Source organism: Sinohyriopsis cumingii, chromosome 4 (assembly GCF_028554795.1).
Source record: "Sinohyriopsis cumingii isolate HCF-2022 chromosome 4, ASM2855479v2, whole genome shotgun sequence".
In the NCBI taxonomy this organism is placed as follows: domain Eukaryota; kingdom Metazoa; phylum Mollusca; class Bivalvia; order Unionida; family Unionidae; genus Sinohyriopsis; species Sinohyriopsis cumingii.
The window spans coordinates 20,473,407-20,617,585 of NC_142964.1; the positions used below are offsets into that span (position 1 = coordinate 20,473,407).

At 37.5% G+C, this 144,179-nt stretch overlaps 1 protein-coding gene across 1 annotated transcript; it reads left to right on the forward strand.

Annotated features, from left to right (window-relative positions):
• Positions 1-28,948: 28,948 nt before the first annotated feature.
• LOC149800780 (cAMP-dependent protein kinase type II regulatory subunit-like) lies at positions 28,949-112,614 on the forward strand. Its single transcript, XM_089954758.1, has 4 exons — positions 28,949-29,296; positions 32,120-32,192; positions 102,945-103,595; positions 109,498-112,614. The coding sequence occupies exons 3-4, from the start codon at positions 103,321-103,323 to the stop codon at positions 110,342-110,344; spliced, it is 1,122 nt and encodes a 373-aa protein (XP_089810884.1). The 5' UTR covers positions 28,949-29,296; positions 32,120-32,192; positions 102,945-103,320; the 3' UTR covers positions 110,345-112,614.
• Positions 112,615-144,179: the final 31,565 nt, after the last annotated feature.

A 144,179-nucleotide genomic window follows, 5' to 3' on the forward strand; every position in this document is an offset into this window, starting at 1 on the left:
GAAAACAAATTAATAATCTTTCCACCTACGTATTTTATTAGAATATAAAAGCTATATGAAATCCCAGTTGTCGATATTTTTCGCAAAGTAATTTGACAATTGTCACTACCCATTCCACAGTCCGACTGTATTGTAAATCCATTTTGCCTGCAATATTCCTGTGTCAAATTCATGAATGAAGGATCTGCCAATAGCTGAGCATACATCTGGAGATAAAATCAATATAAAGCACAAAAATCTGTTCATACAAAGATGAGATAAACAAGACCTTGTACTAAGTTAACAGTTTTATTTTATTTCCCTTTTTTGTTTGTTGGTGGTATCTCATATCTTTTTAATTTGTAACACTTAACATCAAGATAAGCAGCTTTTGCGTCACTACTAACTCTTTAATTGAAAATATCTAATCGGCTCTTAAAAGCATGTAAGTACACGTGAGATACCGATGACGTTCAGGTTTCAAAGTAATGTGTAGATTATTTTATTTGATTCCTGCAAATCTGCAAGCAAATCACGAAACGTTGTGACAGCAACAATATTTTCGCACTATTTCATAGCACTTGCATCCCCTCCCGTTCACGGATTGAAATAAACGTAAGTCTCTAAGTTGGTCATCATATTTGCACAGATGAGTTTATGTTTTCAAGCAACAAATGTAATGTACTTCACCGTCTTTAATAATCTCAATAATTCCATACATTTTAGAGTTTCTTTCTTTGAATACATGTATGAAAGAGTCCATGCTATTTATTTGTACAATCCGTTTCAGAAATATTAAAAATTGACATTGCAAATAATGGACACAGACGACACGCTTTTTACTGAAATGCACTGTTCTAGAAACCAGAAAAGGACAGGGGGTAGTCTGTCTGCTTGTTCACATCGAGAACTTCTCTTTGGTTTGAAACACTCATAAACTGACCAATGATATGGACCCACGGCGACAGTTAGATTAGTTATTATAAACTGATGCATGAAGAGTAGTGAATAGGGCCACCTTAGCCTCAATGGGAATTAGCATTACAGACCCCCCATGGGCCACTTTAGCCTCAAGGGAAATTTAACATGGAGAAAAATCGTGGGCCACTTTAGCCTCAAGGGAATTCAACATGGGAAAAAAGTCTTGGGCCACTCTAGCCTCAAGGGGAATTGAACATGGGAAAAAGTCTTGGGCCACTCTAGCCTCAAGGGGAATTGAACATGGGGGGAATAAAGTGTGGGTCTATCTAGGGACAAGGGGAATTTAACATGGGAGAAAAAAAAACTACTTTAGGGACAAGGGGGAATTTAACATGGGATTTTTTAAACAAAAAAAAATTTTAAAAAAGGGGTAGGCAATGGAAAGTCATTCTCTTTTCGAGAAATATGGGTGGCCCTGAAAAGGGCCTTTGGGTTTATGTTAATGTATCCATTAACATAAAGGGCATCTGCGGCATCTTCTTGTCCTCAAGCTGCGTCTTACTCGAGGGCCATAAATCAGTGTCCTCTTGAGGCAACCTTGTCTTTCTACGTACACTCCTCGTATCCACAGACTGGTGTCTGACTTGTCGACAACGGTCCACTTGGACCGGACATACATGAGCATGTCCGTCCTAAACATCATGGAAGACACAAGGGTGAATGATTCGACTGTGGTCCACATCTTGAAGCGACGAGAACACGTGAATCAATGCAGTGAACTGCGCTTATTTATAGGGACAGGAAGGATTGAAACGGATTGAGTTCATTCACCAATCCGAACACGCGTTACAAAATTCAGTCAGCCCGCATCCAATCCGAAGAGAGCAGTCTGTGACGTCACGTGGTCTATATAGATTCGCTAGCGCTTGTGTGCAGTCAATCTATGCGACAGTGATTCAACATGACGGAAACTCAGAAAACGATCCATTGGGGTGCACCAGCAGGGGAGACTGCCCAAGGGAACCCGGACTTACTTTCAGAAGAGGTACATTGGGATTTTGTGCATTTTCTTACCTCGCAAGAATTTGTTCCGCAACCTTCGTTACCTTCTTCATTACTGCAATTGGAGAATTTTAGACAGAGACAGAAAGAAGAATTGGAGAAATTTATACAACGACAAAAGGAAGCGGAACAAGCTTTTCTCCTACAGCAGCAGCAAGAAGAGGAGGTAAGAAAAAAACAACAGCAAGAAGAAGAAGTAGCAGCAAAGAAACAAGAGGGTGAAAATCAAACGGTCACGGTACTGTTGGACATTTTAGCGGAGTTAAGAAGTCTGAAACAAATGTATCAGACGTCTTTATTACGATCGAAGAGAATACGACCTTCCCGAGCTAAACACGTCAACCCTGTGACTAAGCCTGTCGTACCACCCTTAGTGATTTCAACCAAATCATCATCATCAACATTACGCAGTCCAGAAGTAGGCCTTGGCCGTGGCAAAGGCTTAAGGCAGTTAAAGTTGATTGCTTAAACTCACCCCTATACCAAAAAGAAAAAAAGACCCTTTTCAGGGCCACCCACATTTCTCGAAAATAGATAGCCTTTCAATTTGCCAATAACTCAAAAAAAAAAAAATTTTTTTACCCCTTATAGTACGTGTCTTTTTTATGAGTGCGTGAGTGTACGTTCTTATTTTAAAATCAAAACTCAAAGACACTTACCTTATATAATTAATTTATTCTTTTATCCATTGTTACAATCCAATTCACAATTCACAACACAACACTTTAATTAAAAGTTCATTGACTTCTTCTTTCTCCTTGTTTAGTCTCTCTGTTTTTTAAATTTCTTCACCTTCTTTTCCTCTTCTTCCTTCTCACTTTCTTCCCTTCTTCTTTTCTTCTCCTGTTTCTTTGCCTCTTGTAAATAGAATTGTCTTCTTTCTTCCTCTTCTTCCTCTGAAGAATCCCTCTCTTCCTCTGAAGAATCCCTCTCTTCTTCTGAAGAATCCCTCTTTTCTTCTGACTCCTCTTGTTTCTTTTTTGGGCAATCTGGAGACCAATGTCCTTTTTCTTGACAATAATAACAGGTATCTTTACTTTTGTCTTTTTTAGCCCTTTTTTTTCCTTTTTGACGGTCTGGACACTCTGAAGACCAATGCCCTTTCTTCTGACAGATATAGCAAGTATCTTGACTTTTATCTCGAAAGGAAGGAGAGTAGTCCGTAGGCTGGTCTGAAGAGAATTTTCTAATGACCCCTCGCAAAGCTCTGACGAAACGTTAGCTAGTCTCTTCCATCGTTGTGCTCGGCTTGAGAGTGAAATGAATAGTGAAAGGACAAGACACAGGCCCTTTTATATACGCTGGTCTGCCATGACTATAAATTAGTCTATGGTGTTTAAACTTGAGTCATTTGACGTTTTGCACTCAAGATGAAACGATCCTATTCATTCGAGAAGAAAGAAGAAGAAGAAAGTAAGACGCAGAATCGCCTCGTACCAGAGCTGAAGTCTTGGTACAAATTCATGCCAGTGATTTTGAAGAGGACATGAGTGAACCAGAATTTGAAACCTCTAAACCAAGTTCACCATCCTTAGTCAACCCTGAAAAATACTATTCCATTCGAGAGACCGAAAAGCGCTCCTCTAGAAAATTTAGAACCACGGCTTACAAATACACGGTGAAGTTTAAAGATTTCAAGGCTGAAGTACCGTTAGAGAAAGCAGAAGTGTTCATCACTGGGGTGTGGGATTCTTTGCTCACCGCACTCAAGCGACAATGTCAACCCAAAGAAGACGATCGCTTGAGACTTTCCATACAACACGACGGTTTGAAATCCCCTGTTTGGATCGAGTTTAGCACCCCTGCAGAATTGACCGCTTCCAAAGTCATGGACAAGATTCAACACGTACAACAATCTAATGACCTGTTTGACATCACCTATGGAAAAGCCACACTGGACATGACCCACGTCTCTCCTCCTCAAGGGACTGGACGCAAAAAGATGTTATTGGTGGACGACCTTCGCAGCACCAAAAAGAGTCTCGTCCAAATTAACAACCCTCAAGACCAGATGTGTTTAGCCCGTGCCATCGTGGTGGGACGAACCTATGCCAACAAGAACGATACGGTAGAATGGAAAAGAGCCTGGAAAACTATTCGACAATCGGACCGAGCCAAACAACGAAACGAAGCAGAACTCCTGTTACAACAAGCTGGCCTGTCCAAAGACACACCCTGTGGCATTCCTGAAATGCAAAAATTGCAAGATGTCCTAGCTCCACGCTACACCTTGAAAGTGCACCCTCAAGAAATGCGCGGGCCTCTGTTGTTTCGAGGCCAAGATTTTAAGGACGGAAAATACATTCATGTTTATTATCACGATGACCATTTCGATACCATTACCACTATCACTGGATTCCTGGGATACAGATATTACTGTGAGAAATGTGACCGTGGTTATAATAATCGAGAGCAACACAAACATTGTGGAATGAAATGCCCAGGATGTTTGGCCTCTCCACCCTGTCTGAGCGAAGGACCAGTGCCTTGTTCAACTTGTCTGCGCACGTTTGTCAGCCCTACCTGTTACCAACAACATTTGAAAACACAAGGTTCACAGAAGAAATGTGCTTGTCAACTCCTGAGATTGTGCCCTACGTGTGGACAAGGCATATGTACCAATACTGCCAAGGCACACGTATGTCGAGGAAAGAAAAAATGTCACATTTGTCACCACATCGTGGACTTGGAACACCAATGCTACGTGCAAAAATACCAACCTCCACCAGAGAAAGAGGACGGTCACAAGAAGAAAGGCAATTTCATCTTTTTCGATTTCGAATGCATGCAAGAGACCGGCATTCACATTCCTAATTTCTGCGTGGCTCATCGAGCGTGCGAGAAGTGCATTCAAGAACCTAGTTTCAGTCATTGCCCTCACTGCAGCAAGATTCCTGGAGAGCGTGAAAAAATCTTTCGGGGACAGAACACGTTAGCCGATTTTGCACAATGGGTCTTAGACCCCATCGACAAGACGTGGAGCCAAGAGGACATCGAACGTTACGGAGATTGTCATCGTCATGCCACGGTGATGGCTCACAATTTCTCCGGATACAATGGACAGTTTCTTTTGAGATACTATACGGAACAAGGCACCGAGCGTCCTACAGTAACTTTGAACGGATCCAAAATCATTTTCATGCAAGTGGGACAAGTACAATTTAAAGATTCGATGAGTTACTTGGCCATGCCTTTGAGTCGAATGCCTAAAACGTTTGGAATGACAGAAATGGCTAAAGGGTACTTTCCACACTTTTTCAATACGGAAGCCAATCAACACGCCGTTCTACCCCATTTACCTGAGGCTCACTATTACGACCCCAACAACATGCGTACCGAACAACGAGAAGCTTTCTACGCTTGGTACCAGGCTCGCGCCTCCGACCCTTTCGACTTTCAGGAAGAAATGCTAAAGTATTGTCGTTCCGACGTGGACATTTTACGGCCTTGTTGTGGAAAATTTCGAGAACTGTTCATGGAACACGGAGGGGTCGATCCTTTGAAAGAAGCTTGCACCATTGCCAAAGCGTGTTCCTTCGTGTATCGACAACGATTCATGCCTGAAAACACCGTGGCTGTCATCAGCCCTCAAACGACCAACTTTGTCAAACGTCAATACTCGGTCAAAGCCCTACGTTGGTTACATTACGTGTGCGACAAGGAAGACAAGTGGATTCAACATGCCCGCAACGGAGGGGGCGAAAAGACCATCGGAACGTATTCGGTCGATGGCTGGGACTTAGAAAACCCCAAGATCGTGTACGAGTTTAACGGTTGCTTATTTCACGGATGTCGCGTCTGCTACCCTGACCGTGGCACTAAAAATCAGTTTCTGCAACGAACCATGGAAGACTTGTACCAGGACACTTGTCAGCGACGCCTAAAGTTAGAACAAGAAGGATACCAAGTGGTGGAAATGTGGGAACACGAGTACGATCACCGTATGAAAACCGACCCCGAGTTTAAACGTAGCGTGGAAAGTTACCAGTTCATGGACCCGCTGAACCCGAGGGATAGTTTGTACGGAGGAAGGACCAATACCACCTGTTTGCTGTACCAAGCCGACGAAGAGAAAGGAGAAGAAATCAAATACTTGGACGTGTGTTCGCTGTATCCCTACGTGTGCAAATATTGTCGCTTTCCTGTAGGGCACCCGCAGTTGTTAACGGAACACATCGACCTGAAAAACATTCGACAATACGAAGGCTTGATCAAGTGCAAAGTTTTGCCTCCCACGAACCTATACCATCCCGTCTTACCTCACCATTGTCAAGGCAAACTGATGTTTCCATTGTGCCGTGCTTGTGCCGAAACGTGGAACCAAGACCAACTTTGTCAGCACAGCCAGGAAGAACGTACCTTGACGGGAACCTGGGTCAGCGTAGAATTGTTCAAAGCTCTGGACATGGGATACCAACTGTTAGAAGTGTACGAAATTTGCCACTTTCCCAAGACACAACAATACCACAAGGGTGATCCCAGTCAGAAAGGCATTTTCGCCGACTACGTGGATGCCTTTTTGAAACTGAAACAAGAAGCCAGCGGCTATCCTTCCTGGTGTCACACTCCCGAAGACCAAATACAATTCAAAGAGAAATACTATGAAGAAGAAGGCATCTCTTTAGACCACATCGAGAAAAACGAAGGCAGGCGATCGTTTGCCAAAGTGATGTTAAATTGCTTGTGGGGATAAAATGGCACAACGACCGTGTTTACCCAAGACGGAATATTTGACAGAACCTTCCCGCTACTTCCAGATGATTCACGACAAAACCAAATACATGAAACACGTGGACGTCGTTCGAGAGTATTTGATCTTGGTCAATTACGAAGAAGATCTGGACTTTGTACAAGACGACCCTTTTGGAAATGTCATCATTGCGGCTTACGTGACAGCCCATGCTCGCTTAAAATTGTACGAAGCTTTAGAACTGTTAGGGGAACGCGTCCTGTATTTTGACACGGACAGTTGCATTTACATCCATCACCCGAGTCAACAGCTACCTAACATCGAATTAGACCGTTTAGGAGCCTGGACAGACGAGCATCCCGACGACAAGATTCTAAGTTTCGTCAGTGGCGGTCCCAAAAATTACGGCTACGAATACCGGGACAAACAAGGAGAAGTGCACACGACGTGCAAAGTGAAAGGACTGACTCTGAATTATCGTACCAGTCGTGTGGTGAACTTTGGGGTATTGAAAGAACCCTTGCAATCGGGAGAGGATGCAAACTTTAAAGTGACCACTCACCAACCGAACAAGATTGTACGTTTACCCACTCATCACATCGTCAGTCGGCCCTTGGAAAAAGTCTATCAAATCGTTTACCAGAAGCGAGTTCGACTTCCCAATCATTTCACCTTACCGTATGGACACGTTGATATAAAACATTGGTTGTAAGAGGATAGTCACCCGCTAGAATGATGACTTCGCCACAGCAAGAATCGAGTGAGAAACCCGATGAGAACTCCAAGTTCAAACCCTACCATTTTCCAGTCTTCTTACCTGGCTATTGTGATTGTGCCCGTCGATTGGACACGTTTCAGAAATGGCCTACGGATAGGGAAGGATTACCTTCTTCGCATGTTTTAGCTAGAACAGGATTTGTCTACTTGGGACCTGAGTCAGGATTGGGATACGAGGTACAGTGTTTCGCTTGCGGACTGAAGTTACGAATCGATCTATGTATCTATAAAGATTCAGCTATTCTGGAACATACTCGATGGTCTCCGCACTGCCCTTACCTTTCTATGGCCTTTCCATCCATCACACTACGGTACAATTATGACGGTACCTTAGAGACGGTACCTTCCAAAACAGGACATAGAAAACGTAAAAAAGGAAAGATGTACAAGCTGGAGACTGCATTGCGACTAGTATAAAAAGGGGCTATGGTCAAGATCGATAGTTCATTGTGACTACCAAGACCGAGCGAACAAGATGAATACTTTCAGAGAAACACAAAACAAGTTGTTTAGAAAGGCACAATTCAAGTGTGAGGTTTCGGAAGTGGAATGAGATTGTGAGCCTTGGGATGGGTACGATGCTGTACGTTCTGACCTTAGCGATGCCGTAAAGCATCATGGGAACTTTAGTGTCACTACCCCTATCATGGAAAGTGATGCTGTGCGTGTCAAACCTGAGGGATGCGAAAGTGATGCCGCTCGTCCTCTTGGACATTTTACTGGGTTTCGTTTTAAAGGGGAATGTTCACTTCACGTCTACCCCCCTACGGATGTCATCCAGCCCTGAGCAAACTCCTGTTCATGTCACCCAACCCTCATTGAAACGAACCTGTGAAAGACGAATATTCGTTTCCTGTGCGTTTGTCGGAATACTACGACTTTGAAAATCGTCTTCAATCGTTCAAAGGAAAATGGCCTAAGTATCTGGGAGGACCGACCCCCGAAGAATTAGCCAGAGCTGGATTTTTCTACTTGGGCGAAGGAGGTAAAGTCAAGTGCTTCAGTTGCGGTGTGTCACTTCACCACTGGGAACCGCAAGATTCGGCCTACGTAGAACATGCTCGATGGTCACCGAATTGTCATTACTTACCCTTAGTGGGACCGAGACATTGAAGTAACTTACCATAATCTGTTCATGGATACTTTACAAGAGAACATTCGTGCTTTGCCTGTGGAGTTGAGAGAACGCATTTACCGAGAGCTGGTGAAAATACAAGTGAAACGTAAAGAACAATTGCATCCGTTACGTCACCGGTGTTTGAACCACTGGTACCTGAAGGCTATACAAGGATTGATTCAGTTGAAAGTGTTCCATTGGACAGACATTGATCAACGATCCCCTAGTTTTAAAAAGGATTGGTTTGTTATGGACGATTCTATCTACTATATCGTTGTAAACTTACTGCATCGAATTCCAGAGGAAGAGTTAACGAATTACCAACATCTTGAACAAAATGTCAACTTAGTGAAAGAGGAAACTTCTGAACGAATTGTAATGTGTACATTAGTGATTAAACGATTTAAATTCGACACTGAAGTAAAACCATGTTTGTGCAAAGAGTACATTTCTTGTGTCAGACCAAAGAGGATTTAGTATGACCTATTCATGGATACTTTGCTAGAGAACATTCGTGCTTTGCCTGTGGAGTTGAGAGAACGCATTTACCGAGAACTGATCAAAATACAAGTGAAACGCAAACGCAAAGTTATTGAACCGTTTTTAAATTATGCTCTGTTCCAAAGTATAAGAAGACTGATTATGAGTGGATATTACATCAGGCACAAAGGTAAACGAGGCTATTGGCCACCACCCAAGGATTCCAAAAACAGTGTATATACTTATGGATACTTTACAAGAGAACATTTTGGGCTTGCCTGAGGAGTTGAGAGAAAGGATTTACCGAGAACTGGTCAAAATACAAGTGAAACGTAAAGAACAATTGCATCCGTTACGTCACCAGATCTTTAACCACTGGTACCTGAATGGTATAAGAGGACTGATTTGTCACAAATTTTTTCAGTTGTCAGACCTTGTTGAACATTTTCAGTTTGTGAATGATGATGAACTAGACGTTCGTAATTTTGGTTACTTCGAGATTCACTTACTGCAACCTATTGAGGAGCACGAGTTAAAGGATTACCAACATTTGTTACATGGAATCTGCTTAGAGAAAGAGGAAACATCTAGACAAACTCTGACGTTTCAGTTACAGTATGTAACATTTAAATTCCCTACTGGAGAACGAACATGTCTAGTTAGAAATTACCTTTATTGCTTCCTAAACAAAGACACTATAAAATCAAGTTGCCATGCCACGGATTATGTCACATATTATTCAACATATTCCGTGGAAGGAACTCAATGACCATATTCAAACCGTGGATCATTACCATCGATTATTACAAGAACTGTATCCATTCAATTTGGGACGACAAGTGGTGTGTGTCTTAGTGACTTGTTTTCTGGAATTTCGTTTACCAGCCGATTCCTTGTGGACTCTTTACGATCAGTACTTACCACCTCAATGGCCTTAAATGGTCACGAAAGACTCCTTTTGCTCAAAGCCTTGTGGTTTCATCTGGATACTTCTCGACCTCTACCGGAAAAAAAGATTCGTCAACTTTTAGCTACCCAAGACGTGTATGACGATGTGTGTGTAGCTTGTGACTTACACCCCTATTGGACAGATGTCCGTGCCTGGAAAGAATGGGATTTTGAGGCTTGGACCCAAGAAGTGGCCCAGTATGCACGAGAGTTGTTCAAGGATAAAAGTTACTTTTCAACCTGTGTTAGTGACGGTGCCAGATGAACCCGTCACCCAGGACGGGACTGTCGTGGACAGGCCTGAAAGACCCTTTCGGGAGGACACTTGTGTGACCTTACCCCATACTATAGAATTGCTTAGAACATTACCCAAAACATGTTGTTGTACAGACACTTGTGTTTATTCCACGTTAATGGTTATCATGTGCCTTTTATCCTTGTACTTAAGCCTTTGGCTTTTATGTATTTTTGTCTTTCGTATTCATGTTTGAAAACATTCAATAAACGTGTTCTGAAAAAAAGTATATAAACTCTTGTCTTGTTTGTTTTCGTGTCACAAGTGATATTTCTCACACAATGGCTACCTCTGCTCCCTCTTCCTCTACTGTCAAAGTCATCGACGAACACTTAGATCGTGCCAGTTGGGAGGCTTTGTATCTTCGCCATCCCTTTAACATGCTCATTGCTGGACCTAGCGGTTCAGGCAAAACCGAATTCGTCAAACGTTTGATCGAACATAAACATCATTTGATCGATCGGCCACCTCAACGGATCGTGTGGTGTTACAAAGAGTGGCAATCGGCGTACAGCCTCTTGCGAGAAAGTCAAGGCGATTCCATCGTGTTTGTGGAAGGCATTCCTAAAGAAGACGACGGCATCGTCTCTGACACCCGTCAAACCCATCTGGTCATTTTCGACGACATGTTAGGAGAAGACGAAGAAGAAATTAAACTGTGGTTCACGCGCAAAGGGCATCACCGTAATGCCAGTGTCGTTTACATCACCCAAAATTTGTTTCAACAAAGTAAAGCCCATCGCACCATCAGTCTCAATGCGCATTACGTGGTCTTGTTTAAAAGCCCTCGAGATAAATCGCAAGTGCAAGTCTTAGCCAAACAGTTAGGAACGCCTTGGCTGACTCAGGCGTACGACGATGCCACTCAAACGCCACATGCCTATTTACTCGTCGATTTGAAACCTACGACTCCCGAGGATTTGCGATTTCGTACCCACTTGTTTCACCACTGGTGCCAAGACGGAGGGCCTGTCCTGTACACGTCTCCGTCCTCGACTTAATTTCACTCCACATAAAAAAATCTATAAAAACCTCAGACCCTTTTCGTCTGTCTCACACAGTGTGAACATGACGTCCCTTCAGTCGCATCTTCCCGTCAAATTGATTCGTGCCTTGTATGGCATCAGTCGAGAAAAAAATCCACACATACGAGCTCGTGTCTTAGAAGCTAGTCTCAAAGAAGTCTTGCGATGGTTCACGGTGATGGCACGTCAAATACTCCAATTAATCATTCAGATTCCTCATCAAACCAAACGCTTTTTCGATCGAAACAAAGTCGCTTTGGTCCAACTGGCCGATCCCCACATCGACACTCAAACCAAAAAACAAATCATTTTGAAACCTGGAGGGAGCGGTACTCTAGGAGGGGTCATCATTCGCTCACTCTTAAGATGGGATCCTAATGCCCCCAAAGTTATCCCCAAGACAAAAGTCCAACTAAGCACCAAGAAGAAAAAGAAAAAGACCAGGTCCCCAAGGAGAACTTCTCCAGTGGCGGGACCCTCCTCTTACCAGACACCACCCCGGAAAAAGAAAAGAAGTCCCCAGAAAAAGAAACAGAGAAAACGTCCCCAGAAAAAGAAAAGTCCACAGAAGAAAACTAGTCGCAAGAGAGGCACTTCGGCCAGGACGCAACTTTACACTCGCAAACCACGACCTGCCACGGCAGTGACTGCGTCTCCGACATCCTCACGTTCCTCCACTTCTCCGTTGATGACACCAAGAACTGAAGAGTACTTGGAGACGTTGATCACACCAAGAACTTCTCCGTTATTGACCCCAAAAAGAACTTCCCCAGTGGCAGGACCCTCCAATTTAGCGGCAGTGGCTGCTGCTCACAAAGTACCTTCTCCCAAAATCAAAGTCCAAAAAAGATCGGGCATGTTACAAAGTTTACTGGATTTGTCCAAGCAAGAACTGGGTCGATTTAGTCCGTTGCGTACCCCTGCACGACGTGTCATGCCTGTCCTCAAACTGATACGACGCAAAGACAATCAGTGGCGACGCGTTCCAGTATAAAAAAGGTGTGTGACCAAGTAGGGTATCAGTGTTTTTTTTGGTGCTCCTGAAGACTCAAAGATGTCACCCTCCAGAAAACCCCAAGGAAAGAAAAGGAAAGGACTATCACCACGTGTAGTCAAACATGGGGACATGTTATCTGTCCTGTCCAAAGCTTATCCACCTCTACGAAAAAAACTCATTCAATCGGCCTCCAAAGAGGTAATCGATACCGTGTGCGAATGTTGTTTGAACGTCTTGAAAGGCACGATCCCTTTGTCCAAACACCAGAAACAATGCTTAAGCAAACATCGTCACATTCTTCGCCAAATGGTTCAAAAGAAAATTCCCATTCGTCAAAAAAAGAAGATGTTGGTTCAACGTGGAGGTATTTTACCTCTCTTGTGAGGCCCCTTACTGCAAGGAGTCTTGGGAACCATGTTGGGAGGACTGGTGGGAGCAAGATAAAAAGGCCCTCGGAAGTCCCAAGATCTCAGAATCGACCCCTGACAACCCCATGGAAGGACGAAAACTGGCTTTAGTGCCTTACAAACGATGGATGGAATACCATCGGTGGCAAGAACAACGCACCCCGCATTTACCTCCCAATCCCCATTTGAACGAGATGTCCCAGATACAACACGAATTGCAGTCCTTGATGGATCGCCAAGATTTGTCCGAAACAGAAAAATCGCAAAAGTACGGTCAACTCTTGCAACGACTGCAACTCTTTCACCAGAAAGCTTTAGACGAAACAGCTCTACCCACTCTGAAAGATTTTAAGACCTTGATGAAAAGTCCAGCACCATCACCAGTACCAGTACCAGTACCATCACTACCAGTGACCAAGACAGAAAAAGGAGAAGAAGAAGAAGAAGGGTTTCAAACTCCACCAGAAAAAGTACGCAAGTTAACAACACCACCTACCTCCAGAATTGGATGGATTAAAAAGATGATGGCCACCCCTTCTTCATCACAAGAGAAAAAGAAAGTGAAGACAGAAGTGAAACAAGAACCGATATCCCCCGCTCAGACATCTTCCTCTTCAACACCTATTGCTGGTCGCTCACGCAAAGCATTGCAATCCAAGAAAATACCCTAAGAGAAAAAGAGTAGCATCCTCCAAGAGTGGGTGTCTTATTAACATACGAACACAAAAAAATGGAAAAAGTCTTAGCTAGCATTTACTACGATCCCTCCCATCCTGCAGGTTACGCAGGAGTTCAAAAATTGTATCGTGCTGCCAAAACTCGACTGAAAGGTCTCCGTTTACCTCAAGTGCAACGATGGTTACAAGAACAAGCTACCTACACTTTACACAAACCCATTCGACGCAAGTTTGCCAGAAGTCGCACCCGAGTGGAAGGCATCGATCATCAATGGCAAGCCGATTTAGCCGATGTCTCTCATTTAGCCAGCTACAATCGTGGCTACAAATATTTGTTTTGTGTCATCGACGTCTTTTCCAAATTTGTCTGGGTCGTGCCCTTGACTTCCAAATCGAGCAGCGAGTTAGTGCGAGCCCTGCAACGGGTGTTGAAACAAAGCGGTCGTCACCCTCTTCGATGGCAAACGGACAAAGGCACCGAATTTCTGAACCAAGCTTTCCAAAAAGAATTAAAGAAACGTGACATTCATTTTTTTACCACCGAGAATCCCGAAACCAAAGCCAGCATCGTGGAACGTTTTCAACGCACTTTGAAAGAACGCATGTGGAAATATTTTACGCATCACCACACTCTGAAGTACATCGACATCTTACCGCACCTGGTGCAAGCGTACAACCAATCTTGCCATCGAAGCATCGGACGTGCCCCGCAAGAAGTGACTCCCGAGAACGAAGTGTTGGTGTTTGAGCGCCTGTTTGGTACGTCCCAGACGAGGGCTGTCCCCAAGAAAAGTGGAGAGTTGGCCGTAGGAGATTGGGTGCGCATTGGCAAAACCAAACGCACTTTTGACAAAGGTTACTTACCTAACTGGACGACCGAATTGTTTCGCGTCACTGGACGAGTGCATGGCCGTCATCCTACCGTCTATAAATTGGAAGACATGAACGGAGAAGTGCTCAAAGGAACGTTTTATTTGCCCGAGTTACAACGTGAGACCAAAAAAGAAGACGACGTGTATGACATCGAAAGCATTCTCCAACGCAGAACCCGTAAAGTAGGCAAACGACGTGTCAAAGAAGTCAAAGTACGTTGGAAAGGATATCCACCCAGTTTTAATTCTTGGATCGACGCTTCGCAAGTCATCGACTATAAAAAGAAGTGACCATCATGCCCTTTCACACAGACGCAGCTACGTCGACCACTCCTTCACCCAGTTCTTCTGTGCAAGATTTACAAAAACAACCCTTGTGGGTGTGGTGCGGAGAACGTGTGCCTAAAACGCAAATCGTCTTTTTCTGCCAAATCTTCGTGGTGTATTGTGTCATCGGAGCAGCCATTGCCAATTTGAGTTTGCAACAAGGAGACAAACAATTGTGGACCATTTTATTGAGCAGTTGCATCGGTTACCTGCTTCCCAATCCCTCCCTGAAATTCTCTTCCAACGGGAACCACGGGAACCTAGTGTCCAGTGCTAGTGCCAGTCACCACTCCAATAACAACAACAACCCCATTTTGGGCGGAGACACGCCTCTGACGTCCAGTAACCACTCGGACAGCCACAGAACTCTGGAATTATGAGTCACCAAAACCAATTTTACTTAACCTTACCCAGTGACAGTTCCATGGAGGTGTTTCCCAACAACATGTTGTGCTGTTACACGGCCAAATTACCTCAGGCCATCCAGTTAGATCACGAAGCCCATTGGAAAGTGGCTTTGGTAGAAACGATTCACCCTACACAAATCCAAAACATCACCGAAAAGCAAAACACTTTTGAGGTCGAAATCCTGAACCAACAATTGCAAGAAACCATAAATGAAATCGGGTTTTCAGGGGACACAAGACCATCCAACAATTCACCCTTCAATATCTACACCTTGAAACTTCCGGCAGGGTTTTATTTTAGTGGCCAACATTTGGTGGACACCATTGCTTCCAGGTTCGAGTTAGCCTTTGGCAAAGCCCTGAACAGAATAAAAAAAAGTGTCACCCTGGAATACCATAAAGTGGCTCGTCGCTTACTGATGAAATTTCAGGACACCCAAACGTTGTCCATCAGTTTTAATCGTGACTTGTTTGATATTTTAGGTGGAGACACAAAAATGGCTCCAAATTTTACACCGAAGATCAACAGCAATACGGAATTTTACAAGTTTTTTCGATTCCCTGTAGAACTGAACCAAGGACTGAATTTGATGTTCGTGTACTCCGATGTGGTGGAGTACAACGTGGTGGGACACACCTCTGTGCCGTTACTGCGTGTCATTTCTTTCAAAGTGGATAGTACCACGACCAGTGACCAGGAAGGTGGAAACACTTACTACATCCGCCGCGAATTTGTACATCCTCACTATTTGCCTGTCAGCAAGTCCTATTTGGACACGGTCAACATTGCTATAAAAGGAGATTTGGGACAAAATATTCCATTCACCAAAGGAAAAGTCACGGTGAAACTCCATTTTCGAAAACGGTTCTCTCACGACTCGCAAGTCATGTATCCAGTGTATCAAGGGGTTGCTCGGCAGCGAGGACACGGTTTAGGAGATATGTTAAAATCGGCCTTTCGTTCGGTGGCTCCAGTCTTGAAACCGATGGTGACACGCGGATTGCACGCCTTGAAAGATGCGGCACTGACGCAAGGCAAAGAATTTCTCCAAAATGTCATCATCGACAAACAAAACCCTAAAGAAGCCTTCATGAGGGCAGGCAAAAATGTCTTGTGCAAACGGGCAAAGACATTTTAGGCCGACGAGACACACCTATAAATGCCCTGCACGCTACCGAGTCAGGCATTCAGCAAGGACAAGGCAGAAAGAGACGACGAAGAAAACATCCTTTCACCAGACTTCACACGTCTAAAGCGAGAAAGATCAAGAAAAGAAGAACCGTTCGAGACTTAGACGTTTTCGATTATTGAGAAAGAGACAAAAGAAATGATGCACCGAGAGCCTTGCGCCTGTTCCAAGACGGAACTGGATCTGTTTGCCATGCCCCCCACCATGATGATCATGCAAGAATCCCAATTGGTGGTATTTCACCCCGTCTCCTCTTTGACGGATTCCGCTCCCATCGAGTTTAAAATCAAAGGACAACCCGAAGATTACATCGATCTGAATAGCAGTTACTTGTACCTGAAAGTCAAAGTTCTAGATAAGGATGGAAATACTATAGACACTGAGCCAGTAGCTCCCGTCAACAATTTCATGCATTCCTTGTTTAGCGGAGTGGACTTGTACTTGAATAACAAACTAGTCAGTAGCAGCATGGATACTTACCGTTATCGAGCGTACCTGGAAAATCTCTTGACGTACGGAATAGACGCCAAGAACACTCATCTCAATGCCTGTGTGGTATGGGAAGCTGACGATGCAGACCAGTTTGAAACATTTGAAACTAATGCAAGCAAAACACCAAACAATGACGGATTTATAGAACGAAGAGACAGAATCAAAGATGGAAAGAGTTTAGAACTGATGGATCGTTTGCATTTGGACATGTGGTTGCAAGAGAAATATTTGCTGAACGGTGTGGATGTCCGCCTGAGACTGAATCGCAGCAGTACCGCTTTCCATTTATTGGCTGATACTGACGATAATTACAAAACCAAAATCCTTCAAGCCAGACTCTACGTACGCCGTGTGGAAGTGTTACCTAAAGTGGGAAACGACACCAGTCAGACGTTGAGCAGAACGACCGCCAAGTATCCGATCCGACGCGTGGAAGTGAAAACTTTCACTATTCCTAGGGGACAACGATCCATGATCGAAGATCATCTGTTCCAAGGACAGCTACCCAAACGTTTGATCCTTGGTATGGTCGAGAATGAAGCCTTCAACGGAGCTATCGCTAAAAATCCTTTCTACTTTCGACACTTTGGCGTGTCCAAGATCGAAGTCAGTCGCGATGGCAAGATCTTGTGTATCCGACCTTTTGAACCTGACTTTAGTGACGAGAAGATGAATTACTTGAGATCGTACTTTTCCCTGTACGAAGCCACTGGAAAGTTACGAACCAACACCAGTCACGGCATTACGTACGAGGATTATGCAAAAGGCTATGCTTTGTGGGCTTTCGATTTCACTCCAGACCAAGGCAGCGACGAGGGACATTTCCATCCTATAAAATCCGGCCAGATTCGTGTAGAAATTCAGTTTGCAAAACGAGACCCTGGTGTAACGGTGAACGTCATCCTGTATGCAGAATTCGATAATACGATAGAAATCAACAGTTTGAGAGAAGTCATTCTAGATTACTAGAAACCATGGAAGACTGTTATCCATCTTTACCTAGTGGAGAAGCTTTGAAGATGGAATGTGAGGAGACCGTGGAAGGAGAATCCCAAGACAAAGACGAAGAAGTTGTCATGATGAAGTCAAGATGGCCAGAACAAGAAGCCCATTTAGTCTCCTGTTTTGCCAAACACTTGGTCGAAAAAATGACGGAATTGATCAAGAAAAATTGCTATGGATGTCAAAACGATCATCCCAGTCAAATTCAACGCGATAAGTGCCTGATGTTGAGTCAAGAAGAAAAATTGGACGAGTATCTGGACGAAGCTTGGAGTCTCATCTCGGACGAAGACGTGTGGCACCAGTGGTATAAAGACTTGCGTGAACATTCTTGTCCACCATTAACCACTCAAGAGATCCATCGTATCGAAGCTCTCCTGAATCAGAGTGAGGAGACGAAACGAAGAAACGGTTATTTGTCAGACATTTTCAAGCAAAAAGTCGGGATCGAATTGATGACTTATTATTACCTGTGAAGAAGAAGAAGAAAACACAAAACAATGGATACCTGGGAACTTTATTACCTTTTGAACCACAGTTCGTACACAGCTTCTTGGAATCCTGTCGTCTGTGCTAAAGATGAACTCCCTCATCGCAAACCTCAAGACCATCTAGCTTATGTGATCAACACGGACGACAGTCATCTCCCAGGAACCCACTGGGTAGCCGTCTACTTTCCTCAAGAAGGATGTGTGGAATATTTTGATTCCTATGGATTGCCCCCTTTGGAAGACGATATCATTGACTTTATGAGAAGAAATGCTCAGACCACTCGATTCAATAATGTGAAATTACAAGGCACAGATTCCTTGGTGTGTGGACAATACTGTGTGTATTTTCTGCATCATCGCAGCCTGGGCTATTCCTTAGAACATTTAGTGACTCATTTTGATCCTCGTTCTTCTTCTAGACATGATGTGAAAGTAGATCGATGGTTTTGTGACCATTATGCTTATTTTTTGTCTCAAGCTAGGAAACGTAGTGTCCATCAATGGCCTAATGATTTCCAACAGTGGAAATCACAATTTCATTCACAACGTTGTCAGCCCTGTTTAAGGTAGACTGTAAATTGAAAAAAATGTTTGTCATTTGAAGAAAAAAATGTTTGATGTTATATTGTTGGATTATTGATAAAGAAATGTTAGAGTTGTTTGTTAGTGTTAAGTGATTTTTGAATAAAAAATGTTGTGTTTTAAAAAAAATGCCTTTGTCTTTTGTTTGCCTATAAGAATGTTGGATTCATGCTCTTTGACTTCTTACTATCCCTCTCATGACACTCATTGAACGTTGCGACTCGAAAACCGTGTGGGGAATGTTTTCCTTCACGTCCGCGCTTTGACTTTAAGAACCGGGTTGTTTCCAGTCTAACCATCCATTGTTAACTCATCCTCCTACGAAGATGTGCTCCAAACTAGCTAAGCTCAACGAAGCCTACGTGAATTTGCATAGGGTCAGACACAGTCTGATACCGAAGCCAGAAGAGATAGAGAATGTGAGAATGTTAAAAGTTACTGAAGACCTGATAGAAGAGCTCTTCAGAGAAGAAGTGAACAGGGAGAAAGAAGAATGGACAGAGAAGTACAGACTTCAGAGACAGCAGCAACAGCAACAACAACAACAACAACAACAACAGCAGCAGCAGCAACCTGAACCTGACAGAGGCTTTGTCGATTGCCGTATCGACACCAAAGAGTTCTTCTTCCCTTTCCGAAGAAGCAGACCTATCGCCAGAAAGTCTATCCTCAGAGGACATCGCATTCTTAGAAACTAAAAAAAGATTGCCATAGCAAACAAAAAAAACAGCCCTTTTCAGGGCTACCCCAATACTCTAGAAAAGAAATAACCATCAATTTGCCAATGTGTGTAGGTAGAGTAGTGTGAATATAAACACTAACTCTTTTTTTAATAGTGTGAGTGTATGTGTTTGTGTATAGGATTGTGTGTTTGTAAGTGCTCAAGTACGTTGGTGTGGATAGTAGATTAAGATGATGTTTGTTTGTTTTTTTGGTGTTTGAGGTGTGGGGAGAGTAGATTTGGGGGTTTGATTGGATTGCTTTGCGTATGTGGATAGTCTATTGATGTGATTAATGAAAATTTTTTATAATAGTAATGGGTAGTATAAAAAGTGAGTGAGTGTTTCTTTTAGGTCCGCGCGTTGTTTTGGTCATGATCTAGGTAAGATCAATTTTATGTTTTTTAGGGGGATGTTTTCCTTCACGTCCGCGCTTTCACTATAAATTGAAAGTCGTTCGGCAGTCCAGCTACCCTTGTTGATTGATCAACACCAGAATGAACACGAGACTGGCGAAACTGTTGGAACTTCATGTGCATCTGGAATATGCCAAGCGCATACTAAATGAACTGGCGGCGGAAGCCATTGTGGAAGAGGGAAGGATGAGAGAGGAGGAGGAAAGAAGAAACAAAGAAGAGGAGGAGAGAAGATACAAAGAAGAGGCGGAGAGAAGATACAAAGAAGAGGAGGAGGAGGAGGAGGAGAGAAGAAACAAAGAGGAGGAAAAGGAGAGAAGAAGAAATTTCAGAATCCCAGAAACCGAAAATTGGGATTCTGAAGCTATTTATCCTCCTTCTGCTCTCTCCCCAAAAAAAGTAAAAAGTAACTGGAGAACAAGATGTGTATGTGGCGCCAGGCCTGGAAGGTGCCACCATTAACCAGGTGTCCATGAAGTTAAAAACAAAACAGCCCTTTTCAGGGCTACCCAATACTCAAGAAAAGAAATAACTATCCATTTGCCAATGTGTGTAGGTAGAGTAGTGTGAATATAAACACTAACTCTTTTTTCATAGTGCGAGTGTATGTGTTTGTGTGTTTGTGTTTGTGTTTGTAACTGATCACGTAAGTTTGTGTGAATAGTAGATTATGGGTTTCTTTATTGTTTCTTAGCGTATGTGAAGAGTATAGTTTGGGTTTTATTATATGAAATGAGAAAGTAGGGGATGTTTTCCTTCACGTCCGCGCGTTGTTTGGTCATGATCTAGGTAAGATCAATTTTATGTTTTGGGGGATGTTTTCTTTCACGTCCGCGCTTTTCGTATAAGAACACACAGTATTCGTCGTTCAAACTATTCTACAAAGAAGATGGCTTCGAACCACCTTGACAAAATGCAAAAATTACAAGACGTTTTGGACAATTTAGGAATAATGGAGCAGATGTTAGTGAGACTCAATGAAGACCACTATTCCTATAGTCCCCATCGAGTAAAGATGGAGATTAATAACTTAAGAAAAGTAAAGGACATGATAAGTGGTGTCATGAAAGAGATAAAGGAGGAGAAGGAGGATGAAGAAGAAAGGATAAGGATACGAAAATGGAACGAAAAAATTGAAAAAGAAGAAGAAAATGAGAAGAGGAAGAAAGAAGAGGAGGAGAAAAAAAAGAAAAGAAGAGAAAGAGTGTAGGAGAGAAAATAAGAAGTTGGTGGAGAAAAAGAAGAAATTAGAAGCAGAAGAAGAAAAACCAAAGGCCCTTTTCAGGGCCACCCATATTTCTCGAAAAGAGAATGACTTTCCATTGCCTACCCCTTTTTTAAAATTTTTTTTTAAAAAAAATCCCATGTTAAATTCCCACTTGTCCCTAAAGTAGTTTTTTTTTCTTCTCCCATGTTAAATTCCCCTTGTCCCTAGATAGACCCACACTTTATTCCCCCCATGTTCAATTCCCCTTGAGGCTAGAGTGACCCAAGACTTTTTCCCATGTTCAATTCCCCTTGAGGCTAGAGTGGCCCAAGACTTTTTTCCCATGTTAAATTCCCTTGAGGCTAAAGTGGCCCACAATTTTTCTCCATGTTAAATTTCCCTTGAGGCTAAAGTGGCCCAAGGGGGGTCTGTAATGCTAATTCCCACTGAGGCTAAGGTGGCCCTATTCACTACTATGAAGTGACAAAATTTTGTGCATTTTATATCCTGGATGCTTTCGTTTTAAAACCGCAGTAAACACAAGTGTTTGCAAATTCTATAATTTCTAAACATTTTAGGACATCAAAAACGTGTAGAATCAGTGGTAAATAGTAACATAATATCCTACAAATACACATACAGCTGAATATTAAAGACAGGCGCGAAGTGGGCGGATTAGCTTGCAATATTATCTGTGTAGACCGTCTCAAGGATTGTACACTTTTTCGAAAACTGGAACTTACTGCCTGTCAGCGGAGTAAACACGCACGATATTATTCGTTCAACGACACTTATTATACCATAAAAGGTTTAAACTTTATTCATTTAACCGTCAGTTGCAAAATAACTTATAGAAGATAGTAATTCATTCACGAAGCCTAAGTTGTTTCTGTTGAATTATCTTTCAGAAATTACTGTCGTTCGAATTTCGAGTTCGAAAGTGATCATAAGCTACAGCGTTTTCTAACTCTTGCCACCAGCCCCCATATATCAAAAATTCATTTTTTTTCTTCCAAAATCTGTTTCCCATGGGGCAAAGAGTTTTATTGGTATACTAGAACATGCACACCTACCAATATGCAATTATCAACAATCTCGATATATTTCACTTATTTGCTTCAATAAGCTCTCAAAAATTCTTGGTGAAAGAAACAAAATGCTTTTTATGGATTGCAATTTTAAAATTGTACTTCATCCATTAACGTTCAGCTTATAGCTTTTTCCTTAATTCGCTTCAATAATAGACGAGTCCCGCTGAATTATTTAACAAATTCTAAGCCTAGAGTCACATAATTACAATATGTGATCTGTTGGATTATAAAATTCGCGTAAAGTCCACGAAGGCGTTGAGAGATGTTTCATTGCTGAACACGTTATCGTTAAGTGTTCATTCTAGGCTTATCATATGTTACTTAGTATATCACTGTTGTCTAATTGTGTGCATTTAATCGAATTTTGAAACGTATTTTCGATATACAAAGGCACTTATGTAGCGTTTTCATAACTTTAACGTTTGCCATGTTTTCCTATTCTCCTCAAAGGCTGTTTAAAAATTACTTTCCAACGCGTCATCTCTTCGCTTTACAACGAAGCAATCTGATACATATTATTATTATTATTATTATTATTATTATTATTATTAATCATTGAAACAACATGATACGTTAAATTCGAAACAAATCTAAGATATGGATTGTGCATTTTGAATCACTCAACGAATTCACAAAAGGCTCTAAAACATGACATTTCAGATTACATTATTTCATTCAAAATATATTGAACACTTTAAAATCATTTCAAAGGAATCGTGATATTTATGCATTTAATAATGGCATCATAAGAAGGTATACGAGATAATCCATGATCTCCATGACAGGGGCTTGATAATTCCTACAACTATTATTCTTAATGTCATCAGCCGTATACCTTTGGATAAGTAATCTATATTTATATTTCTCAATGTGTTTATTTTTCCTTGATGTTATAAGAGAGACTTCAAACTTAAATGTATATCCCCAAATTGAGAACATTTACGTCAAGGTGATAATGATAATGCATATAAGTGGGTGAAAGTAGCTGTATTTTATTTCCAGTGACGTAATTTACCAAAGTTAAAAATTAAACACCTAGGTGATCAAGACTACAACAGAAAACGTCCTCCTGTTGCAATCAGTCAAGTTTTAACATCATTTAAGGTTACAACTTCTACTTTGCGGTTTGGTCTCTTTTTAGGTGAATGATGCTATTGTGTAATTTGTTGTATCAACTAGCCCAACTTTAACGATGTAATTAATCAACAAGACCTCTATGTACATAAGTGCTTCATATCGATGGTAATCTTCCAGCTGTGGACCTCTTTGTTTGACTCTATGTGGTGTGTTTGTGTAATTTTCAAAGCGTGTCTTTGTTATATATTTTATTCTCCTGTTTTCTACATATCATCTCCCAAAATAGAAGATAACGATTAATGATAATTATAATGATAATAAACCTGTAGAAAATCAGTCGAACAATAAGAACAATCGTGAACCAATCTAAATTCTAAATGAATCTTTTCACGTTTTTCTTCGATAAACTTTCCAGCTGTAAATCTGAGAGAAAATTGTATGTGACGAAGGTTTTTTTCTTGCTTTCTTTATGACAGTGAATAGCACTAACTCCTTAAAAAAAGCACAGTTTAATAGAACCTAAGCTAGCAGTTGCTAATTAGTCTCTAGCCCACTACGGTACCTGAATAGTTTGAAATATATTTGTACAGGGGCATTGTCGTCGGATAGTTCCCGTGCTCCAAATTTCTGGTAACCCACGGTTAATCAGTGAAGTACCAGTAGCTGGTATTCTGCTATCTGAAGTTACCCAGTGGAACATTGATTAATAACATCAAACACTGTCTCTCGTCTCTCCTCACCAGTCAAATGTTAGATATGTGACAATGAGAGACAAAGACAGCGACAGAAAAAGACAGAGACAGAATATATATTTGCAAAATTAATGCACGAAATACATTGATTGCTTTACTGTACCATTCTGTAAAGAACGAGTTGAAAAGGTAACTAATTGCGCAAAGGCAAAATTAAAATCTAAACTTGGGCAAACTCCACAAAACTACTTAATCATTGCTCCAACAATTGATTCCTGACATTCTACTATGATGTCTTTGTCCATATAGTACTATTCAGCTAGATATTGTCAGTACAAAGTTCGAAAAATTCATTCTGACACAATTTGAATATGAATATGTTGTAGAAAATCAAGTAATGTAATATTTTCAGGTAAATTTACGTTGTATTCTAAGCACGGTTAGCACTACGTCAGATTACGTCAGCTGATTAAATACTGGTTCCTTATATTGGTATTAGCGTATGAAGCATTAAATGTCAGTATCATCATAATTTCTAAGACTACAGTTAAACGTTCAAAACCCGGACGACAATTATCTGGATTATTCCTTGTGCAGAGTTCTATTATACCGTTCCCACAGAATGTTTTCCATATTACAATGCAAGTTTATCTATAAATGAAAAACTAACTTGCTTTTAACACGAGATCATCGTAGAAAAGAACGACAGAACTAGGAAACAAACATGAATGAATATAATATCAGATAATTATATTTGCAATGATATTATGAATAACTATATTATCTTTTTTAAAGAAAACATACATGCAGTTAAACATGAGAGAGGGCGTGAGAGATATACCAAGAGAAAGAAATTATTCTTGAATCCGATTGTCATTAAGAGAAAGCCACCATGGGGTTGTCGCTACGAGAAAGCCACCATGGCAATATTTAATGTATCATGCAGAAAATACCAAGCTAATCACACATATATTAAGAAGTCATAACGGTCACATCAAATGAATTCTGTAATCCAGTGGTACGTAAATAACTGTAAATCAACTATCAATGATGATTTAAGGTTTATTTGCCCTTCGTGATTATTATTCCCACTATTTGGCCATGTGACTTCACATGAGCACAGCAGAAACTGTCATTGTTATGTTACATGCAAGGGGTGTCACTACCAAGCGAATCAAAGACCTGTATGTACAAGTCTGACTGAAGTCCAATGTTTCCTACATCCTCAACGAACAGGAAAACTCTAGACAACTGTTTTTATCATGTGAAGCGTTCTTAAACGCGGTAATCCTAAAATATTTTTCTCCAATCACAATATGACCACACATCACGAAACTCTAATCTCACACGTGCATGATTTTTCTTGTTTGACATTTATGTGCCTTATGAATAATCCTCTCCGAGGCAACTATTAGAATTCAACACCATGAAGTAGAAAACCCTATCCAAACACCCTATACAAAGAATTATTTCTAACAAATTAATAAACACATGTATTTAACAATATCCAGAGAATTCGTTCTGTTAAGAAACTAGAGAGGGTCAATTTTACGAAACTAACCCATGGTGTCATAATGTCTCGTGGATATTGTACAATAAAACATCTCTACCTAGAAAGCGGATAATTACTCCACTTGAGAAAACTTGTTCCATCACCGACTTCCGGTAATCAACTAATAATCAGTAAAATCTAAGAGAGCTACAAACAGAGACATAAATACAAACAGCACATACCCTATATTTATTAAAGTAAAAAAAGCTAACTGCTACAGATGTCGAGATTTCTTTCTTGTAATTGGAAATTAGTAGGTATAAGCAGTTGATGAACCGCCACTAGAACAAGCATAATATTATTCTTGTACGTTTTCTAAACTTCACTTGACATTGACAAAGTCCAGAAGATTGACCTTTAGGTTTAAAGTTGCCCCCTAAACATGTAGGTGTAAAATTCGGGTTTCTCATCCGTAACATCTGTGACCAATGTGCAGTGGCGGAGCAAAATATTCTACCCCACTCCAAACACAAAATTTAATTTTGGGACTCCCTCTCAATTAAAAAAAAAAAAAAAAAAAAAAAAAAAAAACGTTGATGTGAAACTTGGGTCCCCACTCGTTCTGGGCCTTCCCATCCCCGACCCCGCATTTGCGGGATTTGCTTGTTTGGTTGCTACGCCACTGCTATTATCGTTTTGAGCAATCACCATGGTTAGAAGACACATGTGCGTGTGCTCTCATTCGCACTTACAGGGATGTTTCAAAAGTTGTTTTGAAATCTTTTCGACTTTTGTCACTTTCTGGTGAAGTTTTAGAAACTTAAAAAAGTTAAATTTGATATTCAAACGGCAGTTGATTGAATAGTTTTACCTATTTGTAATTACAAACATTTAATCTAAATGCTTCTGTCAGTTTCTATATTTAATTACAATGTATTGTTTTACTCTGGTCTTTGGAAGTCATATGGCCATCATGCACGGAGTAAAGATTACGAAGGACACATAAAACTTAGCCGTTAACAGCAATCACCCACATGTGTGAGTAGAGTTTAAGTCAGGCGAGTTTCCATGCCGTCAAAGTTCTTTAATACCCGTGTCCCCAAGACATCACACAAGACGGCCTACCAATGCACCTATACTGCTATTCCATAGTTAGTAATGGGATTGAATTGCAAACTTAAAATCTTTCACTAATCTTATTAAACTTTAAGTATCTTAATAATATTTTGTTTCTACTTTGTCTGCTCTGAAACATGTCAAATACTGACAATATGTTAATATTAACTTAGCTACTTATATATATATATATATATATATATATATATATATATATATATATATATATATATATATATATATATATATATATAATTTAGATGTATGGAATATGCAGTAAGAAAATGAATTCTTGTTCTTATACATACAGTCAAACGTACGACTATCGGACACATTTAATTAAGGAACTTCAAGTTACGATTACGGTGATCGATTATCTGGACGATAACTATGTCTCTCGGTGGGTCCGAATAATCAACTTTTTGTGGTGTATAAATTCACTTTCCACGTCTTAATTGTCAGTATATTTAATTCTTTTAGATGCTACATTGTCCGACGTGACATTTCCCATATTTTAATTTCGTTTATCAGCCATCATCGCACCGTCAAATCATGTTCTTCATTCCCCATGGTACAAAACGTTTTAGCTGCCTGACTGAATTTCAGCCTGAAATAAAATTATTTTATCAACAAATTCTATGTCCTCCTTTCCCTTCCCTTAATGATGTCTCGGAAGAATTAGTCCGAATTCTGAGGGAAAGGACCACTTTTTGTGCATTGTTCTTTCGTGATGCTTCCTCGTTAATTCTCTGCCCTGAAAAGAAGATTCCCATGTGAGTAATTTAAAAAGGGATACCCTAGAGTTATACCATTGCAGTATGTGGTGTGTTTGGTTACAAGCGTAGGAAATCCCATCGGGCTTGGATTGATGATTCATTGCTTGGCTGTTACTGTTGTTTGAAACCTCTAGGCTTTTATATCCATTTGATCACGACCTAACTATGTTTCATCGTTTTAATGTGCATTTTCAACTACATTTTCATGAACAAGTACATGTGGTTATTATTTTTCAATAGGACATGGGTTACTTGTCCTTTCTCCTTTAATGGTCTGCATATTTTACTTGTCAACATGGTAAACATTGAAGAAACACCCGTACCCACACTGCACTTCCTTTGAGAAATGGGTCGGGGGATCTGACACATACATACAGGAAACATATGTAAAAATATATATATATATATATATTTGCATGCAAAAAAATAACAGTCCATATATCTTTTATCCGTCTCTACTCTCTTATAAGTAGAGTCAAACTGCAAACTACAGATCCATATCTGCCGTGACATAATGCGCCGGCAGATCTGTGTCTGTGCGGTTTGATAGGTATAATCAGTAGAACGAATAAAATAGACCCTGACCTACTGGTGCATCATGCTTGGGTTGATCAGGATCTGTGCTGTTTGCAGTCTAACTCGTTTTACAAGCGACTACGGACTGCTCTTTGTTTTCATTTCAGTACATAGTAGAATAACCTTCTGCAAGAGGAGTGTAACTGAGAAGCTTTCACATCAAATTGGGATGAACTGCATTATATGTTTATGTATATCATGATGCAGATATTTAGAAGAAATGCAACTGTATTTTATTTGAAACGTAATAGTGTCCCAACAAAAACAATTCAGCACATATTTTAATCAATGCTGATAGGGAAAACGTCATCGTTTTGCAAAGAGTCAAATTGTGGTACCCACAATACAGTTAATGATTATCCATTTCATTGCATAACCATGCCATTCATATAAGTGTACACATCCTGATCGTTATGGCTGTGTTTCATAAAATCCCAGCAGTGGCTTCCTTCAAGTTTATCTGTTTGTGACGTGTACTTGTGTAATTTTTTAACTCTGGCTTTATTATACCTGTTATTCTTGTATTTTATTCATACCATATCATAGCGCAGGAGATAACAGTCGATGATAATGGTCAAGAGACAGTTGGAAATCAATTGGAAAAAAAAAACAAACATGCACTCGTGTCTGGAAAAATACGTTTTTAACATGTTTTTCTACGATAACCTTTCCACTTGTAGTCCGATAGAAAAAAACAACAATGTTTTCTATTATATTTTTTATGTTTTTCCATCGCATATCTAGATGAAATCATTACTTTGAACGCCACCCATATCGATATAAGGTGTTTGCACTGAAGCATCGGAAAATCGCGAAATTTAGTTTTATCATGGCTTAAGATTCACCGACTTTTGTCAAATCTCGAGGTGTTATTTATTGAATATGCATTATCTTTGGATATTGAACTTTTTTCATTTCCGAATGCTGGTTTCTCTTTCTAATACTCCAAACTAAACAACTCGGCTGATAAGGAAAGCAGCGTTGTGGTCGGTATTGATTCAATTACAATGTGTACAGGCCATCGGTCGCCATATAAAGCGAATCTCGCCAGGAAGTAGCTAGTAGGAAGTAGGATCTCGCAGCAGGTTACGTTACACAGTGTGATATCAGTGACAATGCAAATGACAAGTGCAATGAATTTCGTTGATCTGCATAACTGCATATCTTTGTGACTGAAGGATATTCCATTGCGTTCAGTATTATAAGGATGGTAAGGTATTGATGCCACGGGGTTTGTTTTTACAAAATTGGTGAATAATCGTTTCCTGGTGAAATATCTGGTCTGCACAGACGGATTGAACCTGAATGTAATGATTGCAAATTGCAAATATTTGCAGGGAATTGCAGAGTCGTTCAGTATTTATAGAACCCAACGGTGTGCTTAAATCTCAAAGAGGTAAGGTTTGCTTATACTATGTTAAAGACCTGTTTTCAAAATTCAGTTAGGTTTCATTTTCTTTCTTTATATTTTTATGTGGTTTCCTACCTACTTATTTCTTATTTACTCCTTACATGCACAGTCAATTTAGTGGTAAGTGTTCCTTTTCCTGTCATTATGATAAACACTTCATCTATGAGTTTGATGTTTTGCATTATGCGACGGCAGATGCGGCTCTGTTCAGTTTGCGGTTGGACTGAACTTATAAACGAGCATATACAGTACACACACGGTTCGTTATAGTTAAACGAGTGTTTATTTTTTTTTTTTGCTGTTTTTTTTAACCAAAATTTGAAAACACTTTTTTATGAGCAAAAGATACATCAGTCTTTGCTAGGTTACTTTCTTCTTTATTTCTTTCTTTCTTCTTTAATGACTTTAAAAGTTTACTTTCGAACTTGGTATTATTGTAGATTTATCGTGCCCTCTCTGCACTTGACCCAGTAAGACGGGTATATAGAGCAGGGGTGCATAACCTTTTCCGGCCAAGGGCTAGATTGCAATTCTAAGACCATTCGAGGGCCGCAAACACGACGTTACATGTTCTGTTCAACAGCAACTTGGTAAACAAAATTAACGTTAACAAATGTTGTAATAAACTACTGCTTGACATGAAGGTTTTATATAATTTTATTTTTATGGCCCAATGTATTTCTAATTTCTTTAATATAATTACTGTTCAAATGCCAGATTACTGTGTTGTTTTAATTTGCCCCGAGGGCCAGACAGAACATGTTTGCGGGCCGTATCCGGACCGCGAGCCGCAGGTTGTGCATCCCTGATACAAAGCTTCGTATAATGTCTTATATTCATTGATTAAAAATGATTCTTCATTGCAGGTGTACTTGAAATAACTAATTCAGACTAGCTTCTAAAGCAACTTTGCATAGGACGACTAGTTTGCTATTACTACTACATATGTGATGATTAATCTGTTTCATATGTAAAGGTGCTATTTACGTAGTTTTTTATGTGAACTCGTGAAACGCTTGACATTTTATGTCAAGCAAGCGCTGTCATATCTTATTCTGTCGAGATGGATTTTTTTTTAGAAAAGTTGGGGCTAGTCATCCTGAACAATGTGTGAATATATATATATATATATATATATATATATATATATATATATATATATATATATATATATATATATATATATGACTTCGCAGAAAATCGTGCAGATACGAACAAGGACGAGTTTCAATACGAATGTACGGGTTGTCTCTTTCCTCCCCCATGAATCAAGATTAGTCAGAATTAATTATCAAACAATTTAATCTTGTTCACCATGACGTCTTCGATTTTAGCCGGAGTCAAGTCTATACACTTATAAGATTCGAACAATGACGACTGCATCGGTTATATCAGTTCACAGCAGATTACGTAGGTTTTATAGTGTTTCATGTTTCCAGTCGACTAGTGCCCGATCGATCACATCATGATTTTAGAAAAAATCGCATTGATATTCAGATCTATGTATATAATATCATTAACATACCTTGACACAGCGAAATGCAAATGCTATATGAGAATGTTTTGTTTTATATGTGTGTGTGTGTGTGTGTGTGTGTGTGTGCATTTGTTCAGGTCATCCTTAAATTTTAGTTGGGCTGTATCCTACTGAGATAAATTGATTCGAATTTTTTTATAGCAAACATCTAACAAAGAATTTTTAAATAATGTTCTATTTTAGGTTTCAGATCAGAAATATATTAAATACATGCCCATTACATCAAGAAGATGAACTTAACAATGACATTGCATAGCAGATGTGGCTTTGTCCATGTACTGAATCAAGCTGAGGAATCTAAGCTGGAAGAATTGGTTCATGGCATTATTTTTTAATCCAAATTTTCCTCTGCCAAATGAGCAATAATAATTACACAATCTTAATTAGATGTGAATATTGATAACTTTAACGAAATCAAAACTATTTGAGGGAAATATCAAGACGTTATTTACGATTCCAACCTAAACCATCACTTCAATGTTTAACGTATCCAGCCTTTACTACGAACGTTTTGAATTCCAAACGATGTACAAACAATGATACTTAGTTCAATGGGCCTGTTATTCATCCTTTTTCCATACCAAAGTTACATACGACTTTCTTTCATCTATTTTCCAAACTAAAGTTCAATATGCCTGTTATTTCATCCCTTTTGCAACCCAAAGTTTAATACGCCTGTTATTTCATCCCTTTTCCATATCAAAGTTCAATACGCCTGCTATTACATCCCATTTCCAAACCAAAGTTACATACGCCTGTTATTTCATCCCTTTTCCATATCAAAGTTCAATATGCCTGCTATTACATCCCATTTCCAAACCAAAGTTTAATACGCCTGTTATTTCATCCCTTTTCCATATCAAAGTTCAATATGCCTGCTATTACATCCCATTTCCAAACCAAAGTTCAATATGCCTGTTATTTCATCCCTTTTCCATATCAAAGTTCAATACGCCTGCTATTTCATCCCATTTCCAAACCAAAGTTTAATGAGCCTACTATTTCATGCCTTTTCCAAACAAAACAGCCTTAGAGGAATTGTGTTTATCTTCATGTATACAAAATGAATATTAAGGATGCTTGGCTAAGTGAATTTTTGGCATTTATGTAAGATTTTGTTTAAAGTCGAACCTGGCGGTCGAGTACCGTTAGTGTTTCATAGAAACATAACTCTCCAGCTGGAATTCAATGATTATTTACAATATACGTATGGCAAACGTGTATTCTGGCCTGTGCACCGTAGTTTATATATCTGTGTTTCTCGCTTTCAGGCTTGAAACCAGAAACCAGGCATCATTTCAAGCTATTTCAAAAAGGTCTGCTGCGGAGTACAGGACTTACGAGGTAAGTAATCAACGTTTGCTCCAGTCATGATTTTGTGACCTTATTGTTTTACTACGGTATAATTATGGATATATAAATATGGATACGTACAATATACTCACATACATACATACATGCATGCATGCATCCATCCATCCATCCATCCATCCATCCATCCATCCATACATACATACATACATGAACATGTGCAAAATTACTTCCCCGTCATACATGGTAGAAATGAATCATGACTAACCTGCACGTTTAATATAAGTTGTTTACCTGGATATAAGTTTCTTTTATCTGCTATCGAAGAACCCTGCTATAGCTGTTATCTTATAAGAACGTTCTGCACATTTTGACTGATTCACTTTTTCTGGTAGCATATTTGATTTTTGTTTTCGTTCACTGATAGAAGGAACACACAAGGTTTTCTATACGTAATCATTGTCAATGCGCTAAAGAAGTGCTTAAGCCAAACGCTATAGGTTTTCAAAGTGTTTCATGAGTGTTTCCTAAAATGTGTGCAAGCATCCACCATGCTGTGTTTCCTCATATGCGTGCAAGCATCCACCCAGCTGTGTGGCCTCGTTATTCCTACAGCAGTACTGACTAATTCCATGAACCATACACTAAATATGAACACCAAGTAACACAAAAGAACCTGTAATCAGGCAACGAGTTGCACTCCAATTGGACTGACGTAGCAAAGTCGCACGCAGATATCAGCTCAAGGCAGTCTGATCGTGTAAGGATTTGCCGCCGTTCTGATTCACTGGAGACATGGGTTTGACAAGTTACTATTCAAAATCATGACGAAATAAAAATGATTGGTGTAATGGTTTGTTGAGAGAGAGAGAGAGAGAGAGAGAGAGAGAGAGAGAGAGAGAGAGAGAGAAAGAGAGAGATTGTTAATTTGTGATACTTACTTCAAAATGTTATATCTAATCTTAAGTAATTAGGGTAAGTTTTGAAATATAAATGCACAGCTACGTTGATATAATCCTATGTTTTGACAGTAACTTAACATACAGTTATGCTTATAACTTATAAACTTGACTCTATTGGAAAGATTTATTGGATGTTCTTGCATAATGTTCAGTCATAATCTAACATCTAGTTATTTATAACAGAACTATTGTTTTGAAATATCAGCTAGTTGTCATGGTTACTGACATTCTGTATTGCATATAAAACTTCCTTCATAGCAATTAAATTCAATCTGAGATGCCCATTTGTAGCCAGATTGTGTATACGGTTTATTTCTCTCAGGTGTTTAATATCAGTCTAGTAAATACATAACGACCTACTTCGTTCAACTAAGTTACTAACTTCAATATATCCCCTAAATGAGTTTGCATTTAAATTGCAGCTCATATCGTAGGCACGTGTAATTTTTCCTTTTGTGACAACAGATTTATGGCTCCAATAAGAAGCAATAATATTAATTTGGCTAGATTTCTCTTCTTGCGCAGATGGCAGATGGCAGATTTCTTATTTTCCTATACACATGCGTCACAATAATGATAAAATAAAAAAATTATGGATAGCTTATTATAACTTTTAAAGCTCATTACTGCCTGACATGTTTCTTTTTGTTTTGTTTTATTTTTATTTTAAAGATTAGTGACAGTTATTGTCGTAACAAAGCAGAAGGCATAACAAAACAGGTTTTTCGATTTAAGGGCTAAAAAGTAATTACAAAATATGACTTCATCTGGTTTTCATTCCTTGATTGTAACTCAGTTTAAGTCATTGTTTGCTTTAGGTGTCTTTATGGAAATACCTATGCAGCATCATGTCTAAAATCTCTTTGTTTTGAACTGACTTTTGTACTTTTCTTTCATTAAGGGTAATGGTACACACACCCACAAACATACACAAATACAAAACTCGCATATATATATATATATATATATATATATATATATATATATATATATATATATATATATATATATATATATATATATATATATTCTTCTATAGAAGAATGCTTGATAATAGTAGGCAGAATTAATACTTTAATACAAATAATACTATCACACAGGTTAGATAAATTTTAATTCGTACTATACTCTCTCTCTCTCTCTCTCTCTCTCTCTCTCTCTCTCTCTCTCTATATATATATATATATATATATATATATATATATATATATATATATATATATATATATATATATGTATGTATATATATGTGTATATATATATATATATATATATATATATATATATATATATATATATATATATATATATATATATACACATATATATACATACATACATATATATATATATATATATATATATATATATATATATATATATATATATATATATATATATATATATATATATATATATATATATATATATATATATATATAACGGTTAATAGGGTTAATAGATTTAGCCTCATCGTACGTGTGAGGAAGCTGTTAGGTGGAATGGCGCTGTTAGATTGAATTCAGTTGGTTATTTCGTCGATCGCAGGGTTCGTTTTTAACGGTACGTTCGGTGCATCAATCCCAATACCGAAGAAATTAAAGCTATAATCGCGGGTTTGAGCATTTGAGTGGAAGTCCGACTTTATCATTGCCTTGGGTACCTGGGGTAGTTTATAAGTCCAGTCAAACAGCAAACAACAACGATCATGATCTGCCGTTGCATAATGCACATGCTGATCGGAGTTTATGTTATTTATTCTACTGATTACTCTTACAAATTCCACAGAACCAGATTTGACGCCGCGAATGCGATGGCAAAGCTGGTTCTGCGCTGTTTGCTGTTGGACTCGTCTTGTAAGCGAGTACAACGGCAAATAACTGAACTTAGTTTTGCTTTACAGTACCTAGCATCTTATGGTGGGGGGGGGGATGAATCTATCACGGACCGGCTTCTCATTAAAAGAGGGTTATGTGCCCTCGGTTGCTTCAAAACAAACTACGTATTGAGACACGGCAAATCTTGCACTTGTTCTTTCTCCATAAAGACGGATCATAAACATTTATATTGTAGGCTCCAAGTGATTCTTATATATTCTTGCACGCACGATGCATGCTGGAATATGTTATTCACACTATCTAATTGCGAATTCCTTTCCGCACCATTCTTCAAAGACATCAGTCGAGATAGTATTGCTGATAATTGCTGTATGAAGTTAGATGCACGTTAAAATGAATCAACTGCCATTTGTCTTGACTATTTCTATATTATTTTAAGTTCCTTTCCGCTGCCGTTCCCTTTGTCAACAGTTTAATAAATTTACTCTTCATTGAGTGTCATACAATCCATAATACATTCTATATACATCCCTGAAACTACGTAAACGACATTCTCCTTTGTTTATCGATATTTCATCTAAAATTAGATTCAAGAAGCGAGTGATATGCTGAATTAGTTTGTTCTTCCGTCGTTCCCGTCCTGCGAATTAACGATTTCCAAGCTTTTTTTTATTGTTTTGTTTTTGTGTGTAGGGGTGCAGTGCGCTTATTGATACTAAACCCGTAGTTTACCCCGTCCCTGACAGATCATTAATTGCATTAACATATAAAAGGCTATTTCAATCTGAGTACATTGTTGAACGTACCTCGAGTCAAGTGCAGTTCATAATCCTCAAACAAAATACAGTTTATCTCCAGCTAAGATCCTTCATTTGCGTTTGTTGTTTGTGCTTTATTTATTTTTTTGTACTACATCTGCTTTTTGGATGGCTGGGTTTGTAGCAGGTACTGCGCACGTGCGTGATTCACTGTGTCCGTTCCCTCTTGGGAAATGTTCGTATTAGAAAACACCAATTTATATGAAAAATATACAGTGCTGAAATATGTTTTTATCAATGTGTGAATCACGTGACAAGATGCCAAAGTGGATCTCAGTTCATTCACCTGTATCATACCTCTTAACAACATGCGAACGCAGTTAGCCCAAAAATCTTGATTAATAGTAAACTTTCCAACAAAGGTTTATAAATTTTTAGCATTTTCGGATACTCCCCGGTCTATTTGATAGCCGATATGCATTGTTTGTATCGAGTTTGACTATTTTCAAACTGATTGCTTTCCGTCCGGTCTGTTTGAATTACAAGGAATAGTTTTATAAAGTTGCTTAACTTTTGTACTATTTTCAGTAGAGGCGGGCCTTTTGAATGACGTATCGGCATCAGTGCCGTCTTAAGGCATGGGCACACTGGGCAGTTGCCCAGGGCCTCACGTTTCTAGGGGCATCATGCTGCCCATATTGTTAATGAATATTGAAAGATCTTTTGGCAATTTAATTTGCTTTAAATGTGCAGTGGAAGCACGTTTCCAAATTTTAGAAAATAGTGACATCTAGCGGAATTCCTGTGGGTGGGTAGGGCCGGTAGGTGGCTCCAGTGCATTGCTTTGCCCAGAGCCTACAATGTTGTTAAGACGGACCTGATCGTCATCATATAGACTTCTTTCTTCCAAATTGTGTGAAATTATTTTGAATGGTGCCAGAGACGTAATGATTTAAATTCACCAGACTTTAATGTACAAGACAGTAATATTGGATGACGAATTTGCATCATTCGTGTAAATTTGAAAGGTCTTTATTCGAAAATGTTACATTATACTTAGCGCCTTTTAGATGAAGTACTCGCAGTTTGTTGTTGTTGTTTTGGGGTTTAGGGAGGGGTTTTGAGAGGAGGTATAAATGGGAGGGGTTTTGGGGGGTATAAATGATATTATAAAGGCAATCGGTATCGTTCGTACAAGCTTGGGGGACTTTGTATCGGAATTTACTCGCCTAAAATTTAGTTAAATCGATTTAGAGGTTTCCTAAAAGGTATTGAAAATAGCCAATGTTGACGGATGACGCAAGAACGCACGAATAGCTAAGCACGACAGAGGCAAGGTCATATCGCAAAACTCAATTAGAGACGCTGTGATCTACGTTTCGGGCTAGAATATCGGAAAGTTATCTTAATAACAATATAATTTCACCTATTTTCAATGACGTAACTATCATTCATGCAGCTTGGAAATAACGCATTTAGTTGAAGAAAACTGAATTTTCGTTGCCAAGATTCAATCAGTAATTACACATTCTTATTCAAACTTCAGAAATGGAAAAAATGTTGCGGACTTAGGTTGTGTGTTGATTTTATTTGTTCTCTAAGTTGTACATTGCCACTTAATGCATCATATTTTTATTCATTTGTCATCTGCCGCATCTTTCCGCGACATCTTGGTCAGCTCATTATCTGTTGTCTCAGCTGAAGTGTTTATCATGCAATCTTGAAAACTGCTCAAAGAATATTACGTCTTCCCAATGAAACAGCGATCAATACTCATTTTATGGAAACGTGTCATCTAATAAGCTTCCAAACAAATCCTTTATCAATGTTTACACATCCCATTCACAGTATTTACTTCCAGTCGAGATTGCTATTAGATGGATCCTTTTCCCTCTAAGCATTTGCCTTTTCTGCCTTTTGTTTGATATTGATTCAGGCCGTCTTGTGGATGTTTCCAGTCAACAAAACGTATTCGCTTTGTTAAAATAACACGAGGCTTTGATTTATTGCTTCTGGCCCCTTCGATTATTATTACAGAATTACCGACTATTTCTTATTGCTAGCATAAGATGAGCATATCAGGTCTCAGTCCATAGAACTCCCAACATTCATGTATCGTGTGTACTCGCTTTTAAATTAGAGTCAAACTGCAAGCAACAAATATCCTGATTATCCGTCGCATCATGCGCCTGAAGATCAGGATCTATGTTTTTCGCTCGACTGGTTGCTACTAACAAACTGCAGAGACCCAGCTCTGCCGACGTATTATGCTATAGGTATATGCAGCTTGTAGTTTGACTCGTCTTATAAGCAAGTAAAGACGGTATGGAGCGATCTGTTACGTTTCACTTTGTGGATATAGGTAGGGTATATTTTTTAAAAGAAGAGAATGTGAATTGTTTAATCTAGCCACTAAAATTATACAACTGATTGGGCCCTGTGAAATCTTAACTAATGAAGGGATCCTTACATTGAACACAATAAATAATTATTACTTATGGGCTGGGACATGATACGACTGCTTACATTTAACTGATATGGCTACCTTTGTTTCCTCCTTTCGAGTTTCAATGGAAATGGATACATTTATCAACGAATACAAAAACTTGACATCCATGGGAACGTATGATAGTCAGAAATATTAGATAGACTATACAAAGGAGAAGGGTCTTATAAAAACACTGAAGACTTTGCAGTTTTGTTATAGATTCTTCAAGATATAATATTTCTCGAAAATTCTTCTTCTTATGTCCGATAGACAAAGGCAAGGATATATTTCATTGTTATTAATCTAATATCAAACTATTCACAATGTATGATAATTTATGTTTATCATATATATATATATATATATATATATATATATATATATATATATATATATATATATATATATATATATATATATATATATATATATATATATTTGTATATATCTGTATATATATGTATATGTGTATGTATGTATATCTGTATATGTATATATATGTATATGTGTATGTATGTATATATGTATATGTGTGTATATATATATATATATATATATATATATATATATATATATATATATACGTATGTATGTATGTATGTATGTATATATATATATATATATATATATATATATATATATATATATACGTATGTATGTATGTATGTATATATATATATATATATATATATATATATATATATATATATATATATATATATATATATATATATATATATATATATATATATATATATATATATATAATCACAGTGTGAAAGCTGTATGAAAGATTAACAAGCTTAAGGCCCTAGATAGTATCGTTGTCGTTACTATTACCAGTTATTATTTAATATCAAGATTTAAAATAGTTTTAAATTTCCACGTCATCCACACAAAATCCAGATTGCCATTAAAGATAGTTTATATATGAACTATAAAAATATGTTCTCTGATATATTTTAATGTTTCTCGTGCAAAAATATATGAACATTGTTGGATAGTTTATGCATATGTATACTGAATACGTTATTATGGTAAAGCCAAAATAAACATTTGCAAATTCTTAAATCAAGCTGTAATTGTATTCGCAAGAAGTAATATACATGATAACAGTGGCATCACTAGGGTTGGTGTCACCAAGTGCGGTAACTCAAGGTGTCACCCCCCATGGACCTCCTTCCTGCACAAAAATTCAAAAATTCTATAGACAGTCATTTTGGTGTCACGCCATCTGATGGTGTCACCCGGTGCGGTCGGCACCCCCGCATCCCCCTCCTAGTAACTCCACTGCATGGCATGCCTAATGAGAACTGCCTAATGAGAACTGCCATAAGCAGCTCGTCAATATAATATTTAAAATTCAAAATAAATATAGGCCATGTATATGTGTGGGTGTATCATAATTTAGGGTTCTAACTATGACACGGACTGAGAGTCTTGTATTTATATAGTCATCTCTCATATGCTTTTTGCTTTTTCACCTTGACAGGAAGGGTGTGGGTGAGAGGAAATACACTCAACAGTTTCGTTGCGTTTTAGCCCTTATATATGCATGTACCAGAAATGCATGTATCTGCATGTACCAGAAATGCATGTATATGCATGTACCAGAAAACTAATTAATCATCAGTACGGCAAAAAAGAGCAAGATCTTTATATGACATTTCTGATGCTTTGGTATGGGACCGTGGATGTAGACTAGATCAGACGCATTCTCTGCATGTCGTTATGGGGAAGTGGGGGATAAACAAATGGGCGTTGAGATATGAGACGTTTAGAGATATTCAGTCCTTGTTATACTCATGGTGTTGCATTATAAATTACATACAACGGACGAGTAAACAAATTTAAAGTTCTAAACTTATAGTTAGTTCAACGTGTAAACTCAGTAGAAAATAACAAAGGTATGATTGTAGTGTTTACGAAGAAACACATTATAATAAACCTATGGTGTGTGCCATTTGTATTTTCGTATCTGTTTATTGCTTTGACGGATTGTAGTGATCAGTTTTTTGAGTATGGGAAGTCCACGTTGATGAGATATGTTGATAATGAGGAGTCCCTGTTGAGTAGATATGTTGATAATGAGGAGTCCATGTTGAGGAGATCTGTTGATTATGGGGTGTCCATGATGAGGAGATATGTTGATAATGGGGAGTCCATGTTGAGCAGATATGTTGATAATGAGGAGTCCATGTTGAGCAGACATGTTGATAATGGGGAGTCCATGTTGAGTAGATATGTTGATAATGGGGAGTCAATGTTGAGGAGATATGTTGATTATGGGAGTCCATGTTGAGGAGATATCTTGATTATGGGGAGTCCATGTTGAGGAGATATTTTGATAAGTGGGGAGTACATGTTGAGGAGATATGTTGATAATGACGAGTCCATGTTGAGGAGATATGTTGATAATGGGGAGTCCACGCTGAGGTGATATGTTGATTATGGGGAGTCCATGTTGAGGAGATATGGTGATTATGGGAGTCCTTGTTGAGGAGATATGTTGATAATGAGGAGTCCATGTTGAGGAGATATGTTGATAACGGGGAGTCCATGTTGACTAGATATGTTGATTATCGGGTGTCCATGTTAAGGAGATATGTTGATAATGGGGAGTCCATGTTGAGTAGATATGATGAAAATGAGGAGTCCATGTTGAGGAGATATGTTGATAATGGGGAGTCCATGCTGAGTAGATACGTTGATTATAAGGTGTCCATGTTGAGGAGATATGTTGATAATGGGGAGTCCATGTTGAGCAGACATGTTGATAATGGAGAGTCCATGTTGAGGAGATATGTTGATTATGGGAGTCCATGTTCAGGAGATATGTTGATAATAGGGAGTCCATGTTGAGGAGATATTTTGATAATGGGGAGTCCATGTTGAGGAAATATGTTGATTATGGGGAGTCCATGTTGAGGAGATATGTTGATCATGGGAGTCCTTGTTGAGGAGATATGCTGATAATGGGGAGTCCATGTTGAGTAGATATGTTGATTATAGGGTGTCCATGTTGAGGACATATGTTGATAATGGGGAGTCCATGTTGAGTAGATATGTTGATTATAGGGTGTCCATGTTGAGGAGATATGTTGATAATGGGGAGTCCATGTTGAGTAGACATGTTGATAATGGGGAGTCCATGTTGAGGAGATATGTTGATTATGGGAGTCCATGTTGAGGAGATATGTTGATAATGGGGAGTCCATGTTGAGTAGATATGTTGATAATGGGGAGTCCATGTTGAGGAGATATGCTGATAATGAGGAGTCCATGTTGAGGAGATATGTTGATAATGGGGAGTCCATGTTGAGTAGATATGTTGATTATAGGGTGTCCTTGTTGAGGAGATATGTTGCTCATGGGAGTCCTTGTTGAGGAGATATGTTGATTATGGGAGTCCATGTTGAGTAGATATGTTGATTATAGGGTGTCCTTGTTGAGGAGATATGTTGCTCATGGGAGTCCTTGTTGAGGAGATATGTTGATTATGGGAGTCCATGTTGAGGAGATATGTTGATAATGGGAGTCCATGTTGAGTAGATATGTTGATAATGGGGAGTCCATGTTGAGGAGATAGTTGGGGAGTACATGGTGAGGAGATATGTTGATAATGGGGAGTCCATGTTGAGGAGATATGTTGATTATGGGAGTCCATGTTGAGGAGATATGTTGATAATGGGGAGTCCATGTTGAGTAGATATGTTGATAATGGGGAGTCCATGTTGAGGAGATATGTTGATAATGAGGAGTCCATGTTGAGGAGATATGTTGATAATGGGGAGTCCATGTTGAGTAGATATGTTGATTATAGGGTGTCCTTGTTGAGGAGATATGTTGCTCATGGGAGTCCTTGTTGAGGAGATATGTTGATTATGGGAGTCCATGTTGAGTAGATATGTTGATAATGGGGAGTCCATGTTGAGGAGATAGTTGGGGAGTACATGGTGAGGAGATATGTTGATAATGGGGAGTCCATGTTGAGGAGATATGTTGATAATGGGGAGACCACGTTGAGGAGATATGTTGATTATGGGGAGTCCATGTTGAGGAGATATGTTGATAATGAGGAGTCCATGTTGAGGACATATGTTGATAATGGGGAGTCCATGTTGAGTAGATATGTTGATAATCGGATCTCCATGTTGAGGACATACGTTGATAATGGGGAGTCCATGTTGAGTAGATATTTTGATAATGAGGAGTCCATGCTGAGGAGATATGTTGATAATGGGGAGTCCATGTTGAGTAGATATGTTGATTATGGGGTGTCCACGTTGAGGAGATATGTTGATTATGGGGTCTCCATGCTGAGGACATATGTTGATAATGGGGAGTCCATGTTGAGTAGATATGTTGATAATGAGGAGTCCATGTTGAGGAGATACGTTGATAATGGGGAGTCCATGTTGAGTAGATGTGTTGATTATGGGGTGTCCATGTTGAGGAGATATGTTGATAATGGGGAGTCCATGTTGAGGAGATATGTTGATTATGGGAGTCTATGTTGAGGAGATATGTTGATAATGGGGAGTCCATGTTGAGTAGATATGCTGATTATGGGGAGTCCATGTTGAGGAGATATGTTGATTATGGGAGTCCTTGTTGCGGAGATATGTTGATAATGAGGAGTCCATGTTGAGGACATATGTTGATAATGGGGAGTCCATGTTGAGGAGATATGTTGATAATGAGGAGTCCATGTTGAGGAGATATGTTGATAATGGGGAGTCCATGTTGAGTAGATATGTTTATTATGGGGTGTCCATGTTGAGGAGATATGTTGATAATGGGGAGTCCATGTTGAGGAGATATGTTGATTATGGGAGTCTATGTTGAGGAGATATGTTGATAATGGGGAGTCCATGTTGAGTAGATATGCTGATTATGGGGAGTCCATGTTGAGGAGATATGTTGATTATGGGAGTCCTTGTTGCGGAGATATGTTGATAATGAGGAGTCCATGTTGAGGACATATGTTGATAATGGGGAGTCCATGTTGAGTATATATGTTGATTATCGGGTCTCCATTTTGAGGAGATATGTTGATAATGGGGAGTCCATTTTGAGGATATATGTTGATAATGAGGAGTCCATGTTGAGGAGATATGTTGATAATGGTGAGTCCATGTTGAGTAGATATGTTTATTATGGGGTGTCCATGTTGAGGAGATATGTTCATAATGTGGAGTCCATGTTGAGGAGATATATTAATTATGGGAGTCCATGTTGAGGAGATATGTTGATAATGGGAAGTCCATGTTGAGTAGATATGCTGATTATGGGGAGACCATGTTGAGGAGATATTTTGATAAGTGGGGAGTACATGTTGAGGAGATATGTTGATAATGAGGAGTCCATGTTGAGTAGATATGTTGATAATGGGGAGTCCACGTTGAGGAGATATGTTGATTATGGGGAGTCCATGTTGAGCAGATATGTTGATTATGGGGTGCCCATGTTGAGGAGATATGTTGTTAATGGGGTGTCCATGTTGAGGAGATATGTTGATAATGGGGAGTCCATGTTGAGCAAATATGTTGATAATGAGGCGTCCATGTTGAGGAGATATGTTGATAATGGGGAGTCCATGTTGAGGAGATATGTTGATAATGGCGAGTCCATGTTGAGGAGATATGTTGATTAAGGGAGTCCATGTTGAGGAGATATGTTGATTATGGGGAGTCGATGTTGAGGAGATATTTTGATAATGGGGAGTACATGTTGAGGAGATATGTTGATAATGAGGAGTCCATGTTGAGGAGATATGTTGATAATGGGGAGTCCACGTTGAGGAGATATGTTGATTATGGGGAGTCCATGTTGAGGAGATATGGTGATTATGGGAGTCCTTGTTGAGGAGATATGTTGATAATGAGGAGTCCATGTTGAGGAGATATGTTGATAATGGGGAGTCCATGTTGAGTAGATATGTTGATTATAGGGTGTCCATGTTGAGGAGATATGTTGATAATCGGGAGTCCACGTTGAGGAGATATGTTGATTATGGGGAGTCCATGTTGAGGAGATATGTTGATAATGATGAGTCCATGTTGAGTAGATATGTTGAAAATGAGGAGTCCATGTTGAGGACATATGTTGATAATGGGGAGTCCATGTTGAGTATATATGTTGATAATGTGGAGTCCATGTTGAGGAGATATGTTGATTATGGGAGTCCATGTTGAGGAGATATGTTGATAATGGGGAGTCCATGTTGAGTAGATATGTTGATAATGGGGAGTCCATGTTGAGGAGATATGTTGATAATGGTGAGTACATGTTGAGGAGATATGTTGATAATGAGGAGTCCATGTTGAGGAGATATGTTGATAATGGAGAGTCCACGTTGCGGAGATATGTTGATTATGGGGAGTCCATGTTGAAGAGATATGTTGATTATGGGAGTCCTTGTTGAGGAGATATGTTGATAATGAGGAGTCCATGTTGAGGAGATATGTTGATAATGGGGAGACCATGTTGAGTAGATATGTTGATTATCGGGTGTCCATGTTGAGGACATATGTTGATAATGGGGAGTCCATGTTGAGTAGATATGTTGATAATGAGGAGTCCATGTGGAGGAGATATGTTGATAATGAGGCGTCCACGTTGAGTAGATATGTTGATTATGGGGTGTCCATGTTAGGAGATATGTTGATAATGGGGAGTCCATGTTGAGGAGATATGTTGATTATGGGAGTCCATGTTTAAGAGATATGTTGTTAATGGGGAGTCCATTGTGAGGAGATATTTTGATAAGTGGGGAGTACATGTTGAGGAGATATGTTGATAATGAGGAGTATATGTTGAGGAGATATGTTGATAATGAGGAGTCCATGTTGAGAAGATATGTTGATAATGGGGAGTCCATGTTGAGTAGATATGTTGATTATCGGGTGTCCATGTTGAGGACATATGTTGATAATGGGGAGTCCATGTTGAGTAGATATGTTGATAATGAGGAGTCCATGTTGAGGAGATATGTTGATAATGAGGAGTCCACGTTGAGTAGATATGTTGATTATGGGGTGTCCATGTTAGGAGATATGTTGATAATGGGGAGTCCATGTTGAGGAGATATGTTGATTATGGGAGTCCATGTTGAAGAGATATGAAGAGATATGTTGATAATGGGGAGTCCATTGTGAGGAGATATTTTGATAAGTGGGGAGTACATGTTGAGGAGATATGTTGATAATGAGGAGTCCATGTTGAGGAGATATGTTGATAATGGGGAGTCCACGTTGAGGAGATGTGTTGATTATGGGGAGTCCATGCTGAAGAGATATGGTGATTATGGGAGTCCTTGTTGAGGAGATATGTTGATAATGAGGAGTCCATGTTGAGGAGATATGTTGATAATGGGGAGTCCATGTTGAGTAGATATGTTGATTATCGGGTGTCCATGTTGAGGAGATATGTTGATAATGGGGAGTCCATGTTGAGTAGATATGTTGATAATGGGGAGTCCATTTTTAGGAGATATGTTGATTATGGGAGTCCATGTTGAGGAGATATGTTGATAATGGGGAGTCCATGTTGAGTAGATATTCTGATTATGGGGAGATCATGTTGAGGAGATATTTTGATAAGTGGGGAGTACATGTTGAGGAGATATGTTGATAATGAGGAGTCCATGTTGAGGTGATATGTTGGTAATGGGGAGTCCACGTTGAGGAGATATGTTGGTTATGGGGAGTCCATGTTGAGGAGATATGTTGATAATGAGGAGTCCATGTTGAGGAGATATGTTGATAATGGGGAGTCCTTGTTGAGGTGATATGTTGATTATGGGAGTCCTTGTTGAGGAGATATGTTGATTATGGGAGTCCATGTTGAGGAGATATGTTGATAATGGGGAGTCCATGTTGAGTAGATATTCTGATTATGGGGAGATCATGTTGAGGAGATATTTTGATAAGTGGGGAGTACATGTTGAGGAGATATGTTGATAATGAGGAGTCCATGTTGAGGTGATATGTTGGTAATTGGGAGTCCACGTTGAGGAGATATGTTGGTTATGGGGAGTCCATGTTGAGGAGATATGTTGATAATGAGGAGTCCATGTTGAGGAGATATGTTGATAATGGGGAGTCCTTGTTGAGGTGATATGTTGATTATGGGAGTCCTTGTTGAGGAGATATGTTGATTATGGGAGTCCTTGTTGAGGTGATATGTATCAGTCTGAGCAATTTGCAAATTTCTTGGAGATGACGTAATAATGTAGAGTATTCACGAGACTTTATCATAGCATGAATTTGTTTCGTTATATAGACCCTCTCAAACTGCTCAACACTGGGAAGGAGTGATTCTTTATTTTGAGATCCCTTTTATAGTGGTTGTGAAAGCAGTGTGGTGGAATTGTAAATATACAGAAGTGTGAAATATGGTTTAAGCGTATGGTTTAATTATCCCTGAAATGGAATCGGAAAGACTAATGTACGCTTATGAAAGTCTTACTGATGAATCATGCAAATGTGAAACAAGGAGAAGCCGTGCAAAATGACGCTGTATTTTAGTTATCTGAGGTCTTTGGTTGATTGGAAGATAAAAGGTATTTGTTGTCTCTGTACGTTCAGGAAACCTTCCAATTGACAACGACTGTTGTCTTGAGGTCCATGGAAATTAAGGGAAAACAATGGACTTTAAAACTGACTCACACAGGTGTTTGACTCACTCGGTAGAGAGATCCCATACGTGTAACAATAACAAATTGTTTACACTTTAACTTGCTTAGATCACAAATTAAAAAAAAAATATATCGTGCATATTTGTGGGGTTTATGTGCTTATATATTAACGTTCGCACGACTTTATTTGCAGGGATAATTTTAGGGCGTTTACGCGTATTAGTAAAAGGCCCCAACTGTACAAATTTACCGTTTGTTCGATATTTGTAACTTTAAACACAAAGTACTAATTTTATATCACCATATAAATGCAGGTATACTTCATAATGTTTCATCGTTGAAGGTCTGAATACTATTGTTTAACTTTCGCAGCATAAATAGAAAATTAATACATCACATAGCTCATAAGGCAGTTAAAAGAATACATTCTTTCAAAACCTCACACCCACTACGTTTGGACCTGTTTTACATAGAATCGTTTGTTCCAAGAATACCTATATAAATATAATGTCAACGTTTCTTGAGGGGTGACCCATGGCATTGAAAGGCATTTAAAGTGGAATGTACTCTGATATCAAATCGCACGAAATCTGTACTATACCTGGAACTAACGTCGTTGGGAATGTACCTTGATCTCTAATCAGAAGACCACTTGCATTACAAGTTGGATTAAACTCTTGGGGAATTTTCTTTGATATCTAATAATAAGATCAGCTGTACTATACCTGAAACTAAAAACCATGGGGATACCTTGATATCTAATTAAAAGAACAATTGTGCTATACCTGGAATTACAATTTATGGATATACCTTGATATCTAATCATAATATCTACTGTACTATACCTGGAATTACAATTTATGGATATACCTTGATATCTAATCATAATATCTACTGTACTATACCTGGAATTACAATTTATGGATATACCTTGATATCTAATCATAATATCTACTGTACTATACCTGGAATTACAATTTATGGATATACCTTGATATCTAATCATAATATCTACTGTACTATACCTGGAATTACAATTTATGGATATACCTTGATATCTAATCATAAAACCACCTCAACTACACGCAGTATAGAAATCTGTGGGAACGTACTTTGCTATCTAATCAAAAGATCATCTTATTATACCTGAAATTAAAATCTTTTTAATGTACTTTCATGTGTAAACAAAAGAACAACTATACTTCACTGAAATTAAAATTGTTGGGAATGTACTTTATATGTAATCACAAGACCACCTGCACTATAGCTGATCTTAAGATCTATAAACAGCAGGCAATTACAGAAAAGAAAACGGATAACATACAAGTCTAAATTCAAAGTCAAATTTTACTAACTTCGGACATGGGATATGTGAAAATTCAACTTTTAGATTTGTCTGCGTATATACGCATAAACATACATACATACATGCATGCATGTATGCATGCATGCATGCATACACACACACATACATACATACATACATACATACATACATACATACATACATACATACATACATACATACATACATACATACATGCAAGCATGCATGCATGAATACAAACGTAGTATTTTACTGTTGTTTTTATTTCTTTCTGCAGTTATATAATTCATTAATTTTATAATGACTGGGTGAAAAGTTTGTTTAATCGTATCCAATACCTTTCGGATAATACATGCTATGCAAAGCTGGCTCGAAGAACACACGTTGGAGTCACGTCATAGAAAAGAAGGCATTCATTTACAAGAGGTTTCCTCTCTCAAAACATACATATATACATAAAATATTTGAAATTGTTGTTAGAACTACATAGTTTGCATGTTTTCCATTTCTTTCAACGCTTATTTTTCAAGGAGGTATATCTGGTATATTTTTCGAAATTATACAGCTGTCTTATAACGCTCCGATTGAAGCGCATTGAACATCTAATAATTACACCTGGGGCACCCCATTTTGAACCGTGTATATACGTTTAGGATGCCGAGTGTATCGCTCGTCTGATAATATCCCCTCTAAAATGGCCGGAACCTTTTGTTGTAAATGACATTATAATTAGGCTCTATAATGTTGCTATAAATTACATCACTGAAACAATACCACTTTCTGTATTAAAACAAAATCTACACCATCCTTCTCCTTTCTCTGAGATAGTTGATACTATTTTAATGCAATCTAGTTTTGCGGGTATTACTTTTGAAAAGTTTAATGGCTTTTATAATCACATGATTGATTAGCCCAGAATTTGGGCACTTTGTTGAACAGGGAACTAAATTATAAATCCATCCATGTGAACTAGACACATACAGTTGACTAGGATGGTATTCAGGTACATTTCCCTATCCCACACCACCCCACCCCACCAAACTCCCAACATTGATATACAATGCAAAATGTATGGCAAAATTCATTAACAAGTCTCCATTCCATATATTTTTGTCTTGGTTATTTAATTTGTTTTATTTTTTACTTTTGGATCTTCTTTTCATTTAGAGTGGGTGTTTTTGTCAAAATGTGTTCAGTCTGTTGGTTGAGGGACCGTACAGTTCTGTTGTACTTCATTTGGTTTCTTACGATTCTCGTCTTATACTAAGCGAGAAAGAAGCGAAAACAACAATTTTGTAAAATTAAACAAACGATTTGTTTCCAGAGAATACAAAGTGAAAATTTAAGAGACACAGTATTGCGAACTAAATTCAAAATAACCATAAATGTTCGATTACAAGTCCAAAAGCATTGAATTATCCGAATGATCTTTTAATAATCTTGATTGTGTCAATGGACCAATTATTTTCAATGAGCTGATTTATCGATAGTCTTGAATGTGATGATATACAAATAATCTTGATGTATTACATTCATATAATCCAGAATATTTTTGAATGAATTCATAATAATCCCAATGTAGAGTCTTAGTCCAAAATGTGAAAGAGAGCTTAATAACTTCAATAAATAATATGAATAAATGATTCCTCTCAAATTATATATGAAGATAACTAAAATCTCTAAGCATAGATTCCTAAAGACTGATATGAACCATGAATAAAGACTTTTTTTTTATAAACACCTGTATGGACCAGTTTCACTGGAACTAAGACACAACATAATTTCCTGTGGAAAATCCATGTCTTGTACTCAATATAAGTAATCATTTTTTAAAAATGACAAAAGCCAGGTAATCCAAAACTCTACCCTCAATCATGAACAAAGGTCACACACACAATATACGTAAAGGCTAATTAAATAAAGCCTTCTTTTACACATAAGTTACACGAACACACGATACAATAATAATTAAAGTTACATAAGAAGACGTCCAATTAATGATAAAGAATGCACACAAAAAAGTAATATAATACTTCTATGCACATTAAAGCCCATCTGCAATCACATCATCTTTTCCTTTAATGTTCCTAAATCCATCTCAAGAATCTCAATTTGTTAATGAAACTAAAGGGTTGTGACCTTTGACTACAATACTAGGAGAAGGGTCTGAACTAAGATACACTTCAAAGCATTGTAGGGCCAATATCAAGTCAAACTTCCACTTCGACTGTGGAATAATTTATCTGGTGTTTGTAATTGTTTACAAAAACAGCACACTCAGCAATTTATCGTTTTGAATCAATACTCCACAAACCCGAACATCACTTGCATCAGCAGACATTTGAAATAATTGACTGAAATTTTGAGCTGAAGGAACTGGTACACTCTTAAACATGGCCTTTAAAGTGTCAAAAGCCTCCTGACACGTGTCACACCAATAAATCTTGCATTTCTTATTCAACAAACTTATCAGGTGTTCAGTATGTATGGAGCAAATTTGAGTTCAACGTTCTGATACTATGCAGCCATACCCCGAAAATCGCATCCGTTGCTTTTTATAACAGGTCTTGGAATTCAGAGTTAGCCTTGATCTTAACTTCCACAGGTTTAATTTGACCTTGTCCAACAGTATGTCCTAGAAATGTGACACAAGCACGGCCAAGCTCACCTTTACCGAAACTAAATGTCAGATGTGCATCATTTAGTCAATCAATAATTTCCGAAAGTTTTCAAGTGATTTTCCAGATATCGTTATAGATGATGATGTAATCGATGTCGCAAGTATCTATCCTATATGTTAGCATGTTTCGTAAATGCTGGAATGTTGACGGCGAATATTTTTATTATTATACCAAACGGCATCCTTTATATTGATAATGTCCATCAGGAGTTGCAAATGCCGAAGTTTCATTTGCCCTTTCCTTAAGTGGAATTTGCCAGAATCGTTTCAAAAGATCAAACTTGGTGACATATTTTGCATTTCCAAATTTGTTAAGGCAGTTATGAATCCGTTTGATGACACTGTCAACGTTTCTGTAGCCAGTATACGTGCGGAAAGTATTATCTGGTTTTGCACAAGAATACATAGTGAACTCCAGTTACTTTTACTTGGTTCAATGAAATAATTCTCCAGGAAATATTTAATTCTTTTTTCTTCAAACTCTCTTGCTTGAGAGGATTCATCATGTAGGGATATTGTTTCACAAATGTAGACTCTATAATTTCAATGTCATGACAAATTTTATTGGTTTGTGTTGAAATATGAGGAAATAAATGCTTATATTCAAGTAATAGTTGATTAATTTACATTTACCTATAGTTGTAGATGTGAAAGTTTCTGGTCCAGATTGTTTAAAATTTCTATATTCCATATATTGGTTATAGGAAAGTCACTTCAGTTAGATTTCATTCCACCGTTTACATATTCAAGGTGTTAGACAGCTACACCGAAATGATTTAATGATTAACCCAATGACTCTTGAACTGATTCCCAAACATTAAAAACCAGTAAATGAATACCCTGATCCCAATCATTTAAGAAATATGACCGTATCATTTTTTTCAATGTTAGATGAATTCTTTCCAATGCACCTTGACTTTCTGGGTGATTTGTAAAGGATTTAAACCGTTGATGTCAAAGAACTCCTTTGAATAATTGACAATAGTCCCAGAATAATATTATAGTCTAGTGAGCACTGCTATTTCCACTGAATAATCCAAACTTACGTTTCCTCCCCACTAATATATCAATGCGTCTACATTATAATATATATATTCAAACGAGATGCAACTTTTACACTTTCTTTTTTTGTTGTTCACCTTAATGTTTGCACTGCATTTTCCAGCGCTCACATACCCTCTAATACTTTATCTTCACGTGACGTGTTTTTACAACGGTTGTTTCTTGTTTTAAACATTCTTCAGTATTTACAACCCAGCAATTTATTTTGATTTACAGTTTTCGTTCAGAAATGTGATAAAAATATTAATTTTTTACATATCGGTGCTGGATATGACAATTACGCCATTCGGCTCATTATTCTGTCCCATTCGGCCAATGCGGCCAATTATTTTGTCCCATTTGGCCCATTATTCATCCCATTCAGCCCATTATTCTGTCCCATTCGGCACATTATTCTGTCCAATTCGGTTCATTCGGCCCATTATTCTGTCCCATTTGACCCATAATTTTGTCCCATTCCACACATTCGGCCCATTATTCTTCCCAATTCGATCCACTCGGCCCATTATTCTGTCCTATTCAGCCCATTATTCTGTCTCGTTTGGCCAATGTGGTCCATTGTTCTGTTGTAACCTTATTGCAAAACCTCGCTTTTGGCGCAGAATTATGACCTCCAGGTGGAATATTCCTACAAGTCATGGATGTTTGATGATTATATTTCCTTTCGTTTTCTGACCGAATCAGTGTTGCTAATTTGATTTACACTCAAAATTAAAATTGCCTGAAGAGTTGGAACCATGATACACGTGATAGATGGGCAGTCAGTCTCCAATTCGTTAATGTATCATCGGTAATCAACCGATTAGTATAGGTAGACGACATGAGCGAATTTATCGTCGTGTATACTGTCTGCTCCTTAGACATCTCTTGAATCACCCTTACACTTGAAAATAACGATCAATCAGTTCCATGTTATTTAAAACTTCGAATGTTCATTTGACCTCAGTGAGTCAGTATTGAGTCAAAGGCTGCAATTTTCATTACATTCACTGCATATGCTGCATGCAGAATTAATATGAATCTTCTATAACAGCAAATATAATAGATCAAATATGAATAGCATTTGCTGGATATAAATAACGAAAAAGTATGGAATATTATATGTTGCGCTATGAAGAAAAAAAAAAAAAATATATATATATATATATATATATATATATATATATATATATATATATATATATATATATATATATATATATATATATATATATATATATATATATATATATAATTATACGTTGAGAAACAACATTATCATACAGGCCAGACAATTGTTAATTCTTTCCATATATATATATATAATTATACGTTGAGAAACAACATTATAACATTATCATACAGGCCAGATAATTGTTAATTCTTTCCCTGGCGAGATTCGAACCTGTGTAAAGAGTCTACGACAACAATTGCCTTGACTGCACACACCAAATTCCCCATAACCCTCAACATTGTGCACATACTTAAAAAGGGACAGAACGTAGTCACCGGAATAAGCATTCATGCATAGCATACGCAATGGCATGACGACCTATTTCGTATGTTATGCCTCCGCCAACCACCTCTGGAACACGTATTATGTTGATTCGCTATAAATATTTGCAAACAATTGGCCCGTTAATATTGTTATGTTGGCTCGCCAAGTTAAATCTGTTTATTGGTTATAATTTTAAGCGAGTCAAGTTTGTTATGTTGTTGTATTGACCTGTGCGTTGACGAAAGGAAATAATTGCCTATTCTCACTGGAGATCTGCCGTTGTGAGATCTTCAGATTTGGAAGTGCATAGCTTTACACGTATTCAAGCTCTTTAGTTTTTGGAGGTAATTATATCTAGCACGCAGTCCGTAATTCCATTAATACTTAAATAAAAGTGATCGGTTTTGAAAAACACCAGAACTCAATGACGTTTGCAACTGGCAACTATGCCTGTATTTTTCGAGCTGGGTTGCAACGGTCAGCCGCTACGTCAAAGCGCTTGATTATGTATCATCGGAAGAGTACACAGAGAACGCTTGATTATGTATCATCGGAAGAGTACACAGAGAGCGGATACGAAACTGCGCGCTTAGAGGAAACATACGCGTTGATAATTCAGTTATTGGAGAAATATAACCATTTGCCATGTTTGCAATCAGTCATAGGATTTGAGAGTCAAACTCTCTTTAAGACAAGTTATACTCAGCATGTGCGATACGCGCATTTTATAAATTGGTGTGTCTCATGTTTGAAAAAGACAGCAGCTGTTACGCTCAAACCGAAGCAACAGTACTACACAATGTCCTCCAGAAGCTACCTGTCTTTAACATAGTGGTTTTTCACCAAACCATAAACATATAAAATAACTAAAGACGACGTGGTAATGTTATTACCCGATTGCACTTGATCGTCCCCAATGAATGAACTAGATTTTGGAAGTGTTTGGTGCAACGAAATGAGACAGTTTTATACCTTGGAGCCAGATTATAGCTGACGGGCGTTATCAAAGAGCTGATTGATAATATCATCCACGTTTGTTTCAGACAAAATAACATTGATACATACACCGGAGTAAACAAATGCACTCAACCATATTCTGTTGTTTTTTGTTCTTTTTACTTCGATCACAAATAGAGTGGTTACAGTCTTGTATTTGAGGGGTTTGAATTATTAATGGTGCAATTATAACGTCGCTAGCAGGTTTTACCAACACCACTTTTTAATTCAAACGAAATAATACTTGCGACAGTGAAACCACCACTAGCATTCTCATGTGTTCATGCACAAGACTGGCATCCCCATTCTAACAATCTTTGAAAATGGTTATTGAAAAACAGCTGAAAATGTAACGTTACGTGACAATATGTCGCAGAGGGAGTGATGATGTCCAAATGGCGTGAAAATTTCAAATAATATATTGCAGATTTTGCTGTCGAAAAATGTGACCTTTGATGAGAAAGCGCGTTACATCCGCAGGAATGTTAGACTATTGTTCTAAACAATGTCATTAGAAAATGTGCCAACCTACCAAAAGGTCATTGACAGTGTTGTTTTGTTTTCATAAAGCATTATACTGGAAACATCATTCTGAGGTAAGTACTCAAAGGTCTTAGGGCGTTAACTTACATTTATGTTGCCATATAATTTTCATAATTTCTTTCACACTTCATAAATGTCTCTCTTCTCTCTCTCTCCCCCCCCCCCCGCCTTCATAAAATACACATTTTCAGTAATCTGTTTTGTGTAGATACTGAGGATGTGAGGATGGACAGGTATGCGCCACGGACACCAGGACCCGGCCGGATTTTGAAGTATCCAAAAATATTCGGCTCGGCTGGGTTTTAAGATTAAACTTTGACCTATTTGTGCCGCTCTCGTAATAAAAATAAAAAGCAAAACAGGAGGAAGCAAATGGTTTTATGGTTGAAAACAAAATAGCCGTGAGAGAGGGGGTGGTGAAGCAAGTCAAAATGGGAGTGGTGAATCCCGACTAAGCAGGGTATCCGGACGAGATTCATGGCAAAGTTTCCCAAAATGTCCATCCTCGTATTAGATAGCCAAGCTGATAGTATAGGGCTCTGTATGTGTATTTTGCATTTACTAGAATGATTCAGTTTACATTATGCTTATTGTTTCTCATTACATTTACCAAAAACTCTTCAGCGCTATTACTATTCCAGTCTTTTCTGTCCAACGCAACTTCTTGCATCATCGCTGTATATATAATTATCAGCATCCATGCCTTTCTCCCGCAACTGCACTGCCTTATAGAAGCTGTTTTTTTTTTATCGTCAATCTATAAAATGTTTTTGGATATCCTGCTATGTGGACATTCATTAATATCTCATCTCATTCGATCGCAGGCGTCAAGCAGGGTACACTGTAACCATTTATTTCTGCCTGAGGCAGCGTGGTTTCTTTATCCCAAGTCCTTGCTTATTTGTACTGAATTTATGCCTTCTTTTTTAATATGTTTGGTGCATCTGCTGCATTGGTTAATATCAATGGCAGTAGGTTTCGCATTTGTCGTTTAATTTTTATATTTTACACTCCTCCACCCCCAGTACCACCGCCTACTACCCATCCCCAACCCCAGAGATTATATGAAACCGGTTTATTTCTTATTTGAGATTATTTTGCCGCTGTATACAGGTCAGTGACTACATCTGCAAGGAAGTGAACGACTTAACTTTATGTCACGAAACAATGGCCAAGTAATAGAAAACCTGTATTAGTTTTTCGGACAATGACATTTGCTTATAAATAGTATACTCTAGACAATATAGAAATTGCCTTTTGCCTATCATGTGATTATTGTATTGTCATTAAGACCGACTATCACGTAATTATAGTTCGGCCATTAAAACTAACTATCGTGTGATTATGGTACAGCCATTTAAAATGACTACCATGTAATTATGGTACGACCATTAAACTATCACGTAATTATAGTACGGCCATTAAAACTGACTATCATGTAATTATGGTACGGCCATTAAAACTGACTATCATGTAATTATGGTACTGTCGTTAGAACTGACTATTATGTGATTATGGTACGCCAGTAAAACTGATTATCATGTAATTATTGTACAGTCATTAAAATTGACTGTCATGTGACTATGGTATGGCCATTAAAACTGACTCTCATGAAAATATGGTACGAACAATAAAACTGACTGTCATGTAATTATTGTATGGCCAGTTTATTACAACTATCATGGCAATTTGGTATTGCTAGTAAAAGCTAAGACAATACAATTATCGTCATAATTAATGACGAATCCTTTAGTACTTAGTGTATGCAAAGTAGAATAACTCGCACGATGGGTAATCAACCTGTCTTTATGATAGACATTATTCCATCAAAACAAAATTAGCTTTGCCCATTGTCCAACGTCTATACAGGCTCGATAGTACACTCCCGTTAATGTGAAATGATGCATTATGGGCCGGTGACCTTGAATTACTAAATTGATCTCTCGTCTTGCCTTATCATACATACATACATACATACATACATACATACATACATACATACATACATACATACATACATACATACATACATACATGCATGCATACATACATACATACATACATACATACATACATACATACAGAGAGACAGACAGACAGACAGATACAAGACATACAGACATACAACTGAGTAAATGTAGTTTGCACATAGGTTTACTAGACAGATTTATTTTTAAGATGAAATTATCGGGATGCCTTAACTGGGCAAAATTAAGAAACATTTTCCGCATGAATATATTCACCTCCGTTACTTTCAGCATATTTTTCCTCACACTTAGCATAAACAAATTGCTGTAGGTTCGTTTCTAAAAAATGTGTTCTGTTTTTTAAACTTGCATGCTAAAGGTCTCAAGTGTGTCTTCTTACCAGGAAAGTTGATCGCTAAATATGACTGAGATTCATGCTACGTAATTTTTGTTATCCATGTTGTATATACTGATGTATAAAGTTTTGTTCAGGCACGAAAAAACTATATATATATATATATATATATATATATATATATATATATATATATATATATATATATATATATATATATATATATATATATATATATATATAGTTAGCTAGACGATCAATACAATTTTATGAAGTGGAATCTTATTAAGTGGAGTCGGTAATATAGTCTATCTTCTGCCATGCAAGATCAGTGCCACTCAAGATATCGGCAAGCCTTTTCGCAAAAAAAGAAAGTGAAGCACGTTAACCACAGCAACTCGACTGGATATTGAGTCCCCATGAGATGCTACCGATTCAAGCGAACCTGGGTTGGACCAACATAGAACGCATGAGTAATGGAACTACACCAGAAACTACAACTGAAATCTCACCGGGAATTTTGCCCAAAGTAAAGAAATCCAAACTTCCCGTTCCAGTCGTATTAAAATTACAGACAGACATCATTTTTTCACCCATACACAATTTTTACGAACATATTTATCCAAGGCATGACATTCATTGCTTGGATTAATTTATTGTCTATATTTTTTAATGATTATTATTATTATTATTATTATTATTATTATTATTATTATTATTATTATCATCATCATTATTATTATTATTATTATTATTATTATTATTATTATTATTATTATGACATATTTGTATTCGAAACTTCATGCATAATTATATCGGGATATAGTTTCTTTGGTGAATCTTATAGACGGCGTTGAGTTTTCCTTCCTGTGTTCACATAATGGAATTAGGTTAAAACATGTTTTGTCTCTATGCGCTAGACACAGTAACCCGCTTTGTTTATAATTGTTACACAACGTTTCGTCTTTATATCTCATTTTGTAATTCATCTAGTGATTGTAACATTTAGAAGTCGACAATATTTCTATGATTTTTATTTAGTGGCGTTTTTTATGGTATCTGTAACGTTTTCATAATCGTAGCAAATAGCTTGTTTAGCTCGAAATGTTGGTAAACCGTTTAGAATTGAAGCCGTGATGAATATTTGTGATGAGCTTTCGAGATCCATATATAGAGAATATGGTACATACGTCCGAGATCAGACCACAAATAGCCTAACTTTCAGCTTTCGCAAATCAAGACCCCTACCCCTCAAAGACTAAGATCATGTTCCGAAAACCACTTTGGACGGATACTCCTTCATGTTATACAGACCATTTTATCTCTGTTGTTATACAATTAACAAAAAAAAAATCGTTTCTGTGAATTGCCAGGGATTAGGGGACCCTGACAAGATAATTTATGCCTTGCGCTATTTAAAACAAAATCATTATTTAGTTTATCTTTTTAAAGATGGCCACTTTATCCAGGAATAAGACAGGTACATAACATGCGGATATAGTTTGTATTTTCAATTTCATTTCATCAAACTTGCGAAATAATAATTTTCAATTAACCATACATAGAACCAGGACAGGTAATATTGATTATCAAGCAGGTCCAGATATATCAACACAGAATTATAAATTATCATGATTAGTATATATGATCGTAAACCTAACAATCCACATTGTTGCTCAAAATATTAAGGACGATGTAACAGCCTTCAGCAGTCATTGTGTGATTATTTGAGGTGATTTTAGTTTATTCCTGGATATGGAACTTGATATTTATAATTATAATATTCTAAATAATCTCATGGCAAGAGAGTTGGTTATCTGTGCAGAACAGCATGTGGTTCAAATTGGTCTAAAGAGAAATATTAGCACAAAAAGTGCACTTTGAGAATACGTAAGACAATTCAATACATGTGTGTGTGTGTGTGTGTGTGTGTGTGTGTGTGTTAAAAAAACGTGACGAATGCTACTTTTATATATGTACGATAAATTTAAATCGATATAAGCAACTGTAGGTCCGATTCCAGCAATGCTTTGAAACAGTAGGTGTGGTAAACCATATTAACAAGTTTCGATGTGCGTGAACTCATGTTTAATCGGGCATCCGTACGAAATTGGATTATAATTTTAACTGTAATATTTTTCACAGTTGCAATTAAGAGGTTACGATGTCTGAATTTCTAATTATGACTATAATATACTCATCCAGGAAGTCCTGTTGTTTCTGCTTTTTTGTTCTTTAATACCAAGCTTCCCTGAAGAAACTTAGCCAGGCGACACAAATCTTTCTTAGTTATTGCACCCCAACACAAAACATAGTAAGCAATGCTTTCAAGACAAATCTCATTTGCATAAATTAAACTCATAATGTATATTCATCAGTTTTTCTGTTTGTCAATCAATCTTTTTAACCGCCACCGGTCCATAAATAAATATATACATCCAGACAGACAGACAAACCAACAAACATTCATGCCTATTATGACTACGACCATGCTTTCAATCATGCTTTTGGTTGCAATATAAAGGATAAAGAACCAGTCAAGAGAGGGCGGTCATCTTCAAAAACGCTACAGTAAATTGCTATGATCATTAAAACAAATTACCGTAGATAAATCGGGTTTAAAAATGACGCATAGGCAACTCAGGTCTAATTTAAATAAACTTTCATATGAACCCTACGCATAGCTACCATGCACTTTTTTCGACTTTCCGTTTATGAAAAACGGATCATTTCATTTCTTTACATACATACATGCGATTTCCGCCAAGAACTGCAATCCTTTCATGCATTCTGCTCACTTTGGAATGCCTTACACTAATTATAGGTTATCTATTTTTTTTAAAATATGAACATCGCCCCGTTCATTTAAATTTCAGTCTGTAATATTTGACGAATTCCTTCATAGCAAACCCATGATGCACGTAGTTTGAATATATACACAACTGTACGTAGACTGTAGCATGCATCTGGCACGATTCAGTTGGAACCGTATGTTTGAAGCGATCGTAGTAGCCCTGTTTAACGAAATCTCTCGCGGGGCTCACTTGGTAACTTCGTCCAAGGAGAGCAAGTAAGGAAACTGATTTTTCTTGTAACGCCAAAGGCTTTCCATAAATCTGTCAAAGCGATATGACTGTCTGATTAGGTGATGTGACGTAATACGTCGTCATGGTGATGATTTCATGTACAGCTTCATTGGCTGATTGAGATCCTCATCCTACAGTGGCGTCTGTTTGAAAGGTGATGCTTAATTATCCTTTTAAGCTGACAGTTGATTCACATCTTCAGGGATTACTAAAATACATGTCTAGATACGTTCTGAGATAGTGAAAAATATCGTTGTAGTTTATATCTACAAATTTTAACCAATTTGCCTACAAACGATAGAGGCGACCAGTGAAACCTATAACCAGACCTCCACATGGCGGGGATCACATTGAGGTACATGATAGTCCAAATGATCAATAATAAAATTTTAGGGGCTTGCAGAGAAAAGAAAGTAAAAATTGCGAACAGTTTTCAAGAGGACTTCAAAAATGTTCCTATAGATAGCATTAAAATGTTCAGTTGTTATTATGTGAATGAACTGGATGTCATCGTTGTAAACTCTTAGGAAAGCTTATTATTATCAATGTATCAACAATACACTAATGAATATTTAATAATGTGCACACACTTGTTGTTTCGATGTTCATTAATGCATCCATCTACCTACCTACCTACCTACCTACCTGCCTGCCTGCCTGCCTACCTACCTACCTACCTACCTACCTACCTATCTATCTATCTATCTATCTGTCTGTCTGTCTGTCTATATATATATATATATATATATATATATATATATATATATATATATATATATATACAGCCACCCACCCATCCATCCATCCATCCATCCATCCCCCATTACATACTTATCTATCTTCTAACTAAATTAGGCAATCACCTCATTAATATTTGATGTTTCCACACGATACTGAAACCGTCTATCTAAGTTTTAGTGTACTTTCTTGCAAAATCCTTTTTCTTCCATACGTAATTTACGTATCTCACTCGATTAGTTTATCTAAGAATTAATTCTTTTTAAGCAAGAGGAAACAGGGCAAATATATAGTGTCCACACTGAGAAAGAATAAAGAAAAACTTGGGTTTAATATGAAATTTAGTTATCCTGTGACGTACTTGACTCAAGCATCACAACTGTGTTTTCACTACAATGTGTATCTTGAAAGTTTTCTATATCGCAGGCATACATGAATCTACAAAACAAAACAAACAAACAAGCATTAAAAATCACTTAAAATGGATAGATTGCTATGTATTTCTTCCGCTACTCCTAGCTCAATTTCTATCCCAAATAAGTGACATTACATGGAAACGTAATGGAATAAGTACCCTGACACTGACTGTTATTACATGGAAACTTATAGGAGTATTTATCTTTATACTAATTGTCATTACATGGAAACTATGAGAGTAATTACCCTGATACTAATTGGCATTTCATGGAAACTACGGGAATAGTCACCCTGTCACTAATTGCCATTACATGTAAACTATGGGAGTAATTACCCTGATGCTAATTGTCATTACATGGAAACTATTGGAGTAATTACCCTGATACTAATTGTCATTACATGGAAAGGTATATGAATAAGTACCCTGATGCTAAACATAATTACATGGAATTTTATAGGAGTAAGTACAACGACACTAACTGTCATTACATCGAATCGTATGCGAGTAAGTACACTGATACTAACTGTAATACATGGAAACGTATGGAAGTAAATACCTTAGTACTACTAATTTGTATTACATGGAAACGTATTGGAGTAGGCACCCTGATGCTAATCATCATTACATGGAAACGAATGGAACACTAACTGTCGTCACATATATGGGAGTAAATACACTGACAGTAATCGTCATGATAAAATTACCTAAATAGTATTTAAAAATTGCTCGAATTTGCACAGGTTGAAAATCAGATATTGCTTTCATTAAGTAGGCAAAGAATTGATGCCTTTGAGTGCTTGCTTTTAGTCACCAGGACATATGTATTGAGATCACACAGAGATTGTCATGTCAATGACGTCATAATGCAATTAACACGCCATTCAGAGTTCCTCAGCAAGCCTTCATTTTATAAAATGGGACAACCGGATATTAAAATTCAATCCATCTTCCGGCTGTGCGTTAAAAATGGTTTTCATGGAATCGGATATACTCCAGGTAAAAGCGGTGCTTTATACATGCGTCAAAAATAACTCTATTTATAGTAAATTCAATCAGTAATCCTCGGAGTCAACTGTTCAGCAAGAGCAATCGCAGAAAGAAGTATTTGACGATTAATTCGAATCGCGAATGCAGACAATTTGGAAAATTCGTTTTTGAGGCCTTCAATATCGGTGTAAATTTACTTTATTACTTAAACTGTTGCTTATCGTGTCTACAAACCCTCTTCCTTCCCAATTCCAATACTACATGAATTTTCTATACATGCTTATTATGACACGTTTATTCTGAATTAATTTTCAAACAATTTTACAAAATAATGTGATGTAACACCTATGTATATCTTCAACGCTAAACAGGATGATGCTGAGATATGCTTAATCTGAAATCAATGTTTGTTAGACACTTGTATCCACTTATCAGTTTTGATTCTAGTCATTCAACAGATAATATCAGTAATGCAAGCTGAAAGTGTATACTTCATTGTCACCGAGCAAAGAAGGTGACAGAAGCGCAGATACGAAGTGTAAAGACGGAAATGTAGTAATGGAATAGTATAGAGGGTTTAGTCAGAAACTATTCCAAGTGTTATTTTTGTTTTAAAACAGTAAGGATATCCAATTCAAGATCATTTTTTTAATTCTACCTAATGATTATTTATATAAACAAAATACATTTCAAGAAACAAAGTTACTGAATGTATGCCGTATTCCAAACTAAATACACAAGGCAGATTCATCATTACACAACAACAACATTATTACTACGCATATAACTCCGCCCAGGTAAATTTGAACTTAGTCGCGCGCTCGACATAACTTTCGAAAGAAAATGGCGCGTCTAGTTACAATTTAAATTTGGAGTCATACTGTGAATGAATGCACATTGAAACAACTTTTTCGTTTGATCTGGAATGAATAGATTTTGATATTTTTTTTTTCGATTCTACGAAATTTCGTGATTATGGACTGGATTTATATGTGACAATTCCACAAGAAATACATAGGGTTGAAGAAGCGAGGGAGAAGCGTGTTGACAACTACAGATGTGTTTCTGTTTCTGTCAATAAATGTTTGAAATCATAATGTGGGAAAATATGAAGTTTTTCAATTGCAATTATCAAAAAAGACGCTATGGAATTTAATGCATATTTCATTTTGAGTGCAGTAAGAAGGACGTAATTGAACTTGTATTCGAAATTACAGTACAATTTCGAAATGTGTAACCAAGATTGAGAACCTATGACATTGCTCATGAGGGGCCCCGAGTGGCCGAGTGGTCTAAAGCGCTCACCGTTCCGGATCACTGCCATCTCACCTCTGTCTGCGTATGTTCGAGTCCAAGGCTCGGCTAGCGTGGGTACGTGGGAAAGCCTGCCAGTAGCTTCTCGAGGGTCGGTGGTTCTTTCCTGGGTTTTCCAGGGTTCTTCCTCCACCAGTTATACTGGCCGCCATATATGGCCTATCTTGTGCTGAAAAATGGCGTTAAACCCTAGAACAGCAACAACAACAACAACAACAACATTGCTCATGTAATTCGGATTTACAGATCTAATAAAGTACATTTTGAGGAATTTCAGGATGTAAAACTGTAAGTAAATAGTTTTGCTATTCTTATCAGCAGCTAAAGAAGACAGTATATGCCTTGTCGCTTGTATATTATTTGTTAGGACCCCTTCTTGCGTCTATTGTATAGCTAGCAAAAATCCGAAACATTGTATCAAAAACGTTAACGCGAAATGGGCCAGAGCAGCTGGTATGTGGCAGTCCACGAAACATCTGCATTACTTCAGTCAGAAACAAATTTAAACAACCACAACGTAAAGCACCTACCACGCGATTGTACATGCCTTGTTTACAAATCAAAACTGCTGGCGTCTGCGTCCATTATTTGTTTACGATAGAAAGTAGTTCCTTTATGCACGTGAATGCAATACGTGTATCTGCACGTGAGTTCAGTTTCGCGTAATATTGCACGATCCTGACAATGTAAAATTAATGGAGAAAAAATGAGCATATTATATATATCGGCCTTTTGTGCTCGTAGTACTATTCTGCGCAACGAAACGTCGTTGATTTCAATAAATTTAGGCTCTCGTGTTACCTTTCGTGGAAATTTGTACCAGGAACGATAGCTCTGTCTTCAGTTTAGATAAGTAACTATCATAGCTCATAAACATATATTTCATGCTTCTATTCTGAGTGCATCTGAAAATATGCCTTCCAGAACTCAACATCAATATCTACCCTGTGACCTTCTTAAACGTGTCAACTAGAATCATTAATATCTGCTCGCATTCATCAAAGCCAGGTTCTATTTGACAATTTGGGCCTTAATATGGCCTCTCATGGTAAAATTATCGGTGTATTCATAGATAATAATCTTACTTGGTCTATTCACATTAAACATGTTTAAAAGGGTTAATTCTTTTCTTTTTCCACTGAAGAAAATCAGAACATGCATTCGTCTTCAGTAAAGGGCCATCTTTTATAAACGTTGTAATCAACCATATTTGGACTATTGCAATGTAAATTGGGGTAATACGTCTACTTCAATCGAAACAACACTATTAAGACTCCGACAGAGGGCTTGCCATTTAATTATAGATCAAGGTATAGACCATTTCCAGGATGCAATGAATAACAAAAAGATTTTAACAATACGTAAATGAATATTTCTTAGAAAGACCGAATCGATGTATAAAGTATCCAGAAAAAGCCATTCCTGTCTATCTAAACAATATCTTTCACTAAAGAGATGCTGATGGTACTCCAAATTTAAGGTTCATAAGAAGTTAAAATTACATTTACCAAGGCCAAAGAAGGAATGATTTAAAAAACGTTTTCAGTATACTGGTCCTCTGGTATGGAACAACATTTCCAGTGACATAAGGCAGGCTCCTCACATTTCTTCTTTTCTTGATCAACGTCTCAAATGGATGAACTCTTTAGACAGTTGAACAGTTCTAGTAAAATAAATACGGCCTGCTTTTCTGAAATTGTGCATCTTTTTCACAGTTGAATTTTTCAATGCAGAATGATATTGTATACATGTTTATGTGTTCACAGATGCCTGTGCATATGTTCCAGGCTGGATACTTTGATTTTTAAAATCACTTAATTATTAAACGTCAAGCCAGACTCTTCACATCATGTTGTATATAAAGTATATATTGTACATAACAGATAGAAAGCCTCAAGGTAGATTAGTTCTGTAACTAACTGAGTTATCTTCTCAAATAAAGTCTTTATCATTATTATTATTATTGTTGTTGTTGTTGTTGTTGTCGTTGTTGTTGTTGTTGTTGTTGTTCTTATTATTATTATTTGTTCTTATTATTATTATTATTATTATTGTTGTTGTTGTTGTTATTGTTGTTGTTGTTGTTGTTGTTGTTGAATATAAACCGTATAAGGAATGACAATATAGAGTTTGGAAGGATTCCTGACATGACAGTGCATAGGCCCAGAAAGCATTGTCCTATAAAGGATTTACCTGACTCAGGAAATATGGAGTCAGGATAAGACCGGGTTAATACTCGATCAGCTTACCCAAAATAGTCATACCTGGAGCCGATAGGCCTTTTTTTTCCAGTAACTTCTAATCAAAGTTCCAAAACAAGAGTGATTGTGGCAGGCAACTCTCTTGGTTATACCATTCCACCATACGTTATTAGGAAAGGTCAAGACCTCGCTCCAGATCTAACAACGGAATACTTATCACAAACTAAGTCTGCAACAACAGGTTGCTTAACACCTGAAACATTTTTGGAGTTTGTTGAAAATGATATTCGAATGTTAGTTTGGCCATCTCATAGCATTCTTCAGTTGAACCCACTTGATGTTATGATTTGTAAACTCTTTATGACTGTTGTGTCTACACAGCATCACAAATGATCACATTCAGAAGTCGGGCATTACACCACTAAGCATGACCTGCCAAAATTATTAAGAAGTGCATACTTGTCAGCAGTCATTGTTCCCAGTCTAATGAGCGTCTTTCTTAAGATGGGGATAGTTCATTTTAATCCCCATATAGTATCACAAAAGTCCATGGAGACAACATAACAAGCAACACCAAAATGTACAAAAGAGCCTAACCATGCGAGAAGTACAAATCGGCTTCCCACCGTCATTGAGGACAAAGTGAACTCTTTGCTAAATGTCTCACGAAAGTTTTTGCGGGTCTTTTTGGTGGTTTACGGCACCTTAGCACAAGTTGGTCACATAGTGCTGATGCAGCTAAAGTAACGTGCTTTGTTCCGGGACACATCATGGTAGCTGACCAAGGCTGGTCCAATGGTAGGATTCGAGCATGCATTATTTCGGTCCTGTCACGGGCACGCTAACCACTGCGCCACCGCGGCTGAAGAAAAATTTTTGCAGATCAATGATCCCCAAGCTACAAATGAAGAAAGTTAGCAAATAAAGGGAACAAACAGAAAGCAATTTGAGCAGTCTAAGAAGAAATAAGGAACTACCAGGAAGAAAACGAATAAAATCAGATGTGAATAAACTCATTGGTGGAAGTAGAGAAAGCAAAAACGTGCAGCTCTAGGACCGAGTACAAACAGAAAGTAATTAATGATATTTTCTGACAGTTCCACAGATGATCACAATGCAGATGACGATGAGATCTGTAAAGTAATGTATACAGTTTGCCTTCCCCACAAGGGTTTGAAAGATTTTGAGGGTACCGAGCTGGGAAAAGTGGTATCACAAGATAATCGGTTTATACTCTAAAGCTAATGATGACAGGAAGAAGTAGAACAATATCATTAGCGTCTAATGTCATGACATTATATTGGTAGATACGTCATGATATATGACCCCAACTGAGATAATGACAGTAGTAAATACACAATCCAGTTATTAATTGGATGTTGATTTCCGCATAACGTTTGCTTAATGAGATATGTGGCTTGTTGATGCATCATTGTACGATAACAGTTCATAGATGAGATGTTTTAACTTAACGTTACATACCACATTGTAACTAAATCAAATGAAAGAAAGTTGCTTCATCCTGTGACCAGGAGTACTGTACATGCAAATATGAGTACTGTACATGCAAACGTGAATAGAGTGATGTGTGTATGAATGCCTGCATTACTTAAACTAACCACATCATAATATTTGATAAACACAAAAGAGAGAAATAAATTATCGGAACACGAACAAGTATATATACATATATACATATGCATATATCAAATAACATATAAAAGGTAAAATTATGGACTTAATTAATCTATGTATGTATGTATGTATGTATGTATGTATGTATGTATGTATGCATGCATGCATGTAGGTAGGTAGGTAGGTATTTAGGTAGGTAGGTAGGTAGGTATGACTGACTAACTGACTGACTTTATTTCCTCTGACTGACTTTACTTCCTCTTCAACAGAGATTACATCAGATTAATCAAGATCAGGATAATTCAAGATCATAAAATAGAACAGAAAAGTGACAAAAATACAATAGTAATACTGTGTCAGCTACCGTATTGACAAAACGAAATATCTCAATACCTGCAATTATGCAAATCTGCAATCATTTGACTGAGCATGGCACTGATCTTTTAACAGTTGCTTGATGATGATAATATTTCGAAAAGTTAATACGTCTATTTTGTTATGTGCTTAATATTAAGTTCGAGATAGCAACGAAAAGGAAATGGAATGAATTCCTATGGTCTTGACTGAGTCCTCAATAAACCCAAAATAGTTTTTAAGTTTAAGAAGTTAATTACCACTTTGCAATTCCAATGAGTAATTTAAATATATAATTCTTCCAGAATTATATCTGAATGCTATTTAGAAACTTTGATCATAAATTCTCAAAAGCTGATATGAAAAATGAGTGAATAGTTGCTTATCAATGTGACTGGACCTAAGACAAAATAAATCTTCTAACAAACGAAAATTTCTGATGTAAACTTTGACCAAAGAGTAATCAAATTCTCTTCGAGAACTTTATTTTTTTAAATAAGCCTAATTTGACGATTTTGTTAAACCTTCAGACATAAACAAACACAAAGCAAAACACAGAAATATACAAGATCTTCCGCTTTAGATGTTTACAAACACAAAGCAGTTAGAAAGAAGGAATCTAAGAGATAACGTAAATAAGTCGGTCTGACGAGAAGTATTTGTACCATATATAGGATTGTAGACAACAACTGACTAATTAAAATTTTATCCGGGATATAGTATTTTCTTGAAATGTCGATTACATTAAATGAGTACAAGTTTTGTTCTAAAGTAATATTACAAAGTTGTGTAATAACTATTTCAAAAATAAAACGAAATAAAGTGTATACATTCTTTACACTGGATGTTTTAACGGATGAATGTAAGTTACGATTATTGTTTTAATTATGCAAATTAGTGACATGAAAATGTGTTTTTGCTGTCATGCAAAGTTATTCTGATCTATTCACCAGGAACTGCCCGTTTGTATTGTTCCTGATTTAAGACAATGGATTCGAATTTTCGAAGTCGGCGAATGCAATATGTTTTCTCCTAGCTCCTATTTTCTGTGTTTTATTTTGAGTTATGGGCGAATTCACTAAGGATAACATCATGGAAAGTGTGGATGGGGTTCCGGTACCGGGCTTCGTTTGACTTTTTCTCTGGTTTACCAATCTGATGCGTCTAGAATTATCATAATATTTAATTTCTTAGTTTCTTCAGCATAGAAGAAACAGCATAACAGTGCATTGCATGTAATGAGACAGATGACATTCGATGTGTAGCATGTTATAGTCTGGCTCTGAATGATTAACTTTCGCTCGTATCTGTGCTTGAAAATATATTTGCTTCACGTGATGACATCTGTTGCATCTTTTGTCGCAACACAGCTTTCATTCCCCAACATTGTCTAATTTATGATTGGTTTTAATTTTGTTTGTTCTCATTTGTATGGAATTTCATTTTACACTGTTCACAACTGCTCCAGTGGCCTATTTGTTAGAGCCTCCGCCTAGGATACGCGAGGTCGCCGGTTCAAACCCGAGCCCTACTAAAAAACGTATAAAAATGGTGCTAACACCTGCATCGCTTGGCGCTCAGCATTAAGAGGATAGTGTTAGGCCCGGTCGGCCTAGTGTCAGGATAATGTGACTGAGTGGGACAATGAAGCTACATGTCTGCAATATGATGCCACAGTGTTAGACATCACTATAAACCAGGGGTCTCAAACTCAAACCACCCTGAGGGCCACATGAGGGCATTTTCGATTGCCCAAGAGCCGCACCAACTTTGTTATCTCTTATGACACCTTGTGACCCCAGTCATTTTGTGGGCCACTGGGTACAACTTTGCGGGCCGCATGCAGCCCGAGGGCCTCGTGTTTGAGACTCCTGCTATAAACTGTCACAATACAGACATCGTAGTGATATGACTGAAATTTTTTTAAGGCTACGTTAAAAATAAAATTCACGCATACACACTCAACTAAACTGGTTCACACCACTCACTGGTTGGCCAACGTTTCTTTAATGATACGAAAATCTTAAGGAGGTAATATATATTTTAAAAAATGGCATTAGTTGTACGTTTTCTCTTCTCTCGAACATAAAGAGGTCAATTTTCTTTATTTGGCTTGTATTGTTTTCTTTCTTGGATGTTTGTTGTTGCCCTGCTTTGTCATATGCTGAATTAGCTCTATATACCAACCATCTAACCGGTATCATCATATTCTCCTGATTGTAAGCGATGTACTAATAGAGATGTTTTTCGGTGCAGTGGCTTGGATAGCAACTGAAAGGAAGAAGGTACAGATGTTTGTCTATTGGTCTGGAAGAAATGTCGATATTGAGTGTGTTTGCGACAATTTTTGTTTCTATTTTCGTCTAAAATAATAGGATCGTTGATCAGAATTTCGGCAGTGAATCTGATCAAATGATGGAAATTATTGGCTTGCATTATAAAATTGTATGACATTTTCCCCTAGTGTTACCTGAAATTGGCTTACTAATAGACATGTAAACATACTTGCATATCATGGAGCCATGTTAACCCACATGGCTCTTCCGTTTACTTGAAAGTATTTCTTGCTATTGCTTTACTGAGTTAAAGAACAAGCCCCTGAAGTTTGACCATCAATTATGTTGGCTATCATCATGCGAAATATTAGTATAGATGAATGTTACGGCATTGTGTTGGGTGAAGATGATTCACTATCTTTACTTTTCACGAGATTGTTTATTGTGTCCTAAGGGTAGGAAGGTGGTGGTGTATGGATCTGGAGCCTCATAGTTTAAATATTCAAAAATGATTTCGGTCGGGTGAACATTACTATAAATGATACATCTATGTAAATAAATAAATAAATAAATCGTAGTATCATGAACCATAACTGTATTCAATTTTCAAAATCATCGTTTGATTTATTTTTTAAAGAAGAGTAAAAGCTATTTGCTAATGCGTGATGTTTCTTCTGTTTCCACACCTTAATTTGGAATAATTTATTTCTTTATTTCTTTAAGCTTATATTTGTTGTCCGTATAAATATTTGTTGTTAAAGCTATAACATTATCGATGAACGTGCACTGTTTTACACTTAAAACCTAATGTACAGATGATGTATGTAGCAGGAAACACCATTGTAGCACATTATGTGCGAATTGTTAATAGCAGTCTGTAAACGATATTTCAACCATGTATTTTATAGAGTCAATCTTTACTCACTTCCAACATATTTCCTGCAAATTTAAAATATTCGTTTTGTTGATAGCTATAATGTAGTTTTAACAGTGGATGTCCTTAATGGAAAATAAAGGTCAACGAATGATCGGGTTGATTTAAAAATGTTAGCACAAAGAAACGCAGCTTAATTGTAGTGGTTGATAGTTACTGATGCGTTATTGTTAGGGTTGGTGGTTTATAATCGGTTATCGTAAGGGTTGATAGTTATTAATGCATTATGTATATCAGACTTGTACATAATGTATTGGCCACTCGCGCCTTGCTCCTGAGTGAGGAAACAACACGGAAGTTGGAAGTCTACGGGTTATAAGTCCCACCCGAATGGCGGATGGAAGGGGCTCCACTGTTCAGCTTTGACGGTGGGAGGGATCATCACGTCCCACTGACCGACTACCGTGTGTGTGTGTGTGTGTGTGTGTGTGTGTATGTGTGTGTGTGTGTGTGTGTGTGTGTATAATTATATATGGGATTTGGTTAACAATTTTTAATTCCTGTTTATGACCAGCGTCTGTAATCTTTTATAGTTTTGTTCAGATATAATTTGAGATGAATTATTTTTTTTAAATTATCCAATGGAATTACAAAGTGCTCATTGATATTTTAGACGAAAGTACTACTTTATGTTATTGAGAACTCATTCAAAGACATTCTGGATAGCATAATTCCGATACATTATGGCAATAAAGACTATTGGAATTCATTCGGAAAATAATATACTCTTAGTCTTGTGATAATACATTTAGGTTTTTTGGATTTAATTCACAATAATGTAATTGTCTCTTATATTTTCACTTTGTAACTTAGATAAATAAATTATTTGTTAAATGTACAACACTTACTAGTTTCGTTTCTATCTGTTGCAAAGTTAAAGACTTAGAGTCTTAGCAATATTTGCATTTTACTTTGCACAGTTGCTGTTCTGATACAGACTTTCCTAGCTATTTTATCTACAGTTATTGTAATAAGAGTATTGATTAGAAAAATGTCTATGACGCAAATAAGCAATATTTTGCATCTCATTTACACTTTACTTATTTCAAGAGAATCTGTCAAAGGCTGAAATTCCGCACCGTCGTTTCCTGCTGAGTAATGATTAAGACCATTAGGCATATTACTATGACGTAAGAAGCAATATCGAACATATCCTTTACACTTTCCATATTTCAAGATAAACTATGTCTAAAGATTAAAAAATATGTTGTGAACACATGGGAACATTGCCGTCTATTTGCTTTATTTATGAAACATAATTTGATCAATCGCCACACATGGTAATCGACAGATAATTCTTGAATGCATGCTACGAGCTATAGTTTGAACCGTTGTATTGCAAAATACATTGCATCTCAATTCCCATTGAAAAGATCAAAAACTTTCTATTAATCATTAGCGCGCATAGAAATATCTTCTTATTTGTATGATATATTTTATTAGATATTCTTTCCAGCATCGCGTTCGCTCAGTAGGTAGCGCGTCGGATTCGTAATCCAAGGGTCACGGGTTTGATGCCAGCATAGGCCAGCCTGATTCGACTACGTATTTGTGTCCCTGGGTAAGGTGTTTAGTTCCCATTTTGTATGCTTGATATATCCAACTACTGTGACATTATTGTTGACTAAGTTCAAGCAGATCCATAGTTATTTTGAAATGAACGCAAATTTTCTTTACTACGATGTGTCATAAGTTATATATTGCCACCAGGGTCCAATACTACCATCATGGGACTCTTGACTCCTCGCATGAATGTTATTGGCCTTAAGACAATATTCCCATTTAGATAGATTTAAATTACGTGAGGCATTTGGTTTTTCAAAATCAATTCAAACATTTATAAAAGTGTACTGTCGGTAAACAGATTCGGTAACTTACACTGTCATTAAATCACGGCATATTGGTTGCAGTTCCTAATGCACCAAGATTACAGACCATTTTTCGTGAACATTTAAGTATTTTAACGCTGTACTCGCTTACACCAGATATAGATGGATAGGGTCATACATTTTATGTAGCCCCTTTTTTACCCACAAATTGACCACGGCTTCCGAATTCATCGGAAACATAGTCTGATTAGTCAGTCTCCATTATTAAAACCAGTACAAGAAAGCTGTGATTGTCTACAGTTTGCAGTTGAATTAAGCTTGGATGCGGAAATACTCTGGGGCCGGATCACATAGTTTCATATGTATAGTATTTTTATTATATGGAAATGGTATTTTTGCCACTAATTTGCAAATGTTATCAGAAATAAGTAATTGTAACATCATTAGCTCATGTAAAAGGTTGTTGTAACCATCAGAAATTCGTCATTTTATTTTCATATCCTTGTTAAGTACGTCATTTTGATATCATTAACCCCTTGGTGAATACGAAAGCTTGTAGTAGCATTAGTCCCTTGGTAAATAAATGTTTGTAATAGCATAAGCCCCATGGTAAAGACGTCTTTGTAATAGCATTAGCCCCTCGGTAAATACATTATTGTAATAGCGTAAACCCCATGGTAAATACATCTTTGTAGTAGCATTAGCCCCTTGGTAAATACATTTTTGTAATAGCATAAGCCCCATGGTAAATACGTCTTTGTGTTAACATTAGCCCCTTCGTAAATACATTATTGTGATAGCATTAGCCCCTTGGTAATCACGACATTGTAGTAGCATTAGCCACTCGGTAAATACATTATTGTAATAGCATAAGCCACATGGTAAATACGTCTTTGTAATAGCATTAGCCCCTCGGTAAATACATTATCGTAATAGCATAAGCGCCATGGTAAAGACGTCTTTGTAGTAGCAGTAGCTCATTGGTAAATACATTAATGTAACAGCATAAGACCCAAGGTAAATACGTCTTTATAGCAGCATTAGCCCCTTGGTAAATACATTATTGTAACAGCATAAGACCCATGGTAAAAACGTCTTTGTAGTAACATTAGCCCCTTTGGTAAATACATTATTGTGATAGCATTAGCCCCTTGGTAATCGTTACATTGTAGTAGCATTAGTCCCTTGGTAATTACATTAATGTAATAGCATAAGCCCCACGGTAAATACATCTTTGTAGTAGCATTAGCCCCTTGGTAAATACATTATTGTGATAGCATTACCCCCTTGGTAATCACGACATTGTAGTAGCATTAGTCACATGGTAAATACATTATTGTAATAGCATAAGCGCCGTGGTAAATACGTCTTTGTAGTAGCATTAGCCCTTTGGTTGTTGTTCTAGGGTTTAACGCCATTTTTCAGCACAAGATAGGCTATACATGGCGGCCAGTATAACTGGTGGAGGAAGAACCCTGGAAAACCCAGGGAAGAACCACTGACCCACGAGAAGCTACTGGCAGGCTTTCCCACGTACCTACGCTAGCCGAGCCTTGGACTCGAACCCACGCAGGCAGAGGTGAGATGGCAGTGATCCGGAACGGTGAGCGCTGTAGACCACTCGGCCACTCGGGGCCCCAGCCCTTTGGTAAATAGATTATTGTAATAGCATAAGACACAAGGTAAATACGTCTTTATAGTAGCATTAGCCCCTTGGTAAATACATTATTGTGATAGCATTAGCCCATTGGTAATTACGACATTGTAGTAGCATTAGTCCCTGGTAAATACATTATTGTAATAGCATAAGCCCCATGGTAAATACGTCTTTGTAATAGCATTAGCCCCTCGGTAAATACATTATTGTAATATCATAAGCCCCATTTTAAATACGTCTTTCTAATAGCATTAGCCCCTCGGTAAATACATTATTGTAATAGCATTAGCCCCTTGGTAAATACGTCATTGTAAACATATATCATTAGTCTACGTCATTTTAATATTTATCACGAGTCCCTTGTTAAATATGTTGTTGTAATATAATTAGCCCCTTGTTAAATGCGTCGTTTAAATATCAATATACTTTTGATAACAATTTTATTGAAATATCGTCAGCTGCTAGTTAAATGTGTTAATTTAAAATCACGAGTCCCTTGTTAAATATTTCGTCGTTGTATCATTTGTTATATCATATCCCATTGTTAAATACATCCTTTTAATAACTTTAGCACCTTGATAAAAGATAATATAATCATGCCAGGAGAAAATGTTCTTCTACACTTCTATAGGAATGGGAATGCATACGAACATACCTGCTATTTATTTATTTATTTCTGCATTTGTATTTGTATTTTTATTTTTGTTTCAGATTAAATAATTTTTTTTAGCCCAGACACTAATTCTTTACAGCATGTAAGTTGCGTTTTAATGCGTCTTGTTTCGTAGGGAAGATATGATACCGATTAATTGCATCCAATTTTCTAACACAATCCTAGCTCTGTTAATTTTCATTTTATTCAGGTATTTTATTATTGCCACCTGTGCAGCCCATACTGCACATAGATACACCTACTTAGTGTTATATTTGGACGAAGATTCCACAGATAATTCCATCTGGTTCGAGATCAATTGTTTTATGTTAATAATTGTTATAGCTTTCTGATTGAAGATAATAGTAAAATTCAAGAGAAGACAAAAACGTTATCTAAACCCGAAACTTGTAAAAATAGGGGGTTTTTTTTAAACCTCTTAGACTCTGATTTTTTACACATATATATGAACTTACATTTCTTATAAAACTAATTTTCCGAACATGCACTTATGATCCAAAGTCTATAATATTAAGGAAGGTCCGATTATGGTTTTTGATTTCCCAGAAAACTTTGAATGAGTTAATAATCACAGGCTTTAACTGACAAATTTGAGACCTTTGAATTTATATCCTGGAAGATTTTACCCAATTCGTGTATAAAGTGAGGAAACGATAGTTAACAAATTTAGATCTGATAAATATCTGTCTCTGTTAGCGGAACTGACATGCACAATTATCAATACTGCTTGAATGGGAAAATGTTCGGCAACACAACCGATGTCAAACAATCTACCTTCAGTGTATCACAGAACAATTTAACGGCGGCTAAGATAAGCTGAAATTTGACGTCAGCACTGAAAGTGAATGTGAAAGTAACTGAATCAGATCAAAGTTAAACTCTAGATCGATATTTGTTATATCTGATATCATAATTTTAATTAAATAAATGAATATATAAATGTGACTTCAGTAGTACACTGATGTTGTGTGCATCTAAGCCATCAAGTATTGAGACACAGTAAAATAATAAAGCAGTTATGTGACTTATTTTCCACAAACACAGGTTATGCTTCCTCAGCCATTCGTGTATGCAATACGCGAAGAGACATTACACGCCAAAGATACCGGACGAAAATTTTTGGCAGATTTAACATACGTACTTTCAATAACTGTACGCGTCTGTGTCGCAAATTAGCCAGTGACCAGGCATAATTAGATTATCTGATTCAGGACTACGTACTCAGCAATGTGTTCGCTTCTAAGCTAACCCTTGACATGCCAAGGACCAATAATGTCCTCGGATACATCATCAATTTCCTTGATGGCGAACAACCACATTACATACAACATATGTGGTCTTCCATTCTCGCGTACATGAACATCAATTTGTTTTCAATAATCGACAGATTCCCCTATCACAGTTGCCAGGGCTTCTGGTTTGACTATATCGCATTAAAACACATCTGAATCATCGACGATCGTATTGAATAGTCTGATATAGAATATCACGCTGTTTTATGGGTTGGACACACATGACACTTTTAGTCGTTACTGACCAAGCCGTCACATGTGCGCGGCCCCCCTCCCACCCTACGTGCAAGACACGCGGACGTGGGTTGTGAAAAAATTGGCATAGTACCTACGGAGCGACCAAAAAACGTCAGCGACACGGATTTTACCTCACCGTCGATTACATCATTGAGCTGCCGCGCTAGCAAATCAATCATTGCCATAAGTACAAGGTCCATATTTTATGGGATTATCACGCTGGTGATTCTAGACAGTTCACCGTGGATAGCATTTGACAATTAACTAAGTCATAAATACTGTAATGTCACGTTGACGTGTTTTGAGTGTAACCGTGATCAAGGCGGAAGCACCCTGTGTCCTATTGGTTAATTAGTCCTTGTGAATACCAACTTAGTGGCAATTGCGACTCCCCGTACAACACCTGCAATTCCTGACGGAGAAAACGACCCTGGAGTGCTAGCACATCCGGTCCCGTTGCAAGATAATATGTCGCTGCTACGTTGCTGAGACGGGTAACATGTAAAATCCAGACTCCAAATCGAATCGGCAGCTCTGTTAGTTAAATCATATAATCCTCCAAACTCGTACATGTATCGTATTATGACGTCGTTCCACAGTATAGGTTCATGTAGACCGATCACCCGCCAGACTGATAACGCGCTCCACTGTTGTTACTGATGTTTCTTTGAATTGTCTTCGCGGGTCTCATTACTATCACGCGCCTAACTTCGTTGTTTAACGTTGTTATGACACGAGTATGTCTTGATATCCATTAGCGAGATCTCTTCCGAACGCTAGCACTCTACTCCAACGTTTCCTGGGCGTAATTATGATCACATAATCGTTACGCTATTGCACGGCTAAATCGCTCAACGATTGTTTGATCGCGATGAAAACTGATTCGTCCGCGATGAACCTTTACGGTTAGGTTCCATCATCGCGAACACAGCTCCTAATCAACCTGCAGCAGCAGTGAACATGTTACTGGTCCCGTTACGTAGATGCACTCGAATGCGTCTGTAACCACAGCGACCGTAGAGACAAAATACTAGTCTGATAAAATTCGTTGGGTATTCTAACGATGAACCATCCTCTTTAAATGTTTTTGGTATCGACGCGTAAATCTGCTAATTTACTTGCTGAAATAACCATGCGCGAGCGACCTTTCTATCGACGCGTTCTCCTCTCCTTGTGCCTTTCCAATAACCACTGTAACTTTGATTGATCGATTCCACTCCAATATCGTAATACACACCAATAATTTGCCTGTCTTCGCTGTGGTTATCTACCATCGGGCGAGTCATTTGCGTATTCTGTGAACCTTGGTGAATCTTACCTTGTGGGTGAATTGAATAGTGTCGGTACCGGTCTTGTTAAGGGTATTTCACCGGCAAGTTGTTTTGTTTGCCGTCTAGTCGAATATCAAACCGTGTGCCAGGTGGGGTAAATGCTTTTCAATGGGATACGTGGACAACGGTGCTACTGGCAACTGTTCTGGCGACTTCCCTATGATCGTCACTGTAGTGCGTTAGCGAGCCTGTCTCGTTAGACTCAAGGTTGCAATAAATATTTTGTTTGCCTCACATACGGCAATATGGCCCCACCCCGTGACGGAGCATCTATTATTACGTGTCGTCGTTGTGGTTTCACCGCTAGTTTCTGTTAAACATCATCCAGTACTTCCGAATTATTTGTATTCGATCTTCTTTGGAGCATCATGATCGAGACAGACACAGTTGGTGCTCAACTTAATTATGTGATAACTCAAGTTGGACAAACCGTACTTAACTGCGTTATCCGAGGATGATCATGCTATTATATTAACAAAGACATCAGTGTAGAATGCGATGACATGGCCATGAAGACTAAAACGCAATCCGTTGAATCAATCACTGACACCAATAATCTCTATGACGCACCGTACGTCGTTGATCTCGACGTTGACATCAACAAACTCGTGGTTTACGAAGATGTAATGATGGGCAAACAAACAAACAAACAAGACACGCATTTTCTCACGTGGAAAACACAGAAAATGGATGTGGTACACATCACCCAACGAAACAGGCAAATTCCGAAGCCTCCCGCGACAATAACAACATGATTATAATTTTCAACAGCATGGAAGCGCATGAGTTAAGAAAGATCCATGCAACAATGTGCTTCGGCGACAATGAGCACAACAAATTTACTAAATTCTTCGCAAACGAGCTGGCAACTGAACACGGATTTGTCTTGATCTATTACGCTGACCCATACACGAGATACCTGATCAGTCTCGACCAGATTCTTAACGTTCTTAACGTTGTTTCGTATCCATGCGTGTGGTAAACAACAAACTTGCCATCCACGCCAGTCAGCCAAACTGAACGATTAGTGTGTAAACAATTGGAGGACGTACTAAAATATCCTCCCATCCGCGATACCGTCTTACAACAACTACAATCACGTCGTAACAACGTGAAGATCTCACCTCGTGATTCGAACAGACATTCACTGCTGTCACGGGCGCGACCAAGCAAACACTAGAGAAACTTATCTCTGACATTGGAGCAATCGCGAAGATCGCAGAAAAACCCACAGAGGGAATAAGAGAAGGCGCTGAAACATTAGGGCTCGCCAGGAGCGCCATAAAGCGAGTGGGTAACACCTTGTGTAAATTCGCAAGAATTCCATTGCCACATAATATGGTTTCTTACCGAAAAGACCGCCAGTAATTTGAAGACTGGATCAATAGTGTGTTTTGGGAGCTCAGTATTATTTCTGCAATAAGAGACCACCACTGCTGAGAATTGTTTGACGCATTTAAAAGTCACTTTGGACAACGGTGAAAAAAGCTGTACCCAGAAACAATACATACAAGAGGCCTAGCAACAGACGCAACAAGTGCAGCTATCAAGGAAAGAGCAGAACAAGTAAAGATGTACGTCCCACATAACGGGAGCGGCTTACCTGCAAAAAACTACAAACGATTCGCCAATGGCAACCCAGACGAGAGGTCACTAGCAACCCCTGGACCGATGCACAAATGTGCTAATCAGTTACTGTTAGATGTCGATCGGCTGCAAATTCTTCTTGCTTCGCTCGGAACCGGTAACAATTCGAACGAAGTTATCAACAAGGCCACGCAGATCTGTCATCGTTTGTACACCGATGGGTCCTGTATCCACATGTATATCATATATTCTTGCATTAACTGATCAACGACATTTATGGTAGTGAGCAAAGGGAAAACGAATACTTACATGAATTAACGCGGCAATGGAACATCTGGAAGCAAACAAGACCCCGGGCACGACCACGTATTTCCGAACACGATAACGGCATCGCCAGGACGATCAATCGAAATCGCGATTACGGTTCACGAACCAACACATAGCAGCGCCAACTAAATATTCAATGAGGAAAAACAGGTTGACATTAGCACAACGTGAGTCAGGATTGTGCCGATATGGCCCGTCATTATCAAGCACGACTAAAACAAAACCAATATAATTTATACGTGGCTAATGCACAATAATTCTCCCGGCGGCGACGGAAATCATTTTGCACTCTGTATGGCCATTATGTCATTGATGATCCAAGTCAGTCTAATATGCAACGCAATGGCGGGCAGTTTCCGACCATAGCGGAGATGTCAAGCTGCGCATTAATATAGAGGTTTTCTCCAGACATGTCCCAGTTGATGCCGACTAACCCGGTTTATCTATATTGCAACAATAACACGTTGACGCGTTTCAGGTTGTCCCTGAGAAATCAACACGGCCATCCGCTTGATTAGCTTCGCGAGAATTTGATAGTGAAGCAGTACATTCGTAACCTGGAGACTTCGACGCATAATGGGTAGGCTACTCTTATTAATTTCCAGTTGTAACAATGAACAAAAACAATGACGATCGTGCGTCAATACCTGTCGGTGTTGATAAAAAAAAAAAATTATTGCCATTTCACGTGAACATACCCCCAAACTAATATTCAGTGGAAGAGATCATAATGCTGAAGATTTCTCAGAGACATTTATTGACGCAGTATTCATTTTATTACTTTTCACTGGAATATCTGGATTTTTTCAGACAAAGCTTTGTCGATATGGATTTCTGAGCCCATGTTAGTGCAGTGCCGTGGGATAATATCAGATAGAGATGTATCGCCCTGATATAGTCAAATCGAACATTTCTCCTCGAGAAGGATGTCGGTGAACAAATGAAAGTCGTGTTAATTGCAGCGGTGAGAACTACAACCTGATTAAATCCACAGGGTACCGAACGGCATCCTAGAAGGCTCAGAGATCTGCCCAGACCTATCCACCTCTCAAAGAATTAAGCTGCCTGGTAGATAATTAATACTGATGTGCAAGGTCGATTTTACTTTCATTTTTGAACAACCAACCCAAACTCAACCTTCTCATCCATTAATAAGAAACATTTTACCACGACAGTGATTCGAAACCTGAATTACTGGGATTAATAACGCAGCGCTCTAACCAACTAAGCTACTTAACACTCATAATATCCCCACCCTGTGTCCCAAATTAAAACGAAATCTATATTGTCGAAAATGTCATGATCAACATTAATAATATACTTTAGTTTGTATGTTTGCAGTATTAAGATTTTAATTAAAAGGAGCCATAGAACTGCTTTGTTATTTCCCTTGTCTCAATACATTTAGATATGGAAGATTTGAAAGGTACTCTAAGGTGTGCGCCTTGAAAAAATAGTCAAACAAATGAGTCATTGGCTGAATGAGTTAGTGCCTTGTTAAGGTCGTTACTATGGGTCTCTTAGAGGGGATGTAATGACTGGTCGTCTCTTAGAGGGAATGTAATGACTGGTCGTCTCTTAGAAGGGATGTAATAACTGGTCGTCTCTTAGAAGGGATGTAATGACTGGTCGTCTCTTAGAAGGGATGTAATGACTGGTCGTCTCTTAGAGGGGATGTAATGACTGGTCGTCTCTTAGAGGGGATGTAATGACTGGTCGTCTCTTAGAGGGAATGTAATGTCTGGTCGTCTCTTAGAGGGGATGTAATGACTGGTCCTCTCTTAGAGGGAATGTAATGACTGGTCGTCTCTTAGAGGGGATGTAATGACTGGTCGTCTCTTAGAGGGAATGTAATGACTGGTCGTCTCTTAGAGGGAATGTAATGACTGGTCGTCTCTTAGAGGGAATGTAATGACTGGTCGTCTCTTAGAAGGGAATGTAATGACTGGTCGTCTCTTAGAGGGGATGTCATGACTGGTTGTCTCTTAGAGGGGATGTAATGACTGGTCGTCTGGATCTGGATAGTTTTGTGTACGTGCATGATTTGATCAGTTACCTGGTTCTATTTTAACCTCTGTTGTTAATTTATGGCAGCGATTTCCATTATTTTTATCCTCGGTTTCGTGAACGTTTTATCGCCCGATGTTTGTGATCCCGTTTGTGATCCCGTAAGTTGTCCTCTTTTGCGCTGGAAAGTTAACGAATACATTTTTGATACTTATCATTTATGTCAACTTTTCGTTAGCACATAACTCACGCGAGATTCCTTTTGGGGTCTCGATCAAGAGGTGTTTGAATTTCTCATTTCGATATTTTCTTTCAGATTCGTTCACGTTCACCATATCACGGTGTGTGATATCAAGTTATATTTAATTGTTGTTCCTGTAATTTATTGTTACCATCTCACACACATAAAGAAACCCCCGGCTCACACGAATGTAACAATATTGTTAGCCAGGCACTCAGCGACTACATATAATACGCATCCGGCTAGTGTGTGGGGCGGGGGCACCATGGTTGCAATTAATAATATATTACCTGTGCGTGCTTGTTTATTTTTTCAGCCAGGATACGTCCGCGTGCGCGTGGAAATATTCCTTCAAATTTCATTTTGAAACCCGACAATATGCCCTTGTTCGAAAATTGTTAGAGGACCGCGCCAAAAACTATACTTAAATACGCTGAGAGGCTGTACTGCTGCTACACGAAAAACATTATAACACGCATATAGCCTACTCAGTGTCAATACAATCATCTAAGCGGTGTGGGGTAGGAAGCAATGGCAAGCTGAATTCTTATAATCCTGGTGTTGGACAATGTTTTTAAAAAATGTGACATCAAATAGAACAGGGAGTGAAAATTAACTGTTGCTGCGTATCAACCCCTACACATGTCTAGCTAACAGAGTTTTTTTAACTTCTCCAAGGGGATGTGGAAAGAGAATCGAGGACAAGATTTGTCACTGACCGGAAGATAAAGAAATTAATGTACAATGACAACGGCTGTATCTCAGTTCTTCGCTGAAGTACACGGCAATGGCATTCTTCAAGAAACTATCGAAGAGAAGAAATTTCAAGCTTATATCTCAAAACTTCCGTTCTCTTTGCAATTTTTCAAATAAATATATTTGCCCTAAATAGGATTAAGTAATAATGTAAAATTTCACTACACATATATAGCAATCACATATCTAGCGGACAAAGTTTTAGTATGATCATATAACTAGTGTATGAAGATAAGCGATAACGAAATAATTCTACGCCCGTCCCCTTGACATATGTGTGTGTGATTTGGATTTTTAACGTTGCCTTAACAATTTTAGTCACATTTCTACGATGTCTGTAGTGTGGCAGTTTCCAGTGACGTCTAGCACTGGGGCATCATGCCGCAGACATGTAGCATGATGTCCCACCCAGTCATATTATCCTGACACCAAGCCGACCAGCCTTAACACTAACCTCTTAATGATGAGCGCCAAGCGAGGCAGCTATAAAACCATTTTTGTAAGTCTTTGGTATGACTCGGCCGGGGATCGAATCCACGACCTCCCGGCATCCGAGGCGGACGCTCTAACCACTATGCCACAGGAGCGGTTCCCTTGACATATAAGGAAGAAATAACTTCAAACAAACTATTTTGCCTATCTATGCCAATAACATACCTAGCAGAGAGTGGTCCAACTAAAGTCCCATGAGCAATTTATGGCCATTGGGTCATTTTTGTGGCCCGCACTCATACAAAAAGTCAGTTCTTTAAATAGAGAATAATTACTATAATATATGTCAGGCGTGGCCCACGAACTTTGTGTTTTTTTGGCCATGAGACCTAAGATGGTGAAGATGTTGGATCACCCTGGTTTAGCCCATAAAGAGTCATTCGAACTCTTCAAGCACTGTGGAAGGAAAGGCATTGAAAAGCTTTGCCATGGACGGACAGTTTGATGGACAAACATACATGCAAACATACAGGCTTAGAGACTGATGCACAGGTGCAAAGATAATGTCCCTGCTCTTCGCAGAAGTTCGGGGAAAATTGTAAACGCGTCAATTTTCTACCATAAAGGCTACAAATGTGCTGCAAATCAAATATACATTTAACAGAACTGCTAAATCAAGATATATCTTTCTACGTGTTATATCAGTGTTAAACATTTTCAGTTGTCTCATGTGTGCTGAATACGTTCAAATTTAACCAAATAGGATGTTGGTTCGGAAAAAGATCTCTAATGGATTTTTCATAAACGTTTCAGAGATGTTTAATATTTTGTTCATATAAATAGTCTTCTTTTACTTTAAACATTTTATACTTTTTACGTCATAACAGTGAATCTCAGTGCGAAAATCTCTACACGATATTTACCGTTAATACTTTCATTCCCAGCTGGAAACGTTTTAAACCATTTCACAGAAATAACATTACTATTGCATAATGCACGCCACAGAAGAATCAGCGCAATACGTACTAGAAAGCTGGTGAAGTCCCATTTACATATGCTACCGGGAAAGTTTGTTTGCAATGTATATTTGGCACAAATAATATATATTGTTTTCTGTTCCTGGCACTTTAATTACTTCCCTCATTACCCATTACCTTTAAGTAGCAATTATATTGCCATGTCTATTCTCACATGACAGCTTCTCTTGCATTATATACGTACTGGAATATACAATATATTCCATTCCTGCAGTTTGCAAAATGATCTTACCTTTCAAAATCAATTGCTGTTTCGTCACACAAGGCAACGACAGTTTTCAACATTGAATCTTGTTCCTACGTTATCCACAAACGATGTGCAGCTTCTTTACATCTTTTCTTTTTCTCTTTACACTAATAAGGCTGTTTGATCATTAAGTTTAGCATTGCCCGTATAATCGCATTGATATCAATGTTGAGGACAGAGGTATACTCTTTTATTTCAGTTAAACAAATTCATGTCTGATTTTGATTGAAACATCTTTTATTGCTCCTCATGTGCCATCTGTCAGTACTGATTAGATGGAAACGTACCATCAAATTAGTTTCTAAACAGGCACTTTCTGAATGTTTACTTATCTTATTCGCTGTATTAACAGGAGCGCCGATTTCCTTTTGATCCATATACACAGGAGACGTTTTGATTGCATAATTTGAAACAAACTCTATTGAAGAAGTTTCCTGTCTTCAAACAGTTGAACTGCATCAAATAATGGAATTTCAACTTATTTGCTTAGACTCTATCAGTTCTATTTACGAAAGTTGCCAGTTCTTGCGATTTCATTGGTTGCATTGATTACAGAACTTATTTAACGGGATAGAACTCCACAGGAAAACTGAGCCATCTTAAACTGGATGGAGATGGCTATATCAGTACATATCTATTGATGAATCCGATTTGATCCTATCATAAATGAGAACATAGTATACGACACCAAATTTACATCATCTTTACTAATTTAAACAGAAGCTTGAATTCCGTTGGTTCTGCTCATTTGCAGCTACCTCTGCTATTTATGACCTAAAAAATTATGACTCGGATGTATGTCGTTAAAATCATACATTTCGTTCGCCGAAAATGTCTCCACAGAAATAAAAACCCACCTTGTTTGGATCACCTCGGCTATTTCAACGATTGAATTGACTGTGGTAATGATAGAGAAGTCACGAATTTAAGTATGTTTTTAAACTATGTGTTTGATCATTCCTCTCAGTCAGTCCTTCTTTCGTCAACAGCCGAAGTAATCAAAATGGCAGTTATCGACATTCATTCGAGATACGATCATTATTATGGACCTCGAAGTTGCGAATGAAGTTCAAATGCAAAACCGGGTATTCGGAATACCAAGTAGACAACCACTACGGGCTATATTTCACCAGGTACGACACTTTTGGAACACTTCTAAGTTAGTAATTACTGTGCATAAAAATGCAAGTTGATTCATTGATAAATTCAAACTCCAGAACTGTCATGTACTAAGTAACATTATCCCTTGGATAAACCAATTGAAATAATTATTATTTTAAAGAAATCTGTGCAGTTATCAATGGATAAATAAGTATTTACATTCATAAATAACGAGAGATGCACTTAAGAAATAGGGTAGACATTTGATAACAATTTGGGGAAATGAATAAGGCACTGTGTAAGTTTGTATAAATTTTAATTTGAAGATTTCTTTCCTAGGCCAGTAAGGACGTATAATACGTATTTCTTAGCTTAAGTAATATTAGGAAGTGAAAGTTGTATATGGACTGTTAGTTCACTTGAAGACTCACGTACGTAGGTCATCTTAATTATTTTGTGCTACACAAGTGTTAGTTTGTAAGGGGATGTTGTAATCTTACATATATGGTCGAGTTTACTTTAAAACAGTCTTACTTGTCAGAGCACGAGACCGTCTCTCATTTCTTTTCCATGTTATTCCTTTTTGTTGTATAATAAAATAATAAGAAGAAAAGAAAACATGATGATGTATGACGGTCCATCTAATCTAAACATAACTGGGTGAAGATCCCATATAGCGACAGAAAAAAGCGGTCGAAAAATATATTTGACGTTCTTATGATGTAGTTATCTCGCAATTCTGCTGTCGCTCAAGCCTTTTAACTCCCACATAAATTGCATAGCAATGCTTGTAATTCAAAAGTTTGGTATAACAACAACAACAAAAAACAGTTAACACATGTAACAAATGCAATCCAATATTTTACAGCTCTACATCACACTTTTAGAATAAATACATTTTAAAACATCAGTCTTTGTAGAGATAAACTAAATATGGTCTCTCTGGTAAAACATAAGTTATCGGCTATTTATTGTCTTAAGAGATCTAAATAACTTCATTATTTACTCATCAAACAATTCTTTATTGACCTTAACTGTATAACGTAACTTCCCCGGGGAACCATAAGCATTCATCAAATATAATCTTCCTATTCAATGAATTACATTCTGAAATAAATTAAAGAGAAAAAAGATTACTTGTAATTAACAACGTTAAAAAATGTTACACATAAGTTCTTGGAATAAAACTATTTAGAGCCATTTTATCGCATTTTTGCGGAATATGTTTAGTCTTGCAAGACAGCATCTTCGAGCGTATACTGAGATAATTCTTTCTTTGGAAATATAACAATAGAAATTAGGGACCTAAATGATAATGAACATATATGTTTGTATAATAATAATAATAATAATAATAATAATAATAATAATAATACAGCAGCAGCATTTGATGAAATTCATATTCCAGTCATATCCGTCATATTTCTTATAGTGATGGGGGGGGGGGGGTAAATTTACATACTGACAATGGTGTGCTTTAGTTTTGGGGGTAACATATTTATTTCTAAAACATAGTTTTTAAATAAATTTATGTTACTAATGAACTAAAGAAAAGTTACCAGAACTGATTCTAAACTTTAGAGAGACAAAATTGTTATAACATTTTTCGATTATATAGAATTATATCTTACCAGTGAATATATTGTTTCGTTAGCAAATCTATCAAAATTCATCACACATTTGCTGACTGGAACAAAATAAATTCTAAGATCATGTAATTAAATTGCTCAGTACAGTGAACCCATGACAATAAAAATGTTTTAAAGCGGTTCACTTACATTTGTTATTATTTATTTATTTATGCATAGGGTATACTTTGTGTAATATGTGGGTCTTTTTGTTTTGTTTTTAGTATAAGATATAAGTTTTATTCTTTATGCTCTTTAAGGCCGTATTGGTACGACGTAGATGATAAACTTTATGCTATTAATGGCCTTACTGAGCAAATGTGGATGATAACCTTTATATTCTTTAAGGTCTTACCGAGCAGATGTGGATGATAATCGTTATTCTCTTAAAGGTCTTTTTAAGCCGATGTGGATGATAATCTTTATTCTCTTAAAGGTCTTATTAAGCCGATGTGGATGATAATCGTTATTCTCTTAAAGGTCTTATTAAGCCGATGTGGATGATAATCGTTATTCTCTTAAAGGTCTTATTAAGCCGATGTGGATGATAATCGTTATTCTCTTAAAGGTCTTATTAAGCCGATGTGGATGATAATCTTTATTCTCTTAAAGGTCTTATTAAGCCGATGTGGATGATAATCTTTATTCTCTTAAAGGTCTTATTAAGCCGATGTGGATGATAATCGTTATTCTCTTAAAGGTCTTATTAAGCCGATGTAGATGATAATCTTTATTCTCTTAAAGGTCTTATTAAGCCGATGTGGATGATAATCTTTATTCTCTTAAAGGTCTTATTAAGCCGATGTGGATGATAATCGTTATTCTCTTAAAGGTCTTATTAAGCCGATGTAGATGATAATCTTTATTCTCTTAAAGGTCTTATTAAGCCGATGTGGATGATAATCTTTATTCTCTTAAAGGTCTTATTAAGCAGATGTGGATGATAATCGTTCTTCTCTTAAAGGTCTTATTAAGCCGATGTGGATGATAATCTTTATTCTTTTAAAGGTCTTATTAAGCCGATGTGGATGATAATCTTTATTCTCTTAAAGGTCTTATTAAGCCGTAGTTGGTAGTAACCAGGAGGATTTCAAATAATGTTTACACGACTTACAAAATAGAATAGTAAGATAAATTTTAAAATACGTTTATTATTGGAGGTGGAAATATTCGCTCGCCATGGTGTCATAGCTACACTTTGGCGGATCGATCAGATACGTCAGTGCTTTGCACTAGCGACATCAATTGGATTTCACGAGTTGCCTCCCTTAGATGCAATGCAAGCTAACCAATAGAATATCGTGTACCAGCAGCTAGCTAGCAACGTGTCATTGCAAATCCTACAGGTCGCCATCTTGTTGACAGTGACAACGATCAGTGTAAATGCGATTTTATTTGGATGCAGTTGCTTGCATCCAATTAAATTCACAGACTCGAATTACTCAAATATTCAATCAATCAGCCAAAGTGTAGACTGGTGGTAGCTAGCGAAGATGGGAGGGGAGGAAGGGAAAGGGAGAGTAGCAGATTTTACATCAATACATCCATCCGTCCATATATACATGCATGCATACATACATACATACATACATATATATATATATATATATATATATATATATACATATATATATATATATATATATATATATATATATATATATATATATATATATATATATATATATATATATATATATATATATATATATATATATATATAATCCACTCCTCATTACTCTGATGCATTAATATGGCTCTATTAAGAACGACAAACACAAGAACATATAATTATAAAGCTAATTATAACGTTTAAGATAATTCATCTAAGCGGTACCGTTTTCTTGTCGACCTTTCACCTAGTAATTAGTAGATAATGATGACGCATCAATCATTGTGAACAAACTATGCCTGGTTTTTGACTAATTTGAAATATTTTATGTACGCTGATATTGTTATATTGCTTTGTATTAACAGCTGTCCTTGCGATCAATCTTTGTGGTGATTTTAAATCTATACAAAACAAAATCCACGTATGCATCTAGGCTTCCATAAGACTTTCTTAAGTCTTGTTCATAATTACAAATCTTGAAAATGTAAATTGATGTATGTGCAATTGCATTTCTGTGACAGCAATCGATCAAGACTAACTCTAATTAATTATGCAATGTTCCGTGATAATTGCTGCACTCATGTCATGTACAATAAGCATGTGCTATACAAATCTATTATCACACCGCATGTAACAGATGGTTGTTCATGTCTAAATTTTGAAATTGAAGCAATAGCATATATTTAAAAGTTTTACTGTGACGCCGTCCCGATGTCAAATAGTGAATTATAAATTATGGCTATTGTTGTCGAGGACTAATAGTTTATGTGTTTGTGAATATGACTTGATATGCCCTGTTCGTATAAACTATATTATTGTTTTCAGCACAAAACATATTCACGCAAGAAAGAGCGTATCATGCAATGTCCGTTTTTCAGGGTAAAATGTTATTTACTGTTTAAGCTTCTTTAACTTTAAGATCAGCGTTTGGCTTATACGTGAAGCGTGTCTTGACATGGCTGAGTTTGTTTGGATGCTATTAATGTAGCGCTTTAAAAAAGGTCGAATAACTGCACTTAAGTTTATTCCATGCGCAACATCGAATCGCGAATGAATACATCAATACATTATTTGCCTAGATTGTGTTGTGATTTGTCATCAGTTGTAAATAAGTTATGTGACTCGCCTATACATACATTTATATTTATATGATTTCATATTATATTTTAATAACGTTTCCGAGCAGATATTTCAATGAAAGCATAGTTACGTCGACAGGTATTCATACAGCACGTGGAAATTTTGTCTCTATTCGCTTCGCAATGCTTGAACCTACGACTGCAATTGAATCGAATTTGATTTTTTTTTTAAACTCCCTGTCATGCACTACACTCCAAAACTAGACGAATTTAACTGACCTTGTAACTTTGAAGCGACATTTTTGCATTGCAAATTCGCTTAATCTGATACTAGTACAAAATCTATTAGAAACAGTGTTATCTGTAATGTCAAACAAAGCTGTGACTTTCACTGCTGAGAGTACTAAAATTGGACTCCCAAATATACAATGTGTCATGTTTACCTAAAAGCAGACACGTAATGAGGTATTAGCTTAATATAATGATCTCACAAGAAAGAAATTTTCAACTGCATCATTCAATTACTAATAAAGTCTCATCAATTTTTATTGATATTTTTAAAAATAAAGGCTAAAGTTGATGTTTTGGAACAAAAAGTGGATGAAATTTTTTATAAGAACGATCTGCGGGGTCGTAAAAAGTATTCGTTTACTCGGCTCCCTTTCTTGATATTAAATATTATTAATAAATATTTCAACTTTTGGTCTCGATGGCGACTGATCGATCGATAAACTGGTTACCAAGCACCGTTTGACACTAAACGAGTGCAACGGGAACAAATTTATAACAACAGAATAACTTGGAGCGATTAAATTTATCACTCTAAAATGTGCAATTTCAGTGGAATGCAACAGTGAAGTTGCGAAATATGAGGTAATGAATGTGTGAGTAGATATTTCTGATGTACTGTACACGCGTGATGCATGCGCTGTGATATTGGTTTCTTCAGTGGACCATGCTCTCATAATATTTCATCAGAAGGCCAAACCGACATATTTTGGAGTGTGTTCTGAACGAGCGTTAGTTAAACGTAACATACTCTTGTTCACGTGCGAAAATGTTCTCATTCAACGAAACCTCGCCTGTGGTTTCATGAGATTTTCGCCATGCTTGTTTGACAAGTTAGTTAGAGTTCTTAATGAAAACTAAAATCACAAAAATCTAAAGTTTTAATATTTATTTTGCACGATCCACATACATATGCTTAGGTAATACAGGTTTTAGCTTCTGCGGCAATATGCGAAAATATCGAGCAAATCATCTAACTCTGACGGTAACTAACCCACATAAAAGAGACAATGTTTTGCTCTTTTGAATTAATACACTTTAACATCTTTAAAACAGATTACAAATATATTTACATTTATAGCTTAATTGGAAATAGTGCTAATGACTTTATAATATAGTTTATCTTTTTAAAAAAAAATAGAAGAAAAAAAAGAAAGACTCTTGCTTAGCTTAGATCTCTCGGAGTCACGCGAGAGTCTGGCTGAACGAGATTAGTATTAAAACTAGTACAGAGGAACTAAGATGGTGATCTCCTGGCGGCAAACCAGCTTTAGTATATACTATACAAACTACGGCTAAACATTGCAGACCCTGTGTCTTCAATGCTCATGCACAGGAACCAAAACCTCATTTACACTTTGATCTGATAAAGGACGTCAACAGGACCACAACAAAGGTCGCCAAAATGGTAAAATGGAGATAAACGTGTTTCAGGTGAGAGTGCCACTTAAATAAAGTACTGGCTGACCTATATCTTCGTGAATCTCTGCTGGCACGTAAATCAGGGAAAATACAAATAACTGATAACATTAATGTAAAATCTATCAATGTCTCATAAAGAGACTTATTTTCCTTTCAAATGGACTCGTGTTCAAAAACAATCTCTGCTTTACGAGTGAAGAAACGCAGAGGTTAATTGTATTTTTTTCATGACTGAAACTGTCCATCAATGCATTTAATCAAAATACCTTAAGTTCTTTATATTTGATTAATCAGATGTCAGTACTCGTGATAGGCGCATCATCTTTCGTAAAAGGAATTCTTCGTTTTTTGTACTTGTTTCGTTCATATAGTTTATAACAGCGCAGAGTTCCTGTAAGGTTGCACAAGAGACCCAACATGCGTGTTGTAAAACACGACTAATGGAAGCGGGGGCCACAGTGGCTCAGTGATAAGCGCGCCGAATCATAAAGATGCGAGTTCGAATCCTATCATCGGATCAGCCCTGTTCGGCAACCGTGATGTGCCCTTTGACAAGGTACTTTACATCAACTACCCCGGCACCAAATAACCTACTTGCGTTGCTCTGTCGTAAAACACCCAACCAAAACCGTCTGCTTCTTGATAACTAGTATTTTCTATTTCATTAAATTAAATGCGCAATTTAGAAGTTTATATTAAACTAAAATATGCTGTAAAATAAAAGGAAAAAAGCACGGGACTTTGATGGATTATCTCCTACACGGCATACATACATACATACATACATACATACATACATACATACTGACAACCAACAGCTATATCAAGGAGTCAAAGAAAAAATTATAAGTGTTAGAAAATTAAATTCTTTAAAACCTTTCTTTGTACATTTAAAATCAGTGCATATAAAATCTCGTATGCACCTTGAACACATGAACCATGCACAACAGCGAGTTATTGCGTGTCTTTGATGGATCGGTTTTCTCACTTAAACGATCAAATACTTCCTCGAAAGTAATCAACATGTTAACACCTTGTTTCAAGATTGAAAGTTGCACGCAAAATAAGGATTATTCGGGTTTCGTGCATTAACTGCTTCGTCAATTTTCATTGGATCTATTTTCCGACAGATATTGCACACGAGAGGCATCCAAGAATTAATCGGATCAACCAGTCTGAGTATAGGCTGTATCGATTCAAGGCTGACTTTTCCATGATTTTACCTATGAGGACTTTCTTTCGCCCCCCCCCCCCCCGCCAAAAAAGAGATAGAAACAAAATACATACGCAACCATTCCCTTCCCATGCTACAATAATTTTACTTTCCATTTCCCGATATTACTGGTAACTTTAGGTTTTCATAAACCTGTCAAATGCGATTGGACTTCCGATAGGTTGTCGACACATAATTGATGCCAAATAACATCTGCTTCGTTTTTGTCAACATCTTTGCTTTTTTTGAATGTTTCTTTAAAAATGGCCTTTGTGATGAAACATGCAAAACTTTTGACATCTTACGATCCCCTTCTTTTACAGATAATTAAGTGAGATGTATGTGTAAAGATTTAATATCAAGCACAAACCCCTCCCACTTATAAAGGTTGGGACCTTTAGAAGTTATACATGACTCACAACGTGAGAGATTATTATGGCCTGAAGCGACTCCGAAATTAAGACTACACCTTGCATGTATAGCAATTGCCCTATATAATGCTGATGATATCGATTCACTGCCTTGTCAATATCGTGCAAAAGAGTGTACGTACATTGCTGAAGCAATACACAGTTATGACTTCGTGTTACTAGGATACAAGAAATTTCAAACTTAAACCAACTGGTAAGTCGGGTTGTCTTTTTACAGTATTACCTTATGTCTAAAACGAGATTCATTCCAGACACTTCCACCTAAGATTCTTTTGCCATGACTATTACACGATGTTTTACGCTGATTCCGATAAATATTAACATGTGTATTCAGAACTTTTCAGTTATTTAATAATACACGTATTTATAAAGAAAAAAGTTAAGAAAATAAGTACGCATGTCAGTGCATATAATCCTTATGACAAGATTTGTTTTCATTTGTATTTAATTAACATCATAATTCAACCAATATTCATGAGCAAGGGTGACTGTAATAGTAAATGATTCGGGTCCGACAGCATAAACGTATTACTACACTTATTTTAGGTTCCTTCATATTTCTAAATTTCTTTGATGAAATCCAGTGCAGTAGTTACACGTTCAGAACCACTAAGACTATTTAAGTTATTTCTGGGCACTGAACAGGGCACTGCGCATTCGTAGCTGGCATAGGTTATGTTGAATTAGATTTGATGTGTTGCATTCGAATGAACTAAATGGCGATTTTTGTGCAAATTGCCTTTCCTGAACCGGCTGTATCACTCAACCTTCGCCAAAAGCCGAAGGCAAAACTTTATTATTTTTTTTTAGTTCAGACTTCCATGCTGCTTTTTATTTAATGAAGGTTAACAGTCCTCACTAATTAGAATTTCTGAAGATAAAATCAGAAAATAAATATTAATGATTTTGTCAGGGAATACAATAGGATGCCTTAACAGGTGATATAAACCTATGCCGAGTGTTCTTTGCCTCTGGTCTGTATGCAATAGCGCTATAGTTCAGGAAACGTTATTCTTAATTAATCTAAATTTTGTTTACCATGCAGTGAGATAAAGTATAATACAAAATTAACAGCTCTATAGTTTTAGTGTATGGACTAGAGAATGATACAAAATTAATAAATCTGTATTATTGTTGTTTTGTTTTGGTGTATGAACTAGAGAATGATACAAAATTAACAAATTTGTATTATTTGTGTAAGGACTAGAGAATGATACAAAATTAACACATTTGTATTATTGGTGTATGGACTAGATAAGTATACAAAATTAACAAATCTGTACTGATGGTGTGTGAACTAAAGAATTTTACAAAATATTAAAAATGCTGTATTAATTTTGTGTGGATTAAACAATTATATAAAAATAACAAATCTGTATTAATGGTGTATAGGCTCATTTCACTGTCCATAATAAAAACATTACGAGAGATAGAGAGAAACAAATTTTCCGTTACACATGCATATAAAGAACTCCTGTTACCTACAGCTGTCACTTCTAAAATACATTGTGCATGCTGTAAAGACTTGTTAGTTTTCAATGCCACACAAGATTAATTTGTTTTTCATATCGATTGATTGAGCGATACTTTATGCCGATAAGCAATAACAAGTTTTATTCACAGTGTAATAGTATGTCTAGCTATACAGCCCTAATGCAAACTGTTTCAAACAAGCACTTACGTCTTCATCACCATTGTCCATAGCGATACGTGCAACGATGAAAGGCGATTGCAGGGGTTTAATTGCACATTTTTACCAGTACATTTAATTTTCAGACAATGCCACACTACCGCCCTGTGCTTCTGCACATTTTATTTAGTTGCCGATATTTTTTTTTTTAATGGAGCCGATTCGAAAGGGTGTTTGCTTGTTGTCTCTAGAACATCAATGAAAATATAGCAAGCAAATAAATATGTGAGATTATACCGTTTAAGGAGATTATATCACCAAGATTATTACGTTGATGCGTAATCCCAAAAAATTGCTAAATAGCCAAAATGGCAATTCCAGTGTTGAAACAAAATTACTCTAACCACTAGGTCACCGGAACGGTCAGGATATTATGTAGAGTAAGCTAGTTTAGAAAGCATTATGACACTATTCATGGGAGTTTAGAATGTTACAGAAACGACTAAACTGCACTTTCACTGATATCTAGTTTGATTGTTGTCAGCACATTCAATCCTTATTGACATTTGGCTAGGTCATTTATATAGGTTAATGACCCAATATCAAAGTTAATGAGCGGTACTTTAAATGTTTGGCTTTTAGTTCACATTTTGCAACAAAACAAAAATATTAGCAATGTTTGTTTAAAGATTATCTTATTGTATCGCATGAACAGTATTTGTACGTAGTGTTTGATGATTATATTTTTTGTATTAAAATCCCTGAAAAGAGTGCGACTGCTTAATGACGAATACAATAATCTCAAATTTGTTGCACGGAAATCTATTCAGACCTATACCTAACTTCCCTCTCTCTCATTTTACACACACACACACACACACACAATGATATATATATATATATATATATATATATATATATATATATATATATATATATATATATATATATATATATATATAGAGAGAGAGAGAGAGAGAGAGAGAGAGAGAGAGAGAGAGAGACAGACAGACAGACAGACAGACAGACAGAGACAGAGACAGACAGACAGAGACAGACAGACAGACAGACAGAGGTCTCTCCGGGTTTCCAAACTTTCTGGAAGATTAGCCGTCGTCAGTGGATTATAAATCCAACTGTTGTTAATCGACCGAGTTTTCTGCTATCTGATTGGATATAAACGGTCACGTCAAGCATTCATTTTAATGCATCTGTCAATTCTTCGGACTAATTTTGGCTCCAAGTTTCCATTTAATTATGTCTGAAGCTTTATTTATACAAACATATGACACAAATCACACCCACCCACCTTTGTGATGTCCGACCAGAAAGTGCAAACCCCTGATTGAAATCGTCCAACAGAAGCTTAAACATTGCAATTGCAAAGTCATTCCTGTATTTCAACACTCATCCCTTTTCGCCAAAGAAAGCATATGGTAGGCTTTACAAGCCAAATTTGAGAAATTATTGCATTTTGCTTCTATAATGTTTCACCGGTTGTTATTAAAGATCAGGCTTATATGTCGAACAAGTGATCTCATTAAACATGGACACGATTTTGCTTTTGTAGGATCGAAATACGTAGAAAGCAGCAACAAGGCATGCTACAACGATACGTGTCATACGCAATGGTAATGTTAGAAAATGGTAGCCTGCTTTAAATAACATCAACCAATTAATTATATATAATAAAATAATGATCATATCAATATATTATTGGAATGACCCGCTCTGAAACTCCGCCCTTTATTGCTCTATAAAAGGATTGACAATTCTTCGTCAGCGAAGATCGAGCTATGTACTCTGCCACAGTTAAGAGGATAATGAAAGAAAACTTCGATCTACCTAAACGTGAATGGTTTGTTGATGAATGGGCTAATCGGATGACAGAAAGGAAGTAAAATGGATGATAAGAATGAAATGATCATGGTTGGGTATTTATCGTTGTGTAAATTTTACCGAATCATTCACAAAGTTAACAAAATGTTGAGATGCTGTGGAGATTCTGCTGACGTCATCTGAGTATTGTTAATATTGTATAATTAATTAGGAAAGAGCCTCTTTTCAAGCTATAACGAACGTAGCACAGAAAATCATTGGTCCAGTTTCTTACAGGTGAAAGATTTATTTATTTGTTTATATACACACGCACACAGACGACCGGATCAGGGTTGAGTGTTTTCATTGTATCCGGGTTAAAAAAAAAAAGATACATGCACAGCAACGTACAGTCACTGGTCACTTGAAATTTGACTTGACCATCGTTTTGCCTTTGCACACATTTATTGGTCATTATGCACACTTTGGGTAAATAGACACAGATTGTTGCTTTAATGGTCTTTTCGAGGAAAGTCGCGCCCTTTTCAAATTTTGGTTCACCAGCCCAACACTTGACCTGATCAGGTCCTACACACACACACACACACACACACACACACTTCTTATCTGAATCTATACAACTGCCGTTTAAAATGATCGTGTACACTTTTTATTTTAAAGAGGGTCGTAGGTTTTGATTGACAATGAAGCTGTTACGGAAGCTGCCTTACAGCGCGTAACATCCTGCTTTGCAGAAGCTTGCCAGCTCTTTGGTCTTGAGATCAACCTAAAGAAAACTGAGGTACTTCACCAGCCTGCTCCCAAGAAGAGTACCGACCACCAAGCATCTTCACTGATCAGACAGAGCTGAACGTAGTCCACCAGTTCACCTACCTGGGCCGTGTGATATCCTCTGATGCCAAGATTGACACACAAAAAAATAGACAACAGACTGTCCAAGGCAAACAGCGCCTTCGGCAGACTCTATAAATGAATCTGGCACAACGCCAGTCTCAAGAGAGGTACAAAGATTAGCATCTATAGAGCTGTCGTACTGACCACTCTCCTATATGGCGCCGAATCCAGGGTCACCTACAGCCGCCACCTCCGCCTCTTTGAACGCTTCCTCAGTGCTGCCTCCGCACCATCCTCAACACCCACTGGAGTGACTTCGTCACCAACACTGAAGTCCTCAAACAAGCAGGGATCACCAGCGTTGAGGCCACCCTCATGAAGATACAGCTTCGCTGGGCAAGTTACATAACCAGGATGTAGGATCATCGCCTGCCAAAGATCGCACTGTATGGTGAGCTGTCAACTGGCCACCGTAAGAGGGCACCTCGAAAGAGATATAAAGACACCTTGAAAAAGACCCTCAACACCTGTGGCATCGATCACAGCCAATGGGCATCACAAGCTACTGACCGTGAAAGCTGGTGACGTACAGTTTCACCAGGCCCCTGACACTTTTGAAGAAAACAGACGGGCCATCTTGGAGGATAAACGATGGCGAAGTAAAAACCGGAAACCATCGGCATCTCCCACGAAAACCCAGACATTTCCCTGCAGCCTATGTGGACATACGTGCCTGTCACGTATAGGGCTCGTCAGCCACCAGCGCGCGTGCAATAGACATGGACATACCCCTTCCTAATCTTCGCAAGCGAAGTCAAGCCAACAAAAGAATAGTTACTTTATTCCAAAGAGAGAAGTGATTAAAATATATTTTACTATTCCCTCTCTCCTATCTCTTGTAATTGCATTTGCAAAATCGTGCCTTGTTTATGTGCCTACCGTGTCTTCAAACGATCTTGACTCCGCTATAAGAGCGTATTTACGATATTGTGACATTCACTTTTATTATAAATCAATGCAGCATTTTCTTTTACTTGAACTCATTCATTGCTAAACTGAAAAATATTTGACGTTCTTATGTGTATCGTCGCTGTGTATAAAGATAGTTCATGCTCCGTGCATTTCTGTATGGTTTCACTTTACGTGAAATTTACGCCTCTTATCAATATGTAAATGGCGTCGCTTTGAGCGAGGTATTGATAAGGAAAATGTAAGTGTGCCTAATGTTACTGGAGAAACCATTTGCTCTGTAAATTAATTACGCGACAAATGTAATATTATATTATTTTATTGCCACCTTTGGGTAAGTAGCAAGTAAAATTAAACTAATGGAAATTGGTGAAACTTACGTCTACTGAACGTCTACAAATGGGGACACCTAGGTGCTAGCATCGCGAAGAAATGAAAATACTTGAAGAACTGGATGACTTCTGACGAAGGAAACATGTTAATTTTTGACGGCCCATTTACACCCTAACGAAATACTTTGACTATTAGTTCGTGGATATCTCTGCCAAATTTGCTTTGATGTGGCTAAACCTATATTAAAACTATAAAAAAAATGTCTTCTTCATTTCTAATTATCCTATCTGCTTAGAAGTCAATTTTATGCACTACCTATACTGGGGACAGATTTTATGCCCTACCTGTAATATGACAGATTGTATGCGCTACCTGTATTTGGGGACAGATTTTATGCACTACCTGTAATATGACAGATTTTGTGCACTACCTGTATTGGGGACAGATTTTATGCACTACCTATATTGGGGACAGATTTTATGCACTACCTGTATTGGGGACAGATTTTATGCACTACCTATGTTGGGGACAGATTGTATGCCCTACCTGTAATATGACAGACTGTATGCTCTACCTGTATTTGGGGACAGATTTTATGCACTACCTGTATTGGGGACAGATTTATGCAGTACCTCTTCAATGTTTACAGACGAAACATCGCATAAACATCGCATCCAAACTATTCTTAGCTTGCAAAATATTCTTTGAGTTCAACTGGAATCAAAGCTTCTCTTCACATATTGTCACAATAATATTACAATTTAAACATTTCTTGACATCCTTGTTAAAGTTTACTTTACTTATGGGAATCCCGCTACACGTACTCTATGAGAACGATATGTTTACTTATGGGAATCCCAATACACGTACTCTATGAGAACGATATATTTACTTATGGGAATCCCAATACACGTAATCTATGAGAACGATATATTTACTTATGGGAATCCCAATACACGTAATCTATGAGAACGACATGTTTACTTATGGGAATCCCAATACACGTACTCTATGAGAACGACATGTTTACTTATGGGAATCCCAATACACGTAATCTATGAGAACGACATGTTTACTTATGGGAATCCCGCTACACGTAATCTATGAGAACGACATGTTTACTTATGGGAATCCCGCTACACGTAATCTATGAGAACGACATGTTTACTTATGGGAATCCCGCTACACGTACTCTATGAGAACGACATGTTTACTTATGGGAATCCCAATACACGTACTCTATGAGAACGATATGTTTAGTTATGGGAATCCCAACACACGTACTCTATGAGAACGATATGTTCACTTATGGGAATCCCAATACACGTACTCTATGAGAACGATATGTTTACTTATGGGAATCCCAATACACGTACTCTATGAGAACGATATGTTTACTTATGGGAATCCCAATACACGTACTCTATGAGAACGATATGTTTACTTATGGGAATCCCAATACACGTACTCTATGAGAACGATATGTTTACTTATGGGAATCCCAATACACGTACTCTATGAGAACGATATGTTTACTTATGGGAATTCCGCTACACGTACTCTATGAGAACGACATGTTTACTTATGGGAATCCCAATACACGTACTCTATGAGAACGACATGTTTACTTATGGGAATCCCAATACACGTACTCTATGAGAACGACATGTTTACTTATGGGAATCCCAATACACGTACTCTATGAGAACGATATGTTTACTTATGGGAATCCCAATACACGTACTCTATGAGAACGATATGTTTACTTATGGGAATCCCAATACACGTACTCTATGAGAACGATATGTTTACTTATGGGAATCCCAATACACGTAATCTATGAGAACGACATGTTTACTTATGGGAATCCCAATACACGTAATCTATGAGAACGATATGTTTACTTATGGGAATCCCAATACACGTAATCTATGAGAACGATATATTTACTTATGGGAATCCCAATACACGTACTCTATGAGAACGATATGTTTACTTATGGGAATCCCAATACACGTAATCTATGAGAACGATATGTTTACTTATGGGAATCCAGCTGCACATAGGGCTTAAGAATGACATATTTAGCGTTCAAAGTTAATATTTCATATGGGCCTTATACAATCTATGCATACAACATTCAAAAATACATCATTTAAAACTAGTAAATCTACGCACAACTCTGATTAAAATGACCTGTAAAATAGTCGAAAATGACATCATTAGTTTGAAACAAAAAGAAAGAGCAAATTATGTGTATACGATAAAACTGATATATTCTTTAGGCTAGTCAGAAGTTAATCCTATGGTAAATATATTAATTGAATGTAAGAATAGAAATATCTTCTTTCAATAGGAATGGTATTCCATAACTCTGGACATGATACGGTCAGAGATTATCCGATAGAGTTGAATGATAATAAAAATATACCGGTATGAAAAGGTCATGCATTAGTGGATACATTTGTGGTTCGTTAGAAGATCTCCCTTTTTGTACATTCTCCACTTTTTAAGATTGCACAGGGCAAATAGTTTTTTCCAAGTGACAATTATTTTTGAGGAATTCGCACCTAATATCATTTTCCAATATTACGTTGCCGGTAACGTCTCATCTTAAGATCTGGAAATACAAGATAGTTGTAGGGACGCAAAAACTACTGCCGACTATTTTGACGTATGGGCACCGACATATTAAATAAACACGACAAAAAGTATGTTTGCATTCTCAAAATTATGGCAAAGTAAATGTATATTGGAAACAAGTAATTCTTACTCTAATTGTAATTTATGTATGAACACGAACCTTGACTAATTACTGTAAATCATTTTGTTTTAACTGAAGAAAAAAGTTTTCCTAATACTGAAATATATTATCAGTGCGGCGTCAAATTCACAACACCTATTCGTATGTAAAAACATTTATACTCACGTGGTCTGGTCCAAATTATACAACCTCTATAACTATGTAATGGTGCATACGACTGTGCTAATACGGCCTTGGTGCACAGACTGGACTTTTCAGAGCAGTGCTAATCGAACGTATACTATATTTGAGCTAAATCATTAGACACAAATGATCTTTGATCTGAACAGATTAAGGGGGACGTTATGAAAGTTGCACACTATTCTAGTATTAATCGTCTATATTGCATATTTATTTTGTTTATTATATCGTTACAAGTAGGTGATTTGAGTAGGTGTGCATTTTCCCCCATAATTTAAACATGTGCGCTTCATTGTGAGGCATTAAGCGTATTCTTACACCCTACCCATTCAGCACTGAAATCTTATTCTATATTGACAAATTTATGCCTGACTTGCCTTATTGAGATATCTCAGGCTACAGTAGGTATTGACCCTGAGTATGAATAGCATGATTTTACCTTACGTTAGAAGGAAGCTTTTCATAAATATTTCAATGGGCTTGCAATGACAGCCGAAGCCCTCAATAATGGGTATGCAAATTCGTTTCGAGTCTGGTGTGAGGACCTGGGCTAGGTGTATTAATTAAACCACTCAAACAAAATCCACGTATTGTCAGTGTAGGATTATTTGAAAAGTCATATGTGTTGATAATATATTTCGATGCAACATTAATCAAGCCTACATGGTTTTATCCCCTAGGATACGTGCTTATTCGTTTCTTTCTTTTTTTTTTTTTCTTGTTTCAGAGGAACTGTTTTCAATTTTAAAATTTTATTTTCCCTTTTTCCCAGGTGAACACAGAACTACAAAAGAACTGATCCAACAACGACTGGAAATTGCTTCAAAGTGCAAGCGAGTATCACAGTCTGGTCGATTTTCATTGCGATAGCAGAGGGTATTGGATGGCATTGATTTTCGATGTAGTGTATAAACGGCTGAAAGATTGTTGAAGTTGAGGGCTTGCTCACTCGAGACCTGTTGACCAGTGTAGAAGTCGCATCTAGAATATTGACTATCGTATTCTTTACATTTTTATTGTGTTTTCATTCATACGATTTTGTGTGATACAATGTTGGTATAGCAAGCATTGCTCGACGATTCACAGGAAAGCTAGTTATTTAACATACCTCATTCGATTGTGGAAGATAGCTAGAGGCTGACGACAGAATGACACGAAACGCATTGAATCTCGAAATACCGGACGGGCTGGGGGATTTATTACGGGATTTTACGGTAGCTGTCCTGAGAGAAAGACCAAGCGACTTGTATGACTTCGCCGTCGACTATTTTACCAAAGTTCGAGAGAATAGGAGGCCAAAATCAGTGCCCATGTACGTTATAGTGGGCGAGGAAGAAGCAGGTGAACCCGACAGGGAATGTTTTAAGCCTAAATCTCAACGCATGAACCGTTATGGAAGAAGGCAGAGCGTCTCTGCAGAAAGGTAACATATGTATAATTTATTCCTACAACTCCTGTTTATGTTGATCCAAGTTAAGTTCGTATCCAAATTTTTTGATTGGCTTATTTATGTGAAAAGAAAATGGAAATAGGTTTCAGATCAAAATCAGAGAATAACTTCCGAAACAAGTTTTAACACATAATCAATAAATTTGTTTTTTTCTTTCTTCTTCAAAATAAGTTTACTTCGCGAAATTGCTGAAGTATTTATTTTGTCGTTTGTGACCATAGCTACAAACAAAGCTGAAGAAAATAATTTTTATTGTTTGTCTCAAGAAAGGACTATAATCGTTTCTTATAAGAATCAGTTTTGGTGGCAGGTTTATCCCTCGACTGCATGATCCTGATTTATCAATCTTCTATATTGCTTCAAATGTGGCAACGGACGTACATTGCTAATTATTGCATATGAATGTGGTGTGAGTGCGAGTGTACACTAGATCGCAGAAGCAGAACAAATTGAAATTTTATGACCTCATACAACTCGCCTTTCACTACGTCTAATTTATGAAAGTAAGCAGGTAAATAATGTGTTTCCTTCGCTGTGATAGAGAATACAAAAGCAAGTTATTGATCAAGTTGAAACATGCAGCAAAATTGACACATATTTTGCAACAGCCATTGAGAACATGTGGAGAGAGAGAGAGAGAGAGAGAGAGAGAGAGAGAGAGAGAGATTTTCCGAGGAATGATATTCCCGAGTGTACCAGTAAAATTACTACATGGAAACAGTCCATACATATTGATGGGTTAAAAATTAAGTTAAATAAAAACAATAATCGGATGTTTTGTCGCCACAACCTTGATACATGCATGGTAATATTCTCATTCATACTAGTATCAGATAGCTGTATCTATATCTGTAATACTATTGAGTAATAATAGCCACCAATAGCTATCTATTGCTTTTGTAAAGAAGAACATAATACATTTCTCCGTATCTATTTTTCGCGAATTTATTCCCCAGTAAAATTTACAGAGTGCTGTTATAAAGAATGCACAGGTAAAACTACAACTCATTATGATTAGAAACGATTGCTAACTTAATTTCTCTTTGTGATTTAGCACCCATTCTCATCATCTAGTACAGTGGTTCCTAAAGTGGGCGGTACCGCCCCCTGCGGTCGGTGGGATTACCTGAAGGGTAGGGGGAATAGGCAAAAGGAGTGAAGGAGGCGCTGGGTTTATGGAAGCAAGGGGGCGGTCGCCCGAAAAGGTGTGGGAACCACTGACCTAGGGATTCCCCATTTCAGACTTTAATTTGCATGTTTAGATAATGTGCATGAATTATTGAACTACAATTTCGAATACCTGTTTTAGGCTGTCTAATTAAATAAATGACGGTCGGTAGTGGCGTTATCAACGTTGCATTATTCAGTAAAGTCAATTAATGTGAAATATTGTATGACTTTCATTTCATTGCAATTTCCCATTCGTATGCGATAATTATCTTTTCTGTGCGATATTTTGCATTCATATCCGATATTTCTCATTCCGATCATATGCACTCAATTCATATTCGACATTTTACATTCATATTTGTCATTTCCATTTATACGCGATCTTTCTCATTTTTTCGATAATTATCTTTTGTATGCTGCTATTGTCATTGACATTCAATATTATTAACTGATATCCCATAACGCTTGTTCATATTCAGTATTTTGCAATTATATACGATGCTAACCATTCGCATGTTCATTTTATTCATATTCAGTAATATGCATTATGGGTTATCCGCTGTCACCTGGCTGGTAGATGATGTTTTGTAATAATTTGAAAGAAATTACCATTTCCGGAAGTCATCAGGCTAGTCTTCTTGCACTCTCACGGCCAAGTCATCCTGTTAAAACGACATGCATGTCTGCGCCTGTTTGATCAACGTTACTGCACTGTTTTATCACTGTAGTGTGTTCAAAATCTACATAACCTTAATGTAGGTCTTATATCCTTGTTGTCTCAGTGCTCCGGCTAGAACGAGTTCTTTCCCCCGACTTATAGCAAAGCACTTATGTGGCTTTGTATTTATTATATAAGTAGCGTTTATTAATATTTGTCACATGTGTTAATGGAACCTTTAAATAAACTGAAATAAGGAATTTGTAGGTTTATGAAAGATAATGAACAATTCACTAACCCCTCTCTCTTGGGAGGTAGACCTGTGCATAACTTGGACTGGCCCCGAATACTGTGCAGTGGTTCCTCTTTATTATCTATCCACATTTTATTAATATTTTTCGCAATTTGTTATGGATCCTGTAAATAAATTGAATAAAGGCATAGGGAGGTTTGTAAAAGATAATAAACAACCCACAACCTACCCGTCCACCCCGAACTTTAGACTTAGGTCAATACCTAACAGGGGCAAGGCTCCAAATAGGTACCGTGCAGTAATTTTGCTATATAGCTTTGGAGTTTTAAAATTTATTTTATTGGATATATGAATTGATTTAAACTCTGACCACCGGCAAGTGCAATTGTCTTTATTTTTTTTTAGATCGAACATAGTTTTAAATGAATACAAAGGAATCCCAATCAAATTCCAGAGCAAATTAAAAATACTGATAGTAATAGAATTATATAAAAAATATTCTTTATTTACAATGCTTTCAGACTTATTTGCCATGTTTTCATTAGCAGAAATTATTTATACATTTAAGTTTACGGTGATAATTTACGCATTATTTTAATTTTAAAAACGAAACGAAAACAAAGAAGATTCAACCTCTTTCAAAGACGCAGGTTAGATTTGTATTAATCATTAGGCTATTTTAGCAAGGGCATTTGAAACGATATTTTATTTTTGTTTATTTTCTGCGTGAAATTTCGCAAGAATATTTAAACTGTAGACATAAATACAATTTCCTGCATGTGCCCCTGTGATGAAAAAGGATAAACAACATTGTAACAAGATGGAGCTGGGTAGATAGGTCTAATTTTATGTTGAATATGTTTATAAATGCATTCATCAGATTTACTCAGGGCCGACAAGAGGGTGCAACCGGTGATATATCCCCGGGGCTCGGGCTTGTAAGGGAGCCCGAGTCGAACAACGAACAACACTTTTTAATTTTATAAAAGAAAAAGTTTGTTTTAACAAGAACTAGGAGAGGCCCGCGTGTTTCTTACCCCCGGACCCGTGATCGCTCTCTATGGCCCTGGATTTACATTATTCAGCGGATTTGAATCCTCAGTATCATTTGTTGACTGACAAAATGAAAGCTCTTTCTTCTTACATTCGTCCGGTGGCCCACCCCACCCACCCCCAATAAAGCCGGAGACCATATTTTGAAAATTTAAAGTTTAATTTGTTGTATGACGGATGTAGAACGTCTCTTCTCTGAGTTATCTGGCTGCAGACTGGATTGAGATCAGCAACTACACAGTTAAAGAATTGATGTTCAGGCTGCAGATGGCAATGAGACCAGCAACTACACGGTTAAAGAGTTGATGATCAGGCCGCAGATGGGAACGAGACCAGCAGCTACACGTTAAAGAGTTGATGTTCAGGATGCAGATGAGAACGAGACCAGCAACTACGCGGTTAAAGAGTTGATGTTCAGGCTGCAGATGGGGACGAGACAAGCAACTACACGGATAAAGAGTTGATGTTCAGGCTGCAGATGGGGACGAGACCAGCAACTACACGTGAAAGAGTTAATGTTCAAGCTGCAGATGGGAACGAGACCAGCAACTACACGGTTAAAGGGTTGATGGTTCAGGCTGCAGATGGGAACGAGACCAGCAACTACACGGTTACAGAAATGATGTTCTTCGAATTCTTAAATCTTATGTTTAAGGTCTTGGCGCAGATAATTCAACACTTTGTAGTTTGTATCGAACTCGTGTGAATAACAGATGCTGTAACAATGGTTATCATATAGCTCTGTGATAACTGTTATGGGTATCTGGGTCAGAGTACGAACAATCAGGCTTCTTAAAAATGACAAGGTAGCCATCAATATAGGTGTCTAATCAAACGGATGTAGTATTGATAATATCTATATATACAAAAAAAAAATCCAAACAAGGGGACATCACTTCCTGAGCTCTTCTTACTGTGCGTGTATTTGTTTAAATAATTTCCATATAAGATTTCAGCTGCGAACTACTTAGACTCTCCCTCGCTGTCATGTTCGGTGTCACTCTGCACAATAGCTTCATATAAGAACTCTTCATCAAACATACTGTCCAGAAATATTGTTGTCAACCCCAACTATATTTTCTCGTCGGTAGGTATTGTGAAATGCCTATAACCTCCTTTTCGCTACTTACTATAGTCCTTATTAAGCCTCACCGGATAAATTGATCATTTTCACCAGATGTATTTAACACACACACACACACACACACACACACACACACACACCATCACTGAATTTAAAAAGAAAAACACAAACAGCAATAAAATATGTGTAAGTGTAAACATTTTTGAAATTACTCAAAATAATTACAAATTTATTGCAAAAATAATTTCAGGTATTTTATAGGTAGACTGTTATTGAATATTTAAAGTGGCAAAAAAAGTTATAATCTGGTTATGCGGTACGGAAATTGTAGATGTGCGATACGGAAACACAGCTTGAACATATGTATCCGACTCCATCAAATCTGTCATTCAAGATTAAATAGGTATGTAATTTAACCCATTACTAATGCATTCAACGGGAGTTAAATCTCATATTTCTAATACTTCATTATCAAATTATTGACAGATATAAGAGACGCAGTCTCCTTGAAAAACATGCCATTAACAACACAAATTGAAAGTTTAGCGTCCAGTGACAAAAATGAACCCTCGTTATTTGGGTTATTACGCAGCTAAACCAACGGTCAGCAGGAAACATAAAAGTGATTTGATTTATTCATTGTTCCTGTCTTAAATGCCTTTGTTATGGTAAAACAGAAAACCCATAGTTGACGAATGTATCTCAACATTCCAAGTCCTGAGTTTACGTTCAGCCTCAGATATGGAATCAAGCAATCAGATTGGTTGGAAATAATATTTTATTCAATCGACTGCTAGATTTCAGACTTGTGGTTGAAACTGCATACAAGATGTCTATTGAAGCCCGAGCGAGGTTAATAAGAGACCTCACATATCTCTATCATCAGTCGCTTCTGCTAAACAAGCTCATTGGTTTTTAGTAAAAGGTGTCCCTCTTACTCCCCTAGGTAACACATTCTGACTGGGCCAGTGTTATTAATTATACTAAATCTGTTACGCGCGAGACAACTAAGTCAGTCACCATGACAAAACCTAATTTTCAGAAACGGGCAAATGATTTTTATCAAACACGTCATTTTGATAGAGCTCGGTCGCATATGCGACCTTTGGAGTTATTTTTAACCAGATCAACCTAGCAAACTGTGACAGCAAGGCCTACTTGCTTCGTTGTCCATCTTGGATGGGTATATTTATTATTTGGACCTGAGGATGTTAGCAGACTTCGTTAAATTATATGTTGCGAGTTGAATGCGATCACGAGATGCGAGTCGAAAGAGACAAGGTTATTCCGAAAGCTCCTAGGCAATCATCTATAAGAAACAAAGCTCGACGCAAGAGATGAACCACAAATTAATAATTGAACACCAGTCTTCCAAGTATGACGTGCCGGCTACGATGAGCGCATGTATACTATTTTTCATGATGTGAGTTTTCCAACTACCATTCGAAGTACTTACTCAGGGAGTTAGATATTTAATGGTTGGCGATAATTTTTTTATAATTCAGCAGATCAAGACAAAATTAATGCACGATTACTTTGTCACAACTTTGAAATCTTCAGTTCTTGAAGATAAAATCTATTATCAGTTACGTATGTACGAGTAAAACACTGTTAAAAAGCGGATAATTTATAGCCTCTGCTCATTGTCAACTTTCAGGTACGATCCGGAGCAAGATGAGTCGGACGACGAAAGAATTGTACACCCGAAAAGCGACGAGCAGAGAGAACGCCTCACGGAAGCTGTAAGCGGAATTCTTCTGTTTCGGTCCTTGGAGCCAGAACAAATGCAGGATGTACTCGACGCCATGTTTGAAACATCTGTTAGCCCAGGGGAATATGTTATCCGCCAGGGAGATGACGGTGACAATTTCTATGTCATTGATCATGGAATTTATGATGTCCTTGTAGACGTCAACGGGGAGCAGAAGCGTGTGCATAGATTTGATAATAAAGGAAGTTTTGGAGAACTAGCATTGTTGTATAACATGCCAAGATCGGCGTCTGTAGTAGCGGTCACGGAGGGTTCATTGTGGGCCATGGATCGTAACTCTTTCAGGCGCATAGTTTTGAAAAGCGCTTTTAAGAAACGCAAGATGTACGAGGAACTTCTCGAGAATGTAACAATTTTGAAATCCCTGGAACAGTATGAACGTATGAACCTTGCTGATGCGCTAGCATCCAAGACATACGAAGATGGCGAATGTATAATTAAACAAGATGACGATGCCGATGGCATGTTTTTCTTGGAGCAAGGACAAATTCTAGTTACTATCATCAAACCGAATGGAGAAGAAGAGAAGATTGGCCTTCATTCCAAGGGCAAATATTTTGGAGAACTTGCCTTAATAAATAATGCGCCAAGATCTGCTAATGTATATGCTGTGGGAAAGGTCAAGGTTGCATTTTTAGAAAGAGAAAGCTTTGAACGCCTCCTTGGACCGTGTCTTGAAATTATGAAGAGAAATAGTGAACTTTACAAGCAGTATGCTGAGAATGTAAAATAAAGCTGCGTGCGTCTTGTTTTACATTGCCTACATTATCTATGAATAACGACATGCATGGATCGAAAACTCCGTAGAAAGCACTGCTAACAACAAGATCTCGTTGTGGAATGTGTTCTTTTCGTTAGATTTCAACTAAAACGTTTATGTTTTTCCTTGTTCGAATATTCTACTATCTGATAACAGATTACTTCAAAATTTAATTCATATTTCATGATTACTGATTAAAAACTATTTCGATTAAAACTACAGTAAACAATATGAATTATAATAGATGTGGAAGGCAGTCTAAAAGTGCAAGTTATTAATTTCTGAAAAAGTTAATTGATTGTAAATGGGGAGCAATACACAGAAAGTGGCGCATGAGCGTTGTGATTTTGTCGGCAGCAAGAAATCAATGTGATTCATTAAAGATGGCTAAGTACGCGATTACGTCTACTGAGTGACAAGATCAGCAGATGCAGAATAATCATTTCGGCCTGATATGTGGAATGGCTTGATGTGTATTACTATTTAGACCAGGGGTGTCAACCTCATTTCCTATAGAAGACCATATTTGATATAAATATACTTCACTCGAGTCATACATATAATGAGCATGCAAATCTGAGACTGAGAAGAGACCTGGTCTGTAGGCCGGACTAATGAGTCTGGCTGGCGGTATGTTTGATACCCCTAAGTTAGACAGCGCCATGTATATGTGTATTACGAGTTAGATCAAGTCATGTTTATTTGTACTGATGGGAATGCGTCTGTTGATTAAAGGAAGTAAATATATTTTAAAAGCTAATTAGCAAAATTGTAAAATGCATGCATAGATTACCATTTTTGATGTAAAGTTCTCTGATTATTAGTAATGGATGAAATAAAGTTTTCAATTGTTGAGAATTTCTTTATGTAGTGCGTTTGTTTTCTACTAAATTATCAGAGAATGTAAAATATCCGCTGTGTGATTAACATTTACCTTGCAGAACGAATTAGAAAGCAATAGAAGTGAAAATAGTTCTGTAACTGGAAAAAGTGAAATATTCTAGAAATGATACTAATTACGCTAGCAAGTTTATGTATGTTAACTATGGTTTCGGAATGAAAACTATGTTTACGATGGATAAATGTGCGTGTGTGTGTATATATATATATATATATATATATATATATATATATATATATATATATATATATATATACGAATAACTAGCATTATCTTACAGGTTAGAGAATTTTTTATTTATGTTCTACAGAGATTGGAAGCCATTGCTTTGCCTATATGCATTAACGCCGAATTCCATATCGACCTTGCACATATAACCAAAAAAAATGAATGCTACACAGTAGGTGGTATATGCATTCGTGTGTAGCAGACACACCCTCATGTCGACTATGTAATTAATTCTCTTCTAAGTACACAGTCATATCGGAAACCTAAGGGAGAAATCGAGGTATGTATAATAATTAAATTACAGAGAATTACAAATATACACCAAACGGAACAAAAAATGCTATCATATATATATATATATATATATATATATATATATATATATATATATATATATATATATAATACCGTTTTTTAAGATTCTTTCTTGAAACGAGATGGCATTTATGCATTATAATTTTAATGCGATATATTTAACAATATTTACGTTCAATATCTCATGTATGATTTACACACTTTGGGTGGGATATTAATTTTTTTATACATCTGACTAAAAATAGCTTAGTTCTAAATGTCACTTCAAGCTTTTTCTTCTTATTAGTGGTACTAAGTACGAAATATGATTTAATTAAGTCTATCAGTTTCTGATTAGAATATCTGAACTATTCTTTCGTATATATAATTCATCATATATGTGACCGATGACTTCAGCACTCAATGCATTAAGTGAATACTACATGCTGTCAGATTATTTGTAATTAAATACTAGACTTATTCAGATACTGGGAAACTGTTAGTAATGCACTCACCTATAACTAATATCAGAGAGAGCGAGAAGTCTTATTTGCCTATACTAGTGATGTCGTCACCTGTGCAAGATTTTAGAGCGTTTGCGACAAAACGAATATTTCAATGTTATCAAGACAGAACCTATAAGTACCCGACTCATTTCAAAACCTATCCTGTTACTTAGAGTTGTTCCTGAATATGTAAATACTAATTGCAATACTTTTACATCTCCGTAATTTGTTATAATTTAAAAACAAAATAGTAGACGGAGATTCTGTTAATAGTTATATTATCATAATTTAAGCAAATAAACGATATAATGTTATTCCCTCTCAGTTTTTTTTTAATAAAAACTAATTTATCCGTTTGTCTCTCTTATTATACATCTCACAATGTGATATTTAAATAAGTCTGTGAGAATACACTTTTCGACACAGTGGCTATAGTACTTCTTGTACTACTTCCCTTTTCCAATTCGCAGTATATCTTGCCATATATATATTATTCGAACCTGTATTTGAATATTTAAGCTTATTGCATGTTTCTCTCTCTCTCTCTCTCTCTCTCTCTCTCTCTCTCTCAGGATGAACAGATCTAAAACCAAATGTCAACTCTACTGGACCTCCCTCCATTATACATGTATGTATCAATGCGAGTGTAATCACTATCAGGGATGTCAAAAATGAACCCCAATCAAACGTCTTAGAAACAGGAGCGTAGAACATGCGCATCGTATTTCCGTTGTTTATAAGTTGATGATGTTGGTAATGATAGTCTTCCTCTGACGTTTACACGAAAATAATTCTACTCCTCATCCCCGTCCTCCATGAGAATACACTCGCTGATTTAAAACGAATGTCATTTTTTGCAATGGAAAATATTGTAATAATCGTACTTCAATTAATCACTAAAGAATACATAGCGACTACCCGCGGGACTCGGCCAATATCCATTGAACCAACATCTAGTACGAGACTGGTTAATTTCCAGGCGGGGTGGGGCATGGATTCTTAAAAAGATTCCACTGTATAAGTTTAAAAAAGAAAACCTTATTTTGAGGTAACAAGAGAGCAAGTCCTGATTCGAAATAAACTCTCAATCGCCCCACCCCCACCCCCACAGGCCAGAAAAATATTTTCATTTCAACAAGACTTGCATATCGTAGGCATTGTTAAAAAAACTTTTAATTCCCTTTAATTTGCTGCATCCTTGATGGGAGTAATTTGTGTCATAGAATATATTTTCCTCACAAGGCAATGGTTTTGAATATTAATTGTTGTATTAAGAATCTACCAATGCTTATTCTTTTTGAAAAACATGACAGGTCTATCTCGCTGCTCTCTTTAATATCTGAAAAATTTGCCTCATATATTCCATTTTGCATATACATGCTTCAGAAAACAAAGTTCTGGGAAACCATTACTATGGCATGCCTTTATTTTATGAATAAAAATCAATTGATTGTGAATTTCAACAAAAACTTTTATTGGCGATTACCTTATATTCCCCTCTTCATTCTATATTCCTGGACATGCCCACAAACACAATTACATATGCTTACAGAAATAATGTCTGTTCATCGATCGAAAAAGTGAAGATAATATACATGACATTGTCTAACATTACGTTTTGGTTATGAGATAGTGGTTTTACCTCATAGCGTGATTGTGATTTTGATCTCAATAGCTGATCAAAGAAGGCTTGTGTGAGGTTCAACAGACTCAGAGAGTTACCACCGAAAGTACTTCAAAAAGTTTACCACTGAAAATTCTGTCAAAACGTTTACACTGAAAGTAATGTCTAAAGGTTTACCATTGTAAATACTGTCAAAAGGTTTACCACTGAAAATACGTTCAAAAGGTTTACCATTGTAAATACTGTCAAAAAGTATACCACGGAAAATACGTTCAAAAGGTTTACCACTGAAAGTAGTGTATAAAGGTTTACCACTCTAAATACTGTCAAAAGGTTTACAACTGGAAGTACTGTCAAGAGGTGTACCATTGTAAGTACTGTAAATAGGTTTACAATGAAAATACGGTCAAAAGATTTAGCATTGAAAGTGCTGTCAAGAGGCGTACCACTAAAAGTACGGTAAATAGGTTCCCCACCGAAAGTGCAGTCAACAGGTTGTACAAGATACTCGTCTTCGTGTAAAATAAAAAATATTGCAGTCATGGATACGAATACGTTTTGCATTAGGACAAATATCCCGCAGAAGAGTAACTTAATAATCCATCATATGCACGAGTGTTGGATAACGTATATTCAACCAGTGGATCAGACTTTTGCTGAGTGCATGTAACATAACTTTTTTTCTCCCATACAGATGCTTCATATGCCATTTTTATATTCCCGTTGCAAATAACGTGGTTTAATCCAAACAGTGTATAGACTAAAACGTGCTGCAGATTAAACGGACATGGTCTTAAAGACAAAATGATTTCCACTTCAGGTATACGTGTGCTCTCATGTTGGATATGGTCATCTGGCGTGTTTTTTTAAACATGTAAAAGTATGTTACACACGCACATGAAAGAAAGAAAGTCATCATCCTATGGGGGGGGGGGGAGAAACAACCATGCTTTGAGGCAATAACAAAACAAAATTGTTCCCCAAAAACACGAGATGTAATGGAAGACATAATTACTTTCCTTTTAATGAACTCATTTCCTTATATTCAGGTTGTACAAGCTGGTAAATAGATTTTCCCGATTCTGACTGCACTGAAATCAATTTCCTATCAGACATACATTTTGTACTTGTGTATCCACTTAACATGTACACTTTTGTACTTGTGTATCCACCTAACATGTACACTTTTGTACTTGTGTATCCACCTAACATGTACACTTTTGTACTTGTGTATCCACCTAACATGTACACTTTAAACACGTACGTCCATAAAATAAAAATTCAGTGATTCTTATCAGAATTGTGATCAACGACACCCGTATCTTCCCCACCTTCCCTCTATCCCCTGTCCTTTATGATTGCTTTATTTATTGTATTGGGGCCCCGAGTGGCCGAGTGGTCTAAAGCGCTCTCCGTTACGGATCACTGCCATCTCACCTCTGTCTGCGTGGGTTCGAGTCTAGGATTCGGCCAATGTGGGTATGTGAGAAAGCTTGCCAGTAGCTTCTCGTGAGTCGGTGGTTCTTCCCGGTGGTTTTCCGGGTTCTTCCTCCACCATTAATACTGGCCGCCATACGTAGCCTATCGTGTGCTGAAAAATGGCGTTAAACCCCACAACAACAACAACATTTACTGTATTATTTGTAGTATAATACAAACACTTGGTCTAAAAGTCAAAATTCAGGTCTGCATTTAATTGTACTCAGAAATTGCTAGTTCGTGACCTCTAAGAGACTATACAATTGTCATGATCACATGTATTACCCCCTAGTCTTTAATTTAATCGCTTATACGTCGAATCCAATTGTAAAATGCGCAGGCCCAGATCCGCCGTTGCTTAACGAGTCGGCATATCTGGGTCTATGTAGTCTTTTTTGAGTAATCAGTAGAACAAACAACATACCCGGATCTAGCGACGAGTTATGCGAGGTAGATCAGAGACGATCTGGTTGCAATTTGACCTGACATACGGTAAATGAGTTGCTTTCGAAAAGTAAATGACGTTCGAGGAATATTTGCATGACACAAAATGCCACTACTCCCCATGCGTCTCACTGCTACCATTGACTTCATCAAGACATCGTTGATGTCGCAGATCTATTATAGCATAAATGCCGAGTTGTACTACTGTACTATTCACCAATGACGGTATTCATGGACAATACTATGCAATTATACTGAGTTGTCAGATCAAACTACCGATGATTAAATGCATTCTTACGTTTAAAACTTGTTGTTTATTATGTACGACTCAAACAGAACGTAATAACTGACAGTGTTAAAAATGCTGCCATAAGAACGATTATCCCCACTCCAATAAAACCCAACGAATTGTTATTGAAGTACTATTTACAGCATTTTAAAATCAATATGCCACTATAAAAAGAGCATGTGCATTATAACAGACCTTGATTAACTTTCGATGAAATATGAAGAAATAACAGTGCCTACATACATATGTACATACGTACGTACGTACATACACATACATACATACATACCTGCCTGCCAACCTTGCTACCTACCTGCCTACATACATACATACATACATACATACATACATACATACATACATACATACATACATATATTAGATTATAAATTTAAATTTAAGAGCGCTTATGAACACAAAATAAGATCGTTGGTAAGAGTTAAAGAGATTACACTTCATTATTAAGGTGGTGACCAATGTGGTCATTGTGGGTGAGTTAACACTTCATTATTAAGGTGGTGACCAATGTGGTCATTGTGGGTGAGTTAACACTTCATTATTAAGGTGGGGACCAATGTGGTCATTGTGGGTGTAAATCATTGTGTGGATAAAGGTAGCTCATTACGTGTGTTAATCATTGTGTGGATAAAGGTAGCTCATTACGTGTGTTAATCATTGTGTGGATAAAGGTAGCTCATTACGTGTGTTAATCATCATGTGGATAGAGGTAGCTCATTAACTGTTAATCCTTGTATCATTACATGTTAGCAACACGCCCCCATTAACTACTGTTTTCTAAATTTGATTTAATTATATCGAATTTAAAATATATTTATTTAAATTTAATTGATTGTTTGCGTTTTTTTTTATAAAAAAATTATTTCTCATTACATGCTATTGTAATGCAAATTTATTCACTGGAGATGATACTTTATCACAGAAAATAGTTTGATCTTAAATATTCGTTTTAGTAAACTCCAGGTGTTGACCTGGATCGCAACCTTGAAAAAAAGTTAGTAACACCCACGTCAACAAGTTCTTTTTTATTTATTTTTATTGTGGAACTAATAAGAGTGAGATCGATACTGTATTGAATACGTGACCCTAGACTTGTCAACAGTTTTTAGTGAAGTCAACAACTTTTATTCTTAGAGTGAAATGATTGGGTCTTATCGAGAACATACAGGGGCTACGTGATTTTTTAAATATGACCACGTGACCCTCATCGGGGCGTAATATTCAAGTTTGATACCATCGTAGTAGAGAAGTAAACAAAACACAATTGGGCTTTTTTCTTTAAGCTGGAGGGTGTTGTGTCGTTTGGAACTATTTCAAATTACTTGGATTCAAAAGGATTTATTCTTTTTTTCCCTGGAAAATGCGTGTGCTCATATGAGATTCTTGCACAAAGACAGCTGTTATAAAAATTTATTCAGATTTCCAAAACGGGAGTGATTATTCTTCTTTCTACAAGGAAATGTAGACTTCAGCACTACAGGTTACAACATACGTCATTGTCTTCAATCCTTGATTCTTCGTCGGGACTAGAACTTGAAATCATTCGAACATTTTATTTTTAGGACTTCAAAATTTTTATCCCTGGATTATTTTTGGATTATTTTGGACTTGATTCTTAAACCTGTAAGTTCGTATTTTTTTCATCTTTTTACAGAATTGTGCGAGGGAAATAAATTATTTTATATTTTCAAAGCTTGTTGTTTTCATTGTTTCTTGTCTTACTGTTTATTCGAGCCTAACCACGTAATATATGAATAGGGTAGCTTCTTCTAAGGATAATTTTGAATTTTGGCTAGTATATTTCAGAAAACGTTGTTTTTTAAAATTTGAATTCCCCATGTTTTTGAAATGTTTAGTGAAATAGGCAAGTTTTGTCTAAAATGTCATAAAAAGTAGAAATCTTTCTTTCAAATCCTACCCAGGAAAAATAGATCTTTTCAAATAAGATGAGTTGATTCAATTTGCCAGAAAATACGATCTTTCTGAGGTAAAGGCTTCCTTAACGAAGCAGGAAATATTTGTGTTCAATACTTGTTAGAAAAGAATGTTTTGGATAAAAGTGCTCTGATTTCGATCAGTAAGTCTGTATCAGACTCTGACACAAAAGTAAAAGAATTAGAATTAAACTACAAGATGGAATTGGAGTTGAGGAAGCTGGAACTTAAGAAAGAAGAAAGAGAGAAAGATGCAAATGCAGTTACAAGAAAAACAAATCAGTTACAACATGAGACAGAGGAGTTAGTGACAGAAAAGAGAGAAAGAAAAACATGCAAATGCATTTAGATCAGAGAGAAAGAAAGAAAGACGAATGCATTTACACAAAGAATAAATACAGTTAGAGAAAGAGCAAATGCATTTACAGTTGGCGAAAGAGAAGCAAGAGAGGGACTATCAATGCAGAATGAAAGAAATGGAGCTGGCAAGCGAAAAGCACATTCATACTTGAAATCCAAATTTAAGTTTTGACCTTGCAAAGTATATTATATTAGTGCCCCCTTTCAGAGAAAAAGAAGTAGACACATGTTTTCCTTATTTTGAAAACGTTGTTGAAAATTTGCAATGGTCAAGGGAGCACTGGACTCAAATATTACAATGTGTACTCACTGTTAAAGCTAGTGATATTTACCGTTCACTGTCAGTTCAACAAAGTGGCGACTATGATACGGTCAAAGCATGCATCTTAAGGGGTTATGAGTTAGTCCCTGAAGCTTATTGGCAAAAATTCACAAACTAACTACCGAAAAGAAACTGGACAAACTCGTGTCGAATTTGCTAGAGAAAAAGAGCAGTTATTTGATAGATAGCGATTAGCCAAGAGAGTTCAACGAGATTATGATAGTCTCAAACAAATTGCATTACTTGAAGATTTCAAAAACTGTGTCCATAGTGACATTAAATCTTATCTTGACGAACATCAGATTGAAACCTTGGAAAATGCTGCTCGAGCTGCTGATGAGTATTCTTTAACTCATAAAGTACCTTTGTAAATAAGATTTCTACTCAGCAGTCTTCTGGCAGAAAAGTATTTCAACCTAATGCAAGCCCTTCTAAAACAAAAACTCGCACAACTTCTAAAAATCAAATTTCAGAGAAGCTTGATTTAAGTTCCTTGTCTCTTCCTACGTGTACAATATAACATATTGCAAGAAAAAAGGACACGCTATTTCTGATTGCTAAAAATTGAAAAATAGTCATCAGAATCAAGACAGACCTATTCCAAATGCTCTTATCTCTAAGAGGTCAAGGTCACGGTCATGTATGAAAGCAATACATTTGTTGGGTCTAATAAACCCCAGTCTGATCTGATTATGGAGAATTATGAACCATTCATATCGAATGGTTCTATATCACTCTTGTCTGATTCGGCCAATCATATCCCTATTGAAACTTAAATGGACACAGGAGCTTCTCAGAGTCTTTAATTGTCAGGTACTTTGCCTTTTTCTGAGAAGTCTTCTTCTAATGAGAAGTTCTTATTCAGGGAGGAGAGTGCGGCTTTGTTAATGTTCCTCTACATTGTGTAAATGTGTCATCAGACTTAGTCTCAGGACCTGTGACAGTCGGAACAGTCTTTGTTTTACCCGTTGATGGTATTCATTTATTTCTAGGAAACAACCATGCTGGAGACAAGGTTGTGGTTAATCCACTTGTAACTAACAAGCCTTGCTTGGATCAGAAAGTCGATCCAATTGAAAAAGAATTCCATGATTTAGTCCCAGCTTGTGCAGTTACCAGAACTATGGCAAGGAAAGCTCTTGAGAATGACGCTGATAAGGAAAGTATTCTTTTAGCAGATACATGTATTAGTATGGCTTTTGATGAGGTCACTTTCACTCCTTGTTTGGATCAATCAGAAGGTATTGATCACTGTGATCCTCTTTAACGGCCCATTCTCTTTATTCTGTTCAGGGTGGCAAACGACAATCAATTGTCGTTGAACAGGACAAAGATCCTGTCTGTTAGTTCATTAAAAATGGAATTCTTATGAGAAAACGGAGACCTCCCGAGGTACCGTCTGATGACCAATGGTCAGTGAACTATCAAATTGTAGTTCCAAAACCTTACAGACAGAAAATACTTAGTCTGGCCCATGAAACTCCTTTGACTGGTAATTTGGGAATCATTAAAAGTTATCACAAGATCTTAACTCATTTCTATTGGCCAAAAATCAAAAGTGATTTTAGTAGATACTGTAGATCTTTTCATGCCTGGTAAATGGTAAGAAAACCCAATCAGAAAATACATAAGGCTCATCTACAACTTATTCCTGCCTTTGACGAACCATTTAGTAGAATTATGGTTGATTGTGTTGGTACCGTACCTAAGACCAAATCAGGTAATCAATGCCTGTTGACACGGTTTCCAAAAGCAATTCCTTTGAGGTATTTAAAACTTTGATAAAGATTTTTACTCAGTATGGCTTTCCCAAATCTGTCCAATCGGGTCAAGGGTCAAATGTTAGGTCTGCAACTTTCCAGCCTATTATGCTTGAATTTGGTATTCAGCAGTTCAAGTCAAAAGTGAAATTATGGTTTGACAGAACTACAATGGAGAGAACTTTTGAGTTTAGTAATTGGGTTCTGTCTTTCTGGCTCATTCTTGAAAGTTTCCTTCAGATTAGATATTACGGCCTTTACAAAGAGAAGAAGAAACTGAATGAGTTAAATAATAATATTAGTGCTCCTGGGATCTATATAAATTAATTATAGGAGTACCAGTATATTGAACTAGATAGCCAGGTTAAACATGCAATTATTTTAGTTGTACCTGTCCCACTCAGTGAAGCTTTATGTAAAGGAATATCATCAGATGCTACTAATATTGGAGAGACAAATCATCGGAATTAAAAATTATAAAAAATCTGGACCAGAAACGTTCACATTTGCAAGAGCAAGAAAGAAAGACAGAAATGAACTTAAACAGTTTTTATTTGAATATGAGCATTCATTTCCAGATGTTCCTATAATAACTAACACAATTTTCCATGACGTTGAAATTATAAATTCTAGCAGCAGGGGGGGGCGAATCCGACATTTTGTCCAATCGTTATTTTGCTTAATTATTACTTTCTGCACTCAGCGGATCCGGTGTAGTCAGCGCCTGGTTAAAAAAAAACGACGACGGTCCATCCTACACGACGGTGACGTCATTTGGTTTAATGCGCGCCGATCCCAACGTCGTCAGCGTTTGGTAAACGCCGCGACGACCGCGTTGATGTCATTGCCCCCCCCCCCCCCCCCCCCCCGCTGCTAAGAAGTTATTTACAATGAAAATTATTTACAACTAACCGAATATTTGGTCAAGTCCGATACGATATCGTGTCCGAGGATCATGTAAATTTATCGTTACAAATCCATGTGGGGTCGACTGAGCATGACTAAAAAAGTTTCGAAAACCATTAAAGTCCATGTCACCGCCGCACCATGTCTGCCAAATATTTCGTAGCGTGAATGTATCGACGCCGTTGAACACAGCAAGAATATTACAGTTGTCTCTGATTACTTTTGGAATCTGAGTGTATCGTTGAGTGACATATATCACGTCGGTGTTTTTATGCCTGCCTCTGGAAAATATCCTAGCTGGGTTTTTTTGATTGTCTAACATAACATCATCGTACACGACTAGATTGTTAACGTCGCCATCAATATCATCAATACCCGGTGCATCATTGATATCTGTAATAAACTCAATAACATTTTTTTCAGCGATCGCTGATGCATTCTCGTTAAAATCTTTCAACACCTCGTAGCATCGTTGATCATCTACGCTAGGGGCGATTAAATACAACTTATCCCACTTCATCCATCTCATTATTAAACTGAGTAACAATTGCGTCTTGCCGGATCCAGATGGTCCGATGATAATCATCCGGATCGAGTTTGGTAACGCTGCAACATGCTTAACTGGTTCTCTCGTTTTAGTCGCCGAAAAATCAATTATATTCATATCTCTATACATAAATTATGGATCTATATTGTGTGAAGTGTAGAGTGCGTACTGGCACAAATGATATGACAACCGTTACAACGAGAAATAACAGATCGGCGCTTACTGGTAAGTGTGTACAATGCGGTACAAAGAAATTTAGATTTATTTCTATTAGACCCTGGGATTTATTAAAAAAAAGCGAGGAGGTGATATTGCAGCCAAGTTATCAAAACTCCCCGGAACACCGTGGGCAAAGTATCCAGGAGAAAAGCACCTCCCAGGATATAACTACTGTGGCCCCGGAACACGATTAGATATCAGACTCGATGATCAAAATCAGCCCAAACCCGGTGAGTATCCAATAAACGCTATCGATAAGGCGTGTCATGCTCATGATGTTGCTTACTACAAAAGTAGCGATCTGCAACAGCGTCATATCGCGGATGTAAAATTAATTCACGCGTTAAATGCTATTCCTGATAAATCATTCAAAGAAAAATTGGCTTCATGGTTGGTAAAATCGGCTATGAAAGGTAAATTAATGATTGGAAGCGGAGCTTCTCGCGCTGGTAATTGAAAACGCTAGCGTTTATAATAACAACATGGAATCCATCTATTATTCTCCGAGAGGATACTGGAAGGGGAAGGCCGCAATTGGTAAACTCGCAAGCGCTGCAAAGGTAACAAAGGCCACTGCGGCTAATTGGTTATCCAAACAGGCTATATGGCAAATTTATCTACCGCCACCTAAACAAATCAACTTCTCACACTTTGATGTCAGCGTACCTAATGAAGTTCATCAGGCTGATATACTATTTCTGCCGCATGACAACGGTTACAAATACGCGCTAACCGTAGTTGATGTTGCGAGTCGATACAAACAAGCGGAGCCGTTAAAAACAAAGTCAGCAACTGAAGTAGCCGATGCGTTTGAGCGGATTTACCGAAGGGGTCCTCTGCGCTGGCCAAATCTATTACAAGTTGATCCTGGTAGTGAATTTCGCGGTGCTGTTTTATCAACGCTGAAACATCATAGCGTCGCGATACGACGAGGTCATACTGCGCTACATCGTGATCAGGCAATTGTTGAACGATTCAATCGGACTCTTGCTGAACGGTTATTTGGGTATCAATACGCGAAGGAATTCATCCAAGAAAAACGATCTCGTGAATGGGTCAAAAGGTTGCCAGGCGTAATTTCAGCGTTAAATAACGAGATTACCCGAGCAATCAACATGAAGCCCAGCGACGCGATTAAAAAAAAGTATATACCCGGAAGATCAAAAATAGATAGCGTTTCCAAGCCGATTCTCGGCAATGTCACTGTTAGATATTTATATGAACCAGGAGAGCTTGAAGGCGGTAAAAAAAAGAGCTACTGATCCTATTTGGAGTGTTACCACACATAACATATCAACGATAACACGATCAACTGGTAGACCACCGATCTATAGACTGGATTCAACTGCCCCACAGCGGGGGTTTACACGCGAGCAACTACAAGTGATACCTGACGATACTCAATTGCCCCCGCGTGGTCTTAACTAGCGCCGTTGCGTCTATTGCACTCAAGACAAGTCAACCTCACATTACCACGGATATGACCGAGACTGTTATCGATCCTGTCCACGGTAAATTGGCGAGCGTCTTTATCCGAATAACGCCAGCGCATTACACAATTGCAACTCGCGCAGTGATTATTCTGTTGTTGTCGTAACGCAATTATTAATTTGGCATCAATATCAAAACGCCGCTGTTTTTTTTTATCCTGTTGGCGGTAACCCGAGAGTTTTCTATCAATGACGCTAGCATCAATAATGTCATCGTTGTCGCCGGCTTCGTCGGTGGCTTCGTCAATAACAATTCTTCGAAGCTGATTCATTCTCCGTACTCTGGACACTGCAAGGTAGACCAGATTTGACCATTCGATGCGATTATCAACTATCCAAACAATTGTGTCCGTGATGATTAATCCCTGCGAGGAATGTATTGTCGTTGCGTATCCTAGCGTCCACGGGGATTTATCAGCACGTAGCGCGTCCTCGACGACGCTGATATCAACGAGCACAATATCATTCAGCACAAGAATTTGTTTTTTTGTCCCTGACGCTGTCGGGCCCGGGATTTCAACTTCAATGTTCTGCCGCCGTGTATCCGCGGGTCTATAACATAACGGCACTGGGCGCGTTGGAAACTTTTCCTGATGCAACGCAAACAACTTCCGCTGAAGTGTGTCTCTGACTATCTTTCTACTCGCTACAATCAAATCGTTTGGTCTCCATGTTTCCCAGAATTCATTTAACGGCGTTTCCGGAATCACCTCGCGGATTATTTCACATTGAACTCTATCCGGCTGTAATCTGATTAATTTTTTAACCTCGCGCAGTTGTTCATCAAGTGCTCGGTAATCAGTATCGGTTTCTTCATAATAGTCCACAAAACCCTTTAACCAATCATGTGGACCCTCGCCGACAAATGGTGGTGGTTGGCCATGGTCGCCACAAATGATTACCGCTGTATTCGCGCGCAGCAACCACTCAAGAAACATTTGTAAAACATCTAATGAAACAGTACATATCTCATCCCAGATGATAACCTCAGGAATAAATTTTTCCCCCATTCGATCAGGAGTCCACTCACCGCCGCTGTATCGAAAAAAGCTGTGATAAGTAACGGCGTCAACATTTCGTTGTTTTATCTCTCGCGCTAGTCTATGGGTCGGTGTAAGCACGATTATACTTGCCCGCATTCGAAATAATTCAATTGCCGGAGTCGTCTTTCCTGACCCGCCACAGCCGCTTAAATAAACTGTTTTGTGTCTACAAATTGGATCAGAACACGGTGGTGCATTAGACCATTCTGATAAATTATCACCGCGTAAGTAATTGTTTTCAGCGGTGACATCTGCTGACGGGGAATAATCGCGTCGTATTTCATTTTTAATTCTCCATATACCCCAACTCTCGTCCGGACTAGTAAACTCGGCTAAGTTTCCCTTGTACTTTACGTCTATATAAAATGAATCAACGGCTACTCTAACCGCGGTGTCGGCAAATCTATTTATCATCGAGAATAAATTGATAGCGGCGTAACCCAGCATAGACGCCCTCAAATGCGGATACGCGGGGCTGTCTCCATCGGCGTAAGTAACAACTGTACCCAACTTTGTTCCATTGGACAAGAAAGCTGTTTTGCAGTTCACGTATCTATTTTTTGCCACTGCATCCTTGATTACGAAATCATATTCTGCGTCATCTATAATCAGCCGTGAGCAATATCGTTTGTAGTCGCAGTTTTTTCCACCTTGTGTGAACTTACCAATTATTCTTCTACCGAGATCTTTTGCCTCGCAGTTTCGTTGGTTGAATATCTTTTTGGACCATTCGATGATATATTCCTCGTCGGCATCAATGTGTTTTCTGGACTCGTCAATTATGCTATCTAGACGCTCTGGTTCTGGTAACCAGACTTCAGTCTGCGCCCGGTATGATATAATCGCGTCACTGACAATCAACGATACAAGCATGCTACAATCAATCATATACCGTAGCAGCGCTATTGGCAGCCACTTCTTTTCAGCCATGTGTCTACCGATCCAAATATAACAACAGCGATGAAGTCCTTCCGCGAATTCAAATGATACTATGCGAGCGAATCCGGTTAAATCAAAATCAGGCAGTGGTCCATTAATAGCAACACGAGTCATTTCATGTCTGGGGTGTCCAAATCGTTTGAAATACTCAGCGGCGGATCCATACCCGAGAAAACTCGCTGGATAACAGGCAACCATATCAACGGAAATCATAGCGTCGCGGTTGTATTCAGTGTTCCATAGTCCACCGTGATAATATTCCAAACAACTGGATTGTACATCCGGTAGAAATTCCTTGCGCGTTGGTCTCCACGCATTTTTCCTTGCTGCAACATGAGCCGCAACCGATGGAATCGTAAAACAATTTGTTAGCAGTTCTTCATCATGCTCTTCAAATTCCATGGCGGTTTTTTTCATCTTGTTGTGAAACGCTTCAGTGCGATATAATTCACCGTTTGGTCTTACAAACTGATCAAAGGTATCCACATCGTTTTCAGCGCTGCGAAGTAACCACACTGATACAGGGTCATTTTTACACAAGCAAGCAATAGCATCAAATAGTTTCCTCTCCGCGAGAAAACCATCCTCTCCCAGGAATTCCCCCGGGATATACTTTACTGTTCTATCCCGTGGAAATATTGTGACCGCGGGCGTCCACGCGTGTTCGTTATGATCAATAATTTTGATTGGGGCTCCATTTGATTTATACTTTGATTCATATAATACTTCACCGGTTATCGTTGTAACGGTTATTGGAAATCTCAGCGACGTTTCTAATTTCGCTATGTCGCTAATGGTTGCTCCTCGCTCGCGCACTGTCTTCTCCCATTGGTTTATTTTGCTACGTCGTAAATCGGTCAGTTTATTTCCTCGACACGCATTTGTAAAATGCTCTATTACTCGTTCTGCTACACAATTTATCCCCGTTGACTGTTTCATCGGCGCTAGTTTTCCGATATCAGGTTTCTTATTTAACGGGTATATTCCATAGACAACTGCTGTTTCAGGATACGCTCGTTCATAGTATGGTCTGTCAATTCCGGTTAACAGCCCGGGCTTGGAGTCGCGGCTAACAGTGACTGTTTTCTTGTCGCTGAGAACCGGTTCAAATTTATCACGTATGATCCAATTACCTGATTCCACCCGGACAATGAATTTTACTCTGAAGAAATACTTGCTGGAGCCAAGTTGTGATATTATCGTTGCCGCGCGTTTGTCGTTCATGGTAGCATCAACAACACCATCAATTCGAAATGTTGACCAACTATGAGATGCACGATCGCGCTTGAATTCATTGATACAATCGCGTATTTTATTTAACAGGGTTCTATCGTTTATTGACGCTTTTGGTGCGTCCTTGAGGGCTCTATCGAGATTGAACTTAATATTTTTCCAGGGCTTAATTGCTGCTAATCTCTCGAACTCCTCCATATAATTAAAACAAGTATTTAAATAAAAGAATATAGTATAATGAATAAATGCAAATGGTTCATGATTGGGTCGATAACCCCGTGCAATAAATCATGTAGAGGTGAATTCTGCGGGTATCATTTACAAAGCGTTCGTAATGGTTCTCTTGGCCCCCTACCGTGCTTGGTTTGCCACGTTGGTGTAAGAGGAAAATCGCAATTATGTATCAATTGTGGCGGAAAGCGATACAGAGAGTTAAAACGCTATTACGACAAGCGAATAAAAAACGCCGTCATTGACCACACCGCTGACTCAGTCATTAAAACTCCTCAGGACTACATTGCAAGGTTTATAATTAAACCAAATAATGAATTAGACAAGTAGTATTATTATACAAATGAACCAAGAATTTCAGCCGCATCCTGTGCTCGGTAATTACGAGGCATCTCGCGATGGCGTTGTTAGAAATTGTAGACTGAAGAAGCCGATTGGTACCGTAAATAATCAGGGATACTTGCAATTTACTGCGGGAGGAAAAAGCTATTATGTTCACAGGATTGTATTTGAAGCATTCAACGGATTAATCGAAAATGGGCTTGTGATTGATCATATTAATAATAATAAGACTGATAATTCTCTTATAAACTTGCAAGCCATCTCGCAGAGTCAAAATACCAAAAAAGGCCAAACTGGTAAGTTTTCAAAGAAAGCAAAACCCGTAAAGTCATTTGATACAACAACTCACGAGGAAAAAATATTTCAGTCGATGAATGAGGCAGGAAAATATTTTGACATTCATATCGCCTCAATACGATTTGTTGCAGAAGGAATACAGAATTCAGCGATCTCAAAAAAGACGGGTCACAGAATTCGATTTTCATATGTAACAGAAATCAGCGAGTGACAAGGTCACCGTGACGAAGTCACCGGCGCCTATGGCGCTGACGAAGTCGCCATGACAGTGCGAACGCTACAATAAATTGTCTCTTCCGGAAGAAAACGAATTACCCTACGGTTTCATCGAATGTTAACACACCTCGGGATTGATACGCTAGGTTCATTTTGTAAAATAATTTTTTTTTTGATATTAGAAATAAGATGTTTTATAAGAATATGAAAATCGAAGACATCAATAATATATTAACCGAGATTTTAAAATTAAAAAATCAAGGAATTGAATTATCTGATAAGCTTGATAACCAAAAAATATTGTCCGATTATGAAATTATTAACGAGCAATCAAACAAAGGTCGATATACCTTGCCACGCGAGTATTCTTTTATAAAGCGATTACAATATACGATCAATGAAAACTTGTATGGCAATGACGTAAATGCATTTATTGGACTATTTACTGCCGTTGAGACAGTACGAAAAAAACTCGGACAGGCTTTTGAACGACGTCGAGAAATCTCTAATAAAATTAAAAACATTAGAAGGATTATAGACGAAAACTCCGTGGAGCCCCTGGGACATATCCCCCCCGCCACACTCGGCGGGAAATTAGAAACTACGGAGCAATTGCAATAATGGTAGGCGAATCACTTACTACTCGGCTAGCCAGAGAGCGGCTAGTAGCGCTTAAAAAGTTCATACCGTTACGAGACAGGGTCCGAAAACAACTTCAAACGCGGCAACAACTACAAACTGATTTTGCTGTTGGAAGCGAACAGCTCTTTGCTCCGGTAACTAAAGCGACCAAAGATGTTACGGCGGCAACTGTGCCCGTCCTCGGTGCGCTTGAAAAGATAGCGGCTCAGACCGAACAAACAAAAAGTCTCTGGAAACACTCCCTGCGAAAATAGCGGTTGCTACAACACGGAGGCCGCCACCACTCGCTATAACGGACCCACAAGAACCTTATGTTACAATAGCCGATGAAGAAGAACTAGGCGCCACCGCAAGAGAACCAGAAGAAGAAATACCGGAAGAAATAGAGAAAGAGGGGAATATACCCCGTAATGTGCTTAAAAAGAGCACAATAGACACAATTAGAAATCTCGGCTACGAAGAATTAGTTGATTTTACTGTTACAAATTTTGCTAAGGACACACGAGATGAGCATATCAATAGCGGCTACGAGAAAAATATAAGGTCGTTAAAGGACTGGACAAGAATAGTGTATTTGGCAAATAAATATAAAAATGAATTACCACCGCGTGATAATAATTATATAATATTCCACAATAAAGTAAAAAGTGAAAGACCAAAACACGGAAAAGGATACTCTGTTGGTAAAGACGTTACTTGTCCTGGTAGTGTTCTCAGTGATATATCACGGCTAGAAATACTAATCGGAGGAAAACGAGCCGGAAATAACTCTCCGGAAATAATCAATGAGGCCGCTGATATTTGCAGGCGTTTATTTGCAGGCGGTATCATGGACATTAATGCATATCGAACGCTCATAGACGAGTTAGTGGATGATTAAGAAAATTATAAAATTATAAAATTGTCGTTTTTGGTTGGTTTTTGGTCGTTTTTTGTCAGTTTTTTGTCAGTTTTTGGTCGTTTTTTGTCAGTTTTTGGTCGTTTTTTGTCAATTTTTGTCAATTTTTGTCAGTTTTTGGTCGATTTTTTGTCGTTTTTGGTTAGTTTTTACGGGTGAAAACCCCAGGAAATCATTTAGAGAAAATCGATGTTTTTTTTTACCAAAAACCGGCAAAAACCAACCAAAACGACAAAAAACGACAAAAATTGACAAAAATTGACAAAAAACGCCGATTTTTACCGCCGATGAAAACCCCAGGAAATCATTTAGAGAAAATCGATGTTTTTGACAAAATTTATGATTCGGTGGTGGGAAGGGGGGGTGATCAACCACTAATTGGAAAACACTGGTGTTTTTTATAATAAAGATGATTATACACTACAACCATGATAAACCAGTCAGCGTCTACGTGGTAAACTCACGATTGCCTGTATACCGCGCGTGGTACGGAGACGGTCTCGGTAGCACCATTGCGGGGTTATTTACAAGAATGGCTCCAAAAGTGGCGCCGTTAGCCAAACAATTAGGAATGAAGGCTATTGATGTTATTCGTGATAAGGGAATCAGCGCTATTGGAGATGTCGCCGGAAGGGCGTTTTCTGCAGCAAAGGACAAACTAATGTCGTTGCTAAAATCCAAGGGATTTTCACGAAAAAGAAAACAGAAACCACCGGTGATGCCATCAACGACAGTGATGCCTGCAAATGTCAGTAAAGTAATAAATAACGCCGTGGAAGAAAAACTAGAGTCGTTGGTAAACAATAATCAAGATGACATCGCAAACATAATAGCGGGAAGTGGTTTAAAACCACGACAAAATTCGAAGAATTTAAAACGACGACGATGATTTAGATGCATCAGCGTATTATTAAATAAAATGTTTAAACGAACAGCTGACCCGGCGTTTGATATGGACGCACCAGTGCACAAGGATGATTCTGTCCGTAATTATCAATTTTATTCCTATCATGCAGTACAACCCAACATACGATCGCGAATTGAACTTCAAGTCCATGATACCAGTAAATATTTTTTGCCGTGTGAAGCGTTTATTGAAATCGAAGGAGAACTTGTAACAGAGGCCGATACTCCTGCTGTACCAGCACCGTATCCAGATGGTACCAAAGTTGGCTTAGTCAATAACGGCGTAATGGCGCTATTTGAGAGCGCAAAATATCTCATTGACGGGCGAGAGATCGAGTCTATAGAACGTGATGTTGATGTGGCTACAACAATAATCGGGCTAGCAAGATATTCCGACGATTATACAAGATCAGCGGGTCCATCTATGATGTTTGCAAAGGATACTAGAAACACTGCTGGAAACTCGCAATTTGTGGTAAGACGACCAAGAAATAATGCTAATAACGCTGATGCTGATGTTGAGAATATGATTATAAACAGCGATCCTAATTTTAACATCGGAGCTGCAACACGCATATCAATGTTAACAGGGCCGCGTAGATCTTTCTCATGCGCGATTCCACTGCATCATATATTTGGATTTTGTAGGAACGTGCGAAAAGTTATCTACGGAGCAAAGCATACCGTGGTGCTTGTGCGAAAAGGTGATGATAGAAATGCAATTTGGAGAATTCCAGCGGATCTTGCGAATCCAAATAATGACCCTGGTAAAGTCGTTTTAACTAAAATATTATTGTGGATGCCAGTAATGACTCCATCCATTACCACAGAGGCACGATTGCTATCCTTTATGGAGCAGGGAGGAAAATCATTACTAAGTTGGCTAACAACAACAACAGATACTAAGCAATCAAATATCAATGGTGTATTCACATGGAACCTGGCATCACAACAAGGCATTTCGGCTCCGCGTCATATATTTGTTGCGTTGCAGGATATGACGAGAGTTGATAATCAACTATCCAGCCATATGATATTTGATCGATTAGGCGTTACTGACGTCTCGCTGAGAATAAACGGCCAGCAGGAACCATCTGAGGATATACAACTTAATTACGGTCAAAACCATATTGCACGCGTGTACCATCGGTTGCTGTCGTATATGAGTCGTGATCAAAACGTCGACACTGGTTTGCAAATATCACAACATGATTTCAAAGAACTATATCCGATCTATTACTTTTCTCTGGAACATCTTGATTTAACAAGACAATCCGTCGTTGATATACACTTCCGAGCTAATGTAACTCGCGGCGTTATTGCCGATTATAGAGCGGTTGCTGTCATTCTCAGCGATAAATCAATGCTGTTGGAAGGTGTTGGTGGACGAATGAGAATCGTTGATGCACCAGTGGAAAACATGTAATTGAAAACATAAACGCGTTTACAATAAAAATGTCGTATAATGTTGTCGGTGTAGAGTTGACCGATGGTCAAGTCAAGAAATTACGATCAAAGTCGGCTAAACAATGTGGAACCACAATAACGTTAAAGCCGTCACAGATGGCAGGTGGTAATCATAAGATATCGTTGACGGCGCGTCAAATAAAACATTTCAATGATGCGATGAAGAATAAAAAGGGTGTTCAAATAGGTTTTTCAGCCGCAGCGATTAAAAACATAGAAAAGACCGGCGGGATATTTCCGTTGTTAGCTAGGATTCCAGCGTTGATTGCCGCGGCGGCCCCAGCAGTGGCGAAGGCGGCGGCGTTAGGAGCCGTTGGTACCGCGGCGGGAATGGCATTGAAGAAGGCAACCGGGAAAGGCTATAAAAAAAAACGACCCGTAGCAGGAAAGGGTCTAAGACTACCGGGAACCCCGTATTCATGGTACTCGGGGAAGGGTCTAAGACTACCGGGAACCGTTTATTAACTCCTATGTCTAATTTTGATTTAATAGATGCCGCAAACGCGTTAGCGATAAAAAACTTCAGAGGTGTTTTTATGAGGGATCAATTACCGACAAAACCAAGGAATATTGAAACCGGTATAATTAATCTCGATAAATCCTCCGGAGCGGGAACTCATTGGGTTGCATACGCAATTGATCCGCGTGCGATCGTCTATTTTGATTCATACGGGTTAGCCCCGCCAAACGAGTTCATGCGGTATATCCGGGCGTGTTCAGCCCCGGTTTTTTATTCCACGCTGCCAACACAACAATTAAGTGACCCACCGATATGCGGCCGTGAGGTATTGAACGTACTCGCGGCGATTTCATCATCGCGGAAACCACCTCATGTGGTTGTAAACGAATACACTAGTGGGGTCGTAGAGGCCCGGCGGGTTAATTAAAAACACTGGTTTTTTTTGCAATAATAATGATTGATATCTGGGGACGACCGGTTTCGGCGCTGAAAAAACCCACGGAAACGCTCGCCACCGATGACATAAAAAAACTAATCGAGGATGAAATCGCTGATACGTTAAATTTAACCAGTGTTGACCCGGGCGAAATAGTTGTATTTCAAGACCGCCAGGGTAAATTGAAATCCAGTAATATGTCGCTGAATGACGTTTTAATACGACAGCGTGATGCCGCCGAGAACACCATCGCGTTGTATACCGATGACGGACGACTTAAATCAGGTGAATCCATCTTGACGATAAATGGGAAAATAAGTACACTTGGCAACAATTATATAACCATGTCGGATTCGTTAAAAAATTTGTATGATAGACTTAACGCGCAAGCAAATCAGTTCGAGGGGATACAAAAGTCTGTCACCGATATACAACTCACTACTGCTAGTTTTTTTGGAACCCCGACGGTAACCGAACCGAATCTTGTGGGGATAAAAAATACTATTTCGGAGTTTACAACGCTGTCGGGCCAATTTTACACGTTACGAAAAAATTTTAACAGGGCTGATAACACCATTGATAAATTCTTTGGTAAAAAAAATACCAGACCGGATGAAATTACAATAACTATAAATGATATCACTGCTTATGGACAGGAAATAGGAACAATCAAAACTGATGTTGCAACGATCATAAATAATGTAGACGCGCATAAACTGATAATAGAAAAAATCAGCTCTAATGTTGCAACGAACATAAGTAATGTAGACGTTCATGAACGGAAAATAGAAATAATCAAAAATGATGTTGCAGCGAACGAAAGGGGTTTGTACATGTATACATTGGAAATAGGAACAGTCAAAAATGATATTGCAACGATTAAAAACAGACTACCGGAAATGACAAAAATAAAAATCCCTCATGGGAACACCATCAACACAGTATACACGATTCGGCATGGACTATTAACTTGGACTCCTACACAGAATATAATAAATATCACCGCAACTGTTAAGGGCATTTATCGATTGACACTGGTTTCAATAATGCAATTTAATATAACATCGTCAAGTTCATTCGGGTTTAACAATACAATATTAACAATTATAGACAAGGACGCAACTGAACCGTTTGCAATTAAAGCAGTTGATAGAAATTTAACCAGGGCAGACATTACATGGTGTGTGGAATTTGTAGCGGATCTAAGTAATTAAAAACACTAGCTCTTTTAAAATAAAAATGACCACCAAGGTAATTGAATCAGAGGTATCACCGATGTCACATCAATATCGATTCAATACCGTAAAAGAATTCTCCGCGAATTTGAAAACGCTTTCCGAACAATACCGTATAAAAATAAAAAAATACCGTCGAAAAATAACCACCATCGACGCGGTCGTGTACTCGGTGTCAGGTATAGTAGCCGGTACCGGTGTTATTTTATCCACGGTAACCATGATAGCCCCGATCGCTGTTCCAATCGCTATCTCCGCGGCGACAACAATTGCTGGAGTCGCCAACGCAATCACTAGAAAGATATCATCGTGTTCTCAGAAAAAACTCAACGAGTATACAGTAAAACATCAAATAGTATCCGACGCGTACTCGAAATTATCCGGGTTGATCTCGTTGGCGATAGATAATTCGTTTATATCCGATGCTGAATTCTCCACGATGGTCCAGTTGTATGACTCCGCGATGTCAAAAATCGAGGATTTTCAACTGGAAGCTGGAAACCACGTGGCTGAAACAACTTCAATGGGCTTAAAACATTCTCCTGAAACAACTTCAATGGGCTTAAAACATTCTCCTGAAACAACTTCAATGGGCTTAAAACACTCTCCTGAAAACAAGCAGGTTGTTAATATTCGGTGTTGAAATTAAACACTAGAAACGACGAATAATAATAATGTCGCTGAACCCCGAAGGGTTTCAATTGCTTCAACGGATCGATGAGAACACCACTCCGGTACAAACAAATATGATATCGATAACATCAACAAAGCCAGAATTCAGTGTAAACTTCCCTTCTCCGATTCCAGTGAAGGAAATAGCGCTGGCAAAATTACGAGTATATCACAGTTGGCCTAATATCCGAGCGGAAGCATTTAACGGACAACAACCTAATAACTCGCTGGTTTTTGCATGGACAAATAAACCCGATGGGACCCCAGACTGGAATGAGGTTACAATACCAACTGGGTCATACCAAGTAGAACAAATCAATAAAGAATTTCAACGCAGGATAAAATCGATCACAGGAAAAGAATCAAAAATCGCTATTACGGTTCATGAACCGACGTTATCGTCGACGATTGAAATAAGCACACCGGGGTATATGGTTAATATTTATAACAGTTCAATAAGAACCATACTAGGTTGGCCCATGAATCCACCTAATGAAATCCCCGCGGACTTGCACACAAATGCGCAATCATATCATGAAATTATTACCAGTTATCAAGATGATTTGTCTATTATGAAAAGCACGTTATTACCCAGTAGGTTTTTATTTCATGACAGGAATATCATACAATGGTATTTTCCGTATAAGGAAACTCCTGAATCGCAAGTCATATTAACAATTATTTTAAATGATATCAATAGTTTTTTTAGCGAGATTAATCGTAATTACCAATTGCAACTAGAACAACTACGGAAAACAAAAGCACGAAAACACGTTGAGATGTTAAATCAACTTATATCAGACATGGAATATATCAATGAACGATTAGTTAAAATAATATCCGATAACAGCGATGGTAATAAACAAAAATTCCTAACCGAGTATAATATCACAGAAGCCGATTTACCCGATTTCAAGTTTTCAGGATACAACGCGCCAGAACTAAGAAAGTCTCTTAATGATTTTCTCGGTCCATCAACTATCCTCAAACACGATAACGGAGATGGTGGTAGGCATATTGCTCCATACAACGTAAATATCGCATCGGTGATAGCAATTAATCTAGTGTGTGATGTTATCGAAGGGAGTTACCAGGTAGATACCAAGCAATCAAATCAAGCTCAACAGGGGTATATCCTTTATTCATTTTCACCAACAGCCCCTCCCGGATTCTTAATCGTTGAGAGCCCGATTAATCCGGTCTATATGCGATGCCATAATCGGTTTTTAACGAGAATTAATTTTAGACTTACCGATCAGTCAAATAACCTAATTGATCTACAAGAGGAGGAGTTAGTAATCACTCTGTTTGTAAGATCATTGTAAATAACTTCTTAGCAGCAGGGGGGGGGGGCAATGACATCGACGCGGTCGTCGCTGTGTTTACCGGACGCTGACGACGCTGGGATCCGCTCGCATTAAACCAAATGACGTCACCGTCGTGTAGGATGGACCGTCGTCGTTTTTTTTTTACCAGGCGCTGACTACACCGGATCCGCTGAGTGCAGAAAGTAATAATTAAGCAAAATAACGATTGGACAAAATGTCGGATTCGCCCCCCCCCCCCCCGCTGCTGCTATTCTAAACCGGTCAAACAGCACCCGTACAGGATGAAACCACTCAAACAGGATCATTTGAAAAAAGAAATTCCATATTTTCTTGAGAATAATTTTGTAGAGCCCAGTAAAAGTGACTGGAGTTCACCATGCATACTTGTTCCAAAACCAGATAAAACATTGCGTATGTGTAATGATTTTAGGAAGGTGAATAGTGTGACAACGACAGATTCATTCCCATTACCAAGAATCGATGACTGTATTTATAAGATCGGGAATGCCAAGTATGTCACCAAATGTAACCTTCTGAAAGGATTTTGGCAAATTCAACTAACAGAAAGAGCAAAGGAAATTTATGTATTCGCTACTCAAGATGGACTTTACCAATATAAAGTAATGCCGTTTGGGATAAAAGGGTCGCCAAGTACATTTCAACGTCTCATGAATATGGTTATCTCTGGTCTAGACAACTGTGATGCTTACATCGATAATGCCATCATCTACAACGACACCGGGAAAAGAACATTTAGCAACAATTCGGAAATTTTTTGACAGAATCACAGATGCATGTTTGACAATCAATTTATCTAAAAGTGAGTTCTGCTGTGCTAGTGTGACTTTTCTATGACATATCGTGGGACACGGACAAATTAAACCTATAGATGCTAAGGTCAAGGTTATCTTTGAATGTCCCGTGCCTGTAAATAAAAAGCAACGGATGCGAATTTTAGGTATGGCCGGTTACTATCGAACATTTTGTTCCAATTGTTCTATAATTGCTGAACCCCTGACAACATTTATTGAATAAGAAAAACAAGTTTCTTTGGTCTGAAAAATGTCAGGAGGCTTTTGACAAGTTGAAAGCCATACATAAAAACGCGCCAGTTCTTACAGATCCAAATTTCAGCCGATCATTTAAACTTTCTGTTGATGCAAGTGATGTTGGGGTTGGATCAGTTTTGATTCAATGAGATGAAAATGATATTGATTATCCAGTGTGCTATTGTTCTAAGAAATTGAATAAGCACCAAAGAAATTATTCAGCAATCGACAAGGAATGTTTGGCTTTGATATTGGCATTACAACATTTTGAAGTTTACCTTAGTTCAGCTCCTTCTTCGATTATTGTGTTTAGTGACCACAACTCCCTTACTTTCATCGGCACAATGAAAAATAATAATCAAAGACTAATAATATGGACTTTGTTGTTACAGGAATATAATCTTGACATCAGGGACATGAAGAGAAAAGATAATTTAATAGCGGATGCACTTTTCCGTGTATAACAATGTATTATTTCATGTACACTTTGTGCAATTTATATTAAGTTCTTTTTAACCTCATTTATAATTAGTCTATGGTAAAAATAACGCTTTATCATATAGATCATTCTTTTCTTTATGGGGGAAGTGATATGTACATTTTATTTAATTATATCTGATTTAATATATTTATTTCAATATAATTGTTTATTTGTCATATTTTATTTGTTATTTTTCATTACATGCTATTGTAATGCAAATATATTTACTGGAGATGATAGTTTTCCAGCAAATAGTTTTACCTTGACTGTTCATTTTAGTAAACACCAGGTGTTGACCTGGATCTTAACCTTGATTCAAACTTTAGTAACCCTGAAGTCAACAAGTTCCTTTTTCATTTATTTTTATTGTGAAACTTATGAGAGCGATATCGAGGCTTGTAATTTTTTTTAGTGAAGTAAACAACTTTTATTCTCGGAGTAAAATGATTGGGTATTATCAAGGACATACTGGGGTTACGTGATTTTTTTATATGAAAACATGACCACGTGACCCTTATCCGGGGCGTAAAATTCATGTTTTAAACCATCGTGTTAGAGAAGTAAACACAGTTGGGCTTTTTCTTTACACTGGAAGGTGTTGTGTCATTTGGAGATATTTCAAACTACTTGGATTCAAAAAGATTTGTAAAAAATGTCCTAGAAAATACGTGTGTGCTCATAGGAAATTCTTGAACAAATACAGCTCTTATAACAATTTTTTCTGATTTCCAAAAATTTAGACTTCAACACTACAGGTTACAGCGTACGTCATCGTCGTCCATCTTGTATTCTTCGTCGGGACTCATTAGAACATTTTAGTATTAGGACTTCTAAAATGTTATTCGTGGATTATTCTTGGATTATTTTTGGATTTGATTCCTAAAACCGTAAGTCCATATTTATTCATTATTGCAGTGTTTTTCCAGGGAAATAAATGATTATATTTTTCAAAGCTTGTTGTTTTCACTGTTTCTTGTGTTACTGTTGATTCGAACCTATGCACGTAGGATAAGACTAATCGTGTGTTAATCATTGTGTTGATAGAGGTATCATTACGTGCATTAATCCTTGTGCAGATAGAGGTATCATTACATGTAGGCGACACTCCCCCATTAACTACTCATGTATTAATCTCTGAGTGGGTAGAGGTAACTCATTACGTGTGTAAAATCATAGACGGTAGAGAGGAAAAAAACTATTACATTAACCAAACTGGACATGGTTGCAAGAGTTTCGCAAGTTATGGACTACTATATCTTGTGCATTTTGTGCAAAACATACCAGTGCAAGAGGAAATACCGAAAGTTGAAATAAATACAAACAGATTTAAAACTTTGTAATTTCAGGGTCACTCATGAACTATTTGAAACTTCAGTATATTCGTATTGCCTTTTATAAATGTAATCATTTTTATCTAAATAACCCCCCTTCTCTCTCTCTCTCTCTCTCTCTCTCTCTCTCTCTCTCTCTCTCTCTCTCTCTTGTAATGCTTGAGATGTAACTTCATAATAAAGAGGAACCTGTAAATTGTACAACGTGTTTATGATTATTTGGCCTTGTATATATTAATGGATGACAATAGAATATGTCTAAACCAAACAATACAATCCGAATAGTGAAAAATAGTAAACCAAACCAACGTCACAAAATTAATGCCATATATAAACTCCCGAGTTTCATAGCATGCCTATGCTTTCTATATCATTATATAATGTTGTAAATTTTAAGGGAAGAGGGAAAAACATACAGTAAATATTTGTATGTACTTGTATTTCAACAAATGTAGGTCTTGAAGGGAAACCATATGATAATGGATTCTTATGTATATGTATTCAACAAAATATGTTTGTCTTTATGATTATGTACATGTGTATGTTGAATAATTAGTATTCGTTTAATTAGGAGGTATGTCAATAAAAATGCATACTCTCATCTCGCGTGAACCGTTATTTGAATGTTCTCTGTTTAGGCAGATAAGTCATAACAATCAAACAGCTTTAAACGAGTTTTCGACACGAATATTGATTAAAAACATAAAACAGTTTTGAATATATCTCAGTGTAGAGATAATCAGGACTATTTACTATTTTCATATATAATCAATATGTTTTGCAATTGGAAGAATACGTATAACTTGATAGCCTTCTGACATCAACTGAGTACATTTATAACGTGATAGCCGTCTGACAAAAACTAAGTACTGTTATAACATGGGAGCTTCAAATTAGTGCATTTACAACGTAGTAGCTTTCTGACGTCATTTGAGTACAACTATAACGGGGTAGCTTTCTGACGTTTACTGGGTTAAGTAATTCAGATTGTAATATATTGATATTTCTTACAAAACTGTTGTACTTAATGAGTTATCAGCAAATAGGAATACCTTCAAAAACAAGCACTATACAAAATCGCCAAAAATTGAATCTTCAAGAGCGTGTGCTTGCCTATCGATCCATGGGATATTACAATAACTTTTGAATCTCAATGGCACAGAACATGCTACAGGCAGCAATGGGCAACGAATTGCAAATAATAAATGAATTATCGATCAATTATTCACGTACGTCGGTAAATGTCTCTTAAAATTCTTTCTTTTGTATGACTCAGTTTAGCAAAACATAATGCTAAAATGTCCGCAAGGGAGGTCAACATTTTCCTTCATTTTCTTCCTGGGCAACAAGAAGGTTATTCCAAAAGTCTGGGTGTTACAAAATATCATTGTGTCCCAAGTTAGAACGTTGATGAAGAGCTCCTTCTGGTGGGTACTAGTTTTTAAGACTTACTGAAAAAAATGCAATGAAAAAAGGCAAATATCTAACTGTAAAAGAATAAAATAAATATACCAATTGTATTCAAATATTCATTGTACCTTTTTATAGTATATTATTAGTATATTACGCACGATTAGTGTGCTATGTTTTTACAGAAGGGCAGATTGGATGTAATCATGTCAGGATATATAGTATCGACAAAATATGCCATTGTAATACTCCTTCTTAACTTACTGGAAATTAAACAGCTTTCAAAGTTGTTGTCTATAGTTGATGTCTAAATATTCATAAATTTACAAGATATATGTGCACTCTATCTTTTTCAAATGTTCCTTGAAAAATCAACGAAAATAATGAAAATATTGTATTTTCCAAGTTATGTGAAATGACCGAAGGATAAATATAAAACGCAAAACGAACTGAATCATTTTACAAAGGTGTCAGGGCACTCAAAGGGAACATTGGTCAAACGAATTTCAATACTAGATGCGTTTTAGGCAAACTAGTTTAAGTTAGTAAGAAACTGATACATAATCACTGTTGAATAATAGTATATCCCATCGGCAGGAAAATCGAAAATTGTTTTCAAATCAAAAGTCACCAGTGGACTAATGCGCTATGATTGTAACCTCTAATTGCAATATACTAATAGTTCAATTTCACACAAATATCTGAATAATAAAATGGTTCACTAAATTTGTGATGTACCATATAGACCTCCACCCCCACCCCACCCCCAACTTTAACCCAGACTGTCCAGGTTTTAAAAGTCCCAAAATTCAAACTGAGTTTTAAAAAAAAAACTCTTTTCAGTAGTCAAAAGATCTAATAATACAATATAAATGCATAAAAGCATTACAGTTATTTATATCTCTTAGGTCAAAATAAAATATAACATAACTCATAATAGAAAAAAATCCTTAAATACAGAGATAAATGCGAAAACGATACAATGATTTAATTGCAAGAAAATATTTTCTTTCTTACAATTAATATTCCTATCACGTTTTGTCTGAGACAGTTTTTTAAAATTTCAGGACAAGTCTTAAGAAATGAAATGCAGCTTTCAGCTCTACAATCTCAACTCCCTCCCGCCCCCCAAGAAAATGCTGAATTTTAGAAATACACATCAAAGTAAATCTCAGTAGCACATCTAAATTTGTGTTTTAATGCATTGCCAAAAGAGAAAGAATAAACATACGCACACATTGGTAAAGTCACTTGTCACTTGAAATTTGACCAGAGTTTTATTCTTGTACACGTTTATTTACATAGACGTTTATTTACACACACGTTTATTTACATAGACGTTTATTTACACACACGTTTATTTACATAGACGTTTGCTTGAGTACCTTTAGAGGAAAGTCAGGACCCTTTCGAAATTTTGAAACCAACCCCCCAACAACAACACTTTACCTAATCTGGACCTCGGGGTCGTTGTTCGCTGCCTAATTATGTTGTAAATGTTGTGTCCTTTCGTTCTTACGTAACTTTCATTTAATATTTTCCAACAACTTTGGGAAGGGTATTTCGTTAGCAACACGTGACTATGGGATCTCTAATGAAATGGACATGTAGGTGGCTAATTGCAAGCACCAGATTGAAATTCATTAGTACTTAGATCACTATTAGTTTTCCTATATAGTCGCTACATTTGTTTGTCAGTACAGAGCTTTTCGCTGTGTCCAGATCTTACTAAATCATGTGTTAATCTAAAGTACCTTTAAAGCCCAACCCACGGTGAAGTTCTTGTCATAGGTTATCCAGCATTGTTCGTTTTAAGAGGCTGGACCGTAAACAAAGCAATTTGCAATAGGACACAAATTGTATTACCTGATAAGCATCAATTTCCCGTTACTCATTGTGCACTTGCGCAAAAATACACATAGACAACCATATCACAATACTCATTTACTAGTAAATCAACACCAAGAGATCGCGTGTGTGTGTGCGTGTGTGTGTGTGTGTGTGCATGTGTGTGTGTGATTTTTTAATTTTAACGTAGCTTTAACAATTTTTCAGTCATATCGCTACGATGTATGCAGTGTGGCAGATTGTCGTGATGTCTAGCACTGGGACATTATGTCGCAGACATGTAGCATGATTCCCCACCCTGTCACATTATCCTGACACCAGGCCGACCGGTCCTAACACTAACCTCTTAATGCTGAGCGCCAAGCGATGCAGCATTTAGTACCATCTTTGGTATGACTCGACCGGGGATTGTCTTAATCTAACCCTTATATCATCACCAAATTGAGAGAGGAACAAAATGCTCTAAATTAGACTGGGACTACTTAAGTGGGTACCACTCTGAAAGTTTTAAATGTGACCTGAGTCCTAGCTTATTTATAGCCAATTTTAGTTAAACTTTTATATATTTGCATAGCACACATATTTCAACTTCACTTGTAAAATAATTTTAAATTTCGTTGCAAAAATGTACATGAGAGATGTCAGAAAGTCTGTAGAGTTGGTGTTGCACAGGGTACACGATTTGGGCCAAATGCTCTTGAGGTGATAACTCTAAATTTGCTATATCTTCCTCAATTTTCAATGTAGTCAAATCTTAATTGTACTACAAGATAATTTTTATCTGAAACTTCGTTTTAACTATACAAACACTGATAAATTAAACTTGAACAGAATTTTGAATAAACATTTAAAGTTATGAATAAAACCCAATATTAAACTCAAAATTAAATTTTCATGAAACATTAAAAAAATATAACTGAAAATCTTTAGACAGCAAAGTTAACTAATTAATAGTAGTCATATAATGTATTAGCTTCTGTCCGTACAAGTATATCATTGCATAGTATGTACGAGGGTTGTAATGTAAGATAACTGACAAAGATGTTTGTAGCAAATTGCAAAATGCCCGTTCAAATGTATATAGGTGTACAAACCTTTCAAAACAATGATAAGTGTATGTTCAACATTTATTGTGTCAGGTACTCAGTCAGTTGTTAGTATAAATAATACTGCTCTCACATTTCCTTTTTTTGATGAGACAAGTACCATGTTTTATAATACAAATGCATTGCGTTTCATTGCAAATAATAACTAAAGGGGACATTGTAATAGAAAAAGAAAGCTCCAAGTAGTCTCCGCCTTTCTGAGCAATTATGCTGATCTCTCTCATGAAGACATAGGCCATGTCTTTGAGATATATATCAGCTGGGTAGCATGAACTAATCCTGGTAATTTATGGTGGGTACATTGGACATGTCGTAATGAAACCTTGGCAGCACCGCTTGACTACCGGAGACCGTCCAAATTGATCCATATCTCCCACCTTGTTCTAGATACCAGGCTAGATCTGAAAAGATATAACATGCTTTACTTAATTCTATAATCAGCAAGATGTAGGTAAATGTTGTTGAAATGGGCTAGATATGGAAATTTTAAAATGACATTAAGGGTCGAAGTACAGGAAAACATTAAATTTGACACAGTTACACTGAGACATGTGAAGCAACCAGCATGTATTAAATTGACTTTTCACCACAAAAATATATGAAGTTTCTCAAATCATGTTTATCAGATCATGTTCAGCCCTTTACAGCTTAAATGACTAAATATGGTATACTATCTATCATAAAGTTAAAGGTCATGTGGTGATGGTGAAGTTTGATTATTGGTGCAACAATTAGTGCATACCAGTATACCGGGAAGTTATTTGACAATGCTTTAAACATAAAAGATATTACCATAAGTAAGCTAATTCATGATGCAAATGCCATTTTTGGGATATTTCAGATGAATGTAGTCAAATATGTGCGCCTCAGATCTGTACCAGTAGATCATGTGTCATCAACTAAAAGTAAAATTCTGA

Bases quoted from the DNA above. Each gene is read 5' to 3' on its own strand.
- LOC149800780 (XM_089954758.1), top strand. From the start codon at position 103,321: ATGACACGAAACGCATTGAATCTCGAAATACCGGACGGGCTGGGGGAT. The intron at 103,596-109,497 runs GTAACATATGTA...GTCAACTTTCAG, and splicing joins CAGAGCGTCTCTGCAGAAAG to GTACGATCCGGAGCAAGATG.